This window comes from Eleutherodactylus coqui, chromosome 1, assembly GCF_035609145.1.
Source record: "Eleutherodactylus coqui strain aEleCoq1 chromosome 1, aEleCoq1.hap1, whole genome shotgun sequence".
In the NCBI taxonomy this organism is placed as follows: domain Eukaryota; kingdom Metazoa; phylum Chordata; class Amphibia; order Anura; family Eleutherodactylidae; genus Eleutherodactylus; species Eleutherodactylus coqui.
Window position 1 is genome coordinate 300,626,511 of NC_089837.1, and position 121,896 is coordinate 300,748,406.

A 121,896-nucleotide genomic window follows, 5' to 3' on the forward strand; every position below is an offset into this window, starting at 1 on the left:
GTCGTCTATCAGATAACTTAGACTGAGGACACCTAAACCACAGGAAGGAAAAATGACTCCTGGAAAGCGTGTGTGTAACAGAGTTTGAAAAGGAAGGAAATTTGGCAGAAGTGTTTTGTCAACACAACCTGTTCTTGGAAAATTAAAGTTTATTATGTGAGTAAACATAAACTGTGTACCTCCAGTTTAAAACTAACTTCTTGACTGTGAACTCTCCTATTTGCAACGAGTGACCATTCCCTGGAGCAGAGGCACTGGCGTCACATGACATACTGTTAAGGATTATTACCACCGTTTGCTCTTGTCAGTTTATGCACTGTGTGCAACCGGGCTGAGCCACGTTCCGCCATTGTTGGGAGTGATTGCATAGCCACCCGTGACAACAATCTTGAGATCCCCATGGACTCCCCTGCAATGGCCAGCCTCTGCTCAGACACTGCAGTTGTAAATAATTCAGGGACAGTAGAGATAAAGTTGTGTCTAACAATGTCCGTTTTCTCCTAGTCATTTTATAAGCTAAGAGAATGAAGGAGCTGCAGGCTCTGTTCGTCAAGGTATTAACCCTTTCCAATCCACTGTCTGATGTCTTTAAACATTCTTATTGAAGGCTGTACAGCTCCAATGTTGGAAGACGTCCGACAGGGTATTCTTACCATATATTACTGGCCGCTCTGTTGTTGGGGGCCTCTTCAGCATGTTTCATACCGCAGTACTGGCTCTAGCCAGCAGATGGCACCATTGTATAATGGCAGAAAGAGAAAGCCCCCTAGGAAACAGTGAATCCAAAATTGGATTGCAAAGGGTTTAAAAGCGCCAGACCGTAGTATATTGCATCAATATTTTTAAGCCAAAACATAAAGAGCCTATAGAACCTACAGAGAAATAGTATAATGGAAAGATTTGCATCTCTTTTGAAATTTGGCCCACTTCTGGTTTGAAGTTTGAATGGGGTCTTACTCATTTGCTTTCTCTATAGGAGCACTTCAGCTACTTTCTTCTTTTAGTCCTTATGAATTGTGGTATTATTGTACCTTGATGCCACTAGAAATGTTGCCAGTGGAGCAGTGTAAGGCTGTTTGACAGCCAGGTGACACCCCCTGTTTGTGATTAGCTGCCTCCACTTTCTCCTGCTCACAGGTCCTGGCAATCAGTACTGGTGTCGATCAGCACTCAGCACTTGGGTTTCCAGAGGAGAGCGTCCGTCTGACGTGCCGTGCAGAGGCTGCGGAAGTCAGTGTACCCATGCCATCTCCCCTCCCGCGGCAACTGTAATTGTCCCAGCTACAGCATGCAGCTGTCCCTGCGGCGTCCCTGCTCCTCGCCCCGCTCTGAGTATAGCCGGCAGCGGTGTGTGAGATGCGCTGGGACTGTGCTACACAGCCAACTCCTATCTCCCCGTACAAAGTCCCCTAGCGGGGCCGCTGTCAGTGTCCTCGGCGCACCTTTAACCCAGCCTGTGATCTGAGTGCTGAGGGGCCGCAGCTGCCAGGCTGACCACGGCAGGCAGAATAGAGCATTTTGCTGAGAGGGCACAGTTGACAGGCTGAAGATCCACATGAATACGGAAGGGAGTGGAGTGGAGCCTGTCAGTGGTGAGCGCAGTTCTGAGGTGCCGCAGCTCAGAGCCCAAGGATGACGGCAGGCAGAACGGAGCACAGTGCTCAGGGACCGCAGCTGACAGGCTCATACTCACTGGCTGCATGCCGGGCTCCCCCTTGTCGGGCTCACAGGTCCTGGCAATCAATTGCAGGGGTCGTCACCCGCCTGTCACAGAGCCTTATGCTTCACCACACCCACCATTTCCGGTGGTGTCAAGGTACAATAATACCATGAATTGCTTGAGGCACTCATGTATAACCTAATGAAAGCTCTAATCTACTCACATCTATCTCCTGGAGATGTTACAAATGCAATCCCTAAATATTTAGTCTCCATGCAAATTTCAGGTGGATGAGAATTTGTTGAGTCTATTTGGTGGGAATAAATGTTTAAATCCTTGCTGACCATCAATATGCCTTTTTAAGGTAGTAACCTATTCCAATGCATATACTTTTTTATGAAAACAACCAATAAGGCTGACATATGTGATAAATGCTGAGTATAGGAAGAAAAAACACAAAATTTGTTTCATGATAACAGTAAAAACTATGACAAATCCTACAATACAACAATTCGTCATACGACTCAGTACACAGAAAAATAAGTGTCATGGCTCTTGGAATAGGACAACACAAAAACAAATTTTAACCAACTGTTTTATTGTTAAACCACATATGTTAATTAGGATGTCAGCAAGGAAAATAACAACCAGACACATCAATGTAAAAAGTAAAAATAGTAAAATGTAAGAATATCTAAATTTGGTAAAGCCGTAACTGTGCTGATCCAGAGAATAATGTTATCATGTTATTTATACCACATGGTGAATGCCATAGAAACAAAACCCAAAAAACTGGCAACATTTCCATCTCCTCCCAGTACCCCCAATTATGAAAATTAACAATATGGGAGCAGGGCTAGCTGTGGAAGAATGAGGACATGCGCTGTATAAGCTCCTGAATCAGAAGACTCCATATGCTGGAATTTTCTATACAGGATGGGGAAGGCAAACAAAAAACATGGGGGATCTCTTTTTATTCCATCATGTCCTGAAAGTGTAAGCACACCCTATTATGATTGCTCCCAAGTTTTCACTACCGGGACGCAATCCTCGCATGTGTCCGCCATTTTGCGGATAGGCTCATGCGCAGAAACCAGGAAAAGATCAGCGGATAAAGAACTCATTACATGATTGCCGTTATCCATTGGATAACAACGTGACCAGAGACCGCATACCGCGGCCCTGTGGTGACTTCTCCCTGCTTCCGGCTATCTTTGCTAGCTTGGAGCAGGGAGATTTTGAATTGCCCGAGCCCCCCATCCTTCTGCACATGCACCCGACACTTTAACTTGTTGCAGATGCGCAAAAGTCGCAGCAGGTCTTTCAGGACCAGATCCTTTTAGTACATCACTGAGACAGGAGGTGAGCAGTTTCATCTCCCCTCACAGATCCGATCCGTGACGGGAGATGAAACTTTAACTTTTTTTAAACTTTATGCAATCGCCATTATCCATTGGATAACAGCAATCATGTAACTGGGTGTCGCACACTGCAGCTCCTTGTGACAGTTCACGGCAATCGACTACCTCTGGCAGCTGAAAGCCGGGAGCTGTCACATGCACAGAACCAGAGGCTTTACCCTGTAAGACCGGCGTGTTTTTACAGCTCTGTAGATTAAATTACAGCCCAGTCACCCAGGACGTGAAAACACGTATGGGTAGTCACTAAGGGGTTAATAAATCAGCCCCATTGTGTTTGAACATAAAAGAAAACTGTGTTCTGTCCCAGTCCAGCATGTAAAGGGTCCTGGAGCCGGTGGGGAAGAGTTGGGAGGATCCCCAACTCTCATTCCATCCCATTAATTACACCTGCTGCTCTGACTGACCAGGTGAGAAGAGCTGGCTCTTTCTATAGGAGTACTAGTGAGTGATGGTTGTAAGGCTGGAACAGACAAGAGGTGTAAGACCAGGGCAGAGACTGCTGATGGATCTGTGCTGCTAGTATGACCCTGCTAGCACGAAGGAGTACTAGTGAGTGATGGTTGTAAGACTGGAGCAAACAAGAGGGGTAAGAACGGGGCATAGATTGCTGATGGGTCTGTGCTGCTAGTATGACCCTGCTATCACAGTGGAGGTTTTTGGGTGGTTGGGATGAGTTGCAAAAATCTCGTCCACATTGGGCGGCCAATCCGTCGTGGCAAAGCTGGGCGGAACTGGCGATGCGGTGCAGAATGTCAAGCTACAGCATGTCATTTCTCTGTTTCTCTTCTGTTGGAGCACAGCAACAGATTTAAACTGAATGAAATGGAACAATTGTCACCCCTCCCACCTTGTTTTCAATGGGATTTTAAAAAAAATGAAAGCAGACTGAAAACTTTCAGTTTGTTTCTGTTTCGTTTGCTTTCTGTTTTTAAAAACCTATTAAAATCATATGAGGAAAAAAAGATCCTTTTAATCTGGTTGTTCTGCTCCGAAAATGGGACAGACAGCCTCAACAGAGGCAAGACCACTAGTGTGAATGAGCCTATACTCCTTAATTACCAAAGCACTCATCTCCCACTTCTTACCAGGCCAACGTTGGCACTTTTTTGAGACAACCATAACTGTGCTTCTTATTTTGCATTTTTAATTCTACAGTACCACGTGGCAATAATGTGTTACCTTTATTCTAGGGTTCGGTACAATTGACGTGATGCCAAATACGTATAAGGTTTTTCTTTGTTCTTCTACGGCGCAATAACACATTTGCAGGGCTTGTCAGGCTTCCTTTTGGTGCGGTGGGGACGTGACCGGTTCCCTTTATATTCCTGCGCATCATGCAAAAAATATGTATTGCAAAAATAATGTATACCGCCTTCTCCTGGGTTCATGCAGCTCCAGCGTCGCATCTTTCAGTCTTCCCTCTAATGCAGTGTTGGCATGCTGCAGTCAACCTAAGCCTGCAGCACTGCCACAAATCAATACAGATGCTGCAGCCTCAGTGCTGCGTCCCGTCCGGCATTTCGGGCATGCGTGATACGCTCCCTGTCACCTCTCCGTCCCGCCCGCCGGCTCACGCCTCCATCCCGCCCGCCGGAGCTCCGTTCCGCCGGCTGAATCACTGCTCCGTGACGGCCGCTCACGGATAACAACAGTGAGTAGTCTTTGGCCTCCCCGCCCCTGATGTTACGCAGCGGTTGAACAGCGAGGAGGTGTTCCATCTTCTGGGCGGCCACCGACGCTGGGAAAGGCACTTGCTGCTTGGGGGGTGCACGGCTGCAGGGCCGCTGGCTGCTACATCGCATTTCTATTTTTTTTTTTTAGTGGCCTTGCAGGACCTGCTGCCTAATGCCCTCTGCAGCCAATCAGGTACAGATGGGGTCACCCCCCTGTCAATCTTGGCTCCACAAGAAATTCCTGGTGGCGTCAAGATACAATAATACCAGCTAAATCTGCATGTGTATCTGCTGCAAAAACAATCGCAGAATAGCCACGGATTTCTGCTGAGGTTTTACAGGTGGATTCCATGTGGAAAATCTTCCAATGGTTTCCGCCGTGTGCTTTCCCATGTCGCTGATTTGTTGCTTATTTTGTTGCATATTTTGGTGAATTGAAAGGGTGGAATCTACTGTAGATGTGTACAAAAGTCTGCAACAAAATTCGCAGTAAATCAGTCACATGTGAAGGTGTGATAGACATGATAATTATTTAATATAAAATGTCTATTGATGTTGTAATGACTTTCAGCTCTGTGGAGTCTAAAGGACACACACAATCTAATCATGGTATTTGCTAGCCAATGGATGGGTGATGTATTTGCTCTAAATACATCGAAGTTGCTCAACCAGTTTCTAAGAAGTTAAAGGGCCATAGTGTCGTGTATATCCTGTGTGTTTACCTAGGCCCCCTTCCACTCTTCAAACACAAGCTAGTTAAACACATCTTGTCAACTACACAGAATTCCTTAAGGTTGTCTGCATGCTAAAGAATACAAAGTCCATACTATGGCGGACGTGAGAGAGGGTGGGCAGAGAGGTGGGCAGAGAGGTGGGGGATTCTGTATGATCCGACAAATGAGAATCCTATATGTTACTGATGTAACCTGTTGCACGCCCATTGTGTGTCTGTACAATAAAAGGCCCTGTCTGGCTGTTTCTGGACGGAGAGCCATTTTTAACATGAGATTCATACCTTGTGTTTGACTTGGTCAGTGTGCGCATACTGCTTCCACACAATTAGGAAAGCGACAAAATACCCCAAAGCCTGCTGGAGAAATCATATTCCAGATCAGTGGCGTCTCTGGGTGGACCGAGTTAAGAGATTTTGATTTCTTTCATTCTGGAAAAATACAGAGATCGGCGGATGGCACGCAGAACTCAGGGGCCCGAAAATCTACAGAACACGGTAAGATTGCTTTATGTAAATCTACCGATGTGATCTGGGTTCTGACTGCTTTTCTGCCTGTTCCTGATCCAGAGTGATAAATCAATGAAAGGCAGGTAATATAGTTCTTTCTTACTCGGAAAAGACCACCGTTTTAACCTGCTTAAGGGGTATTTTGTATGCTGTGTCTGTTATGTCTGAGACGGTTAAAAATTGTGTATACAAGACCAAGAGATAAATTCTGTGAGGGTTAATGTGTCGGGAGGGCGGACTCGGCTGTTTAAGTCTGAGGGAACACGCCAGTGACACGTGCTCCTAGGTAAAACTAGTGTGAGGTTAGGAAGATTTATGATACGTATACTTAACTTTATGATTGAGCGTGTTATGTTCTCATATGTGGAAAGGTATATACTGTGAAGTATAGCCGTGCTTTGTGACGGCTGATTTCTCCAGAATATTATTGAGGTTTTGGTCATTGAAAATAATCGTCAGTCTCTGTGTATAGCTAAATGTCCTGTCTAGGACGTGTACAGGAAGTGCTCTTCGGGATTGCTAGTAGACCTTGGGTTGATATAAAGGTAGATGAGATATATACCTTGGGTTGATATAAAGGTGGATGAGATATATATATACCTTGAGCCGTTGTAGGTATTCTCCAGTAATCCCGTCTGTCTGGTATTATAGAAAGAATGTGCAGTGTTTATTGTTGGGGGGAGGGCTGCTGATAAGAGTGAGCTGAAAGCTTTTTCCAATTAACCCTTTCTGTTTACTTTGTCGTTCCCTGTGTTTTGTAGAATTAATGTGCATTATAATTCTGAGTGGGAAAGAGGTTATATGGAAAGGATTTGAAGAAAGCAGATTTTACAAGAGAAACAGTACTGTGTGCAGAAACTTTGAATAGAATAGAATAAGCAGGTAGCATAGAGTTGAGCAAAGTGAGCAAGGACAAAGGTCATAGAGCTTGTGATTTGGTTACTGAACAATGGGAAAGGATCAGGAAAAGTTGCAGAAAGAAATGCCAGGTTATAGACAGATAAGATAGATTGTAGAAAGTTTTCAGAAGATGAGCAGGAAGCCTAGCAGAAAGAAATGTGTTTTTAGATTGCTAGAAGGAGGTATAATGTAGTTAAGAGATTGAAGAGGGGAAAGCATGTAGGGGGGTATGTGTATTGCTTATGAACAATGTAATGTGTTTGTGTTGACTGCGGCCCCTCCCTGTAATGGCGGACGTGCTTGCAATGTTTACAATCCAACATAGTGTGACTCTGCAGTAAATGTAGTGAGGCCTGCCCCCACCCTGAAGTTACTTCCCCCCATGTGCTCACTTTCAGGGTGTGTGATGTTACTTCCGGTCCCTCCCCATCCGGGACAGGACCTGGCCCCGCCCCTTCCTCCTCCAGCAGCCATCTTGCCTCACCTGGAAGTGCTGCTACTCAGCAGCCATTTTGCCTCACCTGGGAGATTTGTAGCCCCGCCCCCTTTCTGCCTCTGGCGGCCATTTTGCTGCATTTGGGAGGCCTATATTTCCCAATGCCACTGTATCCAGTGCTAACATCATGATTGTCTGAACAAAGGTTTTGTTTGACCAGACTTTGTTACGCTCCAAGATGTGGCCACTTTGGATGTGTGATAAGTTCAGGGAAACAAACCTTTGTGGAGATGCAGCTTGGGACATAGTAGATGACTAAGCTGGTTTATAGTGCATGGAAGATTGGAGTTGATGCATGGGGGGCAGAGGCCGGGAATACATGACAGGGGACGCTCTCTCATGTTCCCAGGGGCTCTGTTTTCCACTGCCCGCTTCTCCAATGGATACTCAGACAGATGATGTTATGGAAGGCTCCTACAGATGGAATAATTTCCCTATAGTCACCCAGCAAACTTTTTCATGCAATTTGGTGAAGTAATTTAACTTTTTATGTGAAGAAAGAGGGATTGAATTGCCCAGAGTAGGATGTTAAGTCATCCGTATTCTTTAGTTTTTCTTTAAGTCTTTTGTATATTCTAGTGTCAGTCTACACTGAAGCTATAATTATATTCCGACAGGAGAGTAAAAGCTAAACGCTGGCCATACCCTGAAATACTATTACACTGGGTGACGTAAAATTTTACTTGTGTGGCGCCCCCTTGTGTTAAAAAATGCTAACTGCGACCTGAAATTAAAAAAAAAATTTTTTTTTAAGGAGATTTTCGCTCAGACTTCGCTGCATACACTGTCACCTTGACCTACAAAGTGCTTGTTTTTGTGCCTCTTGGTTTACTAGTTTGAACGCAATGACTTTTTCCATTGAGTATTGCGGTTCAAAAGGGGGGAGGCATAGGTGATCTGGGTCATAGATGATCTAGGTGTTGTAGATCAGCTATTGGGTTTGAAAAATAAATAAATGATTTTGTGCTACAAGATTCCGAGCCATGTGAAATAGTACATCAGCACGATTATTTAGTACTAATTCAGTAAGAAACTGCAGATATGCAAACAGTTACCAGAACCCCTGTTGATAATGCATATGTTGAGCTTTTTGCAGATGGTACCAGGGTGAGGATTGATGACTCCACATCGGATATGCAGTGGTCACACAACAAGATGTCCTAGAAGCAGAAGCTCTGCCTCCGCATGTCACAGTACAATAAGCGGAATGGAAGGCCCTCACTGAGGCGTGTAGAGTGGCGAGCGGTAAGACCGGCAATCCTTTACACTGACTCCTGGTATGCATTTGGCATAGCTCATGATTACGGCCCAATATGGAAGGCCAGACAGTTTTTTACCTTAGCAGGACAACCAATTGAGAATGGTGCAGCGGTACAGAGTCGCATGGAGGCCCTACTTCTACCTGACAAAGTTGAGAGTTCGCACCGATTCCTACACTGGAGAGGCGAGAGACGACACCCTCGCTGACAGCGCAGCAAAGGCAGCGGCCCTCAAGCCGTGGAAGAAAGAAGAAAGATACTGACAGCATGAGTCAGTGGTAAAAAAAATTTGGACTTTGATATGCTAAAAGACTTTTACAGTTACAAGCCAGCAAGGAAGAAAAGAATAAATGGACTAATATGGGAGCAGCAGAAACAGGACAGTGTGTGGTGAACGGTCAACAGCACTTGCCCACCACAGTTCCTGTATCCCATGATGGCCCAGCTGATGGACGGAAAGACCCACCTAGTAAAGCAGTAATGACGACGACGCTTGAAAGAGGTTGGGCGACTTCTAGGTTCTCTGTAGCTGCTGCATCATTTGTCCGGTTTAGCATGATCTATGCCATGGGTAAGTCAGGGCAGAAGTAAATTTGCCACATCACACTTGCCGGGACCACTCTACCCATTTCAGGGATTGCAAATTGACTACGTTCAGCTCCCACTTGTTGGGAAGTATGACTACGTGCTTGTTGTTGTTGATGTCTTTGCAGGTTGGAGGCCGACCCTGTTACCAAGGTAAACAAGTAGGTAACCGCAAAGAAGCTCATGAACGAGGTAAACTGTGAATATGGGGTACCAGAAGTGATTCAGAGTCAGACAGAGGTATAAACTTCGCAGGTGAATGTAACATGTCATGTCTGCTCTGGGTGTATCCCAGGCCTTTTACATGCTGTACCACCTTTAGTGTAGTGGAAAGGTGGAGAGACGTAGTGGCACGCTAAAAAGTAAGATACTTAAAAATGACGCCACTTTGGAAAGACTGTCATCCAATAGCCTTATACAGTGTTAGATATGAACCCAGGGGGGATTATACATTGTCTCCCTACGAGATTGTTTGGGCTAGCCCCAAGGCTAGGTCGTTACTATCCTCAGTAGTTACAATTACAATCTGATGTGTTGACTGAGTATGTGATTTCCGTTGTTAAGGAACTAACCAAAGCCTATGCACAGGTGTTCTCTTCCAGACTCAGAGGCAGACACTGGGACACATATCTTGCAGCCTGGGGATTGGGTGTGCATCAAGAAGTTCCTCAGGAAGCACCCTCTTGAGCCCCGATTTGATGGCCCCTACCAGGTGCTTCTGACTACTGCCACAGCTGTGAAACTAGCCGAAAGACTTACATGGATCCATGCTTCATACTGTAAGAAAGCTTCAGATCCGGGAGACCAGTCTTAGTTGTGCCAAAGACATTACTCTGGTTAAGGCTAGTAAGAGAGGAGGGTGGCAACTGGAATCCTTAGTCGGAAGAATATGGGGGTATGGTTACCTTCTGGTATAACTCGTCCAATGCTCAAGTAGCTGCATATTCCTTCGACTATTGTACTGTGGTCCCGTGTCTAGGCGCAAGATCCCACCGCAGGCCAGATTTAGCTCAGTCCAGCTGGTTATATGACTTATATACCCGGGGAATACAATATGTTTGCGCCACTGATAACGTCTGGGGAGAAGACTGCCGTTATTGGGGATTAGTGGGATGGAACGCAGGAACAGACTAGTCCTATAAACCGCGAAGTGCCTTAAATAAGAAAAATAAGAGCGGGAAATCCCTAATTAGTCGTATAACCCTCCTTGAGAATAATAAGGACAGCAGGTATTGGAAGGCTGAACTTAGTATGCTGCTTGGTTTTAATGCGGTTGTTACACTAACCATGGAAGATCCAAGCCCGGGGGACGGGGAGACTTATAGTCTGGGGACATACCGGTACGGGAGGATAGATCCCTTAGGGAAGTTTAAAATAAGGGATATGGTAGATACAGCCGAATGGAAGCCTTCACTTAGTCCCGTGCCCATAATTAACCCCCTCCGCCGTAAGATAAAGACCTTGACGAACATGATGATCATAGCCGACCCTACCTTTTGAGGACACCTTGACAGTAGCGACTGGCTACTCTGACCAGAATCTCTGGTTGGAGTTGATGAGGTACAATGCTAACAGGAGCAACAAGTCTAACTGTTGCGTGTGCGGTAGTGCCCGACTACACTCGGGGATGGTCCCCCTAAATCTCCCTGTAGATGCTGAAGAGTGGTTTATTAGTCTCTTCACGAACATTTCCGCTAATTACACTGTCCGTGAGAAATGGAAGAAGGAATACTCTATAACTACTTAAGTGTTTTGCACCGGAGAGAGTATTACTGACTACCCTGGAAACTACACCTGCCAGGCAAATAGGCAGGGTGGAGGGAGATTTTTGGGGAACTCACCAACGGGTATTGCTCCTCCTACAGTATGATAGGAGGGGAATAGATGCAGAATCAGGTCCAGTCCTTAGGAGACGTTTACTGGCTTTGTGGAGACATGAGGTAGAGGACCCGCCTGGAGGGTAATTGGACAGGGGAGTGTGCCTTAGTAAAGCCCTTATGCTCCTCCACATCCTGTCAGACACTAACGTTTCCCTTGTTTGAAAAAGATGAAGAGCCAGTTCCGATAATGCCAACCACATGCGCTACCAAAGAAAAAGGAGAAATGTACTAGTACTGTGCCTGCCCCGATCTCCTAAGATGGATTGTCAGTGGAATTCCCATTTGCCTAGGGATAGTGCAGAAGACCTTAGGTTCCGGCGAGGGCACACCCTGTGGGGTGTTAACTTGTACAGATAGAGGGTATGGATGCCCGGAAATGAGCCCAGGGAATCCATGGCCTCCCTCTGAGGTAAGGTAGGGATCCCCCCCCCCTCCTAGGAGTAGGGACTTACGGGCAGTGGGAAAACCCTGACGCAAGGGTGAGGCGACTTGGACGTGTTCACCATTAGGACTATCTCCAGGAGGGACTTTGGTGTGGGTGAAGATTAGGGAGTCCCACGCCGTACGTACCTGTTCACGCTACTAGTATTGTAACATTATGCTAGAGCGAGAAGAGAGACCCCTGGTGGTAGTTTTGATCTACACGTGTACATTGACGTCATGGGATAGCCAAGGGGGGTACCTGACAAGTTTTAAAAATTAGAGACCAAGTTAAAACTAGATTCGAGTCCATTTTCCTGATCATTATGGTAAATAAACGTTGACTGGATTAATTATGTTTATTATAATTAGCAGCGGTTTATAAATTATACTAGAGACGCCTTATAGGGACTAGTTGACCAATAGGACCTACCTCGACTATGACTTTTTTTAAAAAATAGAATGGCCTTAGATATGACTTTAGCTAAAAAGGGGAGTGTCTGTAAGATGATAGGGGAGACTTGTTGTACCTACATCCTAGATGACACGTGACCCGCGGGTAAAGACGCAGTTGCTATTAAGAAGCTGACCGCACTGACTAAAAAGAGCTAACTTTTGGGACCAGCCCTCGCCATGGATGAGCGGGTGGTAAAGGATCCTGGCACAGACGGGCGTCGCTGTTGTATGTGAACTGATGGTTACCTTTTCTGTTCTAGTCTGCTGTGTTATCCCCTGTGTCAGAGAGACCTGTGAAACTGATGCTGGAAAAGCCGCTCCCACCATGAGTTTGCTGGATGCATCCCCAGAAGGAGTGGACAAGTCCTACACCCCCTTGAAGACCCTAAAACGAACCTTCAACGCGCTCCAGTTATAGGCTCATGCGCAGAGAACTGTGAAAATTAGAGGATAGACATTTTAAGGGGGGATTGTGATAGACATGATAATTATTTAATATAAAATGTCTATTGATGTTGTAATGACTTTCAGCTCTGTGGAGTCTAAAGGACACACACAATCTAATCATGGTATTTGCTAGCCAATGGATGGGTGATGTATTTGCTCTAAATACATCGAAGTTGCTCAACCAGTTTCTAAGAAGTTAAAGGGCCATAGTGTCGTGTATATCCTGTGTGTTTACCTAGGCCCCCTTCCACTCTTCAAACACAAGCTAGTTAAACACATCTTGTCAACTACACAGAATTCCTTAAGGTTGTCTGCATGCTAAAGAATACAAAGTCCATACTATGGCGGACGTGAGAGAGGGTGGGCAGAGAGGTGGGCAGAGAGGTGGGGGATTCTGTATGATCCGACAAATGAGAATCCTATATGTTACTGATGTAACCTGTTGCACGCCCATTGTGTGTCTGTACAATAAAAGGCCCTGTCTGGCTGTTTCTGGACGGAGAGCCATTTTTAACATGAGATTCATACCTTGTGTTTGACTTGGTCAGTGTGCGCATACTGCTTCCACACAATTAGGAAAGCGACAAAATACCCCAAAGCCTGCTGGAGAAATCATATTCCAGATCAAAGGCACCCTTAAAGGTACATTCACACGTAGCCAAATTAGTGCAGACTTTCCACAGCAGAAATTCATGTCAAATTCTGCACCACTGACAGATTTTGATGTAGAGCTACAGCAGACTTAACCCCTTCAATTGAGGCTCGGCAATCAACAGGTCAGCAGGGATCACCAGCAGCTGATCCCAGACAATCAAGTATTGATAACCTGTGGATAGGCCATCAATAGTAATGCTGGGTTCACACGGGACAGATTTGATGCGGAAATCTCGCTGCTTGGCCACACCGAAAAGCCGCAAGATTTCCATGGGAGAGCCACAGCTTCAGAACCTGTGGCATTTCACCACGGGTTTTGCGACTGTCCATTCTGCGCTACATTGTCGGTTCTGCCCGGCTTTGCCGCAACGGATTAACCACCCTGTGTGAACGAGATTTTTGCAAAATCTCATCCACGTGGCTGGCTAATCCCGGGAATTTCAGCGGCAAATCCGCCCTGTGTGAACTCAGCCTAAAAGTTCCAGACAGCTTTCAAAAAGTGGTATTCCAATAGTATATGTTCTCAGTTTAGAACCTAGAGGGCTCCTAGTTCAAAGTAAAAGCCAGGTCACAGGCTACTACTGAAACTATGTCTAGTTGGATTTAAAAACCGCACATATTGTAGTAAACCATAGGTATTTATTTGGCAGCTGAATTATTGGTATAATCATTAAACTGGCTCAATTTCAAATGCTTTGGCAATGCTAGTAATAGCAACCCCCATAGTAGACCCAGTAGTAATAGCAACCTCAATAGTAGACCCAGTGATAATAGAGCCCCCCCATAGTAGTCCCAGTAGTAATAGAGACCTCCATAGTAGACCCAGTAGTAATAGCAACCTCCATAGTAGACCCAGTAGTAATAGCAACCTCCATAGTAGACCCAGTAGTAATAGCAACCCCTATAGTAGACCCAGTAGTAATAGCAACCTCCATAGTAGACCCAGTAGTAATAGTGACCCCCATAGTAGTCTTAGTAGTAATAGCAACCCCCATAGTAGACCCAGTAGTAACAGCAACCTCAATAGTAGTCCCAGTAGTAATAGAGACCTGCATAGTAGACCCAGTAGTAACAGCAACCTCAATAGTAGACCCAGTAGTAATAGCAACCTCCATAGTAGACCCAGTAGTAATAGTGACCCCCATAGTAGTCTTAGTAATAGCAACCCCCATAGAAGACCCAGTAGTAATGGCAACCTCAATAGTAGACCCAGTGATAATAGAGGCTCCCGTAGCAGTCCCAGTAGTAATAGAGACGCCCATAGTAGACCCAGTAGTAATAGCGACCTCCATAGTAGACCCAGTAGTAATAGCAACCCCTATAGTAGACCCAGTAGTAATAGCAACCTCCATAGTAGAGCCAGTAGTGATAGTGACCCCCATAGTAGTCTTGGTAGTAATAGCAACCCCCATAGTAGACCCAGTAGTAATAGCAACCTCAATAGTAGACCCAGTGATAATAGAGCCCCCCATAGTAGTCCCAGTAGTAATAGAGACCTCCATAATAGACCCAGTAGTAATAGCAACCTCCATAGTAGACCCAGTAGTAATAGCAACCCCTATAGTAGACCCAGTAGTAATAGCAACCCCTATAGTAGACCCAGTAGTAATAGCAACCCCTATAGTAGACACAGTAGTAATAGCAACCTCCATAGTAGACCCAGTAGTAATAGAGACCTGCATAGTAGACCCAGTAGTAATAGCAACCTCCATAGTAGACCCAGTAGTAATAGAGACCTGCATAGTAGACCCAGTAGTAATAGCAACCTCCATAGTAGACCCAGAAGTAATAGTGACCCCCATAGTAGTCTGAGTAATAGCAACCCCCATAGTAGACCCAGTAGTAATAGCAACCCCTATAGTAGACCCAGTAGTAATAGCAACCTCCATAGTAGACCCAGTAGTAATAGTGACCCCCATAGTAGTCTTAGTAGTAATAGCAACCCCCATAGTAGACCCAGTAGTAACAGCAACCTCAATAGTAGTCCCAGTAGTAATAGAGACCTGCATAGTAGACCCAGTAGTAATAGCAACCTCAATAGTAGACCCAGTAGTAATAGCAACCTCCATAGTAGACCCAGTAGTAATAGTGACCACCATAGTAGTCTTAGTAATAGCAACCCCCATAGAAGACCCAGTAGTAATAGCAACCTCAATAGTAGACCCAGTGATAACAGAGGCTCCCGTAGCAGTCCCAGTAGTAATAGAGACACCCATAGTAGACCCAGTAGTAATAGCGACCTCCATAGTAGACCCAGTAGTAATAGCAACCCCTATAGTAGACCCAGTAGTAATAGCAACCTCCATAGTAGAGCCAGTAGTGATAGTGACCCCCATAGTAGTCTTGGTAGTAATAGCATCCCCCATAGTAGACCCAGTAGTAATAGCAACCTCAATAGTAGACCCAGTGATAATAGAGCCCCTCATAGTAGTCCCAGTAGCAATAGAGACCCCCATAATAGACCCAGTAGTAATAGCAACCTCCATAGTAGACCCAGTAGTAATAGCAACACCTATAGTAGACCGAGTATTAATAGCAACCTCCATAGTAGACCCAGTAGTAATAGTGACCCCCATAGTAGTCTTAGTAGTAATAGCAAACCCCATAGTAGACCCAGTAGTAACAGCAACCTCAATAGTAGTCCCAGTAGTAATAGAGACCTGCATAGTAGACCCAGTAGTAATAGCAACCTCAATAGTAGACCCAGTAGTAATAGCAACATCCATAGTAGACCCAGTAGTAATAGTGACCCCCATAGTAGTCTTAGTAATAGCAACCCCCATAGAAGACCCAGTAGTAATAGCAACCTCAATAGTAGACCCAGTGATAACAGAGGCTCCCGTAGCAGTCCCAGTAGTAATAGAGACACCCATAGTAGACCCAGTAGTAATAGCGACCTCCATAGTAGACCCAGTAGTAATAGCAACCCCTATAGTAGACCCAGTAGTAATAGCAACCTCCATAGTAGAGCCAGTAGTGATAGTGACCCCCATAGTAGTCTTGGTAGTAATAGCAACCCCCATAGTAGACCCAGTAGTAATAGCAACCTCAATAGTAGACCCAGTGATAATAGAGCCCCCCCATAGTAGTCCCAGTAGTAATAGAGACCTCCATAATAGACCCAGTAGTAATAGCAACCTCCATAGTAGACCCAGTAGTAATAGCAACCTCCATAGTAGACCCAGTAGTAATAGCAACCCCTATAGTAGACCCAGTAGTAATAGCAACCCCTATAGTAGACCCAGTAGTAATAGCAACCCCTATAGTAGACCCAGTAGTAATAGCAACCTCCATAGTAGACCCAGTAGTAATAGAGACCTGCATAGTAGACCCAGTAGTAATAGCAACCTCCATAGTAGACCCAGAAGTAATAGTGACCCCCATAGTAGTCTTAGTAATAGCAACACCCATAGTAGACCCAGTAGTAATAGCAACCCCTATAGTAGACCCAGTAGTAATAGCAACCTCCATAGTAGACCCAGTAGTAATAGTGACCCCCATAGTAGTCTTAGTAGTAATAGCAACCCCCATAGTAGACCCAGTAGTAACAGCAAGCTCAATAGTAGTCCCAGTAGTAATAGAGACCTGCATAGTAGACCCAGTAGTAATAGCAACCTCAATAGTAGACCCAGTAGTAATAGCAACCTCCATAGTAGACCCAGTAGTAATAGTGACCCCCATAGTAGTCTTAGTAGCAATAGTAACCTCCATAGTAGACCCAGTAGTAATAGCAACCTCAATAGTAGACCCAGTGGTAATCGCGACCCCCCCCCCCCCCACCCCCATAGTAATAGCAAACTCTGTAGTAGACCCAGTTGAAATCAAGACCCCCATAGTAGAGACAGTGGTAATAGCGATCCCTATAGTAGACCCAGTAGTAATAACAACCTCCATCGTAGACCCAGTGGTAATAGCGACCCTCATAATAGTCAGTGGTAATAGAGATCCCCATAATATTCATGAGTACAGTTAACCCTCATGTAATAGCATAACGTTAATTGCCAGGAAAACACCAGCACTAGTGTAACTTATTTTTCTATTTTCAAATAGAAAATGTTTTTGTGTGTCAGAGGGCAATGCACTCCTGATTATAAAGTTCCCCAAATTTGGAGGTTGCCTGTAACACAGAAGAAGAGGGTCCGGGAATATGGTTTCAGGACGGTCATCCTTGTGTAGGGTATGGTGGAGTTTCTTTGCAGTTTTCCTTAGTACCCCTAGCTGTGAATTGTAGGTCACTACTAGAGGCACATGATTGTTTCTTTCCTTCTCTGTGTATCGGAGTAGTTGATTCCTGGGTATCCTGCCGTCTCTAGTGATTTGGTCATCAATTGAGGAGGGATGGTAGCCCTGATTTAAAAATGTCCTTTTAAGATGGTATAGATGTTCCTCTTTGTCTGTTTGGTTGTATCTGATGGCCTGGCTGAAGACAATGGACTTTTTGATGTGTTTAGGCGACCCCCCCCCCAACAGTAATTCAAGGACCATAAAATTCTCACTCCCTTATCAGTGTCTAGTTGAAAAAGTTTATGTTTCTGTTGCAGTATTCCTTGAAATGCAAGCCAATGACATCCGTGTCTGTGCCTTTTAAAAAGTATGTGTGTCATAATTGTGTATAAATATGAATGCCTCTTTGGATCTATTTCATTCAAGTCTGAAGAAGAACCCTCGTTGGTTCGAAAGCGCACTATAACATCATGTATTTTTTTTTTTAGCCATTAAAGGGTATCTTATCTACAAGATTACGTGCTTTCTCTTGCTGGGAACAATCACATTTTGGTTGTAAAATGTCACTGCTCTGGCTAGTGTTTGTCTACAGCAGTCACATGTCCAGGTCAGCAACAACCAGGAAAGACAGAGTAATGACAAATAGGTTATTAATAGATGATCAATGGTGATCCACCACTCAATATCCCTGATGATCAGCTGATTCCTGGGCTGCTGTTACTGCTGTCAGTGCAGGACGCAGAAAGCATTATCCATAGCGCAGCAGCCTGGGTTGGTGTTGCAGGCGCATCTTCCGTTGAAATCAGTAGGAATTTTTTATTGTATTTGTATTTATTGTATTATTACCTCATTGTCCAGTCTTTTGTGTGTATTCATGTCTTTTTATTTTGTCCCCTTTTTATCCTTTGTAAGCATTGCATATTTTTGTATTGAAGCTTAAATCTTTAATACGCTTAGGCTGGGTTCCCACGGGGCGGAATTTCCGTGTGGACTTTCTGAACGGAAATGTTGCTATATTTGCAGCTCACAGTGCCCTTAGCACTAAGGGTATATATGGCGGTATTATTGTATCTTGACGCCACCGGAAGTACTGGTGGAGCCAAGATACAGGGTGGTTGACGCCCCCTGTTGATCATTGGCTGGCTGCCTGTCTTCCCATCCTCGGGCTCACAGGTCCTGTAGGCGGCGGCCTCCCCGCAGCGCAGAACCTGATGGCCTCCGCTGCCTTGCAGCAGTCCTGCAATGACTGTCCCTGGCGGTGGCGTTGTGGGTAGTAGTCACATACCTGGAGAAAGTAATAAAATGCAAAATGCAGTGACCACAGGTAATGTCTTCAGATTGGAGAGGTTTTCTTTCTTCACTTTCTGCATCTGGTTTTGACTGCCATAATGACTTCTTCCTGCCACATCTCATCTCTGCAAAATTTGCAACACAGAAATCTATGGCTCCATCATTTCCCAGTACATCCCCACCCTCCTCACAAATCTCCCATCCTGCTATTACTCCTAATTATTAATCCCAAATGCCTCACCCTTCAAAACCACTGTTCATGCCCCCTATGTCTTAAAACCGGCTTTCCTTGCCTCCCTCTCTAACACAAACTGCTCCACATCGATCACAACAAATTCACATATATTGTTCCTCGTGGTTCTCCCCCCACCATTCACACGGAATGCCCCTCATGGTTACCTACTACCATCACATATACAGCTCCTCATTGTTTTCTCCTCCATCACATATATAGCTCTTCATAGTCTTCTTTTCCCCTCTGCTCCAGTGCAGTTTCACAGAATGCTCCTCTTACTATCTTCCTGACCTGTAATGTTGCCACCATTGTGCACCTGCGGCTTCTATGTATAGTGAGTGCTGAAGGAGTAATTGTGGCAGCGTACTATTTCCTTTGGTTCCTCTCCACATGGACAGTGTCCTCGTACTCCATACCTTCCTCAAATAAGGATGTCGGTCCTTCAGGAGATAGGGCATCAAAGGGTTGAAGAAAGAAGAAATGTTTTTCTGTTGGCGGCTCCTGCCATCCCCACAACCTAGCTGCCTTAGGCAAATACGTACCAGCATGTTCATCCTCCTAAATACGGCCCAGTGTGTTCATCCTCCTAAATACGCAGCAGCGTGTTCATCCACCTCCTCTGTTTCCTCCAGTCTTATGCCTCAGAGCATTAGAATAATCAAGAAGGACATAGGGTAGGAGAATGCACATGCTGCCTTACATGGCTGCAACACCATTATACAAAATCTAAAGGTTTACACAGTAGTGTGGTAAGGGGTCCCGTTGGATGTCATTGGACCTTCCAGCAGGACAATTATTACAAATATGGTTCAAAGTCTACAAAGGCTTGGTTTCAAAAATAGAATAAACTAGGTTACAAAAGGTCCTGCGCTCACATGGGTTTCAAAAATAGTCCTGGAAGATTCTATAGATTTTTATTATAAAGTTGAAAAACATAACCGTAACAAGAAGGCAGAAACTTTGCGGTTTTACCAGCATTGTTATGCATTTTTGACAATTAATACTCACCCTGCTGGCGCTGTCCAGGTCCATCATGCTGCTCTCCGGAGCTTCCATCACTTGTCATCGCCGACAGAAGATCTTTTGCTTGTGACGGGTTTTCAAGACCTCACCTCCAGCAAGAGATTGCTCCAGCAGGCTCAGCCAATTACAGCCAGCGCTGGATGCACCGATCACAGCCATTTAATGAATGGCTGTGATTGGTGCATCGAGCGCCTGCTCTGATTGGCGAAGCAAGCGCTCCAGAAGCAATCAGAGCAATCTCTCGCTGGGAGGCGGGGATTTCAATCTCCGTCACTAGCAATAGATGCTTTGTCAGCCTGAGAAGTGCCTGAAAGCCTGCCTGGAGCTCCGGAGAACAGCGGCGGAGACCCAGATGGCGGCAGCAAGGTGAGTATTCCTTTTTTTAGGTAGTGCAGCTAGCACTTGTGTTTAGCACTGCCAAAAACGGGGTACCAAGTTGTGCCACATTTTCAGCAGCGCTGAAACCATTGCCCATTCATTTCAATGGGCGACGCAGTTCTGAAAACGGCCAAAGACAGAACATGCATCGCTGTTGATGACACTGTGTTTTCACGCTCATGTGAATAGCCCCATTGAAATGAATGGGAGCGTTGTCCAGCGTTTAGCACAGCGCTGAAAAGGCAGCGCTAAACGCTGTACAAAAACGTCTGCGTGCGGGAGGCCGAACGGAAACATTGCACAGAACACATTGCATATAACACACACACAAAAACACTGAAATATTACTTTTTCTAAGCAAAACTAAACTGAAACATCAGGCTTTCAGCCAACTAAAACTCATCTTAAGGCTACGTTCACACGGGCGAGAAGTCCGGCCTGATATCACACTTGTCAACATGCATTTTATCCACGGATGCAAACCGTTTTTCAGGCAAAAGCGCCTCACATCACTTCTCTGAAATTCCGAAAAAGGAGGATCGGCAAGTGTTTCCCATTGTTTTTAGTTTCAACGGTTTTTATTGAAGGGTTTTTTTTCTCCAAGAGTGAGACAGTAACATACATGCTCGTGTCCCCACGCAGGGGGCTTAAGTTAAGCCTTCTGGTATAATTTAGCTTATAATACAATCTTTTACTCTTGGCACATAATATTGGGAGGGGTTAACAGGGGGAACAGGACAGGGGGTCGTCAGGGATCCACATCTTCCCCATGGTACGATTTATTGAGAATCTTAAGTCAGTTTGTGTTATAAATTTTTAGGTGGTGGAGGAAATATTATGTAGCCCTGGAACCGCTAGGTAATTTATCCACGGTTGCCATGTGGTCAGAAAATCTGTTAACATATCCGTCCGGATAGCATGGATTCTTTTGTATAGCATAATTGTAGAGATTCTGTTTGTCACCTCTGAAAAGGAGAGGTTTGGTGTTTTCCATTTGGAGGCGATGTGGATCCTTGCGGCCATACAAATAACTTGAATAAGTTTTTGTGCTTTAAATCTAGTTCCAGGTTCACGATTTCCCAGAAGGAGCATTGTGGGTGACTTCGGTATCAGGCCAATGAACATGCGTTTTAACAGGTTGTGTATCTGCGTCCATAATTTTGCCACCTCCGGGCAGGACCACCATGGGTCATACTGCCCACAGCCTGGCACCCCCTGAAGTAAAGTGGAGAGGAGGATGGGAACAGACAATGTAGCCTCTGTGGTACCAAGTATGTCCTGTGCAGTATTTTGACTGACGTTTCCACAAGAGTGACCTGTTGGCTACCCTTTGTGATCGCAGTGCAAAAGTGTCGCCGTTTCCCATTGTTTTTAATGTGAAGCATCACATCGCACTCGCATACAATGTGTTTGACTGTCCCATTAAAAACAATGGGCGATACGATCCAAGCATCACTGTGAGAGAAAAAATAAATGTCGCTCATATGTATGGCTTTATTCCAAAGAATGGAGTTCATATTCGCGAAGGGTTTGTGCCTTTCGTAAAGCACAAAACTCGTTTGTGTTAATGTAGCCTAAGGGCTCCCACCCACTAGCGTTTTTTTTCTCCACTGCGCTGCGAGAGTAAGTGAAAACTCTCACAGAGCAGTGCGAGAAAATCGCTGGGATATCGCTGCAACAGTCTTTTCAACGGGGCCAGCGGCAGCAGCGCTAGCCCCATTGAAAAGATATGAAGAATGTCGCGGACTCCTGCCACAGCTGTGACAGCTTTCACAGCTGTGGCAGGAGTTACCTTCATCCCTGCGGGGACCATGGGGATGAAGGAACCCTCTGTCACAGCTGTGACAGCTGTGGCAGAAGTCCGCGGCATGCTATCCCATTGCTTTCAATGGGATCGGTACTGCTGCCGATCCCATTGAAAGCAGTGGTTTCTGACAAGCCCTGCAGAATGATTATCGGAGAAGGGCTTGAAATATAAGCCCTTTCCTGATAATCATAAAAAAGTGGTTAAAAAAATTATAAAAAAGTTACTCACCTCTCCTGCTGTCAGCCGCGTCCTCCGGCTGGCTCCCCGACACTGCTACTGAGCTCTTTCAGCAGACGGGGATTTAAAAATCCCCGCCTACTGAAAGGGCTGTGCAGATTGGCTGAGGGATCAGCCAATAGCAGCTACTGCTTAGCTACTGGCTGAGCGCTCAGCCAATGGCAGATAGCTCTTAGCTATTCATTCATGAATAGCAATATCTTAGCTCTTAGCTATTCATTCTTGAATAGCTATCTGTCATTGGCTGAGCGCTCAGCCAATAGCTAAGCAGTAGCTGCTATTGGCTGAGCCCTCAACCAATCTGCACAACCCTTTCAGTAGGCAGGGATTTTTAAATCCCCGTCTGCTGAAAGTGCTGGACAGCAGTGCCTGGGAGCCAGCCAGAGGACGCGGCTGACAGCAGGAGAGGTGAGTAACTTTTTAATTATTTTTTTAACCACTTTTTTATGATTATCAGGGAAGGGCTTATATTTCAAGTCCTTCTCCGATAACACAGCCCAACACATACTTTGGTGCCAAATATTTTACAGATGATTTGTAACGTATTTGATGCGTAGAATTCAAATATGAATTTACTTTTCTCCTATCAGCTTTCATTCTCGAGATATATGCATACAGCATGCCTACCTGAAAAAAAAAAAGTGTGCATCAATTGAGGTAATGCTTTTGTTTATATGTAAACAATAACATGCCATATCTCTAAAACTATAGCTGATAGAAAAAAAACTACTACCATTTTTGGAATCAGCGTATCAGGTATAGCAAATATCAGCTTAAATATCTAAGGCACCAGAAAATTAATTTTTATTTGTTATGCTGTGTAATCATTCTGCAGGGCTTGTCAGAAACCGCTGCTTTCAATGGGATCGGCAACAGTGCCGATCCCATTGAAATCAATGGGATAGCATGCCGCGGACTTCTGCCACAGCTGTGACAGCTGTCACAGCTGTGACTGAGGATTCCTTCATCCCCGTGGGGATGAAGGAAACTCCTGTCACAGCTGTGGCAGAAGTCCGCGGCATTCTCCATATCTTTTCAATGGGGCTAGCGATGTCGCAGCGATATCCCAGCGTTTTTGTTTTTTTTTGGGATATCTGCCTGCATTTTTCTCACACTGCGATGCGAGACTTTAACTTTAGAATCGCATTTCAGTGGAGAAAAAAACGCCAGTGGGTGGGAGCCCTTAGGGTGCCTTTACACTTGCAATAAAATTGCGCGATGCGAGAGTGAGTGAAAACACAGAATTATGAAACCAATAATTTTCAATGCTTTAATTCCCATTTGCGATGTGGCGTTAAAAATTTGCAGCATGTCTTTTCTTCTGCGTTCGAAAATGGCGATAAAAATCGAGGTAAGATGTCGTTCCCTGGCTGAAGGACCGGTGCAGCCAGGAAAGCAGATACCACATCCCAATCAAGGTCCTTCTGTCTCAAAAGGTGTGAGTAAAAGAATCTGACAACATCCAGAATTCCTCATGTGGACCTGTTCAGGGATCCCGTACTGTCAATCAGGCCAGTGACAACGTTATAATTCACTGACATCTTACAGTTCCTGTAGGGGTTGGGCGAGTGGTACTTCCCGAAATCCCTATCAAAACCCAAAGATATGTGCCTATAATGTTAGCAGCTTTTAAGCAAAGATTTCACTCTGAAGATATCCTTGGGGCTACCTCCAGTAGAGATGAGAAGTTTGAGTTTCCTCCTCTGACTCTGCTACAGACAGTACCTGCTCAGGCTCCTAAGGCTAGAGAGCTGGTGGAAGAACTTCGCCACCCTGATCTTGGATATCTTCCACCAATGCTACAAAGATCCAGTAATGTTACCTGGCTAGATAGCCAAGTGCTTTTACTTGGCTATTTTGTTTAGCCACATTGAAATGAATGGCATGGCACCACGCATGTGTGACCATCGCTCCATTCACTCTTATCACCCTTCACTCAAATCCTGCTGTCAAAGCCATAACCAAAGCCCTAATTGCAAACAAAAATACAAAAAACACTATATATCACCTTAGAAGCACTGTCAGCCTGGCCGCATCTTCTCCCTGGGTCCCCAACACTATTCTTCTTCATCTCTTCTGGCCGGGGATTGAAAAATCCCCCCCCCCTTCCTCCTGGAAGCGCTGCCTCTGATAGGCTTAGTCTTAGCCAATCACAGCCAGCGCTCGATGAACCAATCACAGCTCTGATTGGCTAAACATCAGGCAAATCACAGCCAGCGCTTCCAGGAGGCAAAGATTTTTCAATTCCCGTCCAGAAGTGATGAAGGAGACCAGTGCCGGGGATCAGGAGGAAGCTGCAGCAGCACCGGACAGCGCATCTAAGGTGATGTATACTTTGTTATTGCAGCTAGGGCTTATTTGCAGTGTAGGGCTTATATTTCTAGCTCCCCCCCCCCCCCCCCTACTCCCGAAAATCCTCGCAAGTGGTGCTACAACGTTGTGCGACATTGTAGCACCACACGCGAGTTTGTAGCGCTACAAAATCACGGTGCTGTGTCGCCTGTGTGAAAGAAGCCTTAAGTGCAAGTTGCTAATAATTTGAGTCTCATCTAATGGTATTTTAAACATGTAAACGTGTTTCATACATATCAATGGGGTTTGCAGATATTCATGCACACATTAGATAAACAGCTCAATTCAGATATAGCCAGAAGAGATTTTACAGTTGCAAACATTTCTGCTGCAGATTTACTGTGTGAACATACCCTAAAGGCTCTTGTACATGGGCCCAGTATCCACAGAAGAAATGCTTGTTACTGATTACTGCTCCGTGTAAACAGGGCAACGATCAGCTGACAAACTATCAAATACTCATTTGTTGTCTGATCGCATCTTCATTGTTGTCAGCGTTCTATTTCCCTTTGTAAACGGGGGATGTGCTGTCAGTAATAATAAAATTGTATGGGATTAATAATCCTTCATCCACCATACAATTTGCATTTTTCAATTGGAGGCGGAGTCGAGAGTAGAAGGGGGAGAGTTAAGAGACGTAGTCGGTGGAGGAGGACATTTCAGCGGTAGGCTGAAGCTCTGGTGCTTCTCATTTGCCGTGGGATGTATCCCCTCAGGGGACTGAAGCGCAGAGTTTGCATTCTGCTGTGGTAGTTGAAGGAAGTACCTAGCAAGCAAAAGAAAGGCAAAGTTGTGAGTTGTCAGGAGTGTACTCCCGGGGGTCGTCTATCAGATAACTTAGACTGAGGACCCCTAAATGACAGGAAGGAAGAATGACTCCTGGAAAGCGTGTGTGTAACAGAGTTTGAAAAGGAAGGAAATTTGCCAGAAGTGTTTTGTCAACACAACCTGTTCTTGGAAAATTAAAGTTTATTATGTGTGTACCTCCAGTTTAAAACTAACTTCTTGACTCTCCTATTTGCAACGAGTGACCATTCCCTGGAGCAGAGGCACTGGCGTCACATGACATACTGTTAAGGATTATTACCACCGTTTGCTCTTGTCAGTTTATGCACTGTGTGCAACCGGGCTGAGCCACGTTCCGCCATTGTTGGGAGTGATTGCATAGCCACCCGTGACAACAATCTTGAGATCCCCATGGACTCCCCTGCAATGGCCAGCCTCTGCTCAGACACTGCAGTTGTAAATAATTCAGGGACAGTAGAGATAAAGTTGTCTAACAATGTCCGTTTTCTCCTAGTCATTTTATAAGCTAAGAGAATGAAGGAGCTGCAGGCTCTGTTCGTCAAGGTATTAACCCTTTCCAATCCACTGTCTGATGTCTTTAAACATTCTTATTGAAGGCTGTACAGCTCCAATGTTGGAAGACGTCCGACAGGGTATTCTTACCGTATATTACTGGCCGCTCTGTTGTTGGGGGCCTCTTCAGCATGTCTCATACCGCAGTACTGGCTCTAGCCAGCAGATGGCGCCATTGTATAATGGCAGAAAGAGAAAGCCCCCTAGGAAACAGTGAATCCAAAATTGGATTGCAAAGGGTTTAAAAGTGCCAGACCGTAGTATATTGCATCAATATTTGTAAGCCAAAACATAAAGAGCCTATAGAACCTACAGAGAAATAGTATAATGGAAAGATTTGCATCTCTTTTGAAATTTGGCCCACTTCTGGTTTGAAGTTTGAATGGGGTCTTACTCATTTGCTTTCTCTATAGGATCACTTCAGCTACTTTCTTCTTTTAGTCCTTATGAATTGTGGTATTATTGTACCTTGACGCCACTAGAAATGTTGCCAGTGGAGCAGTGTAAGGCTGTTTGACAGCCAGGTGACGCCCCCTGTTTGTGATTGGCTGCAGGGCTGCCTCCACTTTCTCCTGCTCACAGGTCCTGGCAATCAGCACTGGTGTCGATCAGCACTTCGGTTTCCAGAGGAGAGCATCCGTCTGACATGTGCTGTGCAGAGGCTGCGGAAGTCAGTGTACCCATGCCATCTCCCCTCCCGCGGCAACTGTAATTGTCCCAGCTACAGCATGCAGCTGTCCCTGCGGCGTCCCTGCTCCTCGCCCCGCTCTGAGTATAGCCGGCGGCAGTGTGTGAGATGCGCTGTGACTGTGCTACACAGCCAACTCCTATCTCCCCGTACAAAGTCCCGTAGCGGGGCCGCTGTCAGTGTCCTCGGCGCACCTTTAACCCAGCCTGTGATCTGAGTGCTGAGGGGCCGCAGCTGCCAGGCTGACCACGGCAGGCAGAATAGAGCGTTTTGCTGAGAGGGCACAGGTGACAGGCTGAAGATCCACATGATTACGGAAGGGAGCGGAGTGGAGCCTGTCAGTGGTGAGCGCAGTTCTGAAGTGCCGCAGCTCAGAGCCCAAGGATGACGGCAGGCAGAACGGAGCACAGTGCTCCGGGGGCCACAGCTGACAGGCTCATACTCACTGGCTGCATGCTGGGCTCCCCCTTGTCGGGCTCACAGGTCCTGGCAATCAATTGCAGGGGTCGTCACCCGCCTGTCACAGAGCCGTATTCTTCACCACACCCACCATTTCCGGTGGTGTCAAGGTACAATAATACCATGAATTGCTTGAGGCACTCATGTATAACCTAATAAGAGCTCTAATCTACTCACATCTATCTCCTGGAGATGTTACAAATGCAATCCCTAAATATTTAGTCTCCATGCAAATTTCAGGTGGATGAGAATTTGTTGAGTCTATTTGGTGGGAATAAATGTTTAAATCCTTGCTGACCATCAATATGCCTTTTTAAGGTAGTAACCTATTCCAATGCATATACCCTTTTTATGAAACAACCAATAAGGCTGACATGTGTGATAGATGCTGAGAATAGGAAGAAAAAACACAAAATTTGTTTCATGATAACAGTAAAAACTACGACAAATCCTACAAAACAACAATTCGTCATACAACTCAGTACACAGAAAAATAAGTATCATGGCTCTTGGAATAGGACAACACAAAAACTAATTTTAACCAACTGTTTTATTGTTAAACCACGTATGTTAATTAGGATGTCAACAAGGAAAATAACAACCAGACATAAAAAGTAAAAATAATAGTGCAAAAATAGTAAAATATAAAAATATCTACATTTGGTAAACCCGTAACTGTGCTGATCCAGAGAATAATGTTATTATGTTCTTTATACCACATGATAAATGCCATAGAAACAAAACCCCAAAAACTGGCAACATTTCCATCTCCTCCCAGTATCCCCAATTATGAAAATTAACAATATGGGAGCAGGGCTAGCTGTGGAAGAATGAGGACATGCACTGTATAAGCTCCTGTATCAGAAGACTCCATATGTTGGAATTTTCTATACAGGATGGGGAAAGCAAACAAAACACATGGGGGATCTCTTTTTATTCCATCATGTCCAGAAAGTGTAAGCACCCCCTATTTTGATTGCTCCCAAGTTCCACAAGAGGCCCCAACCTCCTTACTACCATCAAGGGCTGCCTCCTCTACTTCACTACCGGGACGCCAAACCCTGCATCCGAAGTAACAGCATACCGAACAACCCCTTCTTCACCTTCCCCAGCTCAGACATAAGCCACCTAAGAGCTCCACTAACACGATGACTGCTTTTAAGAGTCTAGGCTATAAGTTGCTTTGAAGAGTCTGCCACTGCTCATATGCCTGCCCTGCAGAAGCAGATGAATCTCCAGCTCTCCTCCCTTCTTCAGTAGCTGCTAGCAAAGAGATGTCATCTGACTAGTCCCCTACAACACAGCTGCTTCTCACTTGCTCCATCTTTTGGGATTGATCCCTTACATAGGAGGAGACCTTGGAACAGGTCCTATCATGCTTGTAATTCAGGTCAGGAGATCTGCGATCAAATTTTCTTTTTAATCATACCCAGGACACTACCTCTCCCATTATACTCTAAGAGGCCATCAAATCCTTTGAGGTGTTTTTATTTTTTTTAAAAACGCACTTAAGGGTTTTTCCCACTGCATAAATTAGCTTCACAGCCATTCTGTACTTCCTGGTCCCTGCTGACCAGGAAATGTGACTGTTGCAGAAAATCACTGCCTATGGCCGCCTGCACACGGGCGGAAATCCCGCGGCGGTATTTCCCGCGGGATTTCCACCACTGAAAGCCTGCATAGGAGTTCATTACAATACGCACTCCTATGCAGACGGCCGCGGTTTGGCCACGCGAAATCTCGCGCGGCAAACAAACCGCGGCATGTCCTATTTCTGTGCAGGGCTTGCAGAGCCTCGTACAGAAACGTCACTCACCCGGCCGCCAGCTCCGGTCTGCGCATGCGCCGGCTACCCGGCAGCCGGCACATGAAAGAGCCAGGGCCGCCAGGCGCGGGTGAGTACGCGTTCGTCCCTGCAGGCTCTCGGGTCGGGTCCCATGGCGAGAATTCTCGCCGCCGGATCCGACCCGCTCATCTGCAGGCGGCCTATAGGAGGTCACTGCTGGACCAGTGAGTGGAAAAACCTCTTTAACTGGTTAACGACACAGAACGTACAGTTATGTCCTGTGCATTTAAGGTTTATATGGGGGCATCAAAAGTTGATCCCGCTACATAAAATGCAGGTGCCAGCTGTTTCTTACAGCTGATACCCGCCTACAACATGCTGATACCCACACTGATCGCGACTGTTAGGCCTTTCAATGCCACAGTCAATTGTTACAGCGGCCTTTAAATGCCCGATTGATCTTTGGGGGTCCCATACAGCCAACCTGCAATGATGTCGCGGCATGCCTTGTGGTTGCTATGGCAGCAACATTTGAAAGCACCCAGGGCTGCCATTGCAGATTGCCTGTCAAGCCATGCTTATGGTGTGGGTTATAGATTGCCTGTCAGATCGCGGTATAATGTAATACTATGGTATTACATCATACTGCAGAAACGATCAAACCATCACAAGGTCTTGTCCCCTTACAGAATACAACAGCTTTTTTGATCCCAGGATCCAACTTTCCCCCCATTGTACTGGTTTCTTTATTAGAGACAGCTATACTATTGCTAGTATGATTCCCAGAAAGGAAAACACTATTTACACAACATTACACCAATATAATTGTACTTAAGATGAATCTAAGCCAAAATTCTAGCTTGAGATCTCGATTTTAAAGTTAGGAGGATCCGTTTAGGCAGCTTATCAAAAATAAATGTTCCACAGTATAAAAAACATCCTAAAAATACTCCACATAAGGATGCAACTTCAGTAAGAAAGATCCCTATATACAAATTCCCCATTGAAGGTAAATTGTAACCTTCTTCTATTTGTCATCTTGTTCTTATGTAGTCTTCAGAACAGTCTTACCTCAGATTTCCAAAGGTATCGTTTACCATAGATACCATAGATTACTAAAGGAGTATAGCGAGGCAAAAGAGGCTTCGTCTATTGTCTTTCTACTGAAGATCGTCTGTCAAAATCAGAGGTCACCGGCCAGCAGCTCAACACAGAGGAGAAGAGCAAACAGTTCATAAGCAGAGCCTAGAGCCACAAGCCTACAGGCTAACATGAATAGGTGAGGCCCAGAGGACACAAGCCCTAGGCCAAACAGAGTCGCTATCAGTACCTAGGTCCAGCACAGAGGTCCTAATTAAAATACAAAAAAGGTATAGGCAAATCCCAAAAGCTATAGACCATAGGTAAACCACAAACTTTAAAAGGCTGCTAAGCCACAGGGCCAAAACCGCAAAGGCTATAAGTAAAGTCCCAAAGCAATAAAAGCTACAGGTAAAGTCATAACAGATGTCAGGCCACAAGACCTAAATCACAAAGGCCACAATGCCCCAAAACCATAAAGGTTACAGGTAAAATTATAAAAGCTTATAGACAAAGCTATAAAGGCTATTATGCTATAGACAAAAAGAAAAAAGATAGAAACAAAGTCATAAAAGGCTATAGGCATAGCTAAAAAAGGCTATTAGGCTGTTGGCAGATCCGCAAGGCTACATACAAAGCCTATAAAGGTTAAAGACAGTGCCATAATGTTATAGGTAAAGCTATAAAGCCAATTATGCTATAGGCAAAGCCATAAAAAGGCTATAGACCGAGCCATAACGCTATAGGCTATCAGGTTATAGGCAGAACCATGAAAGGGTATAAAGGAAAAGCCATCAAATGCTATAGGCAGATCCATCAAATTAACTGCATATGTGCTGTGGCTATATCCACGACCATAAAGCACAATGGGCTTTATGTCGCGGATATCTGTGGTAAAATAGAACATGGATTACGTAATTCCGACCCCCTAATGTGAGTGGATTGTGTAATCCAATGCATTTGACTAATCCGTGTATTACCGCAAATCAAATGCATGCGGAATCCACAATTCCTATCCTGTCATGTGAGACCGGCCTAATGGTATATCGTTACCTTTTTATACCATTTGATAACGGTGATCACATGACTTGGAACCACTCCAGAAGGCCCTAGTCACTGCCCTAGGCTCTCGGCTACCTTTGGTAAGTAATTTTACCTGCTTTCACGGATCTGATCCGTGAGGGGAGGTGAAACTTTAATTTTTTAAAAACTTTTACATGATCGCCCATATCCATTGGATAAGGGCAATCCCATGACAAGGGACTGCATACCGTGGTCCCTAGTGAAATCTCCAGGCCCTCAGATATCTTTGGAAGCCAGCAGAAGGGAGATTTTAAATTTCCCGGGCAATCCTCGCATGTGCCTGCCATTTTGCCGATGGGCTCATGCGCAGAAACCGGAAAAAGACCAGCGGATAAAGAACTCATTACATGATTGCCGTTATCTATTGGATAACAACGTGACCAGAGACCGCATACCGCGGCCCTGTGGTGACTTCTCCCTGCTCTCGGCTATCTTTGCTAGCTTGGAGCAGGGAGATTTTGAATTGCCCGAGCCCCCCATCCTTCTGCACATGCACACGACACTTTAACTTGTCGTACATGCGCAGAAGTCACGGCAGGTCTTTCAGGACCAGATCGTTGCAGGACATCGCGGAGACCGGAGGTGAGTAGTTTCATCTCTCCTCACAGATCCGATCCATGACAGGAGATGAAACTTTAACGTTTTTAAAACTTTATGCAATCGCCATTATCCATTGGATAACAGTAATCACGTAACTGGGGGTCGCACACTGCAGCTCCTTGTGACAGTTCACGGCAATCGACTACCTCTGGCAGCTGAAAGCAGAGAGCTGTCACATGCACAGAACCCGAGGCTTTACCCTGTAAGAACGGTGTGTTTTTACAGCCCTGTAGATTAAATTACAGCCCAGACACACCGGACGTGAAAACACGTATGGGTAGTCACTAGGGGGGAAATAAATCAGCGCCATTGTGTTTGAACATAGAAGAAAACTGTATTCTGTCCCTATCCAGCATGTAAAGGGTCCTGGAGCCGGTTGGGGAAGAGTTGGGAGCATCCCCAACTCTCATTCCATCCCATAAATTACACCTGCTGCTCTGACTGACCAGGTGAGAAGAGCTGGCTCTTTCTATAGGAGTACTAGTGAGTGATGGTTGTAAGACTGGAGCAGACAAGAGGGGTAAGAACAGGGCAGGCTGCTGATGGATCTGTGCTGCTAGTATGACCCTGCTATCACGGAGGAGTACTAGTAAGTGATTGCTGTAAGACTGGAGCAGACAAGAGGGGTAAGAACAGGGCGGAGACTGCTGATGGGTCTGTGCTGCTAGTATGACCCTGCTATCACAGTGGAGGTTTTTGGTTTGCTGGGATGAGTTGCAAAAATCTCGTCCACATTGGGTCGCCAATGCATCGTGGCAAAGCTGGGCGGAACTGGCGATGCGGTGCAGAATTTCAAGCTACAGCATGTCATTTCTCTGTGTTTCTCTTCTGTTGGGAGCACAGCAACAGATTTAAACTGAATTAAATGGAACAATTGCCACCCCTCCCACCTAGTTTTGAATGGGATTAAAAAAAAAAAATGAAAGCAGACTGAAAACTTTAAGCTTGTTTCTGTTCTCTTTGCTTTCTGTTTTTAAAAACCTATTAAATCAATTGAGGGAAAAAAAGATTTTTAATCTGGTTTGCTCTGCTCCGAAAATGGGACAGACAGCCTCAACAGAGGCAAGACCACTAGTGTGAATGAGCCTGTACTCCTTAATTACCAAAGCACTCATCTCCCACTTCTTACCAGGCCAACTTCGGCACTTTTTTTGAGACAACCATAACTGTTGTTTCTTATTTTGCATTTTTAATTCTACAGTACCACCTGGCAATAATGTGTTACCTTTATGCTAGGGTTCGGTACAATTGACGTGATGCCAAATACCTATAGGTTTTTCTTTCTATGGTGCAATAACACATTTGCAGGGCTTGTCAGGCTTCTTTTTGGTGCGGTGGGGACGTGACAGGTTCCCTTTATATTCCTGCACACCATGCAAAAAATAGGTATTACAAAAATAATGTATCTTCTCCTGGGTTCATGCAGCTCCAGCGTCGCATCTTTCAGTCTTCCCTCTAATGCAGTGTTGGCATGCTGCAGTCAGCCTGTGTATGGAACGTCACAGGCAGATGTAGCCAGTCAGATCTCAGCATAGGATTATCTAATACAATCCTATGGCAGCGTGAACAGGTGGAAATCCCACCGCGGAATCTCCGCCCATGTGCAGGAAGCCTTAGCCTGAGGATTACTATAGTTCTTAGCCTTACATTATGACCTGTAAAGACTGCCATGTTACCGCTGTAACATGTCAGCTTTTACATGTCATAATGTAAAGCTAAGAAGTATAGTAACCCTCAGCCTAAGCCTGCAGCACTGCCACAACACAATACAGACGCTGCAGCCTCAGTGCTGCGTCCTGCCCGGCATTTCAGGCATGCGTGATACGCTCCCGGCCACACAGTCACCTCTTCGTCCCGCCTGCCCGCTGGCTCACGCCTTCGTCACGCCCGCCGGAGCTCCGTTCCGCCGGTTGTATCACTGCCCCATGACGGCCACTCCTGGATAACGACAGTGAGTAGTGTTTGGCCTCCCCACCCCCGAAGTTGCGCAGCGGTTGAACAGCAAGGGGGTGTTCCATCTTCTGGGTGGCCCCCGTCGCTGGGAAAGGCACTTGCTGTTTGGGGGTACGCGGCTGCAGTGCCGCTGGCCACTACATCGCATTTCTATTCTTCTGTAGTGGCCTTGCAGGACCTGCTGCTTAATGCCCTCTGCAGCCAATCAGGTACAGATGTGGTCACCCCCCTGTCAATCTTGGCTCCACAAGAAATTCCTGGTGGCATGAAGATACAATAATACCAGCTTAATCTGCATGCAGATCTGCTGCAAAAACAATGGCAGAATAGCCACGGATTTCTGCTGAGGTTTTACAGGTGGATTCCATGTGGAAAATCTTGCAATGGAATCCGCCGTGTGCTTTCCCATGTTGCTGATTTGTTGCTTATTTTCTTACATATTTTGGTGACTTGAAAGTAATTGAAAGGGTGGAATCTACTGTAGATGTGTACAAAAGTCTGCAACAAAATTCGCAGTAAATCAGTCAAATGTGAAAGCACCCTTAACCCATTCCCGCTGCAGGGCGTAAGTTTACGTCCTGGGAGCGGGGTACTTCCCGCAACAGGGCGTAAACTTACGTCCTGGAGATAGCGCGGGATCACATATGATCCAGCGCTATCCCGCAGCGGGAGCCGGCTGTCAGTCACAGCCGGCGTCTCGCTGCAGCAGCGGGGGGACATCGGAGATGCGCCCGCCACTTTTAACCCCTTCCCTGCTGCGATCTAAGTAGATCGCGGCAGGGGAAGAGTTCACAGCGGGAGCGCGGCTCCCTCTGTGTCTCCGGCCGGAACTCGCGATGTCAGAGAGCCCGGCCTGTCACCATGGCAACAGGACGCCAGACACTGGCGTCCTGTATTGCCTATGCCTGAGATCGCTGTATGAGCGATAAGGCATGGGAGAGCAGTAGCTCTGCCATGCCTTATGACAGCGATCATCAGGGCAGTGGTTAAAGTCCCTCAGAGGGACACAAACAGTGTGGAAAAAAAGAAAGATTTAAAAAATGAATTAAAAAAAATGTTAAAAAAAAGAGTAAAAAAACCATTTTTTATGCTTTTTCTCAGATTAGCATAAAAAAAGGTAAAAAAAAAATAAAACCCCACATATTTGGTATTGTCGCGTCCGTAACGATGCGTACAATAAGTTGCACATGCTTTTGACTGTGCACCGAAAAAAACGCTAAAAAAAAAGCTAAAAAACTGAGGCAAAATGCTCATTTTTAGCATTTTGCCTCACTAAAAACGCAATAAAAGTGATCAAAAAAGTCGTATGTACGCCAAAATGATACCAATAAAATCTACAGCTCGTCTCGCAAAAAATAAGCCCTCATAGAGCGCCGTACATCAACAAATAAAAAAGTTACGTGACTTTGAATGCAGCAATTTAGAATAGAAAAAAGATTTCCAAAAAAAAGGGTTTTTATTGCAGAAAAGTGGGAAAACCTAAAAAAAATGTTAGAATTTTGGTATCGTTGTAACCGTACCGGTCTGCAGAAAAAATGGAAAGTCTCATTTATGCTGCATGATTAACGGTGTAAAAAAAAAATAAAAAAATCTATGGCAGAATTGATGCGTTTTCTCTCTCTGCTATCATTAAAAAAAAATAAAAAATTTTACAATATAGTCTATGTACCCAAAATTGGCATCGATAAAAACTACAGTTCGCCACGCAAAAAACAAGCCCTTATACGGCCGCGTCCACGGAAAAATAAAAAAGTTATGGCTTTTGAAAAATGGAGATGGAAAAATACCAAAAAATCGCTTGGTCCTCAACGCCAAAATAGGCCATGTCATGAAGGGGTTAAAGGTACATTTACACGTAGCCAAATTAGTGCAGACTTTCTGCAGAAAATCATGTCAAATTCTGCACCACTGACAGATTTTGATGTAGAACTACAGCAGACTTAACCCCTTCAATTGAGGCTCGGCAATCAACAGGTCAGCAGGGATCACCAGCAGCTGATCCCAGACAATCAAGTATTGATAACCTGTGGATAGGCCATCAATAGTAATGCTGGTTTCACACGGGACAGATTTGATGCGGAAATCTCGCTGCTTGGCCACACCGAAAAGCCGCAAGATTTCCATGGGAGAGACGCAGCTTCAGAACCTGTGGCATTTCACCACGGGTTTTGCAACTGTCAATTTTGCGCTACATTGTCGGTTCTGCCCGGCTTTGCCGCAACGGATTAACCACCCTGTGTGAACGAGATTTTTGCAAAATCTCATCCACGTGGCTGGCTAATCCGGGGAATTTCGGCGGCAAATCCGCCTTATGTGAACTCAGCCTAAAAGTTCCAGACAGCTTTCAAAAAGTGGTATTCCAATAGTATATGTTCTCAGTTTAGAGCCTAGAGGGCTCCTAGTTCAAAGTAAAAGCCAGGTCACAGGCTACTACTGAAACTATGTCTAGTTGGATTTAAAAACAGCACATATTGTAGTAAACCATAGGTATTTATTTGGCAGCTGAATTAGCGGTATAATCACTAAACTGGCTAAATTTCAAATGCTTTGGCAATGCTGGCTTTACTATTTAAAAGAACAGTCTCTGCTTGCCAGCCTTTGTAGAAACAAATAGTCCCTTAAACAACATGGCGGAGGCTGTCTTGGGTAAAGCATCTCTGGCAGTGTCTGTCTTGCGTTCAGCATCTGGCCCCGAATGTTTTGGGTTCAGCGTCTGGCGGCGTCTGGCTCGGGTGCAGCGTATCTGGAGGCGTCTGGCTCAGGTGCAGCATGCGGCTTTATTACAGTGTCTGGTGGCGTGTGATTTGGATGGAGTGGGTCGGCCGACCCCAATACCTAGGAAGACACAAAGATAAAAAAATTAATTATTAGCGTAGGGCCTCTCGGCCGGTCTGTCCCGCGTAGGGCCTCTCGGCCGGTCTGTCCCGCGTAGGGCCTCTCGGCCGGTCTGTCCCGCGTAGGGCCTCTCGGCCCTTGCGATCCTCTGCCACTGCTGTGACAGTATTTAGTGAAGAGGGGACTTCCCGCGGGGATGAAGGAATCCCCAACCGCTGATCTCACAGAAGCAGCAGAGGAACGCAATGTTCCCAATTTATTTTCAATGGGCCCAGCGCTGCTGCCGGCCCCATTGAGAACGAGGTGAAACCCCTGAATTTGACTGAACGAATCCACTGCTGCAGCTGTCACAGTATTCAGTGATGAGGGGACTCCCCGCGGGGATGAAGGAATCCCCAGCCGCTTTTGTCACAGACACGGCAGGGTATCGCGATGTCTTCCCATTGCTTTCAATGAGGGCAGCGCTGATGCGGCCGGCCCTGTTGGAATCAATGGCGATATTGCATTCCTGCGATGCTGTGATTTTGTTTTCATGCAGCATCACAGGAATGAAAGCATTGCAAATGAGAATGCAACCATTGAAAGTCAGTGCTTTCATAATCATGCGTTTTCACTCTCAGCAATATAAAAAGCGTTTAAAAAAAAAGATAAAAATAGTGTGTAAAAAAAACATAAAAATACCTTTTTTTGCGCTCATTCCCCTTTTTGTATAAAAAAAAAACCTTTTTAAATTCCACATTTCATATTGTCATATCCATAAATGCATAATAAATTGAACACACTATTTATCCTGCACAAATAAAAATATTTAAAAAAAACAAAAAACAAAAAACTAAAAGGGGGGGGGGGGGAATGCTTACTTTTTTGCCTGCGTAGGGCCTCTCTAATTGAATGCATGTTAGTGTTTAGAGCAGGTTATCAGGGGAGGCATCCTTTAACTCTTCTGTCTCTTGGCAAATCCTTAAATTTCACCATATTGTTTGTATACCTATTAACATGTCCTCCCAATCCATGATCAGAAGCTGCGCTCGCACAGTCTTCCAGCATGAGCTGCCTGTTACTGGTAGCCAGCTTCCCTCGGGATCAGAGTACTTTGATCTCCATTTTTAACCCCATGCATGCCCTAATCTCTTAATAACGCAGCATGCAAAGGGTTCACAGAGGGACGGCACACCCTTTGCAACATCATCGGACCCATGTGATGTAATTGTGGAGGGCCTATATGTTGCCATGGCAACAGGACACCAAATACTGGTGTCCCGGCTTGCCATTGCCTATGATCGCTGTTGCTGGGCTACTGCCCACTGGTGGGAGTGATATCGCAATGTCTTCCCATTGCTTTCAATGAGGGCAGCGCTGATGCGGCCGGCCCTGTTGGAATCAATGGGCGATATTGCATTTCTGCGATGCTGCATGAAAACAAAATCACAGCATCGCAGGAATGAAAACATTGCAAATGAGAATGCAACCATTGAAAGTCAGTGCTTTCATAATCATGCGTTTTCACTCTTAGCAATATAAAAACTGTTTTAAAAAAAAGATAAAAATAGTGTGTAAAAAAACAAACATAAAAATACCTTTTTTTGCGCTCAATCCCCTCTTTGTATATAAAAAAAACCCTTTTTAAATTCCACATTTCATATTGTCGTATCCATAAATGTATAATAAATTGAACACACTATTTATCCTGCACAAAAAAAAACATTAAAAAAAAAACTAAAAAGAGGGGGGAATGCTTACTTTTTTGCCTCCCAAAAATGCAATAAAAATTATCAAAACGTCGTATGTAAACCAAAATGGTACCAATAAAAACCACAGCTCGTCACGTAAAAATACAAGCCCTCACAGAACTCCGAAGATGTATAAATAAAAGCTATAGACTTTTAATGGAGAAAAAAATATTTTTGTGAACATTTTTTTTAAAAAATAAGAATTTTGGTATTGTCATAATTGAACTGAAAAAATGTATCATGTCAATTATGCTGCATGACTAAGGCCGGCTTCACACGAGCGTGACGGGCTCCGCCGCGGAATATTACGCAGTGAAGCCCGTCACGGCGCCCCCCAGAGACCCCATACTTACCAGCGGAAGATAGCGTGAAGACGCTTCCCCGCCCACCGCCGTCGCGTCATGTGACATGCCCACCGCGTCACATGACGCGGCCGGCCGTGTCACGTGACGCGCCAGCCGCGTCATATGACACGCCGGCCGCGTCATATGACGCGGCGGCGGTAGGCGGGAAAGCGTTTTCACGCTATCTTCCGCTGTGTTACAGCGGGAGATAGCGTGAGCGGACGGCTTCCATTGACTGCAATGGAAGCCGTCAGCGCGTACACCCGCGGCAAATAGAGCATGCTGCGGGTGAGGACGGGAGATTTCACGGTGCAGAATTCCGCAGTGGAATTCCGCATCGTGAGCATTGTGCTATTAGGTTCAATAGAATCTAATAGCAGGGGGCAACGCAGCGGATTTTTGCCGCGAATTTACGCGGCGTAAATCCGTTCGTGGGAAGGAGGCCTAATACTGTAAAAAAAACCTGTGGCAGAATTGATGTGCTTTCTCTCGCTGCTCATAAAAAAAAAAAAACTACATTTTGCCAAAAAACAAGCCCTTATACGGCCAAGTGAACTGAAAAATAAAAAACTTATGGCATCTGAAGAGTGGAGATGAAAATCCCCCAAAAATCGTTGCGTCCTTATGTCACTGTTGAGACTTAAAATGCCTTAATACACAACAGTCCCAGGAGCATTAACTAGGCCTTGGGTTGCCATAGTAACCCATAGGCATCCTCTCGGCCGGTCTGTCCCGCGTAGGGCCTCTCGGCCGGTCTGTCCCGCGTAGGGCCTCTCGGCCGGTCTGTCCCGCGTAGGGCCTCTCGGCCGGTCTGTCCCGCGTAGGGCCTCTCGGCCGGTCTGTCCCGCGTAGGGCCTCTCGGCCGGTCTGTCCCGCGTAGGGCCTCTCGGCCGGTCTGTCCCGCGTAGGGCCTCTCGGCCGGTCTGTCCCGCGTAGGGCCTCTCGGCCGGTCTGTCCCGCGTAGGGCCTCTCGGCCGGTCTGTCCCGCGTAGGGCCTCTCGGCCGGTCTGTCCCGCGTAGGGCCTCTCGGCCGGTCTGTCCCGCGTAGGGCCTCTCGGCCGGTCTGTCCCGCGTAGGGCCTCTCGGCCGGTCTGTCCCGCGTAGGGCCTCTCGGCCGGTCTGTCCCGCGTAGGGCCTCTCGGCCGGTCTGTCCCGCGTAGGGCCTCTCTAATTGAATGCATGTTAGTGTTTAGAGCAGGTTATCAGGGGAGGCATCCTTTAACTCTTCTGTCTCTTGGCAAATCCTTACATTTCACCATATTCTTTGTATACCTATTAACATATCCTCCCAATCCATGATCAGAAGCTGCGCTCGCACAGTCTTCCAGCATGAGCCGCCTGTTACTGGTAGCCAGCTTCCCTCGGGATCAGAGTACTTTGATTTCCATTTTTAACCCCATGCATGCCCTAATCTATTAATAACGCGGCATGCAAAGGGTTCACAGAGGGACGGCACACCCTTTGCAACATCATCGGACCCATGTGATGCAATTGTGGAGGGCCTTTGTGTTGCCTTGGCAACAGGACACCAGATACTGGTGTCCCGGCTTGCCATTGCCTATGATCGCTGTTACTGGGCTACTGCCCACTGGTGGGAGCGATATCGCAATGTCTTCTCATTGCTTTCAATGAGGGCAGCGCTGATGCGGCCGGCCCTGTTGGAATCAATGGGCGATATTGCATTTCTGCGATGCTGCATGAAAACAAAATCACAGCATCGCAGGAATGAAAACATTGCAAATGAGAATGCAACCATTGAAAGTCAGTGCTTTCATAATCATGCGTTTTCACTCTTAGCAATATAAAAACTGTTTTAAAAAAAAGATAAAAATAGTGTGTAAAAAAACAAACATAAAAATACCTTTTTTTGCGCTCAATCCCCTCTTTGTATATAAAAAAAACCCTTTTTAAATTCCACATTTCATATTGTCGTATCCATAAATGTATAATAAATTGAACACACTATTTATCCTGCACAAAAAAAAACATTAAAAAAAAAACTAAAAAGAGGGGGGAATGCTTACTTTTTTGCCTCCCAAAAATGCAATAAAAATTATCAAAACGTCGTATGTAAACCAAAATGGTACCAATAAAAACCACAGCTCGTCACGTAAAAATACAAGCCCTCACAGAACTCCGAAGATGTATAAATAAAAGCTATAGACTTTTAATGGAGAAAAAAATATTTTTGTGAACATTTTTTTTAAAAAATAAGAATTTTGGTATTGTCATAATTGAACTGAAAAAATGTATCATGTCAATTATGCTGCATGACTAAGGCCGGCTTCACACGAGCGTGACGGGCTCCGCCGCGGAATATTACGCAGTGAAGCCCGTCACGGCGCCCCCCAGAGACCCCATACTTACCAGCGGAAGATAGCGTGAAGACGCTTCCCCGCCCACCGCCGTCGCGTCATGTGACATGCCCACCGCGTCACATGACGCGGCCGGCCGTGTCACGTGACGCGCCAGCCGCGTCATATGACACGCCGGCCGCGTCATATGACGCGGCGGCGGTAGGCGGGAAAGCGTTTTCACGCTATCTTCCGCTGTGTTACAGCGGGAGATAGCGTGAGCGGACGGCTTCCATTGACTGCAATGGAAGCCGTCAGCGCGTACACCCGCGGCAAATAGAGCATGCTGCGGGTGAGGACGGGAGATTTCACGGTGCAGAATTCCGCAGTGGAATTCCGCATCGTGAGCATTGTGCTATTAGGTTCAATAGAATCTAATAGCAGGGGGCAACGCAGCGGATTTTTGCCGCGAATTTACGCGGCGTAAATCCGTTCGTGGGAAGGAGGCCTAATACTGTAAAAAAAACCTGTGGCAGAATTGATGTGCTTTCTCTCGCTGCTCATAAAAAAAAAAAAACTACATTTTGCCAAAAAACAAGCCCTTATACGGCCAAGTGAACTGAAAAATAAAAAACTTATGGCATCTGAAGAGTGGAGATGAAAATCCCCCAAAAATCGTTGCGTCCTTATGTCACTGTTGAGACTTAAAATGCCTTAATACACAACAGTCCCAGGAGCATTAACTAGGCCTTGGGTTGCCATAGTAACCCATAGGCATCCTATGTTACTGGAAGGGACGGAAGGATTCCCTCTAACGGCTTAGATGCCACATTCAGCATTGAGTGTGACATTTTAAGTTAAGCGGCTGGCATCTGATCATTAACCATGTGCTGCAGATTTCACCTTTTTGAATCCAAAGGGTGAAATCTGCAGCAAGTCCACCCAAAATGCAAGACAAAATCTATAACATTAAACTGTGAATGAAATGACTGCTAATCTTTGTGTGACTTGGTTGCTTACGGCTCCAGGTGACCCCCTCACTGGCGCTTCCTGAGGCTGACGCTGCGGCTGGCACTGGCTTCCCCGCGGACAGCTGCAGATCACTGCTCCTATCAGGTAATAATCCAGTCCTTTATGTCTGTTCCTTCTGTCCTCCAATCCAACGTATTTGGCCCCTAGATGGGTCTCCGCTGCACTCTTTGTCTGCCTGGACTTTGCTACAGGATAGATCTCCTTGGACTATGACTTTCTGTTGCCTCTTCTTTCTTCTCCATCTGCCACTGTCACCATTTCTCCCCTTCTGGCTTCTCCAGCTGTTTCTGGCAAAATCCAATCCAGTTGGGTTAACTTCTTATCAGCAGCAGCAACAGTTCTCATCTGGCTTCAAGATGGCGTCTGACTGACCAACTGCCACTTTTTCTTCTGGAAGCTCCGCCCACTTCCGGCCCCGCCCACTTCCCTGCATTAGACAGAGGATAACTGTTATGTCTGGTCTCACAAGAAATACATTAAAGGGCCCATATCACTCCATTACAATAATAAAATATATATATATGGAAATGATGATAATCCAAGCACTCTAGATAGGTTGGCCTCACACAGCGCATTTTTCATGTGTTTTATATATATTATCAATGCTGATTATTAGCACTGGTTAAACTTGTACAATGCACGTATGGAATAAAAGAAGATGTTTTTAATCTGTTTTTTCAGATCTTTTTCCCTTCCATTTCATAACTCAAAAAAATCCCACAGTGAGATCTCAGCTTTAGGGCTCATTCACATGAGTGGATGCAATATTGGCCTGTGTGTAATTCATGCATTTTTCACTGATATCACGTTTTCTTCACGCTGTCTTGTAGTGTAAACGCAGTGAATACGCATGTGTCAGCCGTAGGGCAGGTTTTTTTACACTTCTATAGATTTGAATGTGCAATTTTGGTCTGTAAATACGGATCAAAATAAGACTTGCTGCAAATTTTTTTACTTGTGTTAAAAAAAAAAACATTGCACCTCTAAATGCACCGATCTAAAGTCCAGTACTACTATTTTGTACTTCCCAAAACAAACGATACTCCTGACTTAGAAACTGCACCCCTCTCGGCATAGGACTCCTGTCCACAGACGATGATTCACCGGCGAATCACGCTGTCTAAAGCCTTCCTTAGCAATGTTATGAAAAGCACAGCGCCGGCGTCCACGTGCGGAAAAATCATAGCGATTCTCCGCTAGCGGGATTTAAACGCGGCATGCCACGATTTGCTGCGATTCTCCGTGGTGAGCCTGTCTATTAATACTGTGTTAGCCAGTTGAGCAAAATGTGATTGTTCCAAGTAAGAGAAACCAAGTAGTTTTCTAGACATGATACCTTTTAACGGCTAACAAAAATACATGATGTTAAAGTGAGCTTTCCATCGTATTCAGGGTTCTTCCTCAGGCTCAATAAAATAGACCTGAAGAAGTTTATGCAAAGGCATACCGTGTTTCCCCAAAAATAAGACAGTGTCTTATATTAATTTTTGTTCACAAAGGTTTAACTTTTTTACATGTATAGCTGCCTGGACACTATTTAAATTGACTTTTTAAATTAACTGTTAGCAGGGCTTAGTTTTGGAGTAGGGCTTATATTTCAAGCATCCTCAAAAAGCCAGAAAAATCATTTTGCATCCTTAAAAATTCTGGAAAATCATGCTATGTCTTATTTTCAGGGAAACAGAGTAGAAATGGTGTGATTAATTTGCACTTTAAAAAATACCAGAACAGGATGAGTAGAGGGGTAAATACTAAATTAGCCGACTGATAAGGGATGTGAAAGTTTTATGGTCTCTTACCTTACCTGCCACAAATAGTGCATACTGCACTTAAAAAAACCAAACCCTAGAAGTGTGTGTAACCATGTATTCACACGGCTGAGGAAAAAAAAACATTGATGGGGTCTTACACATATTCATGCGTTGCAAGACGCATGAATATGTGTAAGACCCCATCAATGTTTTTTTTTTTCCCTCCCCGAATCAGGAAAAATGTCCTATCTTTGGGCATGCCCTCACACTGCATCTCCCATTGTTTTCAATAGGGCTGGTGGCAGCAACGCACTACGTGCTAGGTGCACACGGTGCAATGCGAGGTTTCCCCATTAAAAACTGAAACTCTGTGATTCTCCCGCCGCAACTTTCAGAGGCTATCAGCGCACTCGCGCATATGAAGTTAGCCTCGGGGTGCATTCAGACAACCGTATATCGGCTGGGTTTTCACGTCCAGCCGATATACGGCGTCTCTCTCTGCAGGGGGGGGGGGGAGGATGGAAGAGTCGGGAGCAGTGCTCTGAGCTCCTGCCCTCTCTCCACTATTTGCAATGAGAGGAGGCGGAACGGTGGCGGGGCGAAGTTTCGGGAATTAGCTCCGCCCCCGTCCCGCCTCTCCTCATTGCAAATAGTGCAGGGGGGTGGAGAGGAGGCAGAGAGGAGGTGGAAGCTCAGAGCACTGCTCCCGCCTCTTCCAGCCTCCCCCCTGCAGAGAGAGACGCCGAAAACCGAGCCGATATACGGTCGTTTGAATGCACCCTTATTGTAATGATACTATTTCAGAGAAAAAAAACTCATCTGAACAGCAGAGTTTTTACACTGCACAAAAACGCAGTAAGGAAAACTACATCAAATCACATAACATGTAGCATAAAAAAATATTTTTTGCATTTTTTGACTTTGATGTTTAGCTTTAAACTTCTGCAGTTTAAATTGTTCTGAAGAGCAACCTAAAGAGACTTTGATTAACCTTGTGAAATTCTAGCTGACACATTGTGATAAGTGGTTGTATGCAGTTGGCCTTTGGTATAGCTGCACAGATAAGCTGGGAAGGGCTGCAATCCAGAGCGCTCCTCCCTTTCTATAAGGATCAGAGCAGAGTTGTGTATAACTAGTGCAGTGCTAGACTTGTATCCTCTGTGCACAGGAGCCTGCTAGCTGCAAGATCATCATGACCACCAGCATAGATGAACTACTGCCACATCATTTTGGCTACGTGATCCTCACTTTTATCTACAGCTATGTTTTACTCATGTACCTTGGGATAAACGTGGGCAAGGCAAGAAAGAAGTATGGTGTCAAGGTATTGTATTTCCCTGAACTGCTCTCATATCCTCTTCTGAAAGTGTATAGCAGAATGGCCATGACTAGTGCTGTCGTGCTGTGCAGGCATTTTGCAGGGCATTGTGCAGTCCCACAAGGCTTTGTGTTCAGTAATGCGTTTCTTCTAGGCCTTCTGTTATGTATTGTTTACAAATAGTATCTGCTAATGCTACAAAGATGATACAAAAGCTGTGCTCCTTCTCTGCAAAAACCTATACTGGTATTCCTGTGCCTGTAGGTATATACACCAAAGAACTCAGAAATTTGCTTTGCTTTTTCATTAGCTTTTAGTAGAGGGCAGTTAGATTTACTACACCTGACATATAGCATGCGAGGTATCCCCGATAAAGCGCATACCCCACAATTAGTAAATTATAGTATATTCTATTGACTTGCTGAAGTGCTAATGACCCCGCCTCCTCCCCCCAAGTATGCAGGAAACAGACAACTCATTTTATGCAATGAAGTTTGCCTGGCAATGGTGAGGCTTCTGTAGACCCTAGCAAATCTGCTGCTATCGCCAGGGGAAGTTGTGGGAAACCGCACGCTTCCCTTGCCTCAGCCACATGTACTACATGGGCCAAGTATGCCAGTGCAAGGGCTACTGATACTCTAAGGCTGGGTTCACACTGGGTGTATTCCCACCGGAAATCCCGCGGTTTGGCTACAGCAAAAACCGTGCGATTTCCGCCAGAAGAACCACCGCGGAAAAACCCACGGCAGCTTTGAAGCGACCCGGCCGCTCGCTGTTCCGCTGCGGCCGGCGCTCCCATAGAGGCCGCGGTTCCAGCCTGACTTACCGCAGCGGATTGGCCGTCCCGTGTGGACGAGATTTCTGAGAAATCTCGTCCACATGGCTGGCTAATCCCGAGATTAGCGGCCGCAGGCGGATTTGCAGCGGCGAAATTCCGTGCGGAATTTCTGCGACAAATCCGCCCTGTGTGAACCCAGCCTAAAACTCTCTGCTTTCACTTATAGGGATAGTCCCATCAACCATAAGGCCACTCTCAAACATCAAAGCGCCACATTAATCGCTGTATAACGCTCCCATTAATTTTATTGGAGCCTCACAGACATGTGCTTGAACATGGCGCTTTCCAGCACAACAATTTTCAAGCATTGTTTGTTTTTTGTTTTTTTTCCACATTTAGTGCACCTTATCATCCATCACAATGATGGGGTGCGCAAAGAGCCGCTGTCAGAGGCAGGAATCTGCTTCCGAAAACGACAAAATTGTGGCAAAGTGCCGTGATCTAAATTATGACGTTTGCTGACAGTATGTGTGCAAGTGGCCTTGGGCACAAAAATGGGTTGTCCATTAGTCGTTTATTACCGTAGATTCCTCGCTGAATACATTGATCATAGGCCCCTTGCACACGGGCGGAAATTCTGCGGTGGGATTTCCCTCAGAATTTCTGCCAATGCCCGCTGCCATAGGATTGCATGCATGCACACGATCCTATGCACACAGCCAGAATTTGTCTGCGTGAAAACACGCAGAAAAAAAATCGTGGCACAGAAATGTGAATAAAGAGCCGCTGGCTCCGCTCTGCACATGCGCCGGCTGGGCGGCAGCTGGCACATCACAGAGAAGAGTAGACGCCGGGAGCGTGTGAGGTGCAGATCTCTGCAGGGGCACGGGTTCGCATCCTGCTGCGAGAATTCTCGCAGTGGGATCCGACCTAGCCATCTGCAGGCGGCCATATTTTAGCCATGTTTTTGCCACTACACGAGTTTGGTGTAAACCATAGTAACTATTATTTTAAAGCGCCATTTATTCCAGGGTGCTATACATATGGCTGCTGGGCTTAGATACAATGTGATCGGATTTAAACTAAAGCTGTTCAGAGGCTTCTCGAAAAAAATTACAGGACAGTTCCCAATAAGTGTTGTGCATATAGTCAGCGGGGAAAGAGGTTTAGTTTTCCGTCCACCCCCCCCCCCACCCCCCCTCCTTATTTCCCAAGAGAAAAAAAAATATTACCAAATGTTGCCATCTGGAGAATATTTGGCACTGTTAAAGTATAATATACAGGAACATGTCAGCTAAGAACCATCCAGTGTGGTTTGGGGCTTGATTATGTTTACTATTCTGAGATTTGCCATGTTTAAAATATCTATAGATATGGTTACCTTAGGCATGTCGGTGTGCTCCTTACACATGTTCAGTTAATTTTTTACCACCTCCCTGATAATAAAGTTTGACCAGCAACGCCCGTTCAGTCAATGTCTGAGTCCTAGCACTGCAGTCATACTGTACCGATCTGAATAACAGATTTACAGAAGCCTTTCACCAGCTGCATTATATACGGTACATCATACCATTCACGCACAGTGCAACATATTCTTCTGGTGGCAACACTTGATACACATTTTTTTTTTTTGAGAAATCTTAACCCCATCCTACACAGAATATGCATCCTATCTTTTTTAGTGATCTGCCCCATAGTTTCTTCACTAGAGACCTCTGAGCACATCTAGTTTAATTATCATCAACCTATTGTAAAAGAGAAAATAAGTACAATAAACATGGACTTAGGCTGGGTTCACACAGGGCAGAATCCCGACGGAAATCTTGCGGTTTTGCCGCAACAAAAAAACCTTAATTTCTGCCAGGAAAGCGCAGCTTCAAAACCCGCTGCACTTAGCCTCGGGTTTTGGAGCAGCTTAGCCGCATGCTTTTCCATTGCGGCCGGCGCTCCCATAGAAAGGAGCACAGCCGCAACAGGAAAAAAAAGACATGCTGCGGCCGGGAAATCCACGCCACAGTGCCGGATTTGCCACGACGGGTTGGCTGTCCTGTGTGGACAAGTGTTTTTGGGTTTTTTTTACGAATCTCGTCCACATGGTTGGCTAATCCCAAGATTGGCATCTGCAGGCAGATTTGCCGCAGCGAAATTTTGCAGCAAATACGCCCTATGTGAACCCAGCCCTAATGTGTTTTAAACTTATACAGAGGGAGAGTGGATTCTGCCCTCAAGGGCTTACAGCCTACAAGGGAAGGGGGAAGACTGAGACAGTAGGTGAGGGTAAAAGCTGCCCATATAGTGGTGGCAGAAGGATTACTGTATGTCCTAGGCTTTTTTTGAAGAGGTACAGTAGGTTTCCAGGTTGCTTTTGCAGCTTGCAACCCTAATTGATGATGAAGGTTGTAAAGCAATAAAATGCAGATGACTATTTTACAACCCTTTTTTTTTTTTTTTTTTGTGCAAAGTCATCTTTCGTTGCAAATTCTCAGTGTTAACCAGAATGATTACATGAAACTGTACTTGAATTTCTCAACAGTAGGAAGACCAGTTTATCTCGTAGTCGAACAACTCTAGGAATACAATCTTAACCCCTTAGTGACGGAGCTTTTTTGCTTTTTTTCCATTTTTTTTTTTCCTACTCCCTTTTAAAAAATCGTAGCTCCTTAATTTATCCATCGACGTCGCTGTATGTGGGCTTGTTTTTTTGTGGGATGAGTTGTATTTTTCAATAGCACTATTTATTGTACCATATAATGTACTGAAAAACTTTTAAAAAATTCTTAGCGGAGAGAAATGGAAAAAAAACAACATTCCACCATCTTTCGGTGCGTCCTGTTTCTACAGCACACAAATTGCAACAAAAACGACCTGATATTTTTATTCTATGGGTCAGTACGATTGCTACGATACCAAACTTATATAGTGTTTTTTTTTTCTTTTTGCTGTAGTACTAGAGATGAGCGAACGTACTCAGTAAGGGCGATTTCGCAATCGAGCACCGCGATTTTCGAGTACTTCACTACTCGGGTGAAAAGTACTCGGGTGTGCTGTGGGGTTGCAGAGGGGAGTGGGGGGTAGCAGCGGGGAACAGGGGGGAGCCCTCTCTTCTATGGGTCAGTACGATTGCTACGATACCAAACTTATATAGTGTTTTTTTTTTTTTTGTTTTTTTTTTGCTGTAGTACTAGAGATGAGCGAACGTACTCAGTAAGGGCGATTTCGCAATCGAGCACCGCGATTTTCGAGTACTTCACTACTCGGGTGAAAAGTACTCGGGTGCGCTGTGGGTGAGCGGGGGGTTGCAGCGGGGAGTGGGGGGGGAGAGGGAGAGAGAGGGCTCCCCCCTGTTCCCCGCTGCTACCCCCCACTCCCCTCTGCAACCCCACAGCACACCCGAGTACTTTTCACCCGAGTAGTGAAGTACTCGAAAATCGCGGTGCTCGATTGCGAAATCGCCCTTACCGAGTACGTTCACTCATCTCTATGTAGTACTTTTATTTATTTTTTTAAGATATTTAATTTTTTTTCAATTTTCTGCAGTCATTTTGTGCGCGCAATACCTTTTTTTAAATTTTTTCGTCGACGTAGTTGAGCAAGGGCCCATTGTTTGCGGGATGTCCTGAAGTTTCCAATAGTATTAATTTGGAATACATACGACTTTTTGATCGCTTTTTATTGCGTTTTTTTCTGGGAGGCAGGGTAACTAAAAAAAGTGTATTTCTGGCGATCTTTTTTTTTTTTTTTTTTCAGACGACGTTCACCGTGCGGGAAAAATAATGCACTGCTTTGATAGATCAGACTTTTACAGACGCGGCGATATCAAATACATATTTGTATTTTATGATTTTGATTTTTAATAATGGATATGGCAAAAGGGGGGTGATTTAAACTTTTATAACTTTTTTTTTTTTTTAAACAATTAAAAAAACTTTATTGGTTTTTTTTTTTTTACTTTACTTTGAAGTCCCCCTGGGGGACCTTAACATGCGATGCTTTGATCGCTCCTGCAGTATGACGTAATGCTATAGCATTACGTCATACTGCTTTTTTACAGGCAGTCTTTCAAGCCACCCTGTGTGGATGGCTTGATAGGCAGTCTGCTAAGGCAGCCCTGGGGCCATTCATTAGGCCCCCGACTGCCATGACACCTGCACGGATCCCCCGATCTCACCGCGGGGGGGCCGTGCGGGTTCGGGGGATTTAAATGTCGCTGTCAGAATTGACAGCGGCATTTAAAGGGTTAATAGCCACGATCGGCTGAGTGCAGCTATTGCCCGCGGGTGTCAGCTGTAATAAACAGCTGATGCCCGTGCTGTATGGAGGGAGATAGCGCCGCTACCTCCCTCCATACACGTCCTGCAACAGCAGGACGTAGTTTTACGATAGGGCCGTCACTAAGGGGTTAAAGGGGTTGTCCCGCGCCGAAACGGGGTTTTTTTTTTTTCAACCCCCCCCCGTTCGGCGCGAGACAACTCCGATGCAGGGACTTAAAAAAAAAAACAGCACAGCGCTTACCTTAATCCCCGCGCTCCGGTGACTTCTATACTTACCGGTGAAGATGGCCGCCGGGATCTTCTTCCTCCGTGGACCGCAGCTCTTCTGTGCGGTCCATTGCCGATTCCAGCCTCCTGATTGGCTGTGACGGGGCGGAGCTACACGGAGCCGGCATCCTGCACGAGAGGCTCCATTGAAGAAAGCAGAAGACCCGGACTGCGCAAGCGCGGCTAATTTGGCCATCGGAGGCCGAAAATTAGTCGGCACCATGGGAACGAGGACGCCAGCAACGGAGCAGGTAAGTATAAAACTTTTTATAACTTCTGTATGGCTCATAATTAATGCACAATGTACATTACAAAGTGCATTAATATGGCCATACAGAAGTGTATAGACCCACTTGCTGCCGCGGGACAACCCCTTTAAACCTTAGGCCAGATGCCCACACATGTAATTTGCTTTGTGCCAACCACATGCGACAGTATGTAATGACATTACGTACTTGCAGCAGGCTGCCGATTGCCATGCAATATCTGGGTGTCTATGCGTGTAATATGCGCCAAGATAGAACATGCTGCAATCTTTATTGTGCATGTATTTCGTGCAATATGTGTGATCTACAGCATGGGAGCTTACGGCAGATTGGTACGGCATATTCTGCGCTCAAACCTGTGTGAAATACACTGCAACAACACGATTAGGTGAAAAAGCTGACATGGACATATTATAGTCCTCCCCCTCTCTTCCTTTTTCTCGGTAAATATGCTCCTCCCAAATTGTTTTACTGTTGGGGTCCCCATGATCAGCTTTAATTATGGGAGTACCTAACAGGCTCTTTTTTAGCAGCCAATTTGCCCAAATAATATTTTTCGACCAATATCTCCATTATTCCCAAGAGCAAATTAAGTTCTGAGAATTAGCCCTGCCCCCGTCCCGCCTCTCCCCATTGCAAATAGTGCAGAGGGGCGGAGAGGAGGCAAAGAGGGGGCGGGAGCTCAGTTCCAACTCCTGGCTCTTCCATCCTCCCCTCCTCCCCCTGCACATGAGGACGACGTATATCGGCTCGGCGTGGGAATGCACCCTTAGGGTCGCCGAGGCTCATGAACGACTAAACTGCTAACAACAACAATCTTAGGCAAAGTGTAGCAAAAATAAGAGGGGCCCAAATGCAGATATATTATACCAACAGTCACATCTCTAGAGCTTACAGAGGCATTGGAGGGGTCCTAAAAGAGCAGGATGTCAAACCGCAAGAAATATGACACACACACACACACACGTTTAAATATATAATTGTAAATATCACTATTCCAGGACCCAATATTACCACCATACAGTAATTAAAATGAGCATGACCCTCCCCCAACCCCCCCCCCCCCCCAGGGGTTTTCTGAGTCATTTTGCTTCCTTTTATATACATCCTGCTGCCTGTGCCCTAGAATAAAACTACCTATACTCACTCATCCTTGCTCCCTGCACCTCCAGCACTTCCGCTCTGTTCTCTTTGCCTGGTTTGTTTGCATGCTGTGGAGTCAGCCTGTGAATAGAACATCACAGGCTGCTATGGCCAGTTGCAGACCTCGAAGCTTGACCACTGAGGTCTGTGGTTGGCAGCAGCAACCTACGACGTCCTTTTCAAAAGGCTAATTGCAGAATATAAACAGAGTGCCAGCAGGTAGAACGGATAGGTGGTGCGTGGGATAGGCTGTTTTATTATTCTGGGGCACAGGCCGGATTTATTAAAAATAAAAAACTTTAAAAACCCCTTTAACTGCATCTGTCACACCAAATATTGCAGCCAACCACGTTTGTACATGCAACGTTTTCTGTATTTAGCAGCAGTTTTATGAAACTGCTTTTGAAGTACCAGGTGTAAAAGCCATTTTAAAATTGGGACAGTGGATAGCAGTCAGCTGAATTATAACTATACAAGCATCAATCACTCTTAACTCAGGATGAGCAGCAGGGGCCACAAGTAATGTCTTCCAGAGGTCAGCTGAGTGCCTGGGATGGCAATACAGTAATAGAAAATACTGGAAAACAACCAGGCAGATTGTGTCTGGTTCTTTGCAAGTAATCTTCTATGACTTTGCTCTTTAGTTTGATATTCAAGATTCTGTTGTTCATTATGTCAGCAACTTCTATCTAAAGGATAAATGTGGACTACATCACAAAAAATATTTCCCTGCCTCCACTATCTTTGCTTTTTCTCACGTACTATCCAGTGCTTTGGACCACTCACAGTTTGCATAAGTGCAGATCTTGTACCAGCAGACAGTCAGTGCTTCTTTATTGCTACATTTGTCATGTGTTTATTTAAGTTGCCCTGTTCCTGAATGTAAGGCTTTCTCTTTATAGTATCCACAGATGTATTCAGACAAAGAGAATATCTTTAATTGTATCCAAAGAGCACATCAGAACACATTGGAACTGTATCCAGCTTGGCTGATCTTCCAGCTCATCGCAGGTCTTGCGTTTCCAGTAAGTAAAACCAATTGTCAGCTACATCTCACATGGTCCGTTTTTAACATTTCTTATTTCAGTCTGAATTTACACACTGAACTTCAAGCATGAAGGCTGCTAACTTGGAAAAGGAAAGCAGCATCCAGTTGGAGAAACGTAGTTCAGTACTCATTTCCACAGACATCAATTATGCTTTTACGGCAAACCTAAATGGGCGCAGTTCATGCAATTATGCCAATTTTCTGGCATTGTTGCATTGAAAAGAATATTGTGTACATTTGCTGTTCAGAAAGCCATTCTCTGCGTTGTTGATCTTTAGCTTTTAGGTATTTCAGTATGTTCAACAGAGTATTCTAACCTTGATGGTGCTGGTGTGAACATGGTCTAATAAATGTGATTATTATAAAAAACTGTGGGAGCACTTAAAAAGGGTGCTTTAAAAAGAGAAAATTCTATACTTGCCTATTCCTTTCCCCGTCAGTCTACTTACCAGATCTTCACCTCCTATATCTTCTCCTGTCTCCTGCAGTCCCGGTGGGTCACCTCACCTCCAGCTGGCTGCTTCCTCAGAGGCTACGTACCTTCACAGGCAGTCTCCTTCCTTCCGGCAATGTACTTTAGAGCAAAAGTATAGAAAGTGGCAGCACACTTTTGCTGGCAATGTACGGTATGTCACCGATACTATGCTTTCCTGGTTGACTTCCTATCTCTCTTACTGACCGCTTGTTCAGTGCATCATTTACCAGCTCTACTACTTTTCCTCTTCCCCTGCTGTTGGGTTTCCTCAGGTTTTGGTCCTTGGTCCTATCCTCCTCCCACCCCTTCCATTTACCTATTGGTAAAACTTTTGGTTATTTGGGTTTCAATACCATACTTCCTCTGACAGCACAGCTTTGCTACTACAAAATGCCAGTGATTCTGTCTGCTGTTTCTTACCACTACATTGTCTCCCTCTCTTAAACCGAATCTCTCAAAAACTTGCATTTTCACCATCTACTAACCAATCTATAATCTCCATCTCAGCTTGTGCAACCAGCATGCCTGCTGTCTTATTTGCACCTCAAAAACTTCTATTCTGACCTTTTCCTTGCCATGGAGGCATCAAAAACTCTTATTACAATTATCCACTCTCAACTTGATTACTGTAACTCGCTACTGATCAGTCTTCCCCCCCCCTCCAATCCATCCTTAATGCAGCAGCCAGGCTAATCTTTTTGTCAAGCTACACTGATGCCTCCACCCTGTACCAACCACTGCCCATCAAATATAGAATACAACTTAAACTCCTTACTCTCACCCCTAAGGCCCTCCACAATGCTGTGCAACACTAGATCTCCTCCCTAATCTCCGTTTACCACCCAACCTGTGATTTCCACCCTGCTAATGGTTTTGGATTAAATTCTTCTCTAATCTGGATTTTTCCTGAGCTGGATCAATTCTCTGGCATGCACTGCCCCAGATCAAAAACACATTGTTTTAGGGAGGCCTACTATATTCCCTAAACTAAATTCTTCTCCATCTACCCTGCATCTACACTTCCTCTTGGAAACCTGACCCACTTCTTCCCACTGAATTCCTCACACACCCTTTTGTCCTGTGTATACACAAACATGCTGGTGATCAAACTCGCACAGCTTCTATATTTTATGGTATCCTATGTGTATACTTCTAGGTCTCATGCCCACGGGCACGCATGGTTTCCTAATTTGGAATCCCACAGTGGTTTCCACCCGTGCCCACACCCATGAGGCCAAAACATGACATTTACTCACCTGTCCGGACGTGGCTGAACACTCCTCCGTCGCAGATGGATCTTTTTTTTTTTCTGCTCCGTCATGGCACAGCCAGTGGCAGCTGTGGCTATGCTGCAGATATGACAGATTCCATTGGCTTCAATGAAAGCTGTTCCTGCGGGATCTGCAGATGAATGGAGAGTGCTGCGATTCCTTCCCACGCGTGCGGTCCACTCACCAAGGGGGGAAAAAAAATCACCTACGCATGCATTATATTGCCCTGGGGATGCTAATGCATCCCTATGGGCACGGATCTCCCGCACGGGAGACACATGTGGATTTTATAATATCCACCCATAGACATTGGGTCTTAGTGTTAAGCTCTTGCAAGCAGGGCCCTCACCACTAGTCAAGATGACACATCAGTTTATTATTGTATGTTATGCCTTATTTTGTGTAGATTTCCCCAGTTTGTATAGCGCTACAGAATACTTGGTGCTAAATGTTTTTTATATAAAAACAACCCATAGACAAACATAGGATGTACTTAAAAATATTTTCTTATTTCTTTAGCTCTCTGCTTCTGTTCTTGGAGCAATATGGGTGACCAGTCGTTTTTCATATGCTCAAGGATACTATACTGGAGGTATGTCATATGTTATCTTATGCAAAACACTTGTAAACTATTGATGGCCTATCCTCAGGAAAGGTAATCGGCAATAGATTATCAGGGGTCTGTCATTCAGAAGCCCAATTGATCAGCTGTTATTTGGGCTGGTGCACTTATGCTCCTGATCTGACTTCTGCAGTGGCCAAGCTTGGTATTGCAAGTAATGAAATTAATATGCACTTGGCCTGCAATACCAAGCCTGGTCACTGCAGTGGGAACAGGGCTGTCTGCTTCCTGCAGCAATCGGCTCTGTGCATGAGGAACGAGCCTAGAGAATAGATGATCAATAAGAGTCCTTTGCAACAGACCTTCCCCAATTTAGTATTGATAACCAAACCTGAGAATAGACCAGTTTTGTATGCAACTGGACAATGCCTTTTGTCGGTTGAAGATGATCCTTTTCTATGATGTTAAATAAAAGCGAGTCGAACTCAGCAACTTCTTTTGGATCAGATGAAAATCTAATGTCTACCATTGGAGGAATGAAGGTACAAGTATGTTAATTTTGAACTTGTCTTATCCTTTGCCCCCCTGAAGATGAGCACTACCAGATATGTCTTGCAGTAGTTTTTCTCATTTCTCCTTAATAAAACTGACATTCCAGCTTGTCCAATCAAAGTGTACATGTTTATGGGGTATTCAGATGTGAGAGCCTTGTGACAAACCCATTTTCTTCCACCCATAAACATGCATGCTGGGACTGCTTGATCCTTCAAGTTCCATTTCACTAAGGAAAAGAATGATAAGTTACATATATCTCCCAAACAAAGTATTGTACATGTTGAAATTCAACAAACTTGATCCCTTTTCACCCAATGAGAAGTGGCATAATTCTTCTGCCAGAACACTACGTGAATGTACTTTTATTGGGTCTAAGTGATGCCCCCCCCCCCCCCCTCTGATTTAAGGTTCATCTTACATTTTGCTTTTTTTGCAGTGCCCATGCCCAACTGTGTAGGAAAGTACAACAGGCTGCCATACAAATACCAGCATGGTGGATACTAAAAGAAATAACAGGGTTTTCCAGACAAGATTATTATACTAGATAAAATTAAAATAATCTAGTACACCTATATGGTAACTTTGTTACACACCTATCTAGCAGCATGTTGGACCTCCTTTGGCCTTCAGAACTACAGCAGTTTATCGTGGCATAGATTCCACTAGGTGCTGAACTTGTTTGGCCCATGTGGACAGGACAGCTTCTTGCAGTTGCTGTAAATTAGATAGAAATACTGAGGTGGGTGGGTGGGGGGGTCGACTTTGTAACTGTTTAATCCTATGACATTTGAGGTGTTGCACCCAAAGGTGAGCAGATCCACCTAACAAATTTTCCCCCATTGGAATTTCTCTCTATTTTAACCTCATGGATTGGAAGGTTGTCTTCTAAAACGCCTGTCTTCTCGTTTTTTTCTGAAAAATAATTGCATCCTTAGGTGGCAGGGGCAATTGAAACTAGTAACTTCTATTATAGGCCATTTGTGCTAAGGAACAGTGAAATATCAAACACATTTTGGCTGCAGTTTGCTTGACTTGCTTTGCCTGTTCATCAGAATGACTCTTGACGACCCCCCCCCCCCCCCCCCCAAGAAAACATTTCGCTGGATGTTTTTCCTAAATCGCACCATTCTCCGTATACTCACAGCTGCACAAGAAAACCCACAAAGTCGTCAGCCTTTAAAATACAGGGACTGGTTAGTCTAGCACTGAAGGCCAGGCCTAGTTTAAAGTCGGTTAGATCGCTTTATTTTTCCTTTCTAGTGTGGATTAATAGTGAAGCTGATGCACAGCAGACTTGCTCACTTGATTTAATACTGTACTTCCTGGTGGTACTATTGTACCTGGTCACCACTAGAAGCTAGGGGTTTGACAGTGCTTGGATGCAGGAACGCCCCTGTCACACTCCTAGCTCCCGATAGGCTGACTTCTCTAAGGTCCTAGCAGGAGCATGTGTATTGATTTTTGCCTGGCCTGGAGGGTTAGTTAGTTTTCCTGTTAGGCTTCATTATTAGCTGTAAATACCTTCATGTTACAGCTGTAACATGGAAGCATTTACAGTTAATAATCGAAGCTTAACAGGAAAACTAACCGGCCAGGCAAAAATCAATACACATGCTGCAGCAATCAGTTTCCCCCGGAGCAGCCCCCTCCCCCCTGCCCAACCAGTAGCCGCCACCTCCGCTCACTGTGTGATCCTGTCGGCGCTGGAGGAATCCCCCCTGCAGAGAGGCAGTGCCTCCGCTCCCTCTCTGCTCCGGCTCTGCTGCCGCCGCTGGCTGTGTGTGTCCTGCCGTCGCTTCCAACCTTGCCGCTGTTGTCCCTGATGGATTGCTGTGTCAGAACAGCACTTTGGGGGGGGGCTTAAACACGACTGTGCCTCTCCTGCCACCACTGGCTCTGGGTCTTATGTCGCCGTCACCGCTCCCAGGCTTGCTATGCCCGTCGAACTGCACTCTCCTGCCACCGCTGGTTTTGGATCTGTTTTGGATCTCCTGCCCCCCTCCCACTCTTGCCACTGTCGGAAAACCTTAGTGGCCTGCCAGGACCTGCATGGGAGGCAGCTTTGCAGCCACTCGGGTACAGGGGGCATCACCAGCCTATCAATCTGGTCACCACTTCGGTGGTGACAAGATTCAATAACACCCTTCCTGGTCACCTGTCTAATTTCCAAGTACAGGTGTTTCTAATACAGTGGCTAGTCAGTGTAAATAAAATAGGATTGAACCATTTACTTTCTCCTGCTTCCCAGCACAGTGACCTCTGCACAGGTCATAGGTTATGCCTAGAGTCACCTTCAATCCACAAGTTCTTCTGGTCCATCTGGCTCCTGTAAAGCGAATCTCTAGCCGCTAAAGGCCCATTTAGACACAATGATAATCGCTCAAAAGATGTCGCTCAAGTGACTTTTGAGCGATCATCGTTGTGTTATTTAAAGCGCAAGATGTCCCCACTTGTCTTCTGCATCCAGCTGTTCCCCCCCCCCCCCCCCCCCCCCCGGCTGTTATACAGCCAGGCGCTCGGAGTGGAGGATGCAGAAGACAAGCGGGGTGTCCCAACTTGTCTTCTGCATCCAGATGTTTTCTGCACGGAGCGCCCTGTTTTCATACCCAGCCTGTGATCGGGGAGCGGGATATGGCTGAAACAATAGTATCAGTTGTATCCTGCTGTGAATCCCTGATAAGATTCATCATCGTCTTTCGGCAGAAAATTAAAAAATGACTATAGAAAAGAATGTGCCAGTATCTAGTTTTAAAGGATTTTATTTTTTTTCAGCCCCATCAAATGTTTTACCAAAAGCTTAGAATGCCATAAATAACAAACTTCGTAATATTCATCTTGGCAATTCCTCTACTGCTCCTGTGCCATCATTTCCCAGGTCGTTCTTCAGTATCTGTTCACCCAGCTGCAGCGATGATGTGACTGCTGTGACCATTGCTGAAGCTGGGTGAGCAGAAACCCAGGAAGTGGGAATTGGTAAGGCGAGTATTAGTCATTTTGTTTAACAGCATTCTAAGCTTTTCGGAGTGTAATAACACATGAGCATAATTTTGTTTTCAGTTGCTGTGTTTTATCTATTTCCAGACCCTGAGAAGAGACTGAAAGGAGCTTATGGCTACATTGGGCTGTTTGGTGCTATCCTCCTGTCACTGACTGCTGCCCTGCAGCTTCTCCACGTGATTTGATGATGACTTTCATTGATCAATGAATCGCACTGAATGAAAAATACATCTTCTGTATTTTCCTACATTTTATAAAGCAAATAAAAAGGTATCAAACTAAAATAGTGTTGCATTTGTACAATAACAGTAACCACTTATTTTAGGGGTGTCTCCTAGCTGTAAAGAAAACCAAGCTGGAATATTTCATTTTTTTTTTTTTTTCCTACTTGATTAACCCTTTCCAATCCACTGTCTGACGTCTTCCTACATTCTGATTGAAGCTTGTACAGCGCCAATGTCAGAAGACGTCCGACAGGGTATTCTTACCGTCTATTGCCAGCCACTCTGCTGTCGAAGCCTCTCTGGCACACACATACTGACTTTAGCCAGCAGATGGGCCTTGTATAACAGCAAAAAGAGAAAGCCTTTTAGGAAACCCTTAATCCAAAATTGGATTGCAAAGGGTTAAGCAATGTTCACACAGATCTTTCTTGTGTTTCTTCTAACTTGTAGGCACATAAAATTCATGTGTCTATGTAGAAGAAGAAAAAGGTTGTTCCTCTAGAGGTCTGTTTAAACACCACTCCCTAGTGCACGCTGCAGTTTGAAATAAATGAACCCAAAAATTCATTAAAAGTAAGGAACAAAAGTAGAAACATTTCAGTTGGTAATTTCATAACTCTCTATTGACCTACATCTAACATCTGGCTGCAGCTTTTTTTGAAAAAAAAAATTGCGTGAACCCACCTTGTAGAAGGTAATTATTTTGTTGTAAACGAGAACATTTTTCCCTTTTTCTCTTCCTAGCAAATGTGTGTAAAGGGCCAGGTCATACTGAAATCCTGGTTAAAAAAAACATTAAATGAACTCCGCCTTATTTTACTTTTCTGATAAACTAGATAAAATTAGGTGTGTCTTATGAAAAGATAACCAGGTGTGGTCTCTAGTTCACATGGCTGAGGCAGAAGTTGGGGAGGAATGAACAGATCATTGATTAACTGTAACTGCTTTTCTGTTTTGCAAATGATTAACACCATTCTGCATAAGAGGAAATTAGCTTAACTCCTTCCAGCCATGCCCTGAACATGTACGGTGCAGCAAGATGGTGATTCCCACATCCCACCATAACTGCAGTAGGATCACATCTGACTGTCAGCCATAGTCCTACAGCAGCCACCTGGATGGAGCTAACTCTGATTCTAGCCAGTTAACCCTAGAGATGTCACTGTCAATGCAGACCGCGGTATCTAGGAAGTTAGGAGAGGGCACCCTTCTTCACCCCATCAGCACCCATGGAATTGGAATGCATTGTGCTGATTGCCATGGCAGTCGAGGGCCAAGTCATTACCTCCAGGTCTACCACGTATGGTGGCCTGTGGTCACTACACTGACAGTAATAGACCTTATTGTCGGTGAGGAAACTAACAGTTTTGAGATCATGTTATTTAAGCAATTAAATGAATCCTCTTTAGGTCCATTCTTTTGTGGCATTTTTTTTGTGTTTTACTATAAAAATTAGATTAAAAAAAACAAAAACCTTACAAATCAACTTTTTTTTTTCCTACAAAATGTAATTCACCCTGGGTATTTGCCAGATCTCTGTAAAGGCAGGCACATCCTTCACCTTCTCAGTTCCAGTCCATAGGACTGGTTGGAGGAGGTTGCTGCTGCCTCTGCTCTGTCTTGGATTCTTCCAAATCTCTAAAGATGGTGGACTGCAGGGTCTTACTACCAAACTGTATGGCATGAGGGGTTACCTCTCCGGTAAGTCTCCACTAGGAGCCTCCAAGTAAACCTGGAATCCTTCTCTTGTCTCCTGCAGCAGATACTGTGCTCCCCTGTCTCTGGAGGCTATGTAGAGAAGTCCCTTTCTCTACCTCATTGGATTCTTCTGCAGTTACGGGAGAACTTTTTTAGTGGCAGTGGGTTACTCCCTGTGGACAGTGCCTAGTAACTACTGCTTTGAGCAGGGGAACTTTGAGGAGAAATGAGTGCTTTCTGAGAGGATCTCCAGCCAGTGCAGTGAGTAGAATTACCCTGAATGAGGAATTGAATTCCGTCTTTGCCTTAACCCTTTATGAATGAAAAATTATAAGAGGATGGCTATATGTGCACTCAATCAGATAAAGGATCTGTATGGTCTTTGCTTGTGGCTTATGACCTCTGTGCAGCGTCTCGCAGGTTGACCCCGGACACATGGCATGCACTGAGGAGCTGGGAGGGCAAGATGCTGGCTTGTCATGGAGGCACTTGCCACGCTCCCGGAGGGATGCACGCGGCCAGGGCAGCGCTGGGCCTCTTCCGGACACTCCTAGGATAGGGATGCCCAATAGATGATAGAACAGGTAAAGAGTTTGTCACAGGTGACGCCATCGTTCTGGTACACACCAGAATAAACTCTGACGGAGAATAAAATGAGCTGCAGACAGATATGAAGTACCTCGGGTCTCTGGGAATGGGAATGGTCACGGCCTGGAATAAACTTTACTTGGCAAACTTCAACAGTACAAGGCACAAGTTAGAGTAATGACGGTGCAGTAATGGCAATGCATAAACAGCAGACTTAGGAGTACCTCCACCAGGTGGCCCAGACTTCAGGACGGCTGGGTGTGACAGACAAAATGGGTGTACGTCTACGCGGTGATCCTCTAGCTCCCGACGGACGCGCATGAAATTTACGTAGATAGTACCTCTGCACTGGGCCTTGACAAGCACTCACGTTTGCTCTCGCTCTTTTTAGATGGGGCCCACTCCTTCACATGCAGCCCCCACACCTGCCTGCAACAGCTTTGATAAGCTGTGTCGCTGATTGGAGCTGTTAATCCTTTAAATGCAGCCATCAATTCTAACAGTGCCATTTAAATGTCCCAATTGATATTTGGTACTCGGGCACTGTAGGAGCATTATAACAATCGCAAGTTCTTGTCCCCTATGAGCACTAAAGGAAAGAAATGTAAAAATTTAGTTTTAAAATTGTATTAATTTAAAAAATAAAAATTGCCATATTTATAATAAAAGAATTAAAACGATAAAACCCCAAAACATATTTGCTATCCCTGCATCTGTAGAGGTCTGATCTATCAAAGTAACACATTATTTACCACGTGTGGTGAAAGTCGTTGAGGGGGGGGGGGGAATAACACCAGAATTGCGCTTTTATTTTTGATAACCCAATCAAAGTTGTACGACTCCAAAATGATACCAATAAAAGGACATCCCACTAAAAAGGAGCCCTTGGACAACTATGTCGATGGAAAAAAAAAAAAGCTATGGGTGTCACAAGATGGTGGCAGAAAATAGTAAAAAAAAAAAACTAAATTATCTCTGTAAAAAAAGTACTGAAGAAAAAAAAAAGCTAAATTTAGTATTGCAATACTCGGACTGACCCATAGAATAAAGTTATGTTATTTTGTTGCAGCGTGGGCGCCGTAAAAACAAGACCCTCCCAAAAGAACGCAGAATTTCATGGGGCTGGGGGGTCTTTTACACTCCACTTAGAATTTTTTTTTTAAGGTTTTTTTTATTTTTCCCCCCCCCAGTATATTATGATACTTTTAAATAGTACCACTGAAAAATGCAATTTATACTGCAAGAAGACAAGCCCCCAGCAATCAAAGTCGATGGATAAATTAGAGTTTTAATTTTTAAAAGGGGATGGTGAGAAGGACCAAACTGCAGATCCAGATGATGTGATTATTATGTAAGGGGTATCTATCCCCTCTAGATCGAGGGAGTAAGGCTCTGTTCACACAGGGCAGAATTTTCATATGGAAAATCCACCTGCAATCTTAAACCCGAGACTAGGCAGCAAAGTGAATGAGATTTTGAAAAATCTTGTCCGCTGCAGCCAAGGTGCACTGAAACTGACATGCGGTTTCATAATTCTGCATCTTCACGTGCTCTCACATTGCATGAAAATCACGCGCTTTTATTGGCTGTGAGAGACCGCCTTACTTTCAGATTCTCTTAGCACGGATTGATTATAACAATAAACGACTAATCTCAATGCCCTTGCTGTCTAAGGGATGACAAGCTGTGCGTTTAGACAGATTGGTTGGTACCAGTGTTGTTTGACTGTAGACCGCCAGCCTGTCTTCGCACAATTCTCTGGCCCCTTTCGTTGATGAGTTCTTTGAAGGAGCCTTACACTGGCATCAAAATTGTGCAAGGTATGTGCATCAGGAGACGATGCTTTCCTGCATGGCACCACGTTACAATATTACGCAGTGGGAAAACAAAATTGCAGCAGGTCCTATCTTTTTGTGACATCGCCCATTGTTTTCAATTAAGCTGCCAGCAGCAGCAACAGCCCCATTGAAAACAATGGGAGAACTCTGCGATCCTCTATTGCGGCTGTGACAACCGCGGCGGGGGATTCCTTCAGCCTCAGTGATGCAAGGCTGTTTTCAGGGGTTTCACATGGTGAGGAGAGCGATATCAGGCTGTGATTCATGGCCCAATATCTCCTTCGCCAGCGTGAAGGAGCCCTAAGTCCACAGGTTCCTCTTTCACTGGATGTTTTTCGTCAATCACACCATTTTCTGGATACTCTTGAGGGCTTATTCACAGGAGCGTATATTGGCCACTGTTTTCACGGCGGCCGATATACGCTACAATGTGAGCTGTCTTCCCCCTTTCCTCCCCCTCGCCAGCTTTCTGCCTCTCTTCTCCCCTCTGGCTGTTTGGATGGGGCAGAGCTAAGTTCCCGCCCCCTCTTTGCCCCTTGTCAAGCAATGTCAACTAAGCAATGGGAGGGGGCAGAGCTTAGCTCTGTCCCCATCCTGCCCACTCCCATTGCCTCTCTCCTCCCCTCCGGCTGTTTGCAGAGAGCCGGCAAGGGGGAAGACAGCTCAGATGGTAGAGTATATTGGCCATCCATGAAAATGGCGGCCAATATACGCTTCTGTGAATTATGCCTAACACTGTTGCTGGTCCAGCATTATTGATAATACATTGTTTGAAGTCGCTCAGATGACTCTGATTTTCCCCTTCTGATGTGCATTTACACTTAAACTGATTCATAGTAAACTTGCTCACGTCTTTAGGCCGTTTTCACACGAGGGACAATATCGCACAATTTTCTCGCGCTGCAACAGCACTACAGATCACATCTATGTGAAGCCCGTGCTTTCCAATGGGTTCCTTCAAATTAGGATGTTTTGTAGGCTGCTACAATGCAAGGAAAAAAATTGTGGCATGCTGAATATTGCTGCGATTGCGATGTTTTGTAGCCCAGGTTTACCTATGGAGTCTTCTTTTGTGTCGCATCGCACAAAATCACATTTTTCATCCGGTGTGATGCAACTTTTACAGTAGGAAGTCCTACTGTTTCCCCTAAATTAAGCCCTAGCTGCATTAAAAAATAAATAAAATACATTACCTAACAGGCGCTGTCCGCTCCTCCGCACTTCTCCTCTTGAAACTCCAGGACACTTTTTGCAGTTTTCAGCCGCCACTTCCTGGTTTAGGGGATTCATAAATCCCGCCTGCAGGAAGCGCTGGCTCTGATTAGTTCATTGAGCGCTGCATTGATTGGCTGAGCCGTGGCGCTCGAGAACCAATCACCGCTATCGCATTGAATGGCTGTGATTGGTTTTTGAGTGCTCGATCAATACTGAAAAGCGCTTTTTTTTTCTGCACATGAGCGGACATCAACTGCGATCTTTCTGCTCATTGGCGAAAAATCGCAGCATGTTCTACTTTTAGCAGATTCAACGCAGATGGCTTCCATTGAAGTCAATGGAAGTTGTCCGACCCGCGGCCCTTCCGCAATTGACATTGCGGAAAGGTTGCAGATTCTGCATCATCACTAGGCAATGACTCGGGAAAAAAAGGTTTAAAAAAATTTATAAAAATTTGTACTGCGCATGTCCGATAGCTCGCTGTGCGGACTATCCGCAATCTAGGAAAGACAGGTACACGCGGATTTCGCTGCAGGCTCCGACATGCGAAATCCGGCCCGGTCGTGTGCAGCCCGCCTTAGTCTGCATACCCCTGTTAATGCTGGATTCAGACGAACGTATATCGGCTGGCTTTTCACACCCAGTCGATATACGTCGTCTCTCTCTGCAGCAGGGGGGAGTCTGGACGAGCCAGAAGGAGTGCTCTGAGCTCCTGCCCCCTCTCTGCCTACTCTCCGCTCGTCTGCACTATCTGCAATGGGGACAGGCGGGACGGGGGCTGGGGCTAATGCTCGGAACTTAGCCCCGCCCCATCCTGCCTCCTTTCATTGCAAATAGTGCAGAGGGGCGGAGAGGAGGCAGAGAGGGGGCGGGAGCTCAGTTCCTGCCCCTGGCTCTTTCATCCCCCCCCCCCTGCAGATGAGGACGACGTATATATCGGCTCGGCGTGAAAACCGAGCCGATATACAGTCGTCTGAATCCACCCTAAGGCAGGTTTTTGACAGGTTAAAAAAAAATCTGACGAAGATGAATCATTTCAGATTATTTAATGTGACCTATTATCTGTACAATTCCATTAAAACAAACTGAGATCACTTAGCGTGGAAAACTAAAAGATAACAAAACTAAAATAATGTGGTTGTATAAGTGTGCTTTAGGGCCCATTTACACCACAAAGATGATCGCTCATAAGATGGGTTTTGAGCAATCATTTTGCATAAACTGCTATAAACTACTATTTGGTACTAATGCCTATTAGTACCAATTAGTAGCATGCGAGCCACTGGGAGCTGCATTCAGGGAACAGACCTCCCACTGTTCCCTGATTACATTCCCTTTGTTCTGCTGCGGGGCCGACAACTGAGACAATGTAATCGGCTATTATCAGCGGTCCCGAGCAGAGCACAGCGTGCAGTCCTGCTTATCAGCTTTTCTGCTGAACGGCGGATTTCATGCAGAACTGAAATCCATCATTCGGCAAAAAAGTGACCGATGGGCACACATTCACACCCAACAATTATTGCTCAAAATATGGCTTGGAGTGAATTTTGAGTGTTAATCGTTGTGTGTAAATGGGCCTTAGGTGATCCCTCCCTGGTATTTATCGAAATTCTACTACTCCCAACATGTGTGTGCCCTCTTATCCAGTCTTTGGTATTTAGTGCAAATTAAGTTCACCATGTTCGTGCCCTCTCATGTGATCATGTGTATATATTACATAGGTTGTTAGATGTGTTTCATTCAGCCTGAGGAAGGACCCTCTGAGGTTGGAAAGCTCGCTATACCATCAGGTATTTTTGTTAGCCATTAAAAGGTCTCATATCTACAATATTACGTGGTTTCTATGGCGCCTCACACAGGCGCAGACAGCTGCTCGAACGCGGTGCTTTTCAGCGTCACTATTTTCAAGTGGTGTCTGTCCTATTTTCGAGCATTTAACGCTCCTCATCAATGACGCGAAGCAGTAAATTGCAGCGCTTTCCACAGCGCACCTGTGAGGGAGGCCCTAGCTGTATATAGTATACATGATGGATGCGGGTGATGTCACACGGCAGACAGCCCATTTGTGTAGGGATAGTCGCGCATCCTCCCATCCGTTACTGTGATGGACGGTTGTTGTGACTGTGACTGGTTTTCTGCCATATGAAGCCCCTTCCTGAGTTGTGTGACAGAACTGTGATACAACGTCACTTAACGTGCAGCCTGGGTTTGGACCCCAGAGTCAGGGCAATATTGTAAAATCCCTTTCTAGTGTCTGCCCATAATCAAAATGGCCGCTCTGGGACTTCCGGGAGTCAGCTGTCTCCGCTGTGAATTGTCTCGCAGCGCTCCTACGTCACTGTATCCGTGCAGCCTGTTTATCTGTGGCCGGGATCGGGCAGGTTAGTGCTGTAGCTGTTCCCGGGGATACTCGGTGGCGCTGTTCGCTCACATGTCGCGCCCCATGACCAGTAATGGCCGCCGTCCTGATGCCGGATGTCCCTTTGTCTTGAGCCTCCGCAGTACCGGTAGTCTGACTCCCCGGAGCTGCTGAGGCTGCTTGGATTTGTATGCGTAGATTAGCTATGTAGTGTTGTGATCGTCGTCCGTGTAGTTCTTCCCCCGCCGTTAGGAGGCAGAGCGGTCACCGGTAACATATCACAGTGATGTAAAGAGCCCAGAGATGGGTTAACCCTTTACTTCCCGAGCATGTCTGCATGTGCTGCACAGGGCCTGCCTGTCCTTACAGGGGCGCAGCATGTAATGATGACCTACGGAGAACATACTGGTCCCTGTGTGGTGGCCAGAGTCATGTGATGTCATGTGGAGGAATGGCTGACATGAGTGCGCCTCTACTGGGAGTATCTGGTACTGCACTTGGGATCAGAAACAGCACGTCCAGAATACGCTTTGTCCAAAATATGCAGCATCTAGAAAGAGTTGTTCTGCTGTAAAACTGGGCATGCAGTTACATCTAAGACATACAAGTGATTAGAGTTAGGGGGGGGTTAGATGAACGGTCTTGTCACCGAAGGCCGGCTGCACATGGGTGGATTTGCTTTAAAGAATATAAAGCGGGCGCCCGCCTCTGGATTCTGCAGCAAATGCCGCCCATGGCATGTTATAGAAAAGTGGGTTTTCCTGCACACAAGCGGAAATCAACTGTGATTTTCCGCTCGCAGAGTAAAAGTCGCAGCACGCTCTATTTTAGTGCAGATTCCACACGGATGGCTTTCATTAAAGTCAATGGAAGCCGTCCGATCTGCAGCCCTTCCGCAATTGACGTTGCGGGAAGGTCATGGACTCTGAGTCATCGGCTTGCGACGACGTGGGAAAATCTGTACCGCCCATGTCCGATGGCTCGCTGTTAGGACCATCTGCAGTACAGAAAAAGGACTGGAACGCAGCGTCACCGGCCGGGCAGAGTCGGATTCCGCTGCGGGCTCCAGCATACAGAATCCGACCCGCTTGTGTGCAGCTGCCCTAGAAGTGGTTCCCTTGCTACTAGTGTGTAGAGACCTCTTTTTCCGCTTGTGTAGAGCTTGTTGACCACTAGACGCCTCTACGACACAGATATTTAACCAAGGTAACATAGTTTGAGAGGGGGCGCATTACTGGAATGCGAGAAGCTGGATAGTCGTATCGCCGAATTACCCACTAACAGACGTACTGACCAGACTGTTAGATGTTGGGACCAGTGAATGCGTGAGGTCATGCACAAAAGGCAAGATGCTCAAGACGCCCTTCACAGACCACCAGGAGAGAGGATTGTCTGATCATCCGACAAGCATGAGGAACTCCAAATGTTTCGTTGTCTGCCATCCATAGACAGGGGTGCCATCATTACAGGCCCCTGTGTCTGTCAAAACCATTTCCATGTGCTTAGATGAAGGACATTTGCTCTCACGACGCCCATTACTGCATTTGGCACCCACACAACATCGCCTCCGTTAGCCGTGGTGTTGTGAACACTGAGACGGGACTGCTATGGAGAGGAAATGTCTTGACTTCAGCGACGAATCGGGGTTTAGTGTTCACCTCAGGAGACCTAGGGGGCGAATGCATTAATCTTGCCCTTGCTGTGGAGCGACACACTGCTCCCACCGTTGGTGTGATGGTCTTGGGGTGTCATCACATATGACTGTCAGCCAGCCCTAGTAATGATACGATGGACAATGACAGCTCAGCGATATGTTCGGGACATCCTGCAGCCACATGTGTTCCTCTCATGGCGGCTTCCAAGATTTTCCAGAAGGATAATGCTGGGCCGCGCACAACAAGGGTGTCACAGGAATGTCTCCACAACATTGTCACACTTCTGTGGCTGCCCAGTCACCAGATTTATTACCAATAGAACATGTATGGGACCATTTGGGATGCCAACTTCAACAGCTTACGAGTTTACATGATCTAGAGGCTGTTACAGAAAATGTGGATCAATATGCAGCAGGATACTATACAGAGCCTGTATGCTTCCATGCCTGCCTATATCACATCTTGTATCCAAGCTAGAGGCGGTACAACAGGGTACTAGAGCCTCCATGCCCGCCTATATCACATCTTGTATCCAAGCTAGAGGCGGTACAACAGGGTACTAGAGCCTCCATGCCCGCCATATCACATCTTGTATCCAAGCTAGAGGCGGTACAGCAGGGTACTAGAGCCTCCATGCTCACCTGTATCACATCTTACATCCACGCTAGAGGAGGTACAACAGGGTCCTAGAGCCTCCATGCTCACCTGTATCACATTTTACATCCAAGCTAGAGGCAGTACAACAGGGTCCTAGAGCCTCCCTTCAAGTGTTCAGTTTTCCACAATAAATGATCCTTTTGCTCTGATATTGTAATCACTTACTTATATCAATGTTACAATCACACAGAGAAACGTTCATCCAATGCAGACAACTCCTTCTAGGGGAGGGATTGTTTATGGCAATGAGTGTATAATATAATTGTCATTGGAATGTCTCCACTTACAGGTGTCTCATCTTCTCTATGCAGCCAGTGCTGGATTATGGGAGCGACAAAAGGGTCATCTAGCACCTCCTGCAATCTGTTACAGCAGCGACTAAAGGCCCATTTACACGGGATGAATGTCAGGCAAACAATGCTTGACACTGGTCCCCACACATACTCGCTCTCGTGCTGCTGCACAGGAACTAGTATCGCTGGTTCACAGCAGAGCAGCTGGAGGAGATTTCACTCCTTGCTCTCCCCTGCCCCTCTCCATTCATTTAACATAGCAGTTGTTCAGTGCTGAGAGTTCAGTGTAAACAGCAGCCGATCTGCTCATCGTCCGTCGCTCATGCTGCATAAACGATGGATGATGAGTTGAACGATTATCGTTCAGTGTAAACAGCAGCTGTTCAGTACTAAACGGCCGCTGTGTTATGTCAATGGAGGGGGGGGGGGGGCGGCACCCCTCTTGACCCTGAGTACTTGTATTTGGAGCTGTATGGTAGATTTTTAAAGTGGGTAGGAAAAACAAAAGTAAAAGCCAGAAATGACTTGTCATTAATGGGTTAATACAAGCCCAAGATCAAATTAAGACAATGTAGCAGTTCAGTAAAGTTACTAGCAGAAGTAATTTAGATGAAAAAAATGAAAGTTGTTGTTACAAGGAAATCGAGTCCTTAAGAAGAGGTCTGCATGAACAAAATGTGAAAAGATGACGCGGGTAAACCAGGGACAGAACAGCCGAGTAGGGGGGATTTTCCATTTTGGGTGAAGCTCCCATTTGAATTTTGTGAGCACAGTCCTCTAGTACTTTTGTGTTGTACATGATGTAGTATTCAGGCTTCTGTGCTTCTTCTTGTAGGCTATTCACAATGTCTGGCTTTTTCGACACTTTACGCTGCTCAGAGTGCATAGACTGGGGAGAGAAGAGGAACACGATCGCATCCGTCGGAGCTGGGGTTCTGGTAAGTTCTGTACCTTTAGGTGCTACTTGTTTATTTAGAGCAAGGGTGTCATATGCATTTGAACCAAGGGCCACATCACCCTAAGGGCTTCCACTCACTTGCGTTTTTTTTAATACAAATGTCAGTGGGACTTACTAATATTAAAAACGCATTGCGCAAAAATCGCAAAGCACAAACTTGCAATGCGTTTTTAACATTAGAAAGTCCCATTGACATTCGTGTTAAAAAAGCACAGCGTTAAAAAAAATGCAAATGTGTGGGAGCCCTAAGGCTGGGTTCACACGGGGCGGAAATCACGCAGATTGTCCGCAGCGGGACCGCACGGTAATTCCATGAGATTTTGCAGCGGAAAGGCGCGGGTTTGAAGTGGTTTGTCCGCCTGTATTCTGCTGCAGGAATCTCCCCGTATAGAGGAGAGAGCCCGCCGTGGAAACAGCGGTACATTTGACATGGTATAGATTTGACCTTTGCGCGGCATGTCCATTTCAACGTGGCTTGCCAAAGAGGACTGTCCGCAGCGTGTGGATTAGATTTTTTGCAAATGTTGTCCACTTTGCTGCTTAGTCTCAGGCTTAAGATTGCAGGCGGAATTTCCGTGCAGCAATTCCACCCTGTCTGACCCCAGCCTTAGGGTACATTCAGACGACTGTATATCGGCCGGGTATTCACGCCGGCCGATATATGGAGTCTCTTTCTGCAGGGGGAGGAGGCTGGAAGAGCTGGGAGCAGTGCTCTGACCTCCTCTCCACCTCCCTGCACTATTTTCAATGAGGAGAGGCAGGATGGGGCGGAGCTAATTTCCAGAACTTAGCCCTGCCCCTGTCCCGCCTCCTCTCATTGCAAATAGTGCAGAGAGGCAGAGGGGGGGCGGGAGCTCAGAGCACTGCCCACGGCTCTTCCAGCCTCCTCCCCCTGCAGAGAGAGAGGCCGTATATCGGCCAGGGTGAATACCCTGCCGATATACGGTCGTCTGAATAAGCCCTTATGGTTGCTTTCAAAAGACTGATAGTATATTAAGTAAAACCATTGAAAAATAAAACTCGCCCTGCAAAAAAAACAAGCCTTCCAACAGCTACATCGGGGTATAAATAAGAAAATTCCATGCAGGAAAAAGTGTCATCCACGCTTGCTTGCAGAATAAAATGTATAATCTTCCTTTATTTAAGCATATTTAAAATTTGCCAGGTATACACATCTCTGGACCAGATGCGTATCGGCTGCACCACTGACGAAGGCTCTGTGCAGCCGATACGCGTCTGGTCCAGAGCCTTCGTCAGTGGTGCAGCCGATACGCGTCTGGTCCAGAGATGTGTATGCCTGGCAAATTTTAAATATGTTTAAATAAAGGAAGATTATACATTTTATTCTGCAAGCAAGCGTGGATGACACTTTTTCCTGCATGGAATTTTCTGCTGTTTAAGCCCAGGACCGGGGGCAGGTGAACCCGTTTGAGCAAGCAGTGGATCGTGAGACATATGAAGTGAGCAAGCTGACAGCACAGCACACTATTGTCAAGTGTCTTTTTCTTTGGTATAAATAAGAGTTATGATTTTATGCAAGTGGGGAGGAAAAAGGAAAGCGCCGCATTCTTAAGTGCTTCAACACCTGGTATATCCTGTGGATCTGCCATACATGTGTAAGATGGGACTATACTTTTTAGGCTAGGTTCACACAGGGCGGATTTGCCGCGGTTCTGCCGCAGCAGATCCGCCTGCGGCAAAACCTCCCGCGGCCGCTAATCTCGGGATTAGCCAGCCATGTGGACGAGGTTTCTAAGAAACCTCGTCCACACGGGACGGCTAATCCGCTGCGGTAAATCCGGTTGAAGCTGCGGCGGCCGCAGCTGCGGTTTCAAAAGCAGCAGCATGTCTGTTTACATTCGGATTTTTGTTTATTTATGTTACGGCCGCGCTCTCCTCTATGGGAGAGCCAGCCGCAACGGAAAAGCATGCTGCCGGGCCGCTTCAAAGCCGCCACGGCTTAAACCGCGGCGGTTCTCCCGGCGGAAATCTTGTGGTTTTTGCTGTGGCCAAACCGCAAGATTTCCGACGGGAATACGGCAAGTGTGAACCCAGCCTTAAGGGAACCCGTCGGCATTATGTAAAACTGCCCATAGCAACGTGGAAGCTGTTTTTCCATATCTGCTGCATGTATAAGTAATGGCGGGGATATACCTTAAAAAATGTGTGCTTTAAAAGTTTCTGCACCATATGCTGAGACACAGCGGTCCGATGGGTGGATGCAGTCTCATGAAGTTGGCAGCCAGCGCACTCGCACATGACAAGGCCAAGTGTTCACAGGACTTAAATCTCATGCATGCACTGTAAGATTGCAGAACGGCGGAGCGCAAGATTTTGCTTGTCCTGAGGAGATTCCGACCTGTCATTTGCGCATGCGCAGGCCCTCAATCTTTATCCGTTGTTTTTAGAGATTGATACTTTTTTACATATGTAATATTAATTTGAACATGGCTTGGTTAGTTTTTCACAGGTTGGTGGATCATCATTGATGCCGCGGTTAAATACCCTAAGGAAACAGAGCTGAACCACGCATACCATGCCTGCGGTGTTATCGCTACTGTAGCGTTTTTAATGTAAGTGACCACTTTTTTTCTTAAAGGGCCACTCCAGTGGTTTTCATATCTGTATTTTTTTTATTCATGATGCAGCTAGCCCCTAGTATATGTAAGGCCTCATGTCCACAAGCGTAAGCGTAAAACGCTGCGTGTAATTAGCTGTCTTTTCCTGCGTATTGAATCTTTTTCCCTGTGTATGCATGTGTTTTTGTGTGCGTATGCCTGCATATGTACTGCGTATGCACCACGTTTTAATACACTCGCAAAAAAAAAATTCTTCCTGCCTTTTTTTTTTTCACGTTTTTGCGTGTATTCTAGTAACATGCATTTCACACACAGTGCTTGTGCAAGCGTTTGCACTGTGTATTCACATGCATCATTGGTCTGTCAGGGAAGTCTGGGAATGGGAATAGTTTGTGAACCTTTTGCACGGAACCTGTATAAAACAAGCGAGGAACGATAAAGCGCACAAATTATTATTCGTTAGCCATATCTACATTGAACGATTGCTGAATCATGCAAAAACGAACAATTAGAACGATAATCATTCGTGTAAAAGGGCCCTCACTTATATTTCCAGGAGGAAAGCACAATGTAGTATTCTAAGTAGAGCTGCTCAGGAATTGTTTCACAAGCAATAGACATCTTTACCAAAACAGACGTGTCGGAGAGGTGACAGACGCTGTTTGCAGAACTCATTCATTTAAAGTCCAGTGCATAAAGTTAGTAATTTCATATATTTTATTTTGTAGGATAAATGCCGTGTCCAATGGCCAGGTTCGTGGTGACAGTTACAGTGAGGGATGTATGGGACAAACAGGTAATAAAACGGACTCTACATGTTGTCTTTCACTGTGATGGCTTATTATGTGTATATGTTTTGCTGCATAACACTTTTCAGCAAATGTGATTGCTTTCTTTGCCTTCGGATACACTCCTGTATCTAGCACCAAAGACATGTGAAACCTGAGCCTATGTCATTCTGTGCACTAAATATACACAGGAAGGGGTTAAATGTACATGCACTGTACTGTGGAGAAAGCCATAGTATATGGCAGCACTGAGACATGTGTGCAAGCAGCTGAGAAATGAGGTTTCGGGATTTGATTGGGAAACCTGATGTGACCTTTCTTTTAGATGTGTTTTTCCGTTTTCATTTTTCTAGGTGCTCGAATTTGGCTTTTCCTGGGCTTCATGTTGGCCTTTGGCTCTTTGATTGCTTCCATGTGGATATTGTTTGGTGGTTATGTGTCCCAAGGTAAGTATGCTCAAAACCATAGATTATTGTGCTGGCGAGCCACCCCTCACTTTCATAGTGCGCATCGAACCGCAGAAAATACGCATGGTACATACATCCAGCAATTCCATGCAGATGTTTTCTTGTCGGTAGAAATTCTGCTAATGTCTAGACTACAGACACCTGTCTTTGTTTATGAGTGTTGGATGCAGCTAAACTCTCACACCCAACCTTTTTTCCAGCTCCCATAGGAATCTATGGAAACTGCTGCACAGCACGCGCCAAAGATACCTGCACGAACACACTAGTGTGAATTAATAATATTCCTCTGGATGTTTCTGTTGTAGGATTATCACTTGAGAAAGGTTTCACTGTAGTCCTACCCTTAAGGTACCCATAAACCTTCAGTGGCTTATTTCCAGGGGGGACAAAAGACTTGGGTGTTGAAAATCCTTGTGCCGATCCTTCCTTCCCATTTGTTAGGGTTAAAATCCGGAGGCGCCCATACACATGCAAGAGTGATCCAGTCCTGCCACAATCTGTGGATTCGGGTGCCTTCTGTCTATGTGCTCTGACGTTAAGATTATTTTAGAATAGTTGGAACAATGTAAATTGTGTTGTTTTCTTGCAGATGTTAAGATAGTGTATCCGGGGATAGCTGTGTTTTTTCAAAATGCGTTTATATTTTTTGGGTAAGTAAACATGCTTTTTACTGTCAGTAGAATCTGCATGTGGTACAGCCGTGAATCTGGAAATAATCTACAATAGAGCATGCTGCATGTTTCTTCTGTAGCTCAAGTACGGGAATTTATGAAACCCCATTCACATGCCCTTCTGTAGCAAATAATCTGCAGCTAATTTACTTGTGTACATTAATTTATACTATCAAAAACCTAAATTTTCCAGATAAAGTGAAGACAATTGTTTCTAAAAGCCCTGGAATTCTGAGATAATAGACCATTCCCAATTTAGGACCACTTTCATAAGATAGAACCTATCTGCCCAACACCGCCTGCTGTGTTGATCCAGAGGAAGACAAAAAACCCAATGAGGTAGAAGCCAATTTTCCTCCTTTTTAAAAGCAAAAAAAAATCCTTCCCAAGTCCAAATCTTGCAATTCATCTATGTTGATAAAGAAACCTTTTAACTAGACGCAGAGGGTGCCCCTTTGTTACAGTCACAGTCCTGGGTATAACTATTGTCCCCTGATATATCTAGACATAGTTATTAGGTCGCCCCTCAGGCGTATCTTTTTCTAAACTAAATAATCCCAATTTTGATACCCTCTCTGAGTATTTTTGTACGCCCATTCCATTTTTACTTTAGTTACCTGCTTAAGCTCTGATATGTCCTTCTTGACTACCGGTGCCCAAAACTGTACACGATATTCCATGTGTGGTTTGACCAGTGACTTGTAAAGAAAACAATGTTATCATGTGCCCATATACCTCTTTTGATGCCGGCCATGATCCTATTTGCCTTGGCAGCAGCTGCCTGACATTTGTTGCTCCAGTTGAGTTTACAGTTAACTAAAATCCCCAAGTCCTTTTCCATGTCAGTGTTACCCAGTGGTTTCCCATTTAGGGCTCCCACCCACTGGAGGTTTTTTCTCCACTGCGATGCGATTCTAAAGTTAAAGTCTCGCATCGCAGTGCGAGAAAAACGCAGGCAGATATCCCAAAATCGCTGTGATATCGCTGCGACATCGCCAGTCTTTTCAATGGAGCCAGCGGCAGCAGCGCTAGCCCCATTGAAAAGATATGGAGAATGCCGCGGACTTCTGCCACCGCTGTGACAGCTGTGGCAGGAGTTTACTTCATCCCCGCGGGGATGAAGGAATCCTCTGTCACAGCTGTGGCAGAAGTCCGCGGCATGCTATCCCATTGCTTTCAATGGGATCGGCACTGCTGCCGATCCCATTGAAAGCAGTGGTTTCTGACAAGCCCTGCAGAATGATTATCGGAGAAGGGCTTGAAATATAAGCCCTTCCCCGATAATCATAAAAAAGTGGTTAAAAAAATAATAAACAAAGTTACTCACCTCTCCTGCTGTCAGCCGCGTCCTCCGGCTGTCCAGCACTTTCAGCAGACGGGGATTTAAAAATCCCCGCCTCGTGAAAGTGCTGTGCGGATTGGCTGAGGGCTCAGCCAACAGCAGCTACTGCTTAGCTATTGGCTGAGCGCTCAGCCAATGACAGATAGCTCTTAGCTATTCATTCATGAATAGCTAAGATATTGCTATTCATGAATGAATAGCTAAGAGCTATCTGCCATTGGCTGAGCGCTCAGCCAAAAGCTAAGCAGTAGCTGCTATTGGCTGAGCCCTCAGCCAATCCGCACAGCCCTTTCAGGAGGCGGGGATTTTTAAATCCCTGTCTGCTGAAAGAGCTCAGTAGCAGTGCCAGGGGAGCCAGCCGGAGGACGCGGCTGACAGCAGGAGAGGTGAGTAACTTTTTTATTATTTTTTTATGATTATCGGGGAAGGGCTTATATTTCAAGCCCTTCTCCGATAATCATTCTGCAGGGCTTGTCAGAAACCACTGCTTTCAATGGGATCGGTCCCCGCGGGGATGAAGGAAACTCCTGTGGCAGAAGTCCGCGGCATTCTCCATATCTTTTCAATGGGGCTGCCGCTGGCCCCATTGAAAAGACTGTTGCAGCGATATCGCAGCGATTTTCTCGCTCTGCGAGAGTTTTCACTTACTCTCGCAGCGCAGTGGAGAAAAAAACGCTAGTGGGTGGGAGCCCTTAGTGTGTAATGGTGACCTGTATTTCCTCTGCTCATGTATATAGCTCTACATTTAGCAGTGTAAAACCTCATTTGCCACTTCTCTCCCCAAGCCCCTAACTTATACAGATTCATTTGCTACCGCATTCTGTCCTCTCTTGTATTAATTTCTTTACATAGTTTTGGATCATCTGCAAAATTGATATTTTACTGAACAATCCTTCTACCAGGTCATTAATAAATATATTAAAAAGAAAAAGGGGCCAAAACAGACCCCTGTAGTACCCTACTCTTATCGATTACCCAGAGTATATACCTTTAATAACAACCTTCTCCTGGGAATAAGTCTCTCTCTGGCTCCATCTTTGCTGCTTTTATCTGATTTTTACATAATTTTTTTCCCCTTTTTTATAGGTTTTTAGTGCTTCTTCACTGCCTTCTTATTTTAGTAGTTTGAACGCTTTCTTTTTGTTGCTTATTACCTCCATTACATCTTTATTGAGCCACATTGGTTTACTCCTATTCCTGTAAGGTGTGAACGGCTTCCTTATATTATGCAATGATTATGATTTGCTTTCTCCTTATTATTTGTCACAATGAATAATGGGCATCTTGAAAAGGGAGAGAGTAGCGTTTTTTGGCCTGGCATACTACAACAATATAGTTCTAACTTTTTATAATACTAACTTTCTTTTACAGGGGTCTGGTTTTCAAGTTTGGTCGGACTGAAGATTTATGGCAATAAAGAACACCTACAGATCACATCTCTGCATATTTTCTAATGCACATTCCCAGTAAACACATATATAAGACTCTCTTTTTAGAACCCAAACTCTTTGCTACTCATGAATGTTGAATAAATACTTGTTTTGCTGTTAATAACTATATACGAGTCTTTGCACTCTCTTGTCTTAAAGGAAATGGCCTCTGGTTTCTATGTGTTGATTTTGTAAGAAGAATAAAAGAAGCGTTTAATAAAAGCCGATACTTGTATGTCATTATGGTTTGAGATTTTATTATAAAAACGGGCTTCACTGAAGCAATTGCATACTTCCAGACAAAACTTAGAAACAACTCCATCCACTCAATTGAATCTTTCATACCCCTTTGTTTATTTAAACTTAAACCCTCTGAAGACCAGAGGGTATTTACCTCCATTTTTATTTGGTCTCTTGCCGCTTTAAAAAAAAAAAAAAAGTACTTTTTCATTTTTCGGTTGCTGGCCATATAAGGTCTTGTTTTCTACAGGACAAGTTGTATTTTATGTACATATCATCTATTGGAAAAACATTAAAAATATTCTAAGTAGGGTGTGTAACGGAGGCCACTAAGGCAGACCACAGAGTGGACTTATTCCCAGCCCCCCAGATGCTGCACCTGTGCATAATGCAGCCTAAGTTACACTACGATGTGGTATTCCACACCTCGCTGCCACCACTGAGCATTTTACTGCCAGGTAGGTCAGCCACCCAGGCTCTGCTCGCTGACTGGATATGGACCTTTCTGGTTTCCAGCAGCCCAAACACAAATACTACTTTGGATTGGAAAGGGTTAAAACTGTGGGTACACACACCACCCCAATTTCCCTGCTATCCGCAGACTCCTCCAGCTCTTATTGGGAAAGTGCATTGTGGTTTCCTTGGAATAGCTCAACAGAAACACCTAAAAATGACCTATCATAATTTTATTAGCAATTTTTTTTTATTAAATGTGATTGAGTGTTTCACATCGGGAAGATCACTTTTAATAATTCTATAAATATATGTATATAGCTATCTCTGTTATACAGTGCTATACAGAGGCATCCTATAACTGCATACAATGTGTATAGCACATGTTTCTAACACTATGCAGGACAGCTCTTCAAAGTCCGAGGCTTTTCTATATATGTATCTTACAGTATGCTCCATCAGAGCGCTGTCCTGCATATGTAATATGCAGAACAGCTTCTGACATTGGAGCTGCGCTGTCCTGCCTAGTGTTAGAATCATGTCAGATCTCGACTGATAGCTGAGCCATGCAGGGAAATCTGAGTGTCAGATGAGGCCCTGAAAGGGTTAAAGGCTCGTCCAGCTGCACGTCTAACCTTCCCTCACGTGACGTCATGGAGAGGCCGAAATTTTCCAGATGAAAACCTCATTAATCTATGAGCAAACACCAAACCTCACATATGGAAGATTGATCAGCAGGTATGCAATTGGGGGGTCAATGCATTGGGCTTGTGGTTGACTCCCAATTCTGAAAATATAACTGGTTTCGGGTCTTAGATTACTCATAATTCCAGGACGCTCCTTCGTGTGAATGTATGTTGCTTGAATAGGGTGAACAAAGGGGAAAGACTCATTTCAATGGCATCTCCTCCTTGTTAGTAATTATTAAGATGCATAGAAGCTAAAGAAATGTGAATGCCACATCAATGGCTATCATCAAAAAAAGCAGATTAAAAAAAAACTGTTCTGGTGCGACGTGAAGCCTTGTGAATATGCATTGAGTTTTGCTTGTCACAGGATGCACACCTGAGCCCCTAATGCATGACAGCATTCATTCCGGAGGGAAATGGTTGATAACCGAGAGCAATAGGCACGGGTGAACCTTGTGATATCCTACTTCATAACAGGGTGAAATGTAAAAAAAAAGTGCAATTGAACCCTTTTTGCTCCATTCACTTCCATGGGACTGAGGAAGAGCAATGCAGCACTTAGCTATCTCCATAGACTGTGAGTGTAACATTGGTCAGGTATGTGCACCCCTGTTCCATTCACTAGGAGGACTTGGGGTGCACAGTTTTACTGATCCCTGAGGGTCCCTGCAGTCATACCCCAAGCAATCCAACATTTATTACCTACCATATGGACAGGTAGTAAATGAGTTCAGTGGGATACCCCTTCAGGAGGGCCATCTGATGTGTATGGGGGCCTCCAGACTCTCCCTTGATAACGTGTCAGGGGATGGAAGTTGGATTTCTCCCTTCTCTGTCTGCTTCCTTAGTTGGCCGCTATCTAATGTGCATAACCAGCCTTAGTGTTCTTTGGAACAATGGGGGAACGTAGGTTAGGAATGAAAATCTGAATCATTTATTGAGTCTTTTTATTTCCGTTTACCTTAAAGCAGTCATCTGGAAACCTCCATAAGCTAACCTTGTACAGAATCTGCTACTGCTGGAATGTTTCTCTTCTGAGAAAGCCTGTCTGTGAATCCAGATCATGTCTTTGGTGGACTCTTCTCCCCAGATATACTATGTGAACACTTTATAGACTGATATTGGCATTCCTTTTTCACATTTTTGCAGTTTACTATTTGGACATCACTTGAAGGGATTGTCTGAGTTGTACCATCCTGGTACAACCCCTTATCCGTTACACAGCTAAATGTCTGACTATTGTCTATGTGTACAGCACCCCTCACTCTCCACCTCGCCATACCATGCACATCTCCAGCCCTTTACCTTCTGTATCCCCCCCATTACTTGTAGTATGTAAGCTCGTTGTAGCAGGACCCGCACCCCTATTGTTTCCATCAACTGATTACTATGTAACCGTGGTTCTGTAATGTTTGTCTTTCTGTATTCCCCCCTGTCTATGTAAGCGCTGCGGAATATGTTGGCGCTATACAAATAAAGATTATTATTTATTATCCATTGAGTAACATAATAAATTGTCATATGCTGACCTCTCCCTACTCCCGCTGTGTCTGGGTGTACACGGAGCTCTGTTATTTGCTGCAGCCCTGTGACGTCTTGTAAACTGTGTGGAATTGCAGCTGTAGACAGAGACTGGAGCGGGGGACCAACCACCAACACAGCCGGAGTGGGGAAAGTTGAGCATATGATAATTTGTAAAGTTGCTTTATGGGAAAGGTGTTGTATTAAGATGGTACAACTCAAACAACCCCTTTAACGAAGCAGCCATACATTGTGATGATTACATGAGTAGCATAAGCCTTCTGAAAGGGATTTTCCAGGACTTTAAGATTAGTAGCCTATCAATATTTGATTAGTGGGGCCTGTCTGCCCAGCGAGTTCAGTGAAGTAGCTGTAGAACTCTAGCAAAAGCACCACATCGCTTTCATTATTTTGCTGAAGCAAATCACTATACATACGATTATGGTTGTGCATGGTAATGCAGCTCCATCCCATTCAAGTAAAGACAACTCATTCCGCTGAGCTGTGGGAGTGCCAGGAGTCAAACCTAAGGATATGTCATCAATATTAAAGTGCTAGTAAACCCCTTTAATCATATGATTGAAATAATACACTCAATTCCAGGAGAAAGCCAGAGATGGAGAGAAACAAAACTGCAATGAAAATATAAAAAATCTAATATATTAGAATATAATTTTAAACATACTATGTATAGAAAAAAACTTTTATTATGATGGCAACTCAACTAAATAACGCCTTTTACATGAATGCCTTTCCTTTTGACTAGTAAACCCCACTAAAGTGCTACTTAAAGGGGGTTATCTCATAATTGTATTGGTGGCATACTTCAGGATAGGCTACCAATGTCTAATCAGTGGGGTGCATTGACAGAATCATCCTACCTGTCTCTTTTCCATAAAATAGGTGAGCAGAGCCTACAGCAGGTAAAGTAGCATTCTTGCCAGTACATTCAAGCACTAAGCGAGGATCACAACAGTTTACTCTCACTGATTGGATATTTGTGGCATATTCTAGTGATACGCCACCAATATCTATGATGACACAACTTCTTTAAAGGAACACAATTTAAAGTCATCAAATTACTAATGACCACTTGTCTGTGAGTATGTATGTTCTGGTGTGGGTGCTTCTCATGCTCCACCCCTGGTGACGTCATCACAGCTCCTACAGCATATATAAAACACAGAGCCTGACCGACAGAAGAACAACACTGTTAGGGCTCTTGGAAGGGAAGGACAAAAATAACAAAATGAGACTATAACTAAGCCGTTATTATCTCAGAGACAACTCAGTGGTCCTGACAGAAGACACCGACCTACCGCCACCACAGAGATCTGGTGGGCTAAAGGACTTACGGTGACGCCACTGCTGTGGAGGAGCCATTCTGCAGTTTGGTAGAAAGTACTGTATACTGGACAGCAGCTACCAGGGCCTGTGACAATGTCACATGACCAGGGGCTGATCACTGTATCTAGGAGTCTGCTGAACTGATGTCTGGAAATCAGTATGGATGTACCACAGCTGTGTCTGAATCAGGGTAGATGTAGTAGAGCTGTGTGTGAGAATCATGATGCATGTAGTAGAGCTGTGTGTGTAATGTGTGGGAATCAGGATGGATGTAGTAGAGCTGTGTGTAATGTGTGGGGTCAGGATGGATGTAGTAGAGATGTGTGTGTAATATGTGGGAATCAGGATAGATGAAGTAGAGCTGTGTGTGTGATGTGTTGGGATTATAATGGATGTACCATGTAGCAGAGCTGTGTGGCGCATTGCACCCCCAGAAACACTGGTACTATTTCTTAATGATTACTAGTCATCTAATAAGTGTGAGCTACACTTCATGCATTCAGGAACATTTTCCACCATATATTTGTCACAATTATGGGAAAATAATAATTACAGTGAGATTTGGTATTAACAGCACTTGTTATTGTGTTTACTAAACGTCTGTCTAAGGTTTCAGTCACACAAGCGTGTATCGGACGCCCTTTCATGGCCGGCCGATATACGCTGCCCATCTGATGCATTGGTTTACAATGCATCAGTTTAGATGGGCATTTTCCCGTGGCGTAAAAGTGCCTGGCCAGCAAAGATAGCCCATAAGGTGCGCATTTCAGCCAGGCACTTTTACGCTGGCCAGGAAAGATAGTTCAGGAACTATCTTCTGGCTTGAATATGACGGCAGCTCCCATAGACTCCTTTTGTAGCCTATGGTAGCTGCCGGAGAAGGGAGGTGGGAGGGAATTTAGCAGCATGCCTGCTAAACTCCCAACCCCTTCCCTCCTCCTCTCCGCCCCTTGCCGACTGTTTGCAATGGGAGGGGGTGGGACGTGGGGGGGTATTAGGTGCTAAGCTCCCGCCCCGCTCCGCCCTCTCCTATTGCTGGCAGCTGACAAGGGGCAGGAGCTTAGCACACTAGCTCCTGCCCTGTCTCACCCCCTCCCCTTGCCGAGATCCGGAGAGGGGGCGGAAAGGGGGAGGCAGTTTAGCAGAGCTAAACTGTCTCCTCCCACCTGACAGCATACCAGGCTTGGCGTATATGCGCCGGAACTGGGTCGTCTGAACAGGCGCACAAACTGCAGATTTGTGCACCAGTTCACGTGATTTTCAATTGCGCTGTAGCCGTGACACCGAAAATTGCTACACTCGTGTGAAAGAGCCCTAGTAGAGAGAATAGCAGTGGCACTGACTGTATCACTCCGCTGTTTGTGATTGGGGATTGGCCAGCTTTAATAATGTCACTGGTGCCAATAACATGACTATCTCTGTTGACGAGGTGAGAAGATGACTGGTGGCCTATCCCCAACCATACACGGCTGCATTCACTTCATGAGACAAACCATAGGTCTTTGCAGGTTGGCCCCTAAGAATATTTTCGCTGGTAAACCCAATTTAATCCATTACGAAACTTGTTAGTAATAAAAAATAAAAATGATTTGAATGGTTTCCATTCCATGTTCAAGCTGCTTTCGAACTACAGTCCCTATTGCCTTTACGTCACAGCTATTCTAGTAGTTGACACTATTAACAAGCCCTGACCACAAGGCACATAACATAGGCTGATATTTCCTGGTAAAACATTGTGATAAGATAGGCAGCTGTGGAATCATCTGTAGTCCTTGTTACATATGAGAGTCCACGTGGGGAAACTGCAGGAAAAAGATAGAAACAAGGTAGAATTGGCATGGCATGTATACACAAAACTAAACATATAGGAATAAAAACAAATGCCCTAAAACCAGTCATCCAGAAACCTTTAAAGGACTCTAGCATAAATATAGGGAGGCAAGGCTCAAGGATGCCAACCTTAAAAAAAGATGCTTTTCACCAAATACTAGAAGGCATCTCCATTCTCCAATCAAAATAGTAGTTGAGCATTTATCTGTCACTTTTTGGGCACTATTACACAAGTGCTAGCAGCAGCCGAGCCGATATACGTTCGTGTGAATGCAGCCTAAGAGTGTAATTTCTTAAGGGGTTGTACCGTATGAACAACCACTTCCTGTTATGCCAGGCATCTCTCTGTGCGTAGATTGCTGGCAGTCCTGTTTGAATTTGAGGATTGCTAATCCATGTTGTATGTAAATATTCTTAGGGCTATGGAGTTGGAGTCAGTTTGGGTGGAGTTAGAATTAAAGTTAGTAGAAATGTATTGACTTAAACTCTGGCTTCAAAATAAAAGTATGAAATATTATATATTGAATATTATTTCTTATGAATAGTTTACACTGAATAGATACTTTGATACAGTAGCAGCATCTTAGACGTCCTTTGGCTTTAGTGCCATTGATCCACATGTATCAGAGAACTCAGGCTTTTGTCAACGAGTTGATAACATTGACAGGATTCACATTCACTGGATCTTTTTTCTCAATCCCACTGTTCTTAGTATACTCTTGATACCATTGGACAAGAAAACCCAACAAGTTGGCAGTTTTTTAAAATATTTGCCCTGGCTAGTCACTTAGATCACTTGATTTTATGCTGCATTTTGGGATCACATGTCTAATTTTCATACAGGGAAGCTCCAATCATCTAAGGGAAGGTGTCTCTGATAAACTGGCCATTCAGTACATTAGGCTATTTTACTGCAGTAAATTTATTTTAACTAATTAATATTTATGAGCCATTTATGGAGTGTGGAAAAATATAGCGGTCAGAAGTTTGGCTTACCGACTGAACAGAAAAAACTATGTCTAAACAGACCTTTAGATAGACTTATTGAGGATGGGCCTTAGGAGTAAAAATTGAATGCTCTACAGCCCTACCTCTTGCTTTAACTTTTTGCGCTGAGTGAAGCCATAGACTAGAAATCCTACAAAGCCTGTTATATCTACCAGAAAAAGTAACACTACCGGTATTTGGAATACAATGTAATCTCCAGCTCCCATTGAGAACATAGCTTGTGGACTGTACAATGGATTTTAAGCTCACCCAAAAATCATCGTTCAGACGAAAAGTGCAAGATAGTAGCATTTACACGCAACAATTATCGCTCATTTGCGGTCATTTGAACGAATTTTGAGTGCTAATCGTTCAGTGTAAGTGGGCCTTTAGAAGCTCTTGTTGTCATGTGGAAAGTTGTGGAACAAGGGGTGTAAGTGGCTGCCAAGTAGGCACTATTCAATCAATATCCATCAGAGCCAATTTCTTAGGAAGGCAATGAACCTTCTCCGTATATTTTTGGTGTATGGGAGGAAACTGGAGTACCTGGAGTAAACCGTGCAAACATGGGTAAAACATACAAAGTCCATGCAGACATGGTCCTTGGTCAGTTGTGACCCCTGGGCAGCAAGGCAACAATGGTAACCACCGAGCCATGATGCTGCCCATACATGTATGCATCTTCCCATCAGTTTTCCCCCAGACATATTGTATACAGACAACATGCCTATTCTGAAACTTTGAACGTGACAAAATTTAAACAAAAGCAATAAGGGCACATTTACATCAGCGCTAGGAGGTTTCATTGTCCTGCTCCATTTGGGGAAACCCCAACCCCTCCCCCCTTTCCCCCCGGCCGAACATGTCAGTCCTATGGCAGAACTGAATGGCACCTATTGACTGTAATGGGGTAAGTGTAAGACAATTAAAATGGATAATTAAAACTACTTATTTTATATCTTACCTCCCAATATGGTCGATCATGAAAGAAATGCCATTCCTTGGGGGGCCTCAGTAGTTTACATTTAAGTAGAAGACCTGTATCAGTAGGAAGTGGAAAATGAATTGGTATTAGTTTCTAGAAAGTAAGTTTATAAATACTGTTGGTGACCAGAAAATGAACCAGATCTGCTTTTTGTGGATAGGTAGCATGGACCTCACCTTTTTCAGTGTGATGTGATCTACCTAAACTACGCTAGGCTAGAATTAGAAATCAGAAAATATATTTATCTCCATATTGGCATTCTAAATACCAGTTCAGAGATGTATCTACAAGTTTCCTAAATGACTGACTAAATATTCAATATTCCAAAGCTAGCCATGCATTATGGATTTCACTTGACTGTTTTCTGTACAGCTTAACATTTATGGTTGGTCTATGAAGGTTGTTGTCTTGGAATTCCATGCCAATTCAATGCAAACAAGCCAATGGATCTATGCCACGATATGTATCCTGGTTTATATACAGTACAGGGGTGTAGCTCAGGGGCCCAGGTGCAAAAGTACACACACACAGACACACACATACCATGCTGCGTACAACTGTAAAACAAATTTACATACATGATCTAGCCCCTTGGCATAGGATTTCCAAACATGACTCATTTTCTAGACTATGTGAAAATTTGTTTGTAGTCCCTCAGTCACTGTTCATGTTTTTTGTTGCAATTTTGAACCACAATTTAAAAAAAAAAACATAAAAACTACACGTCGTTTTAAAAAAATCACGTGTTTTTAAGAAACTGCATACACTATTAAAAACCACATGTGGATTTAAACAATGCATATGTTTGTTTTTTTTAAACCGCATGCAGGTTTTTTATTCGTCTTTTTAATTGTGTGTAAAGTGTGCAATCATATACAGGAGATACCCAGGTTATACCAGCATGGCCTATATAACTTATACCAGCTGTACATATATAATTATATACAGGAGATGCACAGGTTATACCAGCAAGCTTCATATCACTATATACAGGATGTATCCCTTATACCAGCTGTACATATATAATTATATATAGGAGATGCCCAGGTTATACCAGCATGCTCCATATCACTAAATGAAGGATGTATAACTTATACCAGCTGTACATATATAATTGTATACAGGAGATGCCCAGGTTATACCAGCATGGTCTATATCACTATATACAGGCTGTATAACTAATACAGTTGTATATTTATAATTATATACAGGAGATGCACGTTATACTAGCATGATCCATATCGCTATATACGGGATGTACACCTTATACATCTCCCTGTATATATTGATGGACTATGCTGGGGTATCTCCTGTATATAATTATATATGGACAGATAGTATAAATTACAGTATAACCTACACCAGCTGTACATATATAATTATATACAGAACATACCTAGGCTACACCAGCATGCTCCATATTGTCTCCCAAGCACTGCTGTGTGGGTCGGAGTCATCTCCCATCCTCCACAACCAGACACTGCCAGCTGCACCAATCACATGGCCAGCAGTGCCCTGGCAGATTGCAGTTGTGGCGAATCACAACTGCAGTCTCTCAGTGGTAGAAGGATCGTGTGCTGCGGGAGTCTGCAGTGTTTCATTGGCAGTTGCCCAGGTAATGGTCCCTCCCTTCTCTGAGCGCCACCCACAGCCCGGTTGCCCGCTAGATTAGGGTCGCAGAAGTGAAAAAATATTTGCTACACTGCACATCAGTATATGGTGGGGAGCCTGTAGGCCCGGCTAGCTAAGGGGCTGTGTCACAATTGCAACCCCTGTAAACCCTAGCAGTACGCCAATGATACAATATATAAAGCTAGATTAGTTGGAAACAGGCAACCCATAAAACGTAGCTAGGTAAACTTCATTTAACTGTGTACCCATTCCTTGACACTGTTTTACTGAATAGATCCTGAATATCTGAGCATAGTTATAGAATAGGCAGATCATGATTATTTTATCACATTATTACATAGTTGCCCTTTTTCAAATTCATATCTAAATGTTATTTCATGTTATTGGTTGTTATGTTTATGAAAGATTGCGATCCACTGCTTCGTGATTTATTCAAGCTAGTCTCATTACGAGTTACGTATATGTATATATGTATCTGGTATAAACCAGTTAGCTATTTGAAAGGGTTTTTTGCACTTCCATTTTCAGTGTTGAACTAAAGTTTCAACAAACTTTTAACAAAGTTTTGCATCTCTGCATAATACATCACCTACATGTAGTAACCCTGCACTAGAATAACGAAAAGTTGCTGATGCTCAGCATAAAGTGATATAAATCGCTCTTTTGGACAACTAGGGTCTCCAGCGTGTGACCACCTTCAGTTCACTTCAAAGGCAAATATAGCCAAACGTGCAGCCATATCATCTGCTCAGATAAGCCTTTCCTGCCTGAGTGACTACAAGAGATTGAATGGAAATGGTACTGACCTGTAAGAATTCCACCAGCGAGGCTTAGTGCCAGTGTTAGAAGGATACAGCCAGCACCAACCAGTGCTTGGGAGCTTAGTCTATGGAGAAAGAGTAGAAATCACCTTAAAACTATCTTTCTTGCCCATAGTAATCATTCACAGTGCAGCATTCGTTTTCAGGAGCAGAATGCAAAATGAAAGCTGCTCTGTGATTGGCTGCTATGAGCAAGGAAGACAGTTTTTCTTTATGACACTTGACATAAAGAAATAAATGAGCAACTTTTAAAAGCATCTTAAATAATCACTGTGAGCGGTTCATACCTTACAGAAAACAAAAGGGTTAGGAATAGGAGAAAACCAACGTATCTACATAAAGATGTAAAGGGGATAATGAATACCAAAGAGAAAACATTGAAACTATTAAAGCAAGAGGGCAGCGAGGAAGCACTAAAAAGCTATAGGGAAAGAAAAAGAAATTATGCACAATGTACATTCTTTTTAATATATTCATTAAGGACCTTGCAGAGGGATTGCACAGTCATTTAATATTTGCAGATAATACAAAACTATGCAAAGTAATTAACACAGAAGAGGACAGTATACGGTTGCAAATGGATCTGGATAAATTGGAGGTTTGGGCAGAAAAGTGGCAAATGAGGCTTAAGGGTGCCCACCCACTAGCGTTTTTTACTGCGAAATTCGCAGCGTTTTTTTTTTTCTGCAGGGGTCTTTGGGCTATGGGACATGCAAAGCTAAAATCGCGATCGCGCAAAATCGCGATATCACGATTTTTACATTACAAGTCCCATAGACCCCCTGCAGAAAAAAAAAACCTGCGAATTTCGCAGTGAAAAAAAACGCCAATGGGTGGGCACCCTAACACTGATAAATGTAATGTTATGCACATGAGAATACATGTCACTATTAAATGCTAAATAGTAAACCCCTGGGTAAAACTGACATGCATAAGGACTTGGGGATTTTAGTTAACTGTAAATGTAACTGAAGCAACCAGTGTCAGGGAGCTGCTGCTAAGGCAAAAAGAAAAAACAAGGTGATTGCGAGGTTTGGAATTGGGAAATTATTTTTTCTACTTAATGAGGAAAACTACTTTCCTCTGGATCAGTATTGTAAGACAATAAGCTGAACGGCATGGACATGTTTCTTTTTTTGGCCTTACATACTACATATCTGCAAAGGACACAGAGGGTCATCAGAGTGCTGGTCATGTGACCTGGAGGCCAGACATATAGGTCGCCTGCAGACGGCCGGGTCGGATCCCGCTGCAAGAATTCTCGCAGAGAGACCCGACCCGAGCCCCTGCAGAGACCAGTGCAGCTCTCACCTGCTCCCGCGGCTCCGGCTCTGTGATGTGCTGGCTGTTGCCCAGCCGGCACATGCGCAGAGCGGAGCCAGCGGCCGGGGAGTGACATTTCTGTGCGGGGCTCTGCGAGCCTCGCACAGATATACAGCGTGCCTCGATTTGTTTTCCATGCGGACAAATCACGGCTGTCTGCATAGGATTGCGTTTTCTAACGCAATCCTATGGCAGCTTCAATGGGCAAAAAATTCTGCGGGAAATCCCGCCACAGAATTTCTGCCCATTTGCAGGTGGCCTAAGTGCAGAATACACAGCCTGCAGGGGACAGCCTACAGAACAGGATTCTTCGCAGCAGAGACCAGTGATACTGTAATCAAATTCTCAAAAAAAATTCTAAACCCAGAGTGCTTCTTTAAGCTGGCCATATATATATAAGAAATAAGTCAGAAGAACCCACTGATTTGAATTTTTCCTTCATTCACACTGGCTGATTATTGTTATGGGAACAAACACAGTGTAATAATTGGTTTATGTAAACAAACATTAGAGATTATAGTCCAAATTTCATCATAGTGTCCTACAGTTTGAGGATAAATTACCACATCTCAAAAGTGTTTGAGATTAGAGATTAGATTTGGTGATTGCACTACACAATGATATACAATGATATAGGTGGTACCATCTTGAAATGTATTGTTTGTTTCACTATCAAAATCTCATTTGAGGCAGCAACAAAAATGTGCCCTACATGGAGACCACATCCACACAACTTTATAAACTACTGTGGATGCCACCTCATGGCATAAAAATACACACTGGATTCCTTTTCATAGAACATTTGTTAAATTACTAAGGGTTAGGAGAATTGCAGAGGGGAGTGGGGGGGGGGGGGGGGGGGGAGAGAGCTCCCCCCTGTTCCCCACTGCTAACCCCGCTCCACCACGCCGCCCCCCGAATCTTTTCACCTGAGTAGCTAGGTACTCGAAAATAGCGATGCTCGATTGCGAAATCGCCCTTAACGAGTACGTTCGCTCATCTCTACTAAGGGTCCATTTACGCAGAACAACTGTCGGGCAAACAATGCCCTAACCTCGTCCCTGTGCTGTCACACGGGAGCTAGCAGAGCAGGCTGGTTCACAGAGCGGCCAGCAGGGGGGTGGGGCAGTGCAGGAGATTTCTCTCCTCTCGCTCCCCCGCCCCTCTCCATTCACATAACACAGCCGACGTTCACTACTGAACGGCAGCTGTTTAAACTGCACGATGAGTGATAAGCTCATCGTCCTTCGTTTATGCAGCATAAAAGATGGACGATCAGATGCAATAAAATCACGCAATTTCCGCGCGATGTGAGAGTGAGTGAAAACGCAGACTTATGAAACCAATGATTTTCAATGGTTTCATTCCCATTTGCGATGTTTTCACTCATAATGTGGCATTAAAAACAAATCGCTGCAAGTCCAATCTTTACGCATTTTGCACTTTTTTTATCTCTCATGTTTCCCTATGGAGCCTTTTGCGCGATGCGTTTTTAAAGTTAGAAAGTCCTATCGTGAGAAAAGCGCACGAGAAACTTGCAAGCTGCTGCAATGTTTTTACAAAAGAAAGCATCGCTGATGCTCAGACATCTCATCAACTAGATTGCGATTTTGCCACAATTTTCTGGCGGCAATGTCGCGAATGCCAGTGTGAAGGAGCCCTTAGGGTGCCTGCACAGGTTGCAGCCAAGCTGCGGTGACCGCACACAGTCATCACTGATTGCCGTGCTGTACCTGCACTTGCTGTGGTTTGAAGTTGCAAGTTCAGGTGCAAAAAGCAGTAATTTACATGCGGTTACCACAGCTTGGCCACAATATATATGGGCATCATTAATACAAGGCAATTTTTAAGACATTCATATTTAAAATGGCATAATTACTATATGCCTCATAAAATTAGTATTGTCATAGAATGGTAGAGCTGGAAGGGACCTCAGCGTCATATTATGTCTAAGGGTATGTACGTACGGCATATTTTGGCGCATATTCCGCTTCAGAATACACATCAAAATATACTTATAACACGCGTGTCATTGATTTGTAATGGGTAACCGTGCCCCTGTCTAGTTGACCATAAGAGCAAACAAAATGTTTTATTAATTATAACCAGATGGAGAAACATTTTCTATTTTTCTAATCTGTTTTCATTTTCTGATTGTAGAATTTTTTTATTCTTTTTTTCTATACATGATTATGGGGGTAGCCATCTTGCCTGAGCTACATTTAGGCCGCCTGCACACGGCGTACCTGTATTTTCTCTTCTTTTTCTGTACTGCGGATGGTCGTGGCAAGTCACCGCCAGACAGGCGCAGTACAGATTTTCGTTTCAAATGTTTATTTTTCCCGCACCGTCACTAGGCGATGACGCAGAATTCGTGACCTGTCTGCAATGTGACCCGGCCCATGGGTTGGATGGCTTCCATTGACTTGAATGGAAGCCGTCCACATGGAATCCGCGCAAAAATAGGGCATGCTGTGGTTTTTCTTCCGCGAATATGAAATCGCAATTAATTTCTGCTTGTGTGCAGGAAGAATTGATTGCTCATAGCATGCTATGGACAATATTTGATGCGGATGCACATCAAAAATCCACTCGTGTGCAGGCAGCCTTCTTGGTAGTCAGAAATATGCTTTACGGCAGCCTCATGGGGCATTCACAATGGACAGGAGGGGAACCACTGACTTGTAAGGGATAGTGTTCTAAAAATACTCTGTGACTGATGCATTGGTCATTTTGCAGGGAGGGGGAGTAGATAGTCACAGCTAATTACCTACTCTGAATGGTGGATCCTGTGTTATCTACATATTGATGTTACCTTTCAGTGTAATCCTGCCTGTGATGTTAGTGAGATGAGTGCTGCAAAGCCTTCTCTACAGATCAGGAAGTGACAGGATATTAGGTTCTGTGGTCAGTGTGAAAAATGCAGGATTTTAGGATTTTCTTTTTATTATTCAAATTGAGACTGAAAATGTAAAAAAATCACCAAAAATTCTTAAAAAATATGCTTAACACAAAAATGTGACTTATATAACCGTTCGTTGTCACTTCTTTTTTGATTTTACACTGCTTTTTTTCCTTCAAATTAATGGGATTTCAAAATACGGGTCAAATGCAAAAAAATCTGTTTTGTGTGCAACTTGTGACACGCATTTCTCCAGCCCCGTCAAATACACTATGTGAACATACTCTAACAATCAACCTCTAGTACTCTGCAGCAGAAACCTACTGTTGGAATTGTATCACAACTATTAGCACCCCCACTCCACTTTTAAGTCATTTTTAACCTTGAGATTCTATACTTACATTCCAATGCCAAAATCTGCCATCAGGATTATGACTGTATAGGCTATACCTCCAAGAATTCCTGGCATTCCAAAGGTGCCGTGAATTCCACATGTATCGTGTACTAATGTGACTGAATTCATTGTGTACTGAAAAACAGTGTTATGTACAATAACAATAAATTACTTACAGTTTGGACATTCATTTATATCGTTTTTTAAACTATCTATCTCATATCTATCTATCTATTTATCTATCCCTCTCTCTCATATCTAACTATCTCATGTCTATCTCATCTTTCAAAATGGGGTCACTTGTGGGGGTTCTCCATTGTTTTAGCCACTCAAGGGCTCTACCAGTGTGCAATGGGGCCTAAAACACCTTCAAGCAAAATGTCTGTTCTGTAAGCCACCGGCTGCTCCTTTCGGTTTGGGCCCTACTGTGCATACAGACATAAGATTTGGGCCATAATGGGTATGTTTCTGAACACGGAACAAACAGGGGTATCCATTTTGGGTGCAAATCCTCATTTTTATGTGCACTAAAGAAAAAAAAACAGTCTTTAAAATGACATGCTTGCAAAAATATGAAATTTTATTTTTTTCTCCTCTAAATTACATTAACTCCTGAAAATAAACTGTGTGGTCAAAATACTCATGACACCCCTCAGTGAATATATTAAGGGGTGTAGTTTTGTAAAATAGGGTCATTTGTGGGGGTGCCTATCATTCTGACACCTATGAGCCTTTGCAATCTTGGCTTGGTGTAGGAAAACAAAGTGTTCCTCAAAATGTTGCTAATTATGTTAAATTTGTACGTCTCAAAACAGATGGAAATATATATCTAATCAAAAACTTGTACATTATATTTGCAGATACTTGAAATATTGCAGTTGAAAATGTGAAAAAATAAAAAAAAAACGTTAAAACTTTCCCAATTTCGGCACTTTTGATAAATATACACAAGTTCTAACGGTCTATTTTTACCACCTAAATGAAGTACAATATGTGGCGAAAAAACAATATCAGAATTACTTGGATATGCAGAACCTTTACGGATTTATTGTGAAAGTCACACATGTCAGATTTCCAAAATTTGGCCTGGTAATTAAAGCGCAAACAGGCTTGGTCACTAAGGGGTTAGGGAGAGCACCCAAAAAGTGTGTGGAGACACCTAGGGGGTGAGTGTGTCTTGTGTGATGAATCTCAGAATCATTGAAAATGTACGCCTCCTTTGGAACTGCATGGATTTCCTAATATTCACTAATATTTTAAATGTTATTGTAATTAAGTGAACATCTGCAGTTCAGGGAGCAAATGTTAGTGATCTCTTGAATGTAGCAATCTGTAGATCCCTTTTTAGCAGCAATCACCTCCCTTTGGACTATGTGACATCACATGATAAATCTGTAAGAGCAAACCCAATTCTATTCTATAGAACCAAAAAAATGGCAATAAAGACAGGGAACTGAATTTCGACTACACTTCACAGTTATAATTATGGGGAAAGGGTGAGGGTAAAAATTATAGTAATTCTATATAAAAGTGAACTTTCTACTTTAGGAGGAGTATCGTAAACAGAGAAACCTTACCTGTGAGTATGTGAAACTAATTGTGGACACTATTCCACTTATTAACCCTAGTGTCATTGAAATCCATGGATGCTGAACAATATAAGCTATAAATCCAGCTGAAACCCCTCCTGCCAGTATTGCATTTCGGACATTCATCTGGAAAAAAAAATCTGATTATTTGGCGAGAATGCATTTTAAGGGATTTTGAAATGTCAATGCATACCATCACAATCAAAAAGTAACCATACACATGAGACAGAATGCAGGTAAACTTTCTGATTTTGGTGGGATGGCCAACAATCTAATGTGTATGGTGGTCTACAGGATCTCTCTCAACAACACATGTTGGGGGAAAGAAGAATTGAGCCTATTAGATTTCAACATTGCCAATCATTTGTTCCATTGGGAGATAAATCACTGCCAAAAGAAATTCACGGTGGCTTATTTCCCTCTGAGATATACATGCATTCTATGCCATGGCCAGCATTAATATTTATGGTGATGCCGTGTGAAATAGCTGTCAGCTGATCAAGCATTTGGCTAACAGTTGTATGGCCACCTCTAAAGGCTATGGACACTTTTGGGGGCAATTTTGTTTTACTTAAAGGGGTAGTCCAGGTGTAAACTATTGGTGGCTTATCCTTAGGATAGCCTATCGGTAAAGGATCAGCAGGGGTCCACCACCTGGGACCACCATTGATCAGCTGTTTGCAGGTCTAATGCACTTGTGCACTGAGTTCCTTTCTACAGGAAACAGACAGTTCCATTCTTACTGCAGTGGCCAGGCTTGGTATTGCAGGCCATTCACTTTAAAGGAAACTTTGACTATAAGACCAAACCTACTCACGACAGTGGGTACGGCGACGTCTACCTTCCGGCAGAAAGGTAAAACTTCAGTTGCTTAATCATTTTCATTTTACTGTTTAACTTTATTCCTGCATTCCTAAATAAATATTATACGTATTGGTTACTCCTTCTGCTGCATCATATCTCAAATCCTGCATCGCTACTCCTCACTGGTGACATGTACATAGAATGCATTTGAAATAATCTATTCTCAGTATATCACAAAATAAAGGTTATGGAACAGGGTACTAGAGTATGCTATTGAATACAACAGTATCCAGTAAAAATGTATGCGTTAAAGTATCCTTTTTTTTATAACAGGCTCCTATGGGTGAAGGATGCCACTGTATCTAACATCCATTTAATGTGTACCTCCTACTGTATGCATTAAACAGAGGCCACACATTTGATGTGAACAGAACCTTATCTGTTATTATAGTATTATAATGGCAATTTAGTATGCACTGCAGAAATATTACTTACCATGGTAAGTTTTCCTTTCTGATTTAGGAGCGATGATACAGAAAACACGGTGACAGTGCTAGCAGCCATAGAAAAAAAGGTATTATAGATAGCATTTCTTAACTGGAAAGATTCAGTCAGCAATATAGAGTTATATGAAGGCCAGAACATCCACAAGAATAGAGTTCCTGGAGAATAAAAAACATATTTTAAAGGCAATGTTACAATAAATCTAGTCAATTATGGTTGCATAGGATTGGTGTTGTTGTGTTGCTACAGTATTTTCAGCAGAGTGTATAAACAAATCCTGTACATATATTGGAGCCTTCCTCTGTTGGATAAGGATCTGTGATACATAGTTTCATCAAGTTCTGCTACTTCACTATGGGATGGGAATTGGGATAAAACCATCGAACAGAAAGAAGTTAGATGGATTTTTTGAAAGAACTGTGTACATCTGAAGGTTCTTAAAGAGGTTTTTCAAGATATTTTTACTTTTGTCTTACATACTGTTCCCCATTCACAAAATAATAAACAAGTCTATACTCACATGTCCTGGGCTCCCGTAGCTCCAGCGTTGCACCTCCATTCCCCCGTCTGGCACTGTGTTAACAGGTTGCAGTCAACCTGTTTATGGGATGTTATAGACTGCTGCAGCCAATCACAGACCTAAGTGGTCAACTGCTATCAAAACATTCAGCACATTATGTTTTTGACAACCTTCATGGGATTTCAACCCATATTCCCTTGCTGGTCAACACAATAGTCCAATGTTATGATCACCTGGAATTCTCCGGCTGCGTTTTCATCACGTCTTTTATCTTTTTTTGCTGCACTGCAGCTGTTCTACATCTAATCCATTGAAGGATCGGCTGACCACACTGCTGCAGCCTCAGCCTCTTTTGGAGAGGAATGTCTTATTGGGTAGCCTTTATTTTTGGCTTCTGCAGTGAAGTTGGTCGTGATAGCAGTAACAATGTGAATTTAAACCCAGTATTCCTTGTTTAGTTCTAGTATCTATTTCTAGTCTTGTTTGGTCTTGTTATTGTGTCTTGTTCCTTTGGTTGTCTTGTCCAGTCTTGTTTCCTTGTCTCTGGTTTTGTTTTAATTCCTTGTTTGCATCTGCTTAGCCTTTGTTCATTATATAGCCAGTTTGTTTGGCTTTTCTCTGGGTCATAATGTCCTCTTTTTCTTAGAGAAAGTATTTCAGTTAAGGTTACCAACAGGAAAAACAGAGGGACAGTGGTGTCTGGTGTTAGGATCAGTGTCAGGCTGTACACAGCCAACAAACTTCTGTAAGTTCTCTCCTGTCTGACATGGACAGAACACACTCGGAAAATGAACCCATTTGAATGGGTTCATTTACATAAGTTTTTTTTTCACTCAGACTCATGGCTCAAGATTGAAAAATCACCGCATGCCCCATTTTTGTGCAAATATTGCATGAGAATGAAGCATGTAATGTGTGGTGTTCCGCACCTCACACAGCACACAGACCAAGTGTCCATGTGTTGGGCGATGCGAGTTGTGCCCAAGAGTTTTGGGCACAACTCGCATTAGCCTGTGTAAATACAGCCTCAAGGAAAGATTAGTGAGAGACAAAAGGAGAGCTAGCATCAGGGATTCCTTGGTTGTTGTTTCTGTTCCATACCATCTGCTACAGTTTCCACTGCCAGTTTCATCAGGTTTATTATCATTTTCATCCTCATCATCAAGTTGCCATCACCCTGTGCCTCTGTCATCCAGTCATGAGTCCTTAGTTTGTATTAGTGTTTTTAATTGCGTTGATGCATGTTTCATATCTATTATGAACAGCACTGGCCAATCAAAGCAGCTTGTAGTGCTTTAGACTAATGAAGCATACTAATACACTATGTGCATCAGGTAGTCAGAGAAGCAGTGCACCCAACTTTCTTTGTCCAGGACTGGACGGTGGCTTTAATTTTTGACTATTTGGCTTTGTCCAGCTGCTTATGGTAAATCTGCTCTTTATATAATTTTGACTACTGCACAGATGCCCTAGTGGCCACTGGAGCTGTTAGGTGTTGGACTTTGTTGTACCCTTGAATAATTATGTGATGCTGTGCTACAATCAATTACCCTTAATAATATAAAGTAATATGCCCTTTAGAGATGAGCAAACTTACTCGTTTAGGGCGTTTTTGCACTCGAGCACCGCTTTTTCCGAGTAACTGACTACTCGGACGAAAAGACGCGGGGGCGCCGGGGGGCGGCGTGGTGGAGCAGGGGGGTAGCGGTGGGGAACAGGGGGGAGCTCTCTCTCTCCCCCCCCCCACTCCCCTCTGCAACCCCAGGCTCACCCCCGGCGCCCCCCGAATCTTTTCGCCCGAGTAGTCGGTTACTAGTCGGTTACTCGGAAAAAGCGGTGCTCGAGTGCAAAAACGCCCTAAACGAGTAAGTTCGCTCATCTCTAATGCCCTTGCTACAATTATATTTAGGTTCTCACTTACCTAAAATGGAAAATATTTCTGAGAGTGGTCTAGATTTCTCATTTTCTTCACTAGCTTTGTTTCCTGTTAAGGGTGGTATCATTGACCATGAAACGGCAAGCCCAAAATATGCCCCAAAGATATGACCATGCATCATGCTATTATGATTAGACATCTGGAAAGCACAAAGCCAAAATAAACTTAAATATTTGTATAATATAATATATGTATAATCTACAGAGGCAAGAAAATGACATATTTTTAATAACAAATTTAGGCAATCAGTATGCACAAAAACCATAACAAAGGCAGCAAATGATAAATGTAAAAGCAACAAACCCACAATATTTTACAAGGTATGACAGTCTAAGTATTTCCCAAGCACTGACTTTTGTAGTGTGGCATTGCAATTTGAAAGAGGCTGTCTTATGAAGACAATTCCTTTCCCTATGCACAACAAGGACAAAGAGACATCATACATGGGAATTCCCCATTTGGGACTCTTTTCTATTAGACATACTGAAGATCTGCTAATATTTGAATATCAAGGATGTAATAGTGATTTTCCAATGAATGACAAGCTGACTGTAACTGTCTGCTGACCATGCCTGCAGCGTACAGCAATGTGTACGCCAATGTGGTGCAGCTGTTCCATAAATAAATAAAGAGGACGATCCAGAACCCAACTTCTTGCAGACTTATTTAATACAGACAACAATAAGAATCATCATTTCCAGTCTAAACCAAATTATAGATGCAAGTCTCCTTAAACTAATGTTTGGTGTGACAATAATGCGGAATAAGTTGGAGCTATACAAATAAATATTATTATTACTATTATTAATAATGTTTACTTGGCGTGACAAATAATCATTTAGTGCACTAAGCTATTGGCCCAGCCCATTGTAATTTAGTGAAACAAATAGTGTAGGCCTGCTATGATAACAGCGTAGCGTGCCGCACCAGTAATGTTAAGGAATTATGTATCTGTAAGAATACAATTTTGAACCACATAAGCCTCTGTTCAGACCAAGCTTTTTTATTATATTTAGCGAATGTGGTGGGAGGCCTACCAGCGCATACAAAGAACATGTCCACAGAGCCCCATGTCCCCAGTGAATACCAAAGGAGTGTCGTATTGGCATTTGCCAGGTTGGTATGTATCAGTATACCTCCTAGAGCTGTATAAAGGAAGATGTAGTCTGCTGCACTTTTCTATATAGCTACAGTAAAAAAAATAATATATCAATCTATATAAGTTTTGCCTACAATCAGAGTAAATGAGCGATGGCCTGTAAGGTAGTATAAGTACTGGCCTTATGTCAGGTGCATACTGTATGTTGGGGAATATTCTCAACGTATATCTCCAATGGAAACAAAACATTAGGTTTCAATAAAGCTTACAGGGAACCTATCATAACCTTTGAACCCCATAAACTATACTAAGTGTCTCAAAGGTAAGGTACAGAAGATCTGGGTGAGCTGTGTCCCCATGAAGTTGGCGCGCACACAGCTTGGCTCTTTTCAGATGGCCTTGTGTGTGCACACCTCCTATATATCTATATGGGAGAGCACCTGCACATAGCCTTCTGAAAAGAGTCATACTGTGTGCACATGCCAACTTTGCGGTGGGCACAGCGCAGGAAAGAGGTGTATTTAAAACACAGCTCCTTGTACTCCCTGTTCTCTCACTTTTAAGCTCCTTGACATAATTTATGGGGCTCAAAGGTGATAAACAGTTCCCTATAAGCTAGAAACAATGGTTTTTATTGTTACTTGTATTAACCTTTTCCAATCCACTGTCTAACGTCTTCCTACATTCTGATTGAAGCTTGTACATTTCCAATGTCAGAAGACATCCGACAGGGTATTCTTACTGTCTATTGGCAGCCACTCCGCTGTCGGAGCCTCTCTGGCGCACACACACTGGCTTTAGCCAGCAGATGGCACCGTTGTATAACAGCAAAAAGGGAAAGCCTTTTAGGAAACCCTCAAGCCAAAATTGGATTGGAAAGGGTTAAAGCTTCAAGGCGTTTAACCCCTTAGAGACCAGCCTATTTTGTGCCTTAATGCTGAATCGATTTTCATCATCACATTGCAAGAGCCACAACTCGATGACACAGCCAAGTTGTTTATTTTAATTACCTACTCTGAGGTACATATAATATATTGTAGAGACTTGTTACATTTTTTGAGGTGGAAAGATGGATGAATGTCCAGAGATTCAACCATTGTTTTGGCGTTTTGTTTTTATATTGTTCCTTATTCGGTAAAAATAACACGATACGTTTCATATCTGGATCCACACGATTACAGCAATACCAAGGTTATATATAAATATTTTTAATTTTTTACTACTTTTGCACAATAAAACGTTTTTAAAGCAAAACAATTAACTTTGCATTGTCGCATTCTAAGACCCATAAGATTTTTATTTTTCTGGTAACGCAGCTCTGTGAGGGCTTGTTTTTTGCGGAAAGAGTTACAGTTTTAATTGGTACCATTTTGGGATGCCTGTGACTTTTGGGTTGCTTTTTTTTGCATTTTTTGATAAGCAAATAAAAGAAGGCCCCCTCCCTCTGTAATCTGCTTACATGCTGCAGTTGCTCTTGATTGCGACATGTCAAGGGTTAAACTGCCAGGATATGAGATTTCTCTGCTCCTGGCCAGCAGAGCTAGACCCTGGTTGTCAGTAGTCAGCCAAGTCATTGCCTTAAAAAGACGTATGTGCAGGTTTATAAAGGCCTATTAGAAAGGTTGGAGTTGGTGCTGGAACATCTTTTTCTTCTGTTTATGGCAAATCACAGCTGTGGTTTTTGACTCCAGATATGTTAATAGCCAGGATGGCCTTAATATGAAAAGGGGTGATCATGATGAGATAGCTCCTCGAATTATGGATCTACAAAGGCAGGCTGTCAGACAGGCAGATGTAAATCTGCCTTGCCACACGCCGGTTTGGCTGTGGGCTAACTGTGATGACAGTACCTGGGGAACCCCAGTTTTCACGCTTAACCCCTCCAAGTGGGATGCTGGCTTTGCTGTGGGATCCCCAAACCGCTTCACACAGATAGTCCTGGTTGTGTGGCTGATGATGCTGCACTTGGCCAAGGCATGGTACCTGAAGGTCTAAAAAGGTGCGTAGAAAAAGACAGGCCTGAGTCAGGGCAGGCAGGTGCCTAAATGAGGAACAGGCTGTTGGTTAGGGCAGGAAGAAATCAATAGCAAGCTCCAGAGTACAGAGCCAATGTCAAATAGTAGTCTCAAATAGGAATAATTTGAGGTTCACGTATCCATGTAAACTGCAGTTCTCAAACTTTGCTTGAAATTGGAGATTTATGCTACAAAAAGACTGCATATAGCTGCAGCCTAAAGTAAAATCAAAGAATTAATAAAGATATCCTTTCTACAATACACTCAAACACCATTTAGGCATCTTCATTTTTCCCACATTTTGATACATTACACCCATAAAGGATAATACTTTTTTCCATCAATTTACACACATTATCCCATAATGAGAAAGTAAAATTAGATTTGTAGTAATTAATTAAATGTGTTAGATCTTAGGGTTGGTTCACATGTTGGGGCTGCTTTGTAATTTTTCAGTGGTTCTCCACAATTGTTTTGCAGCAATCCTGGAAACTTAATGCAAAAAAAATGCCCTGCAGTCACAAAAATTGAACCCAGTCTCAGATAGAACTCAGTTTCTATGATGCTCAGAGTTGAGCTCAGGTACATGCTATTTCCATTAAACAGGCTTGAGAAAGTTCTAACAAGTTGATTGGAGGTCCACTGTTAATACTGTACAAGCAATGTATGTAGTTAGAGAAATAATACCACATAAATTAATTGTAGAGAGTTAGTAGTAGATCCCTCCAGCACCTCTCTCCTTCTAGTGGACACACAGCTAAACAGTTTCTCAACAATCAGAGCAATTCAATACTTATTTAATATCAAATTTTGCAGATGTCTAATAACTGTAAGCACAACCATGGTGAAAGAGATTAGTGAAAAAAATCTATTGAGATATATTTCCATTGGGTAGTGCTGACCTACTTTATGTTTTTTGTACAAATATTGAAGTTTTGGCTGCCTTTACTTGGTCATGCACACCTGCAGCCCATTTACCCTCTGTCCCTCCTACTGGAGCATATGAATGGTATCCTACCTTCCCTGGTTTTATTTGTAGGCTTAGTCCCAAGAGAGGAGCATTCTGAGAGGAAGGAACCTAACTTTCCCAGGTTGAGATTATACCGCCTGGTTTTAGCGTTAGGACTAGAGATGAGCGAACGTACTCGTCCGAGCTTGATGCTCGGGCGAATATTAGGGTGTTCGGGATGTTCGTTATTCGTAACGAACACCACACGATGTTCGGATGTTCGGGTTACTTTAACTTTCTTCCCTGAGAAATCATTTCTATATGCGCTCAATGGGGCCGGCGGCAGCAGCGCCAACCCCATTGAGAACATATAGAAGACAAATCCTTCTTCTCTGCCACAGCTGTAACAGCTGTGACAGAGAAGAACGATGTTTGCCCATTGAATTCAATGGAACCGGCAATACAGCCGACTCCACTGAATGCAATGGGCTGCCGGCGATCGCGGGATGAATTGTCGGAAAGGGGTTAAATATATAAGCCCTTTCCTGCAATTCATCCAGAAATGTGTAAAAATAAAAAATATATATATACTCACCTGGTGCCGACAGACGGAGTTTAGCGCGGCAGGTTGCAGTTCTCCTGAACTGCTCTGAACAGCTGTGAGTAGTATTCAGCAGCCGGGGATTTAAAATCCCCGCCTGCTGAATAAGATGCCTCTGAATGGTCACAGCCTGACCAATCAGAGGCCAGCCCTCACTCACACCCATTCATGAATTCATGAATGGGTGAGTGAGGGCTGCCTCTGATTGGCTCAGGGGCAGCTCTCCAATGAATTCATGAATGGGTGTGAGTGAGGGCTGGCCTCTGATTGGTCAGGCTGTGACCATTCAGAGGCATCTTATTCAGCAGGCGGGGATTTTAAATCCCCGGCTGCTGAATACTACTAACAGCTGTTCAGAGCAGTTCAGGAGAACTGCAGCCTGCCGCGCTGAACTCCGTCTGTCGGCACCAGGTGAGTATATATATATTTTTTATTTTTACACATTTCTGGATGAATTGCAGGAAAGGGCTTATATATTTAACCCCTTTCCGACAATTCATCCCGCGATCGCCGGCAGCCCATTGCATTCAGTGGAGTCGGCTGTATTGACGGCTCCATTGAATTCAATGGGCTAACATCGTTCTTCTCTGCCACAGCTGTTACAGCTGTGGCAGAGGAGAACTTGCTGTGTCGTTCCCATCATTTTCTTGAATTGCCAAGATTTTCACACATGAAAACCTTAGCGAGCATCGGCGAAATACAAAAATGTTCCGGTCGCCCATTGACTTCAATGGGGTTCGTTATTCGAAACGAACACCCGAACATCGCGGGAAGTTCGTTTCGAATAACGCGAACCCGAACATTTTGGTGTTCGCTCATCTTTAGTTAGGACCCATCTGAGCGCAGTCACCTGGATGTTGGTAGATGGGCCAAAGTAATTTGATTGAATTATATACCAAGAACCTTGCATTATTTAATGTGGTTAGAGGATAGATTATAGGTATGTATACCTCTGACAGTAAATGTATTATGAGTGTTTTTGCCACTTTTGGTTTCTGCTTCTACTGTATGTTGCAGCCATTGTTTAACGCGCACCTATAGATTTCTATTCAGATATATTTCCATCGGGTAGTGCTGACCTATTTTATCTTGTTTAGTAAAAAATCAAAACATAAAGACGTGGCTTCCTCAGTTGATTTTATATACAAGATATACTATGATTAGCAGAGTAAAACAACTAGCTGCTGATGAAGAGAAGGAAAGTTAAGTCTTCAAAAATTTTCTAAGAAATCAATAAAAACAAAACACATCATTCTTCAACGTTGGCCCAAGTCAGCAGAGGAAAATATGTCAAGACCCATGAACATATCTCCTCTCCATCATCTGAAAAAAAAAAACATAAAAAAAGCACAAAAGCACTACCAAAAAGATATTCTTGCATTGGGAGGTGCCTTTATCATGCATTTTTCTTTAGATGGTGGAGAGGAGGTAAGCTGATGTGGTTTACTGTATTAGTCCCTGCTGACTTGGTCCAATGTTCAGCGATAAGGTGCAATACTTTAATTAAGATATACAATGACCTGAATGAAGAAAATCCTTAGATTGAATAAAATCTAAATAGTTTTTCATTGTGAAAATTCTCTGGTTTCTGTTTTTAGCACAAAAGTCTCTTACCTTAAGATAACTTGTCATAATGTATCTGTTTGCAGAAAATAAAGGTAATTCAAGGACAGTCATCACAATCAACTGTAGAGGACTAATTTTTCCTAAAACAACTCCGCATGAGATTAAGACTGGAAATGTGCACATTAGTCCTATTTTTAGGCTGTGAAAAAAATATCATGGTAAATGCAAATTAAAAACATTTTTATCTCATTACAAAAATAGACTTTCTACATAATTTCATATACAGCTCTTTAGCATAACAAATTTAATATGATTACTTTTAGTGTTTAAAAAGATGTTATTAGTCATCCTCATTACATACATAAAAGGAGATTACAGCCAGGCAAACATAAGCTAATGACAACATGTCACAGAGTGGAGGTGAATCTCATGAGCAAAAAGCCTGAAATGACCAGTTTTTACCGGTAAACCATTACTCCCAAACTAATCTATGTAACTAAAAGAAAAAGAAGAGGGGGAATGAAAAGGGAAGATAGGGAAAACAATTGGCCTGCACTAAATCTGGCAATCATACTGCCACCAAGAAAACTTAAATAGTCAGAAGAGCAAGCGAGCCCTGAGAAATCCAGTTCTGGAATCTTTGGGTCTCTCTAAACATGATCCACAGCTGCCAAGGAACATAGAAGACCTCCTTGAAGCAGTTATCCTCAGCTGCTCTTTTCTCCTCAAACCACTTTATGGTGTTAAGTGTTTCAAACCACATTAATCTAGAAGGTACAACATTAGATATCCATAGCCAAAGGATGATCTGTAGCACTAGAACAAAGAAGAATGGGAGATCTTTTGTAATACAAGCTATAGGGCCAGAGAACATAGACAACAGGGCCATCTCTGGGGTCAAAACAATAGTGGACCTGCAGTCAGTGGTATAGAGGGCAATGATATCCCAACACAATTCCACATATAGGAGACAGCAACCACAAATGTATGTCATAGTTTCTGGCTCGGCACAATTGCGAGGCTTAACCATACATTTTAAGCAAGTTCACTGTTCTATACAACTGGGATAAAATCTAAAAATTAAGTTCTTGCAATCTACACAAAGAGCTAGTTTATGGGACAAGATAAAATATTTATTCCGTAGATCATCTTTCCCAGCTCCCTCTTCCATATCCTGGTGAACCTAGGTCTGGCGTGCCTCATCTCAATGGACAGTAGCAACCTGTGGAACTGTTGAGAAACATAGTTCCTGGAATGGTGTAAGTTTAATGGAGCGGTTCATCGAAGGTGTCAAACCTTTTAAATTGTAAATATTGTTGCCAGAATCCTGCTTGAATTCTATTATCCCTGAGTACAACTATTAAGGGCCTTAGTCCCAACTGACAAAACACATTCCTCAAATGGGGAATGAGGTCACCCCGAAGAGAAATCAGAGAGTGACTATCGAAAGTGGCTGGAAAGCAAAGACTACCCACTAGTGGGGTGAGCAGTGCAAGGGAGAATACCATGTGCACCTGTACAGCAGAGCCAAACCAGACTTGGGAAGCGTGTCCATTTATATCATGTTTATTGTACCTATCCAAGAATGTTTGAGGTGTCTTCACCTCTCCAAGTCCTTCTCCAGATCAGCTACCAAGGCCTTGTAATTAAGAGAGAATGCTTTGGGGGGGGGGGGGGTCAACCAGGAGATGTATTCCCAAATACTTAATTGAACAACCTCTCAATCGAAAATGAAAAGCACTTGTCATATCAGAAGCCTCAGCCTGCGATAAAGTGACATTTATGATCTCTGATTTCTGGGTGTTAACTTTAAAGTTACTACCGTAACTCTGCCAGAGCAGTCAAACTCTCGGAGGGCCATCTGCAGACCCACTGGGGGGAGTAGACATACAACAGTAAATCATCGGCAAAGAAAGACACCTTGTGCTCAAATGGACCAACTGAAATACCCCTGATTGAATCTTTCTGTCTAATGGCATTGGCCAAGGACCGCATTACCAAGATATATAGGAAAAGAGACAGAGGGCATCCCTGTCTCGTCCCTGTGCGGATGTGGAATGGTTCAGACATTTAGGAGATTGTCATTCAATTGCCAACTATTGGCTCTTGGCTCTCTTCTGAAGCCCAGAAGGTCACCATACACTAGTGCGTGGTCAGACCAAAGAAAAGTGTCTATGGAGCAAGGGGGGTCATGTTCAAAAATCCCCATGAAACAAAAAGATAATAAAGACGACTATAACGGTTGCGAACCAAAGAGTGGAAACTAAAATCCTTGACACTATAATGGACATTTATTTCTGATTCAAAATAGCTTTCAATAAAATGATGAAGATGAATATGAGTAGAATACTGTGGAATCAGTGTAAATGTACACAATTACCACGATCGTTACACTTTAATGTTTACATACGAGCATTTGACCTTGCAGTATCACAAAAATTCAGTCAGAGGTAATGATATATACAGTATATATATTATAAGTATAGAGAGAGAGACTTTTATAGCTAATGTATTAACTTACTGCTATAAGGAGCACATTTGAAAAAGTGAAACTATGACATAACATACCTGTTTATGCCAATGGCTTGCAAATCAGTGGAGTTCTTAAATATTAAGCTATCTAGAATAACGGCCCATTGAAATCCTATTGCTGCATTCAAAAAGTTAAAAGCAATTCCACTGAATCCAAACTTTTTTAAGAATCCAAATAAGAATCCAAACCCAAGGAAAATCATGACATTCACATCTTGCAGTACTAAAGAGGAAAAATGCAACAGAAACACATAAAATTAGCAAAAAACCTCATCGAGCAAGTATTTCTAGCGGTATATTGCAAATAAATAATGGGCTGCTGATTGAGCTGCTACTTAGCAAATAAAATGATAGACTACTTAATTACTTACTATCAAATAACTTTGTTTCATTAAACATTTTTAAACCCTTGAGGACTTGCAGACACACACACTTTTATTTGCTTTGTTTTTGCCTCTATGCATTCTGCTGCTCATAAATTTTAATTTTTTACATCCTCATATTTGCTTTATTTACTAGATGAATTGAAGAATACTTTACACACATTTTCATATATACTAACACATTTATATTATGGTTAAAAAGGGGTAAAAAGCTATTTTGCCATTGTTGTTATGAGTAACTTTATGTATATTATACAGGGTGTTCTATTCAAACCTCCCACATTTCAGTCATTCAATGTGATAAAATTATGATAAGGTGACTAGACGTCCTGATGTAGGTGGGACAGTCCTGCTTTGGAACCCTGTGTTCCGCCTTCTGCCGGGACCCCAGTGGGACAGCCATTTGTCCCACTTTCTGGACATCGGGTCACGATTATAGTGATTACCGGCCAGGGTGTGGCAGTTCCCTGGCCAGCAATCACTCTGCAGCGCCATGGCCGGATGCACACACTGATGGCAGTGTGTGCATCCAGGATTTTCGTCCCCTCCTCCTCTCACCTTTCCGCTTTGGTTCTGCAAGAGGAGAGGAGGGGAGGAAGCGCTGCTGTGGGTGCACACACACACACACACTGATGCCGGTAGCAGTGCTGAGAGGAGCTGCAGCGCTGTGAAGTCCAGAAAGAGGTAAGTATATGGCTCTTAGGGGAGTGCTAATACTATGGCGCTTCTGTGGGGGTCACTATTATTGCTGGGGCTACTGGGGGGGGGGGCACTATTATTGCTTGAGCTACTGTCGGGATCACTTTTATTGCTGGGGCTGGTATAGGGGGGCGCTAATACTATTAGGGCTACTGTGGAGGGGTCACTATTATTGCTGGGGCTACTGTTGGGGGGTTACTATTATTGCTGGCTGGAGCTACTGTGGGGGTCACTATTATTGCTGGGGCTGGTATAGGGGGGCACTAATACTATTGGGGCTACTGTGGGGGTCGCTATTATTGCTGGTGATAGTATAGGAGGGTGCTAATACTATTGAGGTTACTGTAGGGGTCCCTATTATTGCTGGGGCTGGTATAGGGTGGCGCTAATACTATTGGGGCTACTGTGGGGGTCACTATTATTGCTGGGGCTAGTATAGGGGGACGCTAATACTATTGGGACTACTATGAGGGTTACTATTATTGCTGGGGCTGCTATAAGGGAGTGTGAATACTATTGAGGCTACTGTGGGGGGGTTACATTTATTGCTGGGGCAGGTATAAGGGGGTGCTAATACTATTGGGGCTACTGTGAGGGTTACTATTATTGCTAGGGCAGGTATAAGGGGGTGCTAATCCTACTGGGGCTACTGTGGGGGTCACTCTTACTATTGATGCCACTGTGGGGGTAACTATTACTACTGAGGCTGATATAAGGGACACTATTACTACTGAGACCACTCTGCACGTGGCATCGTACCTCAAGCTAACTTAGGGTATATTTAGAAGTGGAAGAAATGCTGCAGAATGTCCGCAGTGAAAATTTCCAAAGCAAATTCTGCATCTAAAAAAACTGTCAAAATCTGTACCATTGGTGCAGATTTTGACTGAAAATCAGTTGCGTATCTGTATCTCATTTCACACTATGTGGCGCCCCCCTCACCTCCTCTGTAAGCTTCCTGAAGTCAGCCCTCCCCGGCTTTCAGTTCCTAACGGCCTGGTCAGGTGATGCTGGTCAGGTGAGGTCACTACAGGCCGCTGGGAACCAGAATTCGGGGAGACTATGGAGGAGGTGAGGGGGGAGTGCTGCATAGTACAAAATCAGCTGCGGATGAGTGACTGATTTCCAGTCAAAATCTGCACCAATGGTACAGATTTTGACTGTTTTTGGATGCAGAAAAGCTGTGGAATTTGCTTCCTGCTTTTTTTTTAACCGGCTCTGTATTTTTTTTATAACGACAGAGGTAAAATTCTATGTCTTAAGCCCTGCCCATGACCATACCCCTGAGATTTTCAGGATTCTGCAATGCGCTTCCCCTTTAAAAACATGAAAACATGACAAAATTGCATGTGCCTTCAATAGTTAAAATGGAAAAAATGCATTGCGTGTATGGCCGCGGTCAGAATAGCAATCTTTTTGTGCATGAATACGTGGGCGCAATTAAAAATTCTCTCTATTAGAACCAATGCTTTCCAATGCATGCAGTCACATGTCCATTTTTAGAGGTGCTAAAGAATCGCATCTCCAAGAGATAGGACACACGAGTCCAAATGCACCCAGTCACGCGGTTTTATTACACACGATGTGCAATTTTTTTTAGCGCAGCTATTCATGCTCTAAAAAAATTTGCTCATCTGACTGAGCCTATATGCAGTTTTTTTGTCTCCCCTGCAGAATAATAGGTGATCCCTGCAGAAGAATCACTCAAAAGTAGGACAAACTGTGATTTTTCACTCTCACTGTATTGGTAGGAGCAAAACATTGCTCATTAAAATGAATCCAATGAAGATAACAGGGCCTTTAACCCCTTCACACTTCAGGACGTACATTTACATCCTACAGCATCGGGGTATGTATAAAGATAGATCGCGGCGTGACCTCTCTTCATACAGCGCGGGTGTCAGCTGCTTATTACAGCTGACACCAATGGGCAATAGCTGCAATTGGTCGCGTGTCCAATTGTGACTAATAACCCTTTAAATGCTGCTGTCAACAATGTTTGGGGGTCCTGTACGCCCCCCCCCCCCCAAACGCGATGAGATCGCAGGGAGACATGCGGGTGTATGGCAGCCGGGGACCTTTTGGGGTGGCCTGATAGACTGCCTGTCAGATTGCAGTGTGATGTAATGCTATAGTATTCAAGTCGAGTTTTTCGTAAAATTCGAGAGCTGTACTCGAGTAATGAACCCCATTGACTACAATGGGAGACTCGAGCATTTTTGTATGTGGGACGCCGGGTGCCGAGCTTTTTTTTTTTTCTTGTCTGTCTCTGTCTCTCCCTCCCTCTCTCTCCTTCCTACCAGACAAAAGATTTGCCAATGACGCGCGCTGCGTTGCGACGGGGAGGGGCTAAAACAGGCAAGTCACAGCGGGGAGGAGCCAAAAGCTGGGTCAGGGTCGAACACGATTTGATGCTCGTTCGAGTAACGAGCACCATCGAGTACGCTAATACTCGAACAAGCATCAAGCTCGGCAGAGTACGTTCGCTCAACTGTAATGGGGACTAAAAAAAAAAGTAAAAATAAGACAATAAAGTTTTACTGATTGTGAAAAAAAAAGTAATAAAAGTTTATATCACCCGCCTTTTGCCATATCTATAATAAAAAAATCTAACTCATAAAACAAAAACACATATTTGGTATCGCCACGTTTGTAAAAGTCTGAGCTATCAAACTAGCACATTATTTACCCTGTCCAGTGAACGTCGTCTGAAAAAAAAAAGGAAAGAGCGGTAGAGATGCACTTTTTCAGTCACCCTGTCTCCCAGAAAAAATGCAATAAAAAGCGATCAAAAAGTCATATGTATTCCGAAATGGTACCAATGCAAACTACAAAAACAAGCCCTCGCACAATGACATAGAAGGAAATAAAAAAGTTATTGTGCGCAGAAGATGGCGGCAGAAAATAATTTTAAAAAATTAAATGTCTTTGAAAAAAAATAAAAGTAGTACAGCAAAAAAAAAACTCTACAAGTTTGGTATCGTAGTAATCGTACTGACCCATAGAATAAAGTTATTATGTCGCTTTTGTTGCCGTTTGTGCACCGTAGAAGCAAGGCGCACTGAAAGATGGTGGAATGTAATTTTTTTTTTCATTTTACTCCTCCTAGAATTTTAAAAAGTTTTTCACTACATTATATGGTGCATTAAAAAGCACCATTGAAAAATACAACTCGTCTCGCAAAAAACAAGCCCTCATACAGCTATGTTGATGGATAAATAAAGGAGTTACAATTTTTTAAAAGAAGGGCCTCGTCATTAAGGGGTTAAGCACGCAAGTTCTCTAATGGAATAAGGTTGCAGAATTGATGTCTCCTGGGATTTATCAAGCCTGTCTAATAATAAAAGTCTCTTTGCTGCCAATAGCAGCTCAGCTTTTTTCTTATACTGCTCTGGTAAAATTAAAGCTAAGCTGTGATTGGTTGTTATAGGCAGCAATGACCATTATTTTTAGACTGATTTGATAAATGAGGTCCAAAATTTTCTGAGGTTTACTTTCATTTAGTCCTAATTACAATCCATCGTTTGTCATAATTTTACCACATTGAATGACTCAAGCATGGGAAGGTTGAATGGAGCATCCTGTATATGGTCATATGGCGTATATTTAATGCATGTTATGTCTTCTTTTTAAATTTTTTTTCTTTACTCTTTTTTTTTTTTTTTTTTAATGTCTACATGCACTATATGCCAAAAGTATGTGGACACCTCTCTTAATTGAGCTCAGGGTTTTCAGTCACACCCACTGTAAATATGTATTGTTCAAAAAATCATTCAAACAAGCGAAAGTAAAGATAATTGTTTAGTCTAAGTGCAGCCAACGACAAATGGCCATAAAATGGTAGGCTATGAAAGTTAATGCCCAGAATAAGGCCGTTGTATGCCATAACCTTTGTTATGTAACAATCATCATCAATTGTTGGATCACTCACCACTAGAGATGAGCGAGCACCAAAATGCTCGGGTGCTCGTTAATCGAGACGAACTTTTCGCGATGCTCGAGGGTTCGTTTCGAGTAACGAACCCCATTGAAGTCAATGGGCGACCCGAGCATTTTTGTGTATCGCCGATGCTCGCTAAGGTTTTCATTTGTGAAAATCTGGGAAATTCAAGAAAGTGATGGGAACGACACAGCAACGGATAGGGCAGGTGGGGGCTACATGTTGGGCTGCATCTCAAGTTCCCAGGTCCCACTATTAAGCCACAATAGCGGCAAGAGTGCCCCCCCTCCCAACAATTTATACTTCTGAAAAACCCTCATTAGCAATGCATACCTTAGCTAAGCACCACACTACCTCCAACAAAGCACAATCACTGCCTGCATGACACTCCACTGCCACTTCTCCTGGGTTACATGCTGCCCAACCCCCCCCCCCCCCCCGCACGACCCAGTGTCCACAGCGCACACCAAAGTGCCCTGCGCAGCCTTCAGCTGCACTCATGCCACACGCTGGCCTCATAGCCACACCACCCTCATGTCTATTTATAAGTGCGTCTGCCATGAGGAGGAACCGCAGGCACACACTGCAGAGGGTTGGCACGGCCAGGCAGCGACCCTCTTTAAAAGGGGTGGGGCGATAGCCCACAATGCTGTACAGAAGCAATGAGAAATCCAATCCTGTGCCACCTCCATCAGGAGCTGCACACGTGGGCATAGCAATGGGGAACCCATGTGCCACACACTATTCATTCTGTCAAGGTGTCTGCATGCCCCAGTCAGACCGGGGTTTTTTTATAAATAGTCACAGGCAGGTACAACTCCGTAATGGGAATTCCGTGTGCACCCACAGCATGGGTGGCTCCCTGGAACCCACCGGCTGTACATAAATGTATCCCATTGCAGTGCCCTGGACAGCAGAGCTAACGTCAGATTAAATGCAGGTGGACTTCGGCCCACACTGCATGCCCCAGTCACACTGGGGTTTTTTAAAAGTAGACACAGGCAGGTACAACTCCCTATTGTGAAGTCCCTGTGGACCCACAGCATGGGTGGCTCCCTGGAACCCACCGGCGGTACATAAATAAATCCCATTGCAGTGCCCAGCACAGGTGAGGTAATGTCAGGTTTAATGCAGGTGGGCTTCGCCCCACACTGCATGCCCCAGTCAGACTGGGGTTCTTTAGAAGTGGACACATGCAGTTACAACTCCGTGTGGACCGACAGCATGGGTGGGTCCCAGGAAGCCACCGGTGGTACATAAATATATCCCATTGCATTGCCCATCACAGCTGAGGTAACGTTCGATTAAATGCAGGTGGTCTTCGGCCCACACTGCATGCCCCAGTCTGACCGGGGTTTTTAATACATAGACACTGGCAGGTACAAATCCCCAATGTGAAGTCCCTGTGGACCCACAGCATGGGTGGCTCCCTGGAACCCATCGGCGGTACATAAATGTATCCCATTGCAGTGCCCTGCTCAGCAGAGCTAACGTCACATACAATACAGGTGTGCTTCGGCCCACAGTGCATGCCCCAGTCGGACTGGTAATATGTACCTTAACAGTAACTGCGTTGGTGGGAATGTGGTGGCGACTGCGGACCTAGTAGCGCGGTTTTATTTTGTTGGTTTTCGGAATGTGGCCAGGATTAAGTGGACCGTGGCGGGGGGATGGTGGGGGGGCTCTCTTGTTGTGTCGGTAAAGGTGAAATTCTTGGGACTGCCACCAGACGGACCAATGCAAAGGTATTTGCCAAGAATGTTTTCATTGTTGGAGGAGGAGGGGGATGTTTTTGAGGCACTATGTGTCCTCTCCACGTGTCCGTGGTTATATGCACCTTAACAGTAACCGCGTTGGTGGGAAATGGCCTCGCCACCATCATGTTTTTGGGAAGCCTCCGTTTCCACACCCCAGTGACATAGCATTAGCAGCGGTATAGGTAGAGCCCAGAATTAGTAACATTTCAGCGGTAGCACTAGGGACAGACCCCAGTAACATATCACTAGCAGCATTATAGGGGGAGCACAATATTAGTTCCATTTCAGTAGTAGTAGCAGTCCAGACAGGCCCCAGTAACATATCACTAGCAGCAGTATAGGGGGAACACAGTCTTAGTTCCATTTCAGTAGTAGTAGCAGTCCAGACATGCCCCAGTAACAATTCCGAAGCAGCAGTATAGGGGGAGCACAGTATTAGTTCCATTTCAGTAGTAGTAGCAGTCAAGACAGGCCACAGTAACATTCCCGTTGCAGCAGTTTAGGGAGATAACAGTCTCTTTCACATTTCAGTAGTTGCAGTATAGACAAGGCCCCAGTTACATTTATATTTATGTAGCAAAAGTGTAGGTCAACCCCACACACCTTGCTGTACCATGAGTGCAGGCGAAGCCCATAAGAATTACTAGGATTACACTGTAGGCGAGGGTCCAAAAAAATTGGTGTACCAACAGTACTAATGTACCTCAGAAAAATTGCCCATGCCCAACCAAGAGGGCAGGTGAAACCCATTAATCGCTTCGGTTACTGTGGCTTAATTTATAACTAGGCCTGTAGGCAGCCCAGTTAAAATAAAAATTGGTTCAGGTGCAAGTTTCAACGCTTTAATGAGAATTGAAACGTATAAACATTGTTTACAAAAGTCATATGACTGAGCCTTGTGGGCCTAAGAAAAATTGCCCGTTCGGCGTGATTACGTGAGGTTTCAGGAGGAGGAACAGGAGGAGGAGGATGAATATAATACACAGATTGATGAAGCTAAAAGGTCCCTGTTTTTGATGGTGATAGAGAACGATGCTTCCATCCGCGGGTGCAGCCTACGTATTGCTTAGGTACCGCTGCTGTCCGATGGTGGAGAAGAGAAGTCTGGGGAAATCCAGGCTTTGTTCATCTTGATGAGTGTAAGCCTGTCGGCACTGTCGGTTGACAGGCGGGTACGCTTATCCGTGATGATTCCCCCAGCCGCACTAAACACCCTCTCTGACAAGACGCTAGCCGCAGGACAAGCAAGCACCTCCAGGGCATACAGCGTGAGTTCAGGCCACGTGTCCAGCTTCGACACCCAGTAGTTGTAGGGGGCAGAGGTGTCACGGAGGATGGTCGTGCGATCGGCTACGTACTCCCTCACCATCCTTTTACAGTGCTGCCGCCGACTCAGCCTTGACTGGGGAGCAGTGACACAGTCTTGCTGGGGAGCCATAAAGCTGGCAAAGGCCTTGGAGAGTGTTCCCCTGCCTGCGCTGTACATGCTGCCTGATCTCCGCGCCTCCCCTGCTACCTGGCCCTTGGAACTGCGCCTTCTGCCACTAGCGCTGTCGGATGGGAATTTTACCATCAGTTTGTCCGCCAGGGTCCTGTGGTATAGCATCACTCTCGAACCCCTTTCCTCTTCGGGTATGAGAGTGGATAGGTTCTCCTTATACTGTGGGTCGAGCAGTGTGTACACCCAGTAATCTGTAGTGGCCAGAATGCGTGTAACGCGAGGGTCACGAGAAAGGCATCCTAACATGAAGTCCGCCATGTGTGCCAGGGTACCTGTACGCAACACATGGCTGTCCTCACTAGGAAGATCACTTTCAGGATCCTCCTCCTTAAGTAGGTAGGCCTTAAGTATTTTGCTTCAATTTTTTTAAATGGCGAGCTGAAACACCAGACAGATACTGTATGCAGCGTATATTATGTATACTGTTTCCCTCTGGCGCTATGACGGCGGTGATGTAAGGCGCACAGCAGAGCCAGGAAACAATTTTGCGCACGCCTGTAGTGAGACGTAGGTGCGTATGACTGAGCTAGTGGAATTCACAGCGCAGAAGCAGTCAAGTGGCCAAAGGGCAGTGGTACGCCTTAAGTATTTTGCTTTAATTTTTTTAAATGGTGAGCTGAAACACCAGACAGATTCTGTATGCAGCGTATATTATGTATACTGTTTCCCTCTGGCGCTATGATGGCGGTGATGTAACGGGCACAGCAGAGCCAGGAAACAATTTTGCGCAAGGCTGCTGTAACGCTTAGCTGCGTATTAATTAGGACTACTACCACCAGCAGACACGCAGTACACTGAAGACGGTCACATCAGCCCAAATATAGTATTTTTCCCCAATTTTTAAAAAAAAGCCCACTGCCTATATAGACAGTATATCTCTTTCACCTTTCCCACTGTCCCTGCCTCACCAGTACTGCCCCTATACTCTGTACAATGACTGCAGACTGAGGACGCAATGCTCTGCACGCCCGACATACAAAAAAAAATAAAATTGTGCAACACTGCTAAAAGCAGCCTCAACAGTACTGCACATGGTCAGATGTGGCCCTAAGAAGGACCGTTGGGGTTCTTCAAGACGAATATAACACCTAACACTGTCCCTATAGCAGCAGCATCACCAGCACTTTCCCTGATCTCTGTCAGAATGCATCTGTGGCGAGCCGCAGGTGGGGCAGATTTTAATACTCAGGTGTCATCTGATTTCCCCAGCCACTCACTGCAGGGGGGTGGTATAGGGCTGGAAGGTCACAGGAGGAAGTTGTAATGCCTTCCATGTCTTTCTATTGGCCAGAAAAGCGCGCTAATGTCTCAGAGATGAAAGTGAAAGTAACTCGAACATCGCGTGATGCTCGTCTCGAGTAACGAGCATCCCGAACACCCTAATACTCGAACGAGCATCAAGCTCGGACAAGTACGCTTGCTCATCTCTACTCACCACATAGTTCCAAACTGTTTCTGGTAGTGACATCAGCACAAAACCTGTGCATTTGGGGCTTCATGAAATGGATTTTCATAGTCAAACAGTCCAAGATCACTAATTGCAATGCCAAGTGTCAGCCGGAATGGTGTAAAGGACCCCACTACTGTACATTGGAGCAGTGGAAATGTGTTCTCAAGAGTAACATACTATTTTACAAACTTGTAGTTTGATGGATGGATGAATGTAGGTTTGGTCAGAATGCAACCTAATGGAATGCTCAGTCCAGCTCCAAATTTGGGTGGAAAAGAGATAGCGGTATAGGGTTGTTTTATTAGGGTTTGGGGTAGACCCCTTTTTTCCAGTGAATGGTAATACTAATGCCACAGCATAAAAAGATACGATACTCACTCTTCAGAGGGCAACAGCGCTGGATCATGAGAAATACATCACCCAACTCCCTGTCACGCCCCATAACAGCGCCATAACTTACCGGTAGTTAATGGTGCTGTGGGAACGGGCCCATTTCCCTTTAATATGGATTCCATTGATTAAGAATGCATCATTTGTTGTGCGCCATGATGGCAGACAGTGTTTATAACAGACAGGGAAGCATTACATGAAATGTTTCATGTCCGCACATCAAAATGACAGATGTCACAGATAACACCATGTTTTTCCTCTTGTGTTTTAATGTTTAAATGATGGATGGTTAAAACTTGATGTTACACCAATAACTTCAGTTCAATGTAATTACGTTGAACTGCAAAGAAAATAGCAAAGGCTCTTGTTATCGGTGCCATCCATGCCTCTGCACTCCGCTGATTTGGATATTGTACCACACCTTTTTCTACTGAACGTTTGGTCAGTTACAAGCTGACTGTATACATTGCATTCAGCACAGATCCATAAACATGCAGAACAAGAGTAGGGCTGTTTGTAAACATGAAGATAGGCCATCGCCTTTTAATGAAAGTCGTGGGATGTGGATTTGATGCGGATTCTGTGCACATTCTGTGGGAAATTCTGCAGCAAAGATCTGCCTTGTGAACATATCCTCAGGTTACATCCACACTATTTGCATCACTTCTGCAGCAAAATCTGCTTGGGAAGATATCCCAATGTATACCTCTAACAGAAGGCTTTGGAATAGGCCCCACAAGTGTTGCGGGATACGCCCTCGGATTTACGCCGCAGGAGTACCATGTTTAAAAACACAATAGTGCCTGCGAGTGATCGCAGATTTCCGTGGTCTCCAATAATATGCTATATTAATGGAGATCTCCTGCAGCGTAAAGCCACGGCAAATAGAATATGCCGCGATTTATTTCCCGCTGAGGAAATCTGCGGCGGAATTCCGCAAGTGAGCATTGGCAGGCAGAAAGCTATTAGGTTCAATAGAACCTAATAACTGCAGAATTCACAAACGGACGTCCGTTGTGGGAAATGCAGTAGAAATCCGTCCGTGGGCATTATCCCTTTGGTATATGTCACTCATTGACTCCAAGTGGAAAATAAAGTATACTGAATGGTATATATTTTGTGTTGGACCACTGCTGCACTTATGTCAAAGCATACTTCCGTGGCAAAGGCCAGAAAGCCATTCTTTTGGCCTCCATTGTGTGATTAGAGATCTATGGATATGTTTGATTCATAAGCTGGGTGCCTTTCCCAGGGTATACATCATACATAAGGCCGAAAAGCAGTGTGTTCAGAGCCTTACTTTTACATTGAAAGTGTGAAATTCACTGTAAAAATCCACGGCTTTTCCACAAGGTAATGTGAAAGTCCACAATATGTTTGTTTTCCCCCACAGACTTTTTCGGCTACATGTGAGTGGGTTTCTGACAACCATATCCACAGTTATTGTACTGTACATTGCTGAAATTCAGTAGTGTTTGAATGCAGCATAAGGACTTATTTAGCTGACCGTATATCGGCTCGGGTTTCACGCTGAGCCGATATACGGTGTCCTTGTCTACAGGGGGGGGCGGATGGAAGAGCCAGGAGCAGGAACTGAGCTCCCGCCCCCTCTCCGCCCCTCGCCACTATTTGCAATAGGAGGGGCGGGGCTAAGTACCAGGACTTAGCTCCGCCCCTGTCTCACCCCCTTCTATTGCAAATAGGGGCAAGGGGCGGAGAGGGGGTGGGAACTCAGTTCCTGCTCCTGGCTCTTCCATCCTCCCCTTCCTCCCCGCCTGCAGACAAGGACACTGTATACTGGCTCGGCGTGAAACCTGAGCCAATATACGGTCAACTAAATAAGCCCTAAGGGCTTATTCACAAAGAGCACATTTGTGCTGCGTATTACACGTGCAAAATTTACATAGCAAATAGAAGCCATTGATCGCAATGGGTTTATTCACATGAGCAGATTTTGATTGTGCAATTAATTTGCTTGTCTACAGCTTCTTTGATCATTTAATTTGATATTGATTTGGAGGCAAAATGAACAAAATAGTGTTCTTTTTACAGTTTTTGCCATGCAGAATAAATAGTGCGTTCAATTTATTGCACAGGTCGTTACAGATATGATGATACCAAATATGTGTTTTTTTGTCATTTTTTCTTATACAAAGAAGGGAAAGTGTGCAAAAAAGAATCAGTGTGTTACTGTTTTCTTGAACTAGAACCAAGCCTGATGTACAGAATAAAAACTGTCTGTTTTATATTCAAATTTAAGGTAAAAATAACAAAATAACTCAACAAATTAAGTTTGTCTGTTTACACCAAACCATTGTTGTTTGAACGAGCGAGCGATGTCAGAGTTCGCTCAGGCAGCCTGGTTATACCGGCACATACATCGTTGGCTCGTTCAACCAAGAAATCGTTCAGTTATTCACAATTACTGTATAAGTTAATGAGAACGACCTAACGATGGATATTTGATCTGAACGATTAGTGAACGGGCCAACGATGATTTTTATGCTGCATAAAACGAACGATGAACGAAGAGCGAACGATTTATCACTTGTTGTTCTATCGCTGGCTGTATTTACACTGAACGGTTACACTGTGCAACACAATGTTTGTAACAGATAAGCGGCTTATAGTAACTTTAATATGATATCCGTTTTTTTCTGCCACAAAAGGTTTTCCACTTATGGGGAATAATGTAATCCAAATGCCGTTATATAGTATTTTTTGGAAATATGCCTATACAATTAATCCAGTAGGCTCGCCATTAGGGGCTTATTCCGACGTACGTATATTGGCCTGGTTTTTACGCCCGGCCGATATACGCTGTCCTTCTCTGCAGGGGGAGGAGGCGGGCCGGGAGCAGTGCACTGAGCTTCCACCCCTTGCCATTATTTGAAATGGGAGGGGAGGGGCGGAGCTAAGTTCTGCCCTTTCCCATTGCAAATAGTGGCGAGGGGCAAAGAGAGGGTGGGAGCTCAGTGCACTGCTCCCATCCCAGCCCGCCTCCTTCCTCTGCAGAGAGACAGCGTATATCGGCCGGGCGTGAAAACCCGGCCAAAATACGCATGTCGGAATAAGCCCTAACCCTGCTTAATAAAAAGAATAAATAAAAAGAATAACAAAAGTGATTCTGCAACTATTTCACAATCGCTGTTACACACTGCATGCTGACTGAACACCATAAGGGTAGGTTTATGTAAAATACAGGGTATGTTTCCACATGGTATAAACACTGCAGATCATCCACCAGTAAGTTGTAATTAATGAACTGTGTTTACAAGTCATTGGTTAGACTAAATAAAAGAATCCAAATCATAAAACAAAAATGCATGTTTAGTATCGCTGCGTCCATAAAAGTCTGATCTATCAAAGCAACGCATTATTTACTCCACACGATGAACGTTTGCCAAAAAAATGCACTAAAAAGCCATCAAAAATTTGTATGTATTCCAAAATGATACTATTGCAAACTGCAGGACGTCCCACAAGCAATTAGCCCTCGCACAACTATGTGGACGGAAAAATAGAAAAGCTATTGCACGCAGAAAATAACTTTAAAAAAAATTAAATGTCTTTAAAAAAAATACAAGCAGTACAGCAAAAAAAACAAAAACACATGAGTTTGGTATCACAGTAATCATACTGACCCGTAGAATAAATTTATCAGGTCATTTTTGTTGCAGTTTGTTGGCCGTAGAAACAAGTGTAAATAGGTCTTAATGCACTTATGGTACATACTGCTATAAGGAGTGTTAACAAATACAATTATTGTATGTAGATAGAAATAGAAAATGTTGTTTCCTACTAAAATTAAAGTCTGGTTGAGCTATCACGTGACCCATTATATCTACAGCTGTGTAAAATAATATTTATGCATCTAATTAGCAGTACATTCTTACCTGGATATTCATTCAGACTTTTCTGTAATCCGTAGTCATTGGGTAAAAAGATCAAAAAGACAAGTATAAAAACTGACTGTAACAGAAGAAGTAGCCATGGCAGGCAACCTCTCAAGCTGGCCGAGTATCTTGGGGCCATTTTTAGGTGTCAAGAGAATACTAAATGTCTTTTTCCTCAGCCTGAGCTGGGACATGTGAGAAGGATGACTCTGATGGGTGTTAACCAAATGATACCATGCTGTCTTATCTCTTGCAGGCCGGGGAACTATCAGCGGGCATACTTTGTCAGCAACTTAGTTTTCAGAACATCTTGGAGAGATCAGTGAAAGAACTGCTATGTTTATCTATTAACCCTTTCCAATCCACTGTCTGACCTCTGAAGACATTCTGATTTAAGGCTGTACAGCTCCGATGTTGGGAGTCGTCCGTTGGGGTTCTCTTACTGTATACTGCCAGCCTCTCTGCTGTCGGAGCCTATCCAATGTGTCACCTCATGCAGTACTGGCTCTAGCCAGCATGTAGCGCTGTTGTTTAACGGCAGAAAAAAAGTAAGCCCCCTAGGAAAACCAGAATACAAATTGGATTGGAAAGGGTTAAGGATAATTAGTAGTTGTCTGCTTTATGGCTATTATTGTTTTCCAAAAGCTTAACATAGGTTAAAATTGGATATTTCTTAGACTATGAATTAAGATGTCTGTAAGTATTAGATAAAAAGCTTCCAAGTGGCAATACACATTGGGGCCATAACATGTATCACCTCTTCAGACAATTCAAGCCCGAACAGTTGGCAGTACAATTATATGGTTGTTCCCTCATCAGAATTAGGCCGCATGGGGCGGGGCGGATACCGCATGTGGGAGCGCACAGCTAAATCCGACCCTGTGCCCAGCCGGCATCTGCACGTACCTGTACATTCTTCTTCTTTTCTGCACTGCGGATGGTCCGCACGGCTCAGGTCAGTTCTTTTTCTCACGATCTAGATTTCAAACTTGCCATCAGTAAGCTCAGAGCTGCATGACATTTTCATGATAAACATACATGAGGGGGCAGTAATGATGACACCAGTTTTCGATCACATATCATACATTGCTTTTACAATAAACAGGACTTGACATTTCCATTACTATATTTGGTTATTGGCATAATCTTTACATCTTTGAATTCTCTGTGTATAGAGATGTGCCTAGCTTATTCCTAGATCATATCTGTGAGGGTAGATGAAATTACGTACCTTAGGCCCCTGGATTTATCCATGGACTTTACCCCGGCTTCTGAGCACGTGCCCGTCGCCAAACGG

General features: G+C 44.2%; 3 protein-coding genes across 3 annotated transcripts; 2 read left to right on the forward strand and 1 right to left on the reverse strand.

The window, feature by feature from the left end:
* The first annotated feature begins 44,738 nt into the window (after positions 1-44,738).
* LOC136573378 (glutathione S-transferase 3, mitochondrial-like) lies at positions 44,739-58,866 on the forward strand. The gene is made up of 4 exons (XM_066574676.1): positions 44,739-44,955; positions 52,577-52,699; positions 54,988-55,060; positions 58,667-58,866. Exons 1-4 carry the CDS (start codon positions 44,824-44,826, stop codon positions 58,765-58,767), a joined length of 429 nt encoding a protein of 142 aa, XP_066430773.1. The 5' UTR covers positions 44,739-44,823; the 3' UTR covers positions 58,768-58,866.
* Positions 58,867-66,427: 7,561 nt separating this feature from the next.
* TMEM50A (transmembrane protein 50A) lies at positions 66,428-77,584 on the forward strand. The gene is made up of 7 exons (XM_066574694.1): positions 66,428-66,526; positions 69,945-70,047; positions 72,528-72,640; positions 73,375-73,442; positions 73,788-73,880; positions 74,491-74,551; positions 77,286-77,584. Exons 2-7 carry the CDS (start codon positions 69,955-69,957, stop codon positions 77,329-77,331), a joined length of 474 nt encoding a protein of 157 aa, XP_066430791.1. The 5' UTR covers positions 66,428-66,526; positions 69,945-69,954; the 3' UTR covers positions 77,332-77,584.
* A 3,352-nt stretch (positions 77,585-80,936) lies between these two features.
* Positions 80,937-120,802, reverse strand: LOC136573390 (RH-like protein). Its single transcript, XM_066574686.1, has 10 exons — positions 120,600-120,802; positions 106,620-106,806; positions 104,100-104,250; positions 97,807-97,960; positions 95,357-95,523; positions 94,046-94,183; positions 92,476-92,603; positions 87,835-87,914; positions 85,376-85,449; positions 80,937-83,396 (listed from the first exon to the last, which is right to left on the reverse strand). The coding sequence occupies exons 1-10, from the start codon at positions 120,736-120,738 to the stop codon at positions 83,370-83,372; spliced, it is 1,245 nt and encodes a 414-aa protein (XP_066430783.1). The 5' UTR covers positions 120,739-120,802; the 3' UTR covers positions 80,937-83,369.
* Positions 120,803-121,896: the final 1,094 nt, after the last annotated feature.

Coding starts and splice junctions, on each gene's coding strand:
- LOC136573378 (XM_066574676.1), top strand. CDS start 44,824: ATGACCACCAGCATAGATGAACTACTGCCACATCATTTTGGCTACGTG. Junction 44,956..52,576: donor GAAAGAAGTATGGTGTCAAG/GTATTGTATTTC, acceptor TTCTCTTTATAG/TATCCACAGATGTATTCAGA. Junction 55,061..58,666: donor TCAAGGATACTATACTGGAG/GTATGTCATATG, acceptor ATCTATTTCCAG/ACCCTGAGAAGAGACTGAAA.
- TMEM50A (XM_066574694.1), top strand. CDS start 69,955: ATGTCTGGCTTTTTCGACACTTTACGCTGCTCAGAGTGCATAGACTGG. Junction 70,048..72,527: donor CCGTCGGAGCTGGGGTTCTG/GTAAGTTCTGTA, acceptor TGGCTTGGTTAG/TTTTTCACAGGTTGGTGGAT. Junction 74,552..77,285: donor AATGCGTTTATATTTTTTGG/GTAAGTAAACAT, acceptor TTTCTTTTACAG/GGGTCTGGTTTTCAAGTTTG.
- LOC136573390 (XM_066574686.1), bottom strand. CDS start 120,738: ATGGCCCCAAGATACTCGGCCAGCTTGAGAGGTTGCCTGCCATGGCTA. Junction 87,915..92,475: donor GCAGATTTTGGCATTGGAAT/GTAAGTATAGAA, acceptor CTTTCTCCATAG/ACTAAGCTCCCAAGCACTGG. Junction 85,450..87,834: donor CGCTGGTGGAATTCTTACAG/GTCAGTACCATT, acceptor CTACTGATACAG/GTCTTCTACTTAAATGTAAA.